Here is a 137234-nt window from a genome sequence, read left to right as displayed (position 1 = left end):
TTTTCTGCAGTTTCTGTAAAGCTTAGAATATCCTCCCAAAATAATACATTTCTCAATAGGCCTACTGTAAGAAACTTTTATGAACCATGCATCCATGGTCCTTATGGGCAGGTTTTTTTCGAGGTTGTTTGTAATTGAAGTCGTTTGTCATTGTCCATTCCAATTTCCATCAGGCCTACATTCATTTTCGCAAAGTTATCAGAGGTTGATAAGGACATGCTGGCGAACTAAAAAGTGATGTGTGCACAATGAACAGGCACAACCAAATTATTGTAAGTATTAACAGAGGGGTGGGGAGACATGGGACTCTGTTTCTGTCCATAAATTGTCATAGTCCTACTGATGTGTTTACATGAAAACCAGTCAACCAGCGTCTTCATTATGCTACCACAAAGTCATGGGCTGTTGCAGCCTGGTCTCATAGACTGGTCTCATAAATCCTGGACACACAAATTAGTATGATATGTTATGTTTGGTATCTTTACATAAGACAGAAGGTTACTTAAGGCAAAACAACGAAATTGCTTTCGTAACATATCATACATATCATCCACAAATTAATACAAACCATACGAAACATAACATACTGTATCTTACTAAATGTGACTTGTTTCAGGAAACTAGGCATATGTCTCGGGTCACTACTTCACAGGAGAGCCGTTTGAATGTGAACTTTTTTATTTTTATCAAAATGCGTTTTTTTTGCAGAAATGGTTCATTGTTTAACTAGCTAGCTAACGTTAGCTGGCTGGCTCGCTAGCTAACATTACGTGTATGCTCTTATTATTCGTATCTCAGAGCCATTTGCTTGCTAACATTGAACCTGGTTGGTTAGCTACCTGCAGATTCATGCAGGGTAGTAACGTCATGAGTTGGGATTATGGTTGATTTTCCTAGCTAGCTAGCTACATGTCTTAACAAAAGACTCCACTATGCAAGTAACCATTTCGGGTGCGTTCGTAAATTCAGTCTGAGTATGCCAGAGCGCAGAATAACTGATTAATTTACGAACACACAACACCTGTTGAATATGGCCGGTGTCAGTAAACGTCGGCAAAAAAGCATAATTAAATTGTTGCCAGCAGCACAGTTACAGTCACCAACACTCTGGATAAAATGGTCTAAGGCACTGCATCGCAGTGCTAGCTGTGCCACTAGAGGTCCTGGTTCGTATCCAGGCTCTGTCGTAGCCGGCCGCGACCGGGAGACCCATGGGACGGCGCACAATTGGCCCAGCGTCGTCCAGGGTAGGGGAGGGAATGGCCGGCAGGGATGTAGCTCAGTTGGTAGAGCATGGTGTTTGCAACGCCAGGGTTGTGGGTTCGATTCCCACGGGGGGCCAGTATGAAAAATATGTATGCACTCACTAACTGTAAGTCGCTCTGGATAAGAGCTTCTGCTAAATGACTAAAATGTAAATGTAAAATGAAAACAGCCTAACCAGCTCTGCTACAGCGAATAAAATGGTCAGTGGGGTGTTGGTTAGGCTGTTTTCATGTAATCCAGAGGTAAACAATGAACCATAATCCCAATTTTGTGTCTGGAAGTAGCTAGCAAGCTAGCCAATGTTAGCCAGTTAGCTTGGGTGCTTGACTGCCGTTAAGGTCAACCCAACTCATCGGCCAGAGCGTCAAGTGTGCGCTCTGAACGCTCCGAGAGCGAAACAAGATGGGTGGGGCTAAAGCTTAAGAGGGTGTGAACAATGCTGAATGGGTGTAGACAAAGAAGAGTTATTCAGTAGGTACCAAAACATTCAAAAGCCAATTTCTCAAAAGTGAGATTACAAGTTTATCAACTTTCAAAGCAGAATTACTTTCCCATTGTTCCCTTAAATGCAGTGTATGATATACCATTTTGTAGCTCTGTGTCTCTGCTTTTAACCAATGTAAAAAAACACAATTTCAAATGTTGCTACTTAAGACCGAATCAAGGCGGTCGGTCACAAATGGGGTGTCTCGGATTTACATACAGAATAATACGAAATGCTATGAGACCAGGTTGTCTGTTTTGACAGGCCTAAATCTAGCCTAGATACTGGATCCACACTGTCAGGTCCAAACCGTTGTTAGTACTACCACCCACCTCTGTTAAAAATATGCTTGTAAAAACGAATTAATGTCATAATCGAATACCATGGTAAAACTTTGAATGTGTCTCAAGAATGCGCAGCTGTTTGGTTTCACAAGCTGGTATCCCTGGGGAAGAGTGTGTCCTCCACTCAGAGTTTAAAATATACTGCTCTCTCGCCGCTCCTGCTTGCTGTCTTCCAGAAAAAACAGACACCACGCCCAAATTTGCGAAGCCACAGGATCAAGTGGATTTAAGAGGGCTGGCAACTCAGGGATCTGTCAATGTCTCAGGCACGATGACTCATTGTTGAGACGTTTAGGCCTATGTTTAAATGACACTGTTCAGGAGACTAAAGGATGGCCTACACCCTACAGTATACCTACTATTTTAAACAATAGTCAAATTAGGCATTAATGATCAAATTATCTTTAATGAGCTTAAGATTAAAAAAAAAAACTATGAATGAATGAAAGTACAGTAGGAGTAAGTTACTTATACAAACTACTTCATAAAATACAAACAAACACACACAATTACTCATATACTGTACAGATATTATTTTGAGAAGGAAACACTCTGGCACAGGCAATTCAGTGCATTCTTACAGTCTTCCACATAATTCACTTTCAGACAGTCATGCCCTTTGTGTTGTAATATTGTCATTATGTGTGTCAGCCTGTGTGTGTGTGTGTGTGTCTGTCTGTGTGTGTGTTTGTGTCACATCACAGAATTCTTGTCAATGTCTGTGACACCTTATGTAAATTGTTTACTTGACAAGTCTGAAAAGAGCAACTTGAACTGTTTTGACTTTAAGTCTCAGAACTACCTTTCAATTATTTGACAAAATCTGTCTGTGCTTTTATAGTCTTGAGTCCTTAAATGACAAAGTCTCATAGTTGAGATATGGTGCAGCGATTTGGGGGAGTTGTATCAAACTCCTGGTCTCATGTTCAAGGCGAATAGGCTGACCACAGTCCCAGTATTTTTAACTTTTTTGGTAGTGCTTGTTATGTGCTTCCACAATGACATCACTTATATTTTAAATCAGAATTATGTTTCACTATGAGAGAGATAGAGAGATACTGTTTGATTTTTTCAAGTGAAACCAAAAAACAGCCAGCCAAACAGCTTTTCCTCTCCCTTCAGTCACCTCATTATTACGGAATGCCAGAACCTGTTAAAACTTGTAGCACAGTGAATTTACTATGTTCCGGTCTTGATTACATACTTGGCCATAGACATTACTGCAACGTATGTGTGGCTCAACACCCTGTCATGAGGTGAGGCGCTGATATAGCTGATGAGAACCTGGCAGGATCACGTTTCCCAGGAATGTCAAATCGATGAGTACAGTGTAGGGTGCGTCTCAATAGTCTGAAGTGGCTTCCTCTCCATGTCTCTGCTCTTTCATCTGCACTGGTCTAAAAACACAGTATAAGTGAAAGCAATATGGTGGATGCCGACCGGAAGTATAATTTGACCTGTCCAGTTCTTTTCACATTAGTGCAAATAAAGGAAAGGAGGCATGGAGAGGAGGGTGCTTTAGATTATTGAGATTCATTCATAGATTTCCTGCTAGCCTCATCCTATAGACCTCTACCCTTGAGGAAATGTCAAGCACCCTACAGGGCATAGTAGGTAGTACAATTTAAATATGAAACCAGCAGCATTATCACTGTAATCTAAATGTTCTCAACTCCAATCCCCAGAGACTGATTCAAAGAATTGAACAAAACCTGTCAGACACCGTGGTCCTTAAAACTGCATTTTCAACACAGTAAATAGTATTAACAGATTGGGTAATTACTGTAGATCTGCAAAAGTGAGTCATTATTTTTGTTGAATATACTAATGTTCCATATTGACCTAACATCAAGAACTAGCTCTTCTGCAATACATGTAAGGAGCAGCTACATTTCCAAGAAAAGAGCTGTCAATTATTAGTATTTGTAATTGTAATTAAGATATGCAATGGTTCTATTGAGGTATTTCTTAATGTTGTAATAGTCAGTGTGTTTCCTGCTTCAAACAGACAAGTGGACAGGAAACACAGGCCTTTGCAGAGAGCAGAGCCTTGTTTTTGAAGTGAGGTTGTGTGGTTAGAAGTGGAGAGAGACTGAGTCTGTTCTCACAAACACTTTGAGGCCCTCATTAGACAAGTGACAAAGTAATGACGTATACACTACCAAACACCAGGCAAGTCAACATTAAAATACCTTTAAGAAAGAGTACCAGTAGTCGGCATAGAGACAGGTAGCCTAGTGGTTAAGAGTGTTGGGCCAGTAACTGAAAGGTTGCTGGTTCAAATCCCCGAGCTGACGAGGTGAAAAATCTGTCAACGTGCCCTTGAGCAAGGCACTTAGCCTTAATTGCTCCTGTAACTTGCTCTGGATAAGAGTGTCTGCTAATTGTCCTGTTCAGACCATCAACTGCTGAAGTGTTATTTCATGACATTTGAGAAGAAAAATGTAATTGCCATGAACATGATTTTGAAAGGATAGGTCATTAAAGTATTCTATTTATCTTGAAAGGGAATGCACTCTTGCAGGTGTGTTTGAGCTAATATATGACATTGTCATGGGTATTCTATTCAGCAAATTGAGTGCAAACTTTTATTACCTACTGACTAAAGTAAATCATTGAAATACCCGTTAACCTCAGTACCATAGTTTAATTAGTCAAGTGTTGAGGATTATCTACCATGACTAATGCACACACTTTGGACTCACTGTCAAAATACTCCCAACAATTGGACTAGTCTGGCCCTGAAAGGTTTCTAAAAGAAATAATAGGAACAATGTTAAAATCTTTCTAAAAAATTATTGTGATCCTGTATGTTCTTCGGATCGAAACGTTGTCAATAAAGCGGTGATTGTGAGCTTTAACAGTGTGTGAGCCTTCTTGTTCTATACCTGTATGTTCTATGAAAATGTTTAGCATTGGTGTAAAGTTTACTCTCTTGTCAATAACTGTTGAGGGTCTAAAAGAAAAAAACATTTCCAGCACCTAGACAATAGCTTAGGTGTAGATGCACTATTGAAAAGCTTTTATTCAATTTTATCCTTTATGTCAAGATGCGTGCTTCTCTTTTGCTGTTGTGGTGTACTCTTCCAGGTAAGAGATGTCTTAGTTTACCTATTTGTATTTTGAATGATTGTACACACTTTTGTAAAAAAATAATTTACAAAAATGTAATGGTCATATATTATTCCAAATATCAACATTGGCAGTTGTTTTTATTAGTCAGTCCAATGTTTTACTTCATGACTACGAAACCTATTTTAAAAGTATCAGTTCACTAATCCATGTTTTTGTTTCCAGCTAATTATACACACTCATCAATTATCACCCAGACACCTGGGGTGGTGATGGTGAAGGCTGGTGATACAGTGTCCTTGAAATGCCATTTGAGTGAGCTTTTCACCTACAGCTTGTTTGTGAGTTGGATGAAAGTGGACCCCAGGACTGGAACACTGAGCAGGAGTACAAACTTAAAGGTTGATAACATTTCAGATGAAGGGAAACAAGACAAACAATGTTCTGCTACAATCACCAAAGCAACAGTGAGCGACTCTGGCATGTACTACTGTTTGGCTGTTCACTCCAAAATGGTGCACACTGACAATGGTTCTAAAGTTATTATTTTGGCAGGTAATTTAATGTATTATATGTTCATATTTATTCACAAAGCTGACTAAAATAGAAAAATATCTTGTGCTAAAAAACGAAAATGTATATTACAAAATATAATGATATAAACCTTTAAAAAATAAACACAAAACTGATTGTTAAATCTAAATTATATATATATATATATATATATATATATATATATATATATATATATATACCCTTCTCTCTAATTTGCTCTAATTTCATTTCCAGGGGTGTTGAAGAAAAATGCAGGGCAGTGGTTAATGGAGTATTTCAGATACAATATTTGTGGCGATGTCTCACAGGTGCATCGTCACACATTAATTTTTCAACAAATTATTACTTTTTATATTCTTTATGTTCTGCTTTCTGATGCTCTTTCAGTACAAGTCATGCATGAGAGGATAACAATTCATTTTAATTGTGATGTTATTTGATTCCTTTCTACATCACTTTTTTTGCTAGGCCTAATTGCACCTGCGTAGGTCTAGCTAAAAACATTGAATGAGTCAATTCTAATAAATACTTTCATTTACTATCTCAATGATAGTAAATTAACTCAACCCATATTATGCTCATGCTGATATTATGTTGTTTTTGGAAGTATAACAGTTTTTTTTATAAATACAAAATAAACAAAAAATTATAAAAGCAGTTGCGAAACAACCAACTGATTTATATTTGTAACAAGGATTAGGCTGGTTTGTGTATTGACCACAGTACTACAGTCTTTCTAAACCCATTCCTGTGGGACCCAGAGGGCCTAGCACTAACATACCTGACTCAACTACTTGACTAATCACTAATCACCCAACTCTTGATGAGTTGAATCGGATGTGTTAATAGTGCTGGGCCAGAACCAAAATGTGCACACCTTGGGGGTTAGAGAGCAATGGACTGAGAAGCTCTGCAGTGCTACAAATAAAAACAAACATGCATAGTAGTTGTTTATTGCAGTTGGATATACATGCATTAATTGTTAGGCACATTAAACAATAGGATGTACAGTACAATACACTCAAATAATGCAATTTCCTGTAGTTGGCATAACTCCAAAATGATTAAAATGCTCAACATTCAACATCATACACCCCTAAAGGACACAGAAAGGCATTACAATTCAAAGATGGAACGTAAAGTACAGTATACACTCAAATATGGTATAATGGTTAGTAATGGATATTTCAGTAATCATCACATATTTTGTATGTGTTTGCAAAAAAGTACAGTCGTCTACCAAGGAGCTCACAGAGTTAGCGCATAGTCTCTCTCCACCTCTAACCACACGATGTTTCATCAAAAACAAGGCTGTGTTCTCTGCATTGGCCTGTGTTTCCTGTCCAATTGTCTGTTTAAAGCAGCGTACGCACAGACTATAACAACATAAGGAAACACCTTGGTAGAATCATTGCATCTCACATTTCACCTACAACTAGCTACTAGCTACTATTACAACTAGCTACTACCCCTCCCCCCCGAAAGCGAAAGCGTTCCACAGGGAAGCTGGCCCATGTTGACTAGAATGCTTCCCACAGTTGTGTCAAGTTGGCTGGATGTCCTTTGGGTGGTGGACTATTGTTGATACACATGGAAAACTGTTGAGCGTGAAAAACCCAGCAATGTTGCAGTTCTTGACACAAACCAGATGCCCTGGCACCTACTACCATACCCCGTTCAAAGGCACTTAAATATTTTGTCTTGCTCATTCACCCTCTGAATGGTACACGTACACAATCCATGTCTCAATTGTCTCAAGAAAAAATCCTTCTTTAATCTGTCTCCTCCCCTTCATCTACACTGATTGAAGTGGATTTAACAAGTGACATCAATAAGGGATCATTGCTTTCACCTGGATTCACCTGGCCTGTCTATGTCATGGAAAGAGCAGGTGTCCTTAATGCTTTGTAAACTCAGTGTATGCCAATGATGAGACATTACATACAACCCATTTCCAAATGAGGAGTTAAAACACATAGGCTAATTTAAGTGGAGTAATAACATTTTCATATAGAAAAGTAGAAAGATAAGTATACATTTACAATGTGTTACTCCTTTGTCATTACTGAAAATAATGTGAGATCTACAGCTGTGAGACTCAGTAGCAGAGTAGTCCTAAATGTGGTTTGTGTTCCGTTTATAATTGTACCAGAGCAGTTGACAGAAGGTACAGCTGCGGCTTGTGGTTTGAAGAGGCGGCACAAACTGAGGTGGGCTTTCAAGGTAAAGCTCATAGATTGACTTCTGAAGAATGCATGCACTCATGAAAAGAAAATCCCCATTGCAACGGTGGTGACCTTTTGTGTCTTTATTAATTATTTGTCACTAATGGTGTTTTATAAACCTTTTATTAATTATGATAAACATACCGTCATACTGATCATCATCATTTGTGTCAATTCCATTCCAATTTAATAAAACAATTGGAGCTTTGCATACTGCGCTGACTCGCAATATAACACAATGGAGACCACTATGTTGTGTAACTACCTCTTTTCTTTAAAAGGTGTTAGTTTGTTAGCTCTCTAAAAAACGACATAAACGTCACTGTAATATGTTTCAGAAATTGTTTTGAAATTAAAAGCACCTTTAATGTCATTCATTCATTGATTCTACACAATTCAAGATAGGTGAGATATGTAATGATACGTGTTACACTACAACTTTTTTATCATAGCGATTCCCCATTGACCTATAAAATAAACTGAAATCAAAACACTTTCATTATCACTTCAGTAAAAGTGAACTATCACTTTAACCCTATATCAATCGATGCAAGGCATTTGGTTCATTACCATGTTTCTATATTCAGTTGCGTGGTCCATCATGTTGGAGGACTCAACAGTGACCCAGTTTCCACCTTTTGTTGAGGAGGTGGTCGGCGGCAACATCGCCATGAACTGCGTTCTGGAGGGGTTGACGTCTTACTGTAATACCATCGCCTGGATGAGACTGCCCAGACAACCCGGGGCAGAATACCCCATAATGACAAAGCCAAATCAGGTTTTTAGAAATTTTAGCAAATGTATTTTTTTTTAAAACACGGAAATATCACATTTACATAAGTATTCAGATCCTTTACTCAGTACTTTGCTGAAGCACTTTTGGCAGACCTGTATTTGGGGAGTTTCTCCCATTCTTCTCTGCAGATCCTCTCAAGCTCTGTCAGGTTGGATGGGGAGCATTGCTGTACAGCTATTGTCAGGTCTCTCTAGAGATGTTCGATTGGGTTCAAGTCCGGGCTCTGGCTGGGACACTCAAGGACATTCAGAGACTTGGCTGTGTGCTTAGGGTCGTTGTCCTGTTGGAACGTGAACTTCCGCCCCCAGTCTGAGGTCCTGAGCGCTCTGGAGCAGGTTTTCATCAAGGATCTCTCTGTACTTTGCTCCGTTCATCTTTCCCTTGATCCTGACTAGACTCCCAGTCCCTGTCTCTGAAAAACATCCCCACCACATGATGCTGCGACCACCACGCTTCACCATAGGGATGGTGCCAGGTTTCCTCCAAACGTGACGCTTGGCAGTCAGGACAAATAGTTCAATCTTGGTTTCATCAGACCAGAGAATCTTGTTTCTCATGGTCTGAGAGTCCTTTAGGTGCCTTTTGGCAAACTCCAAGCGGGCTGTTATGTGCCTTTTACTGAGGAGTGGCTTCCGTCTGGCCACTCTACCATAAAGGGCTGATTGGTGGAGTGCTGCAGAGATGGTTGTTCTTCTGGAAGGTTCTTCCATCTCCACAGCGGAACTCTGGAGCTCTGTCAGAGTGACCATTGGGTTCTTGGTCACCTCCCTGACCAAGGCCCTTCTCCCCCGATTGCGCAGTTTGGCCGGGCAGTCAGCTCTAGGAAGAGTCTTGGTGGTTCCAAACTTCTTCCATTTAAGAATAATGGAGGCCACTGTGTTCTTGAGGACCTTCAATGCTGCAGACTGTTTTTGGTACCCTTCCCCAGATCTGTGCCTCGACACTATCCTGTATCGACCTCATTGCTTGGTTTTTGCTCTGACGTACTGTCAACTGTAGGACTTTATATAGACAGGTGTGTGCCTTTCCAAATCATGTCCAAGCAATTGAATTTACCACAGTTGGATGATCAATGGAAACAGGAAGCATCTGAGCTAAATTTCGAGTCTCATAGCAAAGGGTCTGAATACTTATGTAAATAAGGTATTTCTTTTTTCGATTTTTTATAAATTTGCTAACATTTCTAAAAACCTGTTTTCACTTTGTCATTATGGGGTATTGTTTGTAGATTGATGAGAATTTAAATGTTATTTTATCCATTTTAGAATAAGACTGTAACGTAATAATATGTGGAAAAAGGGTCCCAATACTTTCCGAATGCACTGTATGGCAAGCAGATCTACTTAGGCAACAGCACCACAGTGATTGTTAAAGGTTAGTCCTATAGCATTTTAACTATTAAAACATTAATGTAACCTGATTTTGCATTATCTTGTTTTGTTGTGTCTCAAGTTTTACTTTAACTTCTGTTCTGTAAGAGTCACAGGCATGTGCTATGTCACTGATGTAGTATTTGTAAAAAAAAATTAAAAAAAGATTACATCAGTTTCCAAATGATCTAAAACCATTTTTATTTCCTTCCGCCAGAGTTCACATGTGTGGTAGAGTTTGAACGGCAGAATATCACCAAAACCATGCAACAAAATGGTAACTCCTCTTCCCTTACTATCATAGTTAGTCAGTGGCGGCTCCTGAAAAAATTCTCAGGAGGGGCAATTTTTCTGATGATTTAGGTGACCTACACACATTTAAAAAAAGATATGTCCAGCAACAACATGAAGACAGGGGCAGCATATAAGTCAATACCAGAAGCATTTATTGACTGATCTCAAAAGTGTTGGCTTACCAGGGTTGGTGGAGCCCTCAGTTTCATCTTTGCCTCGCAAAGCTAACTCAAACACTCCGCAAAACTTCACACACTGGATTAGCCGGCTGAGGATGTGGCGGTTCTTGCTAATGTCGTAGTAAATATATTTGTTATAGTGAATATGGAATATGATATGTTGAGTAAAATGTTGTGCTAAGATCTATTTAGGTCAGGAGCTGGTTATAAGTTCTGTTCCTATCCAATAACAATGGACAAAAGGGTCCTATCTTGTCAGCCTTGTCAGCAGGTGGCCAAGGACAACACCCACGCCATAGGCCTCTCAGTTCTTCCAACTCACGAGTTCTTGCTCTGAGGACACACACACACACAAACACACACACACACACATCATCACTGTTAAACACACACACACACACACACACACAAAAATCCCCTCTCTTAGGCTGAACATTTGAAGACAGAGAACCCGACTCAGAGCCAATGCAACAGTGACAGTAGCCTGGAGGGGACCTCGCCCAACTCATCAGGACCAATCAGAAGATCAGAACTACTAGATTGAACCTACTTCATTTATTGCATAAAATGTCTGCACACAATGTTTCGGGGCTCTCTTCAGATAATAATAATAATAATAATAATAATATGCCATTTAGCAGACGCTTTTATCCAAAGCGACTTACAGTCATGCGTGCATACATTTTTGTGTATGGGTGGTCCCGGGGATCGAACCCACTACCTTGGCGTTACAAGCACCATGCTCTACCAGCTGAGCTACAGAAAGTGGATACTCATGGATGCGCATTGCAATTGTAAAATGTCAACACAATTGGAGACACCACGTCATTTTTGGAGACATGTTATTGACAGTAAACTATTGTAGATGCGACTGCTAACTAAATAAAACATTTTAGCTGGCTAGCTAATCATCTTAGCTAAATGTGGGGCAAACAATTCAGTTATTTACCGTTAATTTGAGGGATTGGGGTGAAAGAAATCGAGTTACATAGTGATACTTTACGATATACTGTATTGACAATATCGCAATATTTTAGCGCTAGTTGGCTGTACCTGCACCAAAACACCATTATTGTTCCTTCATAGCTTGTTCTCAATCTTTTCACATTGGGAGCCAATTTGTTTTCAGCACTTTTATTTCCATGACTGATCAAAACTCGTTCTCATGGCTTTCTGATCCCTCTGCAACAGACATATGGTGCGCAATAAAATCACAGTATCGAATCGCAATACGTATAGAATCATGAGACTCGCAATGCTGATGCATATATCTTATCGTGAGGTTCCTGGCAATTCCCAGCCCAAGTTCATTTGCCACAACAAATCTCTTCGCTAGCAAACGCGATGTCTTCTCCAAAACGGCAATGTGTCTCCAGCAATGTTTACTTTTTTGACGTTCTATGGCATCTCCACTTTCCAAGCATATATGACCACATGTAATATTTTGGTAAGTGATGCAAATAGTGAACTATGTAGGGCCAGGATGTAAAATATATGTAGCTGCAGCAATTTCTCTTATCTGATATGGTAAGTAATGGGGCTTGATTTATAGCTCCCTAAGAGTTTGACGAACGGGTCCGTGAACGCGATTGCAGATATCTTTACCTCTGAATAAACTGCCTTATATTATACAATTATCCACCTTGTCCAAAAGTCTCTACTTTTTCTCCGTTCTCCAGTAAACTTGTTTTATCAACAATAGTAAGGTTCAATGACACAGAAAGCAGTTCAATGTCGGGGTACAGAGTCGCTCTCTTACCAGGATCGCGGTCCGCTCTGACCAGGGTGAAGGTGACCGGCTCCACCTCTCTGTCCGGGACTCTGTCATCCAGTCAAGTCTCCCAGCTGTATTGGGATTACAGCTGCCTGCAGCGTTTTCATTATTTAGTCCGTTCGTAGCGGGTATGTACACGATCAACAAGATCAGTCCAAAACCGAAGATCAGTCCAAAGCAGAATGTTTGCAGAATGTTTGTAAACTAAGTCTACAAATTAAAAACATAAAATAACGCCACACTGCAGGTCGCAACATAGACGCTGATAGCCGCCATTGTCTTAGTTACGTTCAACGTTACGTCACGTATGACGAAAGCGCGTAAGTGCATGCACACAGACACCCATAGAGAATGTATTGAAAGCTTTGAAATGTGAAAAAAATAGATTTTACATGACAGGCTATGAGAGACTTCTGGGCGATTTTCAACCTGACTGAAATCGCCCAAAAAACGGGCGGGGCCATTTGAAGCACGACTTTAGCCTGATTTGACATTTAGTGGCTGGCAGATCAGACGTGAACACTGATAACTGCTGTTGCCGTGATATAATTTTTTATAAATTTATAAAAAAAAAATTATAATTTTTTTATATATTTTTTTTAAATAATTGATTAGAAAAAAAATCCCTTCCTTTTCCCGTTTGGCAGTGCGTCGCCCATATCGCCCTATTGAACAAGCCGTCCCTGTAGTTAGTACTACTATAATAATATTGACCGTATGTTAATGTAGTAAGTAGTTGTATTAGTTTGACAATAAATTCAGTGAATATGAAGATATTGAAAAACTTTCTGTATTAAACTGTACTATTCCCTTTGATGAGATGTTATTGTGTGTCCTGTCAGACTTCTTCATGATGTGTTACACCATAGTGAGTCTCTACAGGGTGTTGGGATTGTCTCCGCTCTTCTTCTTCTCATTACATTGACTAAATGGGCACAACTATCAGGCAAGAGCAACAATTCAGGTAAGATGTATTTTTGTATGATACTGTAGTTCATAATACAGTGAACAAAAATATAAACACAACATGTAAAGTGTTGGTCCCATGTTTCATGAGCTGAAATAAAAGATCCCACAAATGATAATTTGCACAAAAAGCTTATTTCTCTAAAATGTTGTGCACAAATTTGTTTACATCTCTGTTAGTGAGCATTTCTCCTTTGCCAAGATAATCCATCCACCTGACAGGTGTGGCATATCAAGAAGCTTATTAAACAGCATAATCATTACACAGGTGCACCTTGTGCTGGAGACAATAAAAGGCCACTCTAAAATGTGCAGTTTTGTCACACAATGCCACAGATGTCTCAAGTTTTGAGGGAGTGTGCAATTGGCTTGCTGACTGCAGGAATGTCCACCAGAGCTGTTGCCAGAGAATTTTATGTTAATTTCTCTACCATAAGCCGCCTCCAACATCGTTTTTAGAGAATTTGGCAGTACGTTTAATCACGCCAGCCCAGGACCTCCACATCTGAGACCAGCTACCCGGACAGCTGATGAAACTGTGGGTATGCACAACCAAAGAATTTCTGCACAAACTGACAGAAAACAGTCTCAGTGAAGCTTATCTGCGTGCACATCGTCTTCACCAGGGTCTTGACCTGACTGCTGTTTGGCGTCGTAACTGACTTCAGTGGGCAAATTCTCACCTTCGATGGCCACTGGCACGCTGGAGAAGGGTGCTCTTCACAGATGAATCCCGGTTTCAACTGTACCGAGCAGATGGCGTCGTGTGGGTGAGCGGTTTGCTGATGTCAACGTTGTGAACAGAGAGCCCCATGGTGGGGTTATGGTATGGGCAGGCAGATTTCAGTTCCCGCCAATATCCAGCAACTTCGCGCAATCTATCTGTCACATGATCTCAGTATATATACACCTGTTCTGAAAGGCCCCAGAGTCTGCAACACCACTAAGCAAGGGGCACCACCAAGCAAACGGCACCATGAAGACCAAGGAGCTCTCCAAACAGGTCAGGGACAAAGTTGTGGAGAAGTACAGATCAGGGTTGGGTTATAAAAAAATATCAGAAACTTTGAACATCCCACAGAGCACCATTAAATCCATTATTAAAAAATTGAAAGAATATGGCACCACAACAAACCTGCCAAGAGAGGGCCACCCACCAAAACCCACGGACCAGGCAAGGAGGGCATTAATCAGAGAGGCAACAAAGAGACCAAAGATAATGCTGAAGGAGCTGCTCAGCGGAGATTGGAGTATCTGTCCATAGGACCGCTTTAAGCCATACACGCCACAGAGTGGCCAGAATAAAGCCATTGCTTAAAGAAAAAAATAAGCAAACACGTTTGAGGGAGACTCCCCAAACATATGGAAGAAGGTGCTCTGGTCAGATGAGACTAAAACTTAGCTTTTTGGCCATCAAGGAAAACGCTATGTCTGGCGCAAACCCAACACCTCTCATCACCCCGAGAACACCATCCCCACAGTGAAGCATGGTGGTGGCAGCATCATGCTGTGGGGATGTTTTTCATCAGCAGGGACTGGGAAACTGGTCAGAATTCAAGGAATGATGGATGGCACTAAATACAGGGAAATTCTTGAGGGAAACCTGTTTGTCTTCCAGAGATTTGAGACTGGGACGGAGGTTCACCTTCCAGCAGGACAATGACCCTAAGCATAATGCTAAAGCAACACTCGAGAGTTTAAGGGGAAACATTTAAATGTCTTGGAATGGCCTAGTCAAAGCCCAGACCTCAATCCAATTGAGAATCTGTGGTATGACTTAAAGAATGCTGTACTCCAGCGGAACCCATCCAACTTGAAGGAGCTGGAGCAGTTTTGCCTTGAAGAACGGACAAAAATCCCAGTGGCTAGATGTACCAAGCTTATAGAGACATACCCCAAGAGACTTGCAGCTGTAATTGCTGCAAAAGGTGGAGCTACAAAGGATTGATTTTGGGGGAGTGAATAGTTATGCATGCTCAAGTTTTCTGTTTTTTTTTGTCTTATTTCTTGTTTGTTTCGCACCCCAAAATATTTTGCATCTTCAAAGTGGTAGGCATGTTGTGTAAATCAAATGATACAAACCCCCCCAAAATCTATTTTAATTCCAGGTTGTAAGGCAACAAAATAGGAAAAATGCCAAGGGGGGTGAATACTTTCGCAAGCCACTGTACGTGTGTGCGTGAATCGTAGTCCGATGTGAATACACACATATTAGTTTTTTTATTTTACATTTTTCTTTCTTTTTTTTACTTTTGACCAACTGAAAGTGCTATCTGTGTTAATTAGTTTTTTCTTCAGGCAAGCTTAAGAAAAGCAACAGAAAATCCCCAAACTAAAGAAAAAGGATGAGGGCTTTCATTGTGAAAACTGCAGTAAACCAACATTCAGAATGTTTACGCTTTGAGAGAATCAGAGTGCTTCATACAAACTAGGAAGATATTAAGTATGTAGTACATTTTCTCTCTGGCGGCTGGCAAACTGGGTGTTGAAAGGCTGTAGGATAATTTTGTGTGACTTCTTTTCTTTTTGATTCATTACATTTTATGCAATATGCATAAAAATGAAATATGTTAGAGGAGCCTAGTGCTTCCATAAAGTGCTATCTATCCTTCAAGTACTGTCATGATGAAATGTTCTTCTTTCTCATCTAGTGGCACTGTCTCCAAACATCCAGTAGATGTGAGTGTTACTTCAAGATTTCGAAGTCGAAGTCGGCAACCTTTCGTCCCTACTCTGGATGGAGCGGGGCTTCTCCATCTGTCAGAGGCCTGCACCAGGCGCCGGGAGCAACGGGCTCAAGTTATCCTGCCTCTCGCCCGTCCTTAAAGGGTTCTCCGAATCTTGTGAAGCGTGGGAGTGGGATTTTCTCGTCCTTCTCGCCAGCTGTGATTTTGGGCAGCTCCATGGTAAGAAACCGTTCCTTGTGAAAAATGATAAGCATGCACCCATTCAGAAAATGACTGTAAAAACTGTTAAATCCCCGTGGATTGATGACGGATTGAAAAATGTTATGGTTGCGATGGATAGGGCAAAAGGAATGGCAAATAAGTCTGGCTGCACAACCGATTGGCAAACGTATTGCAAATTGAGAAATCATGTGACTAAACTGAATAAAAAGAAGAAGAAACTACACTAGGAAACAAAGATAAATAACATAAAGAATGATAGTAAAAAGCTTTGGAGCACCTTAAATGACATTTTGGGAAAAAAGGCAAACTCAGCTCCATCATTCATTGAATCAGATGGCTCATTCATCACAAAACCGACTGATATCGCCAACTACATTAATTATTTTTTCATTGGCAAGATTAGCAAATTTAGGACATGCCAGCAACAAACGCTGACACTACACACCCAAGTACACTACCATTCAAAAGTTTGGGGTCACTTAGAAATGTCCTTGTTTTCGAAAGAAAAGCAATTTTTTGTCCATTCAAATAACATCCAATTGATCAGAAATACAGTATAGACATTGTTCATGTTATAAATGGCTATTGTAGCTGGAAATGGCTGATTTCTAATGTAATATCTACATAGGCGTACAGAGGCCTATTATCAGCAACCATCTGTCCTGTGTTCCAATGGCATGTTGTATTTGCTAATCCAACTGGCCTTCTTGAGACTAGTTGAGTATCTGGAGCATCAGCAATTGTGGGTTTGATTACAGGCTCAAAATGGCCAGAAACAAATAACTTTCTTCTGAAACTCGTCAGTCTATTCTTGTTCTGAGAAATGAAGGCTATTCCATGCGAGAAATTGCCAAGAAACTGAAGATCTGGTACAACGCTGTGTACTACTCCCTTCACAGAACAGCGCAAATTGGCCCCGGTGCACAACTGAGCAAGAGGACAAATACATTAGAGTGTATAGTTTGAGAAACAGACGCCTCACAGGTCCTCAACTGGCAGCTTCATTAAATAGAACCCGCAAAACACCAGTCTCAACGTCAACAGTGAAGAGGCGACTCCGGGATGCTGACCACCTAAGCAGAGTTGCAAAGAAAAAGCCATATCTCAGACTGCCCATCTTAATCTTTTCTTTTTATTGGCCATTCTGAGATATGGCTTTTTCTTTGCAACTCTGCCACTCCTACTTGCCATATTTTCAATTTAAGCCTACTAGAAAGTGTGTGCCCCCAGGCCTGGAGGGAAGCAAAAGTCATTCCGCTACCTAAGAATAGTAAAGCCCCCTTTACTGGCTTAAATAGCTGACCAATCAGCCTGTTACAAACCCTTAGTAAACTTTTGCAAAATATATTGTTTGACCAGATACAATGCTATTTTACAGTAAACAAATTTTCAGCATGCTTATAGGGAAGGACATTCAACAAGCACACCACTTACACAAATGACTGATGATTGGCTGAGAGAAATTGATGATAAAAAGATTGTGGGGGCTGTTTTGTTAGATTTCAGTGTGGCTTTTGACATTATCGATCATAGTCTGTGTCACGGTTTCGGCCGAGGCTGCCTCTCTTCCTTGCTCGGGCAGGCTTCGGCGTTCGTCGTCTCCGGAATACTAGCTGCCACCGTTGCATGTTTCTATGTTCGTTTGCTTTTGTCTGATTGTTGTTACACCTGTTATCGTTTAGTGTAATTAGTGTCCTATAAGTTCTCGTTGTGTTTGTCTAGTGTTGTGTGTTATTGTTTTACTGTCGTGCCGGTAGGCTGTCATTCTACTGTTTGCTCGGTTGAGCTAATTTCTCCATTTGTTTGGAGTGTTTTGTCGCACCTGTTAGTGCGCCCGTTCTTTTCGCCTTCGTGCGGAGTTTTCGCCTCAGGGCATTTATTCGTGATTGTTTTGTGTGCATCTACTAAAGTCTGTTGGACTAACGTTCTGCGTCCTGCGCCTGATTCTACCACCACACCCACCTACATCTACCTTGACAGAATAACACACCTTTAGAATGGAATCAGCAGGAGCCGCAGCAGCACAGGCGACGTTGGAGGACAGGGTCCGCGAACAAAATGACCAGATCCTGCGGATGGGGTCCGCACTGCAGGAGGTGATCACCACCATCCGAGGCTGGGAGACCCGAGGGACTCCTCCACCGCCATCCTCCCTGCCCGCACCATCGGCAGGTCAGCCCATTCCCGCTCCGGAACCCAGAGGAGTTCGACTCTCGCTCCCGAGGGCCTACGATGGAACCGCGGCCGGGTGTCAGGGATTCCTTCTCCAGGTGGAGCTTTACCTGGCCACCGTGCACCCGGCGCCCTCGGGACACGAGAGCGTGTCCGCCCTGATCTCCTGCCTTTCCGGGAAGGCGTTGGAATGGGCCAACGCAGAGTGGAGGAGAATCGACGCGGACACCATCACCTACGACGAGTTCTCCCGCCGCTTCAGGGCGGTGTTTGACCATCCCCCGGAGGGGAAAGCGGCGGGGGAGCGTCTGGTCTGCCTCCGGCAGGGGAAGAGGAGTGCTCAGGAGTTCGCTTTGGAATTCCGTACTCTAGCGGCGGATGCAGGGTGGAATGAGCGGGCTCTCATCGATCACTACCGATGTAGCCTACGCGAGGACGTCCGTAGGGAGCTGGCCTGTAGGGACACCAGCCTCTCGTTCGACCAGTTGGTCGACATGTCCATCAGGCTGGATACCCTGCTAGCTACCCGCGGACGTCCCGAGGGGGGTCCGTCCATTTCACCCTCCAGCGCCTCCGAGCCGTGCCCCATGGAGCTCGGGAGCGCTGGCGCTAGAGAGAGGAGGGGTCGGCTTACGAGGGGGTCCATCTCCTGCACCAACTGTGGTCGGGGAGGACACACCGCGGCTAGGTGCAGGGGATGGCCTCCTAGGGGAGAGGACGACAGGTCCCGCACTGGGGAGCCCTTCCAGGTGAGTAGGCGCCCCACTCACCCAGAGCTCTCTGTTGCACATTTCTGTATACCTGTGCGTTTTCCACAGGTAGCACCTCATTCCCAGCATAAGGCGCTGGTAGATTCAGGCGCGGCTGGGAATTTTGTTGATAAGAAGTTTTGTTTAGCCTTAGGGATTCCCCTTCTCCCTGTTGACGTCCCCTTCCCCGTTCATGCCCTAGATAGCCGTCCGTTGGGTGCGGGCTTGATCAGGGAGGTCACTGCGCCACTTAGGATGTGTGCGCAGGGGGGTCATCAGGAGATGATCCAGCTATTTCTGATCGACTCGCCTGCGTATCCGGTGGTGCTGGGCATGCCCTGGTTGAGTACCCATAACCCATCTATTTCGTGGCAGGAGAGGGCTCTGATGGAGTGGTCTGCCCAGTGTGTGGGTCGATGTTTAGGCGTTTCCGTAGGGGCTACCTCGGTGGAGAGTCCAAACCAGGTGCCCGCATTGCACGTTCCCCCTGAGTATGGGGATTTGGCTATTGTGTTCAGTAAGTCGAGGGCGACGCAGTTGCCTCCCCATAGGCAGGGAGATTGTGCGATAGACCTCCAGGCAGGAGCTGCGCTCCCACGGAGCCATGTGTATCCTCTGTCTCAGGAGGAGAAGAGAGCTATGGAGACGTACATAGACGAATCTCTGAGACAAGGATACATACGGCCCTCCACTTCCCCTGCGTCCTCGAGTTTCTTTTTTGTGAAGAAAAAGGATGGAGGATTGCGCCCGTGCATTGATTACCGTGGTCTCAATCAGATCACGGTGAAGTACAGTTATCCACTCCCGCTGATTGCGACCATGACGGAATCATTGCACGGGGCGCGTTTCTTCACTAAATTAGATCTCAGGAGCGCGTACAACTTGGTGCGCATTAGGGGGGGCGATGAATGGAAGACAGCCTTTAGTACCACCTCGGGCCATTATGAGTATCTTGTCATGCCATACGGGTTGATGAACGCTCCTTCAGTTTTCCAATCATTCGTGGATGAGATCTTCAGGGACATGCAGGGGCAGGGGGTGGTCGTGTACATCGATGACATTCTCGTGTACTCGCCTACCCGAGTCGAGCATGTGGCCCTGGTGCGCCGAGTGTTGCGGAGGCTGTTGGAGCACGACCTGTATGTCAAGGCAGAGAAGTGTCTGTTCTTCCAGGAGTCGGTCTCCTTTTTGGGTTATCAGTTGTCTGCGTCAGGGGTGAAGATGGAGGTAGACCGGGTGTCAGCCGTGCGTAATTGGCAAACGCCAACCACTGTGAAGGAGGTGCAGCAGTTTTTGGGGTTTGCGAATTATTACCGGAGGTTTATCCAGGGTTTTGGACAGGTGGCAGCTCCCATAACGTCTCTTTTGAAGGGGGGTCCGGTGCGTCTGCAGTAGTCAGCCGAGGCGGACAGGGCGTTTGGGAGGCTGAAGGACCTGTTTACCTCGGCTCCAGTGCTGGCGCATCCGGATCCCTCTTTGCCATTTCAGGTAGAGGTGGACGCGTCAGAGGCTGGTATAGGAGCCGTGCTGTCGCAACGGTCCGGCGCGCCACCTAAACTCCGCCCCTGTGCTTTTTATTCCAAGAAGCTCAGTCCGGCGGAGCGAAACTATGACGTGGGGGACAGGGAGCTGTTAGCCGTAGTACAGGCCCTAAAGGTGTGGAGGCACTGGCTTGAGGGGGCTCAACACCCTTTCCTCATTTTGACGGACCACCGTAACCTGGAGTACATCCGGGCAGCGAGGAGGCTGAACCCTCGCCAGGCGAGGTGGAATATGTTTTTGACCCGGTTCACATTTAAGATCACGTACATCCCTGGGTCACAGAACGGTAAGGCAGACGCACTGTCTCGGCGGTATGACACGGAGGAGAGGTCCGTGGAGCCGACTCCCTTACTGCCGGAGTCGTGTCTGGTGGCACCGGTAGTGTGGGATGTCGATGCTGAACTCGAGCGGGCGTTACGCACCGACCCTAGTCCACCTCAATGCCCGGAGGGTCGGAAGTACGTTCCGCTCGAGGTTCGGGATCGATTGATCTATTGGGCTCACACGTCACCCTCCTCTGGACAACCTGGTATCGGCCGGACAGTGCACTGTCTTAGTGCCAAGTACTGGTGGCCCACGTTGGCGAGGGATGTGAGGGTTTATGTTTCCTCCTGCTCGGTGTGCGCCCAGTGTAAGGCGCTTAGACATCTGCCTAGGGGTAAGTTACTACCCCTGCCCGTTCCACAACGACCATGGTCTCACCTCTCGGTGGATTTCCTCACTGACCTTCCTCCTTCACAGGGGAATACCACTATACTGGTCGTTGTGGACCGGTTTTCTAAGGTCTGTCGTTTGCTCCCTATGCCGGGCCTTCCTACTGCCCTGCAAACCGCCGAAGCATTATTCACCCATGTGTTCCGGCACTACGGGGTACCCGAGGATATTGTGTCTGATCGAGGTCCCCAATTTACCTCCAGAGTCTGGAGGGCTTTTATGGAGCGGTTGGGGGTCTCGGTGAGCCTCACCTCGGGTTACCACCCGGAGAGTAATGGGTAGGTGGAACGCGTGAACCAGGATGTGGGTAGGTTTCTTAGAACATACTGCCAGGACCGGCCGGAGGAGTGGGCAAGGTACGTTCCCTGGGCCGAAATGGCCCAGAATTCCCTACGCCATTCCTCCACTAACCTAACCCCTTTCCAATGTGTGTTAGGTTACCAGCCGGTTCTGGCACCTTGGCAGCAGAGCCAGATCGAGGCTCCTGCGGTGGATGAGTGGGCGTGGTGCTCGGAGGAGACATGGAACGCTGCACACGTCCACCTGCAGCGGGCCCTCCATCGTTATAAGGCGAGCGCCGATCTCCACCGCAGTGAGGGACCGGTGTACGCACCTGGTGATCGAGTCTGGCTCTCTACCAGAAACCTGCCCCTCCGCCTGCCCTGTCGGAAACTGGGTCGGCGGTTTGTAGGGCCATTTAAAGTCCTGAGAAGGTTGAACGAGGTGTGTTACAAATTACAACTACCTGTTGAGTATAAAAGTATTAACCCCTCGTTCCATGTGTCTCTTCTCAGGCCGGTGGTAGCTGGCCCACTCCAAGAAAGTGAGATCAGGGAGACTCCTCCGCCCCCATTGGACATCGAGGGGGCACCGGCGTACTCCGTGCGGTCCATCTTGGATTCGAGACGTCGGATGGGGGGTCTCCAATATCTAGTGGAGTGGGAGGGGTACGGCCCGGAGGAGCGGTGCTGGGTGCCGAGGAGAGACATTTTGGACCCGTCTCTCCTGACGGAATTCCATCGTGGGCACCCGACGCACCCTGCTCCGCGTCCTCCTGGTCGTCCCCGAGGCCGGAGTCGGCGCACGTCTGGAGCCGCGCGTCAAGGGGGGGGGTACTGTCACGGTTTCGGCCGAGGCTGCCTCTCTTCCTTGCTCGGGCAGGCTTCGGCGTTCGTCGTCTCCGGAATACTAGCTGCCACCGTTGCATGTTTCTATGTTCGTTTGCTTTTGTCTGATTGTTGTTACACCTGTTATCGTTTAGTGTAATTAGTGTCCTATAAGTTCTCGTTGTGTTTGTCTAGTGTTGTGTGTTATTGTTTTACTGTCGTGCCGGTAGGCTGTCATTCTACTGTTTGCTCGGTTGAGCTAATTTCTCCATTTGTTTGGAGTGTTTTGTCGCACCTGTTAGTGCGCCCGTTCTTTTCGCCTTCGTGCGGAGTTTTCGCCTCAGGGCATTTATTCGTGATTGTTTTGTGTGCATCTACTAAAGTCTGTTGGACTAACGTTCTGCGTCCTGCGCCTGATTCTACCACCACACCCACCTACATCTACCTTGACAGTCTGCTGCTGGTAAAACGTATGTGTTATGGCTTTATACCCCCTGCTATATTGTTGATAAAGAGTTACCTGTCTAACAGAACACAGAGGGTGTTCTTTAATGGAAACCGCTCCAATATAATCCAGGTAGAATCAGGAATTCCCCATGGCAGCTGTTTAGGCCACTTACTTTTTTCAATCTTTACTAACAACATGCCACTGGCTTTGAGTAAAGCCAGTTTGTGTATGTGTGCGGATGACTCAACACTATACACATCAACTTGTCACGATCGTCGTAGAGAGTAGACCAATGCGCAGCGTTAGTTGCAAACATACTTAAACTTTATTATCTTTAGTGATAATATAACAACAAAACAACAAACGAAACGTGCAGTCCTACGGTTTACACAACCAACACGGAAACAAACCAAACGGAAACAAGATCCCACAAACACTAAGGGAAACAGACTGTTTAAATATGGCTCCCAATCAGAGACAACCAGCAACAGCTGACACTTGTTGCCTCTGATTGGGGGCCACTCTGGCCAACATAGAAATACCACAATTAGAACTCCCACACAGAACATAAACACATAGAATTTACACACCCTGGCTCAACATATAGAGTCCCCAGAGCCAGGGTGTGACAGTACCCCCCCCCAAAGGCGCGGACTGCGACCGCGTCTGAACATAAACAAACCAGGGGAGGGCTGGGTGGGCATTCCTCCTCGGAGGCGGTTCCGGCTCCGGGCTTGACCACCACCCTCTAATAATCCCCCCGTAGCGCCCCTGGTCCGGTCTGGCCCCGCTGGCTGGAGCTGGACTGGACATTGTAGGAGCGGATTGCTTCAGCTCCGGTGTGGAGCAGCTGACCGGTACCTGACCAGAAACCAGTGACCCAGGCACGGGTTGTGCCGGACTGACGCCGCACACCCCTGGCCTGGTGAGTGGAGCAGGGACGGGCCGGACCGGGCTGACGATGCGCACCCCTGGCTTGGTGCGTGGAGCCGGAACGGGCCGTACCGGGCTGACGATGCGCACCCCTGGCTTGGTGCGTGGAGCAGGAACGGGCCGGACCGGGCTGACGATGCGCACCCCTGGTTTGGTGCGTGGAGCAGGAACGGGCCGGACCGGGCTGACGATGCGCACCCCTGGCTTGGTGCGTGGAGCAGCAACGGGCCGTACCGGACTGACGATGCGCACCCCTGGCCTGGTGAGTGGAGCAGGGACGGGCCGGACCGGGCTGACGATGCGCACCCCTGGCTTGGTGCGTGGAGCCGGAACGGGCCGTACCGGGCTGACGATGCGCACCCCTGGCTTGGTGCGTGGAGCAGGAACGGGCCGGACCGGGCTGACGATGCGCACCCCTGGTTTGGTGCGTGGAGCAGGAACGGGCCGGACCGGGCTGACGATGCGCACCCCTGGCTTGGTGCGTGGAGCAGCAACGGGCCGTACCGGACTGACGATGCGCACCCCTGGCTTGGTGCGTGGAGCAGGAACGGGCCGGACCGGGCTGACGACTCGCACCCCTGGCTTGGTGCGTGGAGCAGGAACTGGCTGACGACTCGCACCCCTGGCTTGGTGCGAGTGGCAGGAACAGGCCGGGCCGGGCTGGCGACGCGCACCGTAGCTTTGGTGCGAGTGGCAGGAACAGGCCGGGCCGGGCTGGCGACGCGCACCGTAGCTTTGGTGCGAGTGGCAGGAACAGGCCGGACCGGGCTGGCGACGCGCACCGTAGGCTTGGTGCGAGTAGCAGGAACAGGCCGGGCCGGGCTGGCGACGCGCACCGTAGACTTGGTGCGAGTGGCAGGAACAGGCCGGGCCAGGCTGGCGACGTGCACCGTAGGCTTGGTGCGAGGGGCAGGAATAGGCCGGGCCGGGCTGGCGACGCGCACCGTAGGCTTGGTGCAAGGAGCAGGAACAGGCCGGGCCGGGCTGGCGACGCGCACCGTAGGCTTGGTGCGGGGAGCAGGAACAGGCCGGGCTGGCGACGTACACCGTAGGCTTGGTGCGAGGGGCAGGAACAGGCCGGGCCGGGCTGGCGACGCGCACCGTAGGCTTGGTGCGAGTGGCAGGAACAGGCCGGGCCGGGCTGGCGACGCGCACCGTAGGCTTGGTGCGAGTGGCAGGAACAGGCCGGGCCGGGCTGGCGACGCACACCGTAGGCTTGGTGCGGGGAGCAGGAACAGGCCGGGCTGGGCTGGCGACGCGCACCGTAGGCTTGGTGCGAGTGGCAGGAACAGGCCGGGCCGGGCTGGCGACGCACACCGTAGGCTTGGTGCGGGGAGCAGGAACAGGCCGGGCTGGGCTGGCGACGCGCACCGTAGGCTTGGTGCGAGTGGCAGGAACAGGCCGGGCCGGGCTGGCGACGCGCACCGTAGGCTTGGTGCGAGTGGCAGGAACAGGCCGGGCCGGGCTGGCGACGCACACCGTAGGCTTGGTGCGGGGAGCAGGAACAGGCCGGGCTGGGCTGGCGACGCACACCGTAGGCCGGACCGTACTGGGAACACACACCACTGGCCTTAAACGGGGATCAGGAACGGGCCGGACCGGACTGGCAATACACCTCAGTACCTCTCGCCGTGCCTCTACATCTTCCTTCCCTCTTCTCACCAATGGCTCCCGTAACCTGGTGGCCTTCTGAATTCTCCCCTTATCTGCCTCCAGCAGCCCCGTCGTCCATGCCATGTGCACCCCCTTAAAAAAATGTTGGGGTTGCCTCTCGTCCGTCCGACGACGACACTGTTGACGCCGTTGCTCCTCTCTCCGTCGCGCCTCTACCGTCTCACTCCATGGACGGCGATCCATCCCGGCCTGGATTTCCTCCCAGGTCCAGGACCCCTGCCCGTCCAATATTTGCTCCCACGTCCAGGCTGCCTGCTCCTGGACACGCTGCTTGGTCCTGGTATGGTGGGATCTTCTGTCACGATCGTCGTAGAGAGTAGACCAATGCGCAGCGTTAGTTGCAAACATACTTAAACTTTATTATCTTTAGTGATAATATAACAACAAAACAACAAACGAAACGTGCAGTCCTACGGTTTACACAACCAACACGGAAACAAACCAAACGGAAACAAGATCCCACAAACACTAAGGGAAACAGACTGTTTAAATATGGCTCCCAATCAGAGACAACCAGCAACAGCTGACACTCGTTGCCTCTGATTGGGAGCCACTCTGGCCAACATAGAAATACCACAACTAGAACACCCACACAGAACATAAACATATAGAATTTACACACCCTGGCTCAACATATAGAGTCTCCAGAGCCAGGGTGTGACACAACTACTACAGCGACTGAAATGATTGCAACACTTAACAAAGAGCTGCAATCAGTTTCAGAGTGGGTGGCAAGGAATAAGTTAGTCCTAAATATTTCTAAAACTAAAAGCATTGTATTTGGGACAAATCATTCACTAAACCCTAAACTTTAACAAAATCTTGTAATAAATAATGTGGTGACTAAACTGTTGAGTTGACTAAACTGCTTGGAGTAACCCTGGATTGTAAACTGTCAAAACATATTGATACAACAGTAGCTAAGATTGGGAAGAAGTCTCTCCATAATAAAGTGCTGCTCTGCCTTCTTAACAGCACTATCAACAAGGCAGGTCCTACCAGCCCTAGTTTTGTCGCACCTGGACTACTGTTCAGTCGTGTGGTCAGGTGCCATAAAAAGGGACTTAGGAAAATTGCAATTGGCTCAGAACAGGGCAGCACGGCTGGCCCTTGGATGTACACAGAGAGCTAACATTAATAATATGCATGTCAATCTCTCCTGGCTCAAAGTGGAGGAGAGATTGACTTCATCACTACTTGTATTTATGAGAGGTATTGACATGTGGAGTGCACCGAGCTGTCTGTTTGAACTACTGGCGCACAGCTCGGACACCCATGCATACCCTACAAGACATGCCACAAGAGGTCTCTTCACAGTCCCGAAGTCCAGAACAGGCTATGGGAGGCGCACAGTACTACATAGAGCCATGACTACATGGAACTCTATTCCACATCAAGTAACTGATGCAAGCAGTAAAATTAGATTAAAAAACAGATAGAAATACACCTTATGGAACAGCGGGGACTGTGAAGCAACACAAACATAGGCACAGACACCACCAAGTTTAGATATCTGTTCAAAAACAGAGGCATGGTTGGCACCAAGACTTCCAGGAAAATGGTAAATTAGATAAGAGGTAATGAAAGAGGTAATAAAATGAAATCAAAGAAAAACAAAAGACATCAATTTACAAGTCATATTGATTGATTTTATTTTGGATAATACAATTCTTGCAGTTTTAAAAGTACAAAGAATCCCAGAGGATGACACACAATAGCGTAAGAACACATAGGATCAAATGGAATGGCATCAAACAATGTGTTTGATGTATTTGATACCATTTCATTAATTCCACTCCAGCCAATACCACGAGCCCATCCTCCCCAATTAAGGTGTCACCAACCTCCTGTGACATGGGCCTATGATAGGCAGCTAACTAGCCTCCACCATAATAAATACATAATCAATACAAAATTCAAGACTATTTCAGTCATTTTCCTATGTAGGCCTGTACACTTTTTCTGATGGAAGGGCTCTAACCTGACCTCTGAAAACCTTTTTGGACTGGGCCAGCTTAATGGCTAATGGAAGGCTATTCCACAGTTGAATTCCAATATAAAAGAAAGAGCTCTGTGCCGCACCATTGGCTCTGGGGCACTTTGCAATTGAGGACACTGGCTCTTGCTTTATACACAAATACATACATAATAATCTATTTTTTTTATCAGTGGCAGTTTATAAGCATCTACATCATGAACAAATACATGGAACTCTTATGCAATTTCTTTGTCAAAATCTGATTGGAGAACTGTATTTGTGAGTCTCCCAAAATGTATATGGTCCAAAGTCGCATACTGGACCTCCTGTGGAACGATCAACACCAGGGAGTTAATTCTCAAGGGTTCAGAAATAGGTATAGTTGTTGCTTTATATTCAAGTATACAAAAATGCTTTAATACTTTATGAGGACTGAATTGGGGCAGCAATACTGCAAATGTAAACCAGGCTCTCATTTGTGACTATTCATACTATAGAAATTATATCACGTCAGTCAATCTCAATCAATACATTCACAATGGAGATAATTGAGTAATCTAAAACAATCATTCTAGGGATGAGGGTAGATTAGCCTCAATTCATTTGAGTTTGTTTACAAATATAATCCATATACAAATGTCAATGTGTATTTACACAAACAAGTACTGTAATTACACTGTACTTAACCAGTAATACACCAGTACAAGACATTTCAGAGCAGTATGTTCGGATCATAACTTTCGTGTTTTTTCAACATTAATACACTATAGGCCCATTTACAGAAATAAATATTAGCCTAATTCTGAATTAAAAACCATGTTCAATGGAAAATCTCCATATAAAATGTTTTTTAGTCAAGGACTATTGGCTTAATCTATTCCCAGTAAACCAGCCCCGATAGTTAAATTGGGCCGAAATGGAGAATAACTATTTATTCCACCACCTTTACTACCTAAGAAAATCTGATAGCATTGCAATGGATTATAAAATTACGCAACATAAAAAACATTTAGCGCGACCAAAAATTATAGTTTAACCCAAATACAATGGCTCCTTACCGAGACGGATGATCTAACTGCCTTTCTTGCTTCTCCACGTCTCCCTGCAAACGTCACAAGTCAGAACATAAACACCAATGCAGCCATGACATCCCCTGACAGCCTACTTCAAAAATACTTGGAATCCTTCAATCAACCAACCCTGCATACTTCATCAAGAGATGCTGTGAAAACTAATGGTGTCTGAAAGTGCTACAATGGTACACAATGTATTTCTCTATGATTTATTTTGATCTCATCTCTCAGGCTGAAATGTAAAACATAGTCCCCTATAAAATGTCAAAATACCTAATTCACAATTTGGGGAACAAATTATATTTAATTAAAGCTCATTCATTCAATCTATTTCAACTGAATAGTTAAAGAGATAATGAAAATGCTAAAACATTTCCGCCATTAAATACCTCCAAGTTGATAAACGCCATCTTAAAATCCTTCTAAAATAGACGGCTGTTGTATTGTATCAATCCTAACAATTTAACAATGTATTTTTTTTTTTTACCAGATTGATCCTGTCTGTTCTCAGTGCATGTGCCTCTTTGTCTGAAATTAAAACAGAGTATTTCACACTCAAGCAATCACAGGCTTTTCTATAATCCAATTTTAGATTGAATGTCAGACACAAACCTTCCATCTGCATTAATAAACACGGGATGCCCTATAGGAAAAAGCAATAGAAATACCACATTTAATATCCCACGGGGGGCCAGTATGGAAAATGTATGCACTCACTAACTGTAAGTACAACTAAGCAAGAACTACTACAATTACAGATTTCTGACATTCTTATTTCTAACATTCTTGTGTAGAGTGAATCAAGATAACCAATGTAATTCGTGACTGTGGCTGGTACTACTCGGTTTCTCCGATTTTTCTACTTAGTTATTCTTTATCAATGTTGAAATAAACTGTCTAAACGTAGCAGACACTTGCCATAAAGGTCTCTATAACCACTACAGAGAGCCTGACTTGTATGCAAGAGGGGATAGACGAACAAAGGGAAGAATTAAACAGATTTCAATTCTCAACACTCCTGTGCAAGAGAAAATATAGGCCTACGAAATCCTTGTTTTATTCCATTTGCTCAGAAAACAGCCTAATGGAATAAAGTCTTTACTCCCACATTTGGCCACCTATTTTTTGGTGTAAAAAAACTAAAACCTTTACCCATATAGGTCTGATCACTGAACTGGCTTACCTACACGACTACCAATGACCATAGGCATCACAAGGGGGCACTAGTAAGTTATAAAAAGACTACATCTTGTACATTTATATCCTACAAATGTATCAAATTGATGGGGCATGTGTCCCCTAAATTACAAATGGTCATAACATCCTTTGCTGAGTACAATGGTATAAATTGTCTTCCACAAGATAATGTGTTGTTTGTTTCATACAGTATTGGCCCATTATTGATTGATTTGATATTACCACGGTGCAGACACACAGCGATAGTGACGGCAACTATTATGGTGAGGAGAGCAGCTGCAGAGGTCCCATACATCAGCATTGTGCACATGGCATTGGAATCTATGGTGAAAATAAAGACAAAGAAGTCTAAATAAAGATAGGTTAATGTTTTATCTTTGTTTAAAGTGTTAAATCCCTTACTGGAAGAGCAGGTGCAAACGCTTAGTAAATCTGGGTCTAATGCAATTACCATTGCGCTGCAGCAGTGTTTTGGTGATATTTTGCCCCTCAAACTCCACCACACATGTAAACTCTGCTCGTCTGTCCCACTCCTCTGCCTGGACCAGAATCTGGTTCCTAGTGAACTCTGTGGCTGAATCACTGTTGTTTGTCCAGGTGGAGTCAGTGAGTCCACTCTCTTCTCTCCCGTCTATGAGCCAGAACACACGGACCTGAGACGGGACCACTTCCAACACCAAACACAGGAGAGGGATGAAGAAGCCGTCAACCTCTGGCGAAGAGACGATTTGGATGGTTGGGGCTTCAGCACTGTTCCCTTCCCTCACTCTTTCTAAGGACAAAATGGTCATAATTTTAAACAATTACATTATTAAGAATTACCAACTTGGTTATCTTCCTGGTAAAGTGGTTATTTAAAATTAAATAAAACAATGACTGGATTTATGATCAAAGAAATATATATATACTACCAGTCAAAAGTTTGGACACCTACTGATTCAAGGGTTTTCCTTTATTTTTACTATTTTCTACATTGTAGAATAACAGTGAAGACATCAAAACTATGAAATAACACAAATAATCATGTAGTAACCAAAGAAGTGTTCAACAAATCCAAATATATTTTATATTTGACATTCTTCAAATAGCCACTCTTTGCCTTGGTGACAGCTTTGCACACACATATATATATATATATATATATATATATATATATATATATATATATATATATATAGTTTAATTTAGATTTAACAATCAGTTTTGTGTTTATTTTTTAAAGGTTTATATCATTATATTTTGTTATATACATTTTCGTTTTTTAGCACAATATATTTTTCTGTTTTAGTCAGCTTTGTGAATAAATATGAACATACAAGACATTAAATTACCTGCCAAAATAATAACTTTAGAACCATTGCCAGTGTGCACCATTTGGGAGTGGACCGCCAAACAGTAGTACATGCCAGAGTCGCTCACTTTTGCATTGGTGATTGTAGCAGAACATTGTTTGTCCCAATTCCCTTCATCTGAAATGTTATCAACCTTTAAGTTTGTACTCAAGCACTGTGTTCCAGTCCTGGGGTCCACTTTTGTCCAACTCACAGAGAAGCAGTAGATCATAAGCTCACTCAAATGGCATTTCAAGGTCACTGTATCACCAGCCTTCACCATCACCACCCCAGGTGTCTGGGTGATAATTGATGTTTGTGTAGCTAAAAACAGAATTAGGAATAACAAGAATATAACACACATTTCATCTCATTCCTGTTTAGCATGTTTGGTGCATTTTCAAATGTTGGTTTTTCTGAACATGAATATACCAAGCATGGATACATTCACAACATTTACATTTTAGTCATTTAGCAGACGCTCTTATCCAGAGCGACTTACAGTTAGTGCATACATTATTTTATCGAACCCACAACCCTGGCGTTGCAAACGCCATGCTCTACCAACTGAGCTACATCACCTGCCGCGAAAAAAGCTTAATCTCTGTCCACTTGTAAAAATATTTCGAAATTGGATCTTATAGGCCTGCTTTGTCTAACCTAAGATGTTAATTATCTAGAAATTGCTTGATTATAACATGAACAAAACTACATAGCCAGGTTATAGATGTAATCACATACTGTATTTCAGATCACTGTTTCATCTCACATACAAGTTTATGAAAAAGTTATAACTTAAGGCCTACTAGAATACTGTGGATATGTCTTGAAATAAATTAATGTTGGCCTATTCAGAGTAATGATGAAACACAGTCTAAAGCCCTCACTGTCATCATGAGTTAGCGCTGAATGTACATTTTCTAAATTAATTATCGACACATTGTCAACGTGTGCAGAATATAGCGTCATACTTGCCTTTCAAGACATAGCTCCAGCACAGCAGAAGTAGCACGGTGCCTGGCATTTTAGTTTCACGAAATTTGAAGGGCATCATCTCTTTGAGTCCGTTGAGCCACCTTTACGAGATGAAGATTTCTTGCCCATAGGCCTAGCCTACATCTCAAAATGCGAGACCGCCGTTACAACATCTCACCGGAAATGAACACATGAAAAGTCCTGCGTTATAACAAACTGTGAGCAAGAAAATATAGGTCATATTCCAGCAAAGATAACAACAAAACATGTTTTTCGACTGAATGCGATGTTGAGAAGATTGCACCGACCTATCTATAACCCCACATGAAAATACATCATTTTGAACAAAGGCGTTTAACATAATTCACTCTGTAAGAAAATATTATAGACCTAGTTTTCTGTAAAGTTGTGTAGGCCAAGACCACCTTTTCTGAATTTTATTTGACATTGGCTTAATTCAATATTAATATTAGGCTATGGTAGACTATTTTATCATTATCATTTTTTATCTTATCGATAATCATCGTTATTAAACAATGCATCACTAAAAACGTCATGCCTATATAGTATTGTTAAATAATAATAATAATAATAATAATAATAATAATAATAATAATAGTAATAATGTTTTATTATAATCGTTAACATTGCTTAATTATCTGAACTTAATATAATTATCTTTATTTATGGCTCTGCATGCAACTAATGACGGATTCCAAGCCAAAGCTCATGCCAAACTTGCATTATAGGCTGTTTTACTTACAGAAGGGAATAAAGAAAAAAGTAGAACAAAAAGGTTAAGAGAAACATTAGATAGCCTACATTCAAATACTGACAGTTACGTGTTTCATAATGCTTATTTTTGTCTTATATAACAAAACAACAATTGCAATGTTTAATTTGATCACACTAAATAGTTCATATTCAAGTGGGGGAAAAACAACATTGTTTTGAATAGGCCTAGCCTATTATTCCAAAAGACTAAGAGCTACATACAGATCGAATGGCCAGAGTGACAGTATATTCAGCCGTGTTTATGCTTGTGTTCGTAAACTCCTGCCATTTATTCTAACGTTGCTTGCCTTGATCTAATCACAAAGGGCGCAAGCGACGTTGCAACCGAGCGAGGAAAAAATTGCTAGACTCGGCGCCTACACAAACTACCTGTTTACCATTATGGTTTCTAGACCACCAAGCTCATGGAAACTGAGATGGGTGCATGACAATGCAGACATTGCTGAACATGTCAGTCTGAACATATGTCTGGAAATCGCCAAAGGGGTTTGATTAAATTACAATCAAATGTTTTAGGCTAAAACTGAAAAGTAAAACTGAAAATAGGTCTACGGGAGCATTTTGTCGTCATGGTAAAGGCAAAGGGGGCATGGTGATTGAGCTAAATGCGTTGATGCTGCAGTCATGCGAAAAAATAAAATAAATCTCAGTCTTTGTGAAAAATGTCAGCATTTCCAACACAACTATGCTATGAGTTAGTGGCTTTCAAGAGGTAATATTTTGCATCGTCTTTAATGCAGTGTTTGACGGATGTATGAATGATAAAGAGGACCACAATGGAAATAAGACCCAGACTTTATTGTGTTATCCTCGATTATTTTACTAATGTGCATGTATGGATTTTTTGAAGTTTTATGTGTGCTTGTTTTAAAAAATTGTCGAATGAATAAGCTAAACTAAATCTGATGCGTAACTGTGAACTCCAATAATGTTCCCATAACATTCACAGAGATGCTTCTTGTAGTTAGGAATTTGATTAAAAGAAAAAAAACATTTGGACTTATAATGAGCACGCCCTCTTTTGCTAAACATTTACGCACGCGGGTTAGGCCACCATGTACCTTGACTCTCGAGTCGCAGACAGTCGGAAGACACTGCCATGACTTATAGCCTATCAAAGACAAATTATGAACATATAAAATAACAGCCTACTTCGCTACATTAATAACAGGGTATTTAACTGTAGGTATTTACTTTTAGATTGTAATAATTGCTTGAATTTGCAGGCCTATTGAATAATGTGTTATGGCAACATGCACCGTTTATTTACCATGCCAGATAAGGTGTAGGCTATAGACCAGGGGTGTCAAACTCATTTTAGCTCAGGGGCCACATGGAGGAAAATCTATTCCCAAGTGGGCCGGACCGGAAAAATCATGGTATATATAACTTAAAAACAACAACTTCAGATTGTTTTCTTTGTTTTAATACGATCAACATACAACATAAAGCTAGAGCCTGAGGACAGTGTTTCCAAAATAGTACAAGCACAACATCACTATTAATCATAAAACACGTCAAGTTTATTTGAAAATTCTAAAGAAAAAGAACACACAAACACACAATGCCTCAGTGATTAACAGAACTGTTTCACAGATCACTGAACTATATCAGGGTGTCATTTGTCAGGCAGAAATGTAGATAAAAATAATGAAATCCTGTTCCCCAAACAAGTGCAAGAACCACAGAGTCAAGAATAGGTTAAATATACAAATAAAATTAAATCAATTAAAAACAATAGCACATCAACATAAAAACATTTAAACATAAAGCTGGAGCCTGAGGACAGTGTCCAAAAGCACAACATTACTATTAATCATAAAACACCTCAAGTTATTTGAAAGTTCTGAGGACAAAGAACACACAAACACACAATGCCTCAGTGATTCACAGAAGTATATCACAAATCACAGAACTATATCAGGGTGTCATTTCTCAGGCAGAAATGTAGATAAAAATAATGAAATCCTGTTCCCCAAACAAGTGCAAGAACCACAGAGTCAAGAATAGGTTAAATAAAATAAAATCAATTAAAAACAATAGCACATCAACATAAAAACATATAAACATAAATCTGAAAGCGTTGCTCAAACTCCCGTAACAGTCCCGTTATTTTATCTTTGAACCGCTTCATGTTGGGTCGCGCACACATTTTTCAGACAGGGGAAGTGAGCTGCATCACCACCGGCAAGTTGCGTCTCCCACAATGACAGCTTCAACTTGAAAGAACGTATGCTGTCATAATACTGCGTGACAACTTTGTTGCGCCCTTGCAGCTGTTTGTTCAAGTTATTCAGGTGCTCTGTAACATCCACCATAAATGCAAGGTCCGGCATCCATTCTGCGGAATGAAATTCTAACACTGGTTTGCCCTTTTCTTCCATGAACTGTTCAATTTCTTCTCGTAAATCAAAGAAACGCCTCAGCACAGCACCTCGGCTTAACCATCTTACCTCAGTGTGGTATGGCAGGCCATAGATGTGGTCTTTCTCTCTGAGAAGGCTGTCAAACTGACGGTGATTCAGGCTTCTGGATCGGATGAAATTAACAGTTTGGATCCATCCAGTGGACGCAATTGGAACAGCAGTTTATTTTATTGAAAAATTGCAGCGCATTTTTATACTTAAATTAGTTTTTTTCAAAATCATCTCGCGGGCCGGATTAAACCCGTTTGCGGGCCTGATCCGGCCCGCGGGCCGTACGTTTGACACCCCTGATCTAGTTGATGATCCCTGGTGTATGTTGTCTAGTTGTGTCTGTTTGGGCTGTCACTTCTCACCACTAGAGAGCAGTCTCACATGGGTTATGGGTCAGGTGGTGGGTCAGCTGTACAAGATCACAGGCAAACAGGTAGGGATGCATGGGGAATTGACTCACTCCCCCAGTATTGAAGGATCAGTTTTGTTGTTAGTTAATCACAAATTCACAGTGAGCACTTTACTATGTTTTTTTCAAATGGAAGGAGATTCTACTCAGATAGGAGACATGGCGGAAGCAGAAGTGCTATTTGATTCTGTTGGCGCGAGTGAAGATAGAGGAAATTAGTGGAATGCTGTAACATCTAAGAATGGAGTTAAAAGGGCTAAAGTTGGAAATCAAGATAAGCATCTGTATGATAACGCCTCATTCCGTGTTGGAGTGCTATTCATGAGCAAGGATGTTTTTTAGGAAACCTGTTTGCGGTCACAAAGATGGTGAAAAAATAGTGTTAAAAATAAATGCACTGTTGGTTAAGGGCTGTAAGTAAGCATTTCACTGTAATGTCTGCACCTGTTGTATTCGGCGCTTGTGACCAATAAAATTTGATTTGATTTGATTTGATTTGAAGGATGCATTGGGAGAAGTGGAGTCAGTCAGAGTGACCAGGAGTGGTTTGATGTTGATTTCATGTGTTAAAAGAACAAAATCAGAATACACTGTGGCTCTGCAAATTATCGACACATGAAGTGGAAAGTTATGGTTATCGGAGTAAGGCACCGATAAAAGGTGTCAAATCAGGTGTCTCGATGGATATTGAGGCTTCATGGTTTAAGATGAACATGCCAGGAATAGTTGATTCACGTCACTTAACCTACACCGTGAATGGAAAGAAAGAGGAAAGTCTCTGTAATATTGATGTTTGATGAAGAATTTCTCCCGACCCATGTAAAACTGGGCAATATGAGATATGCATGTGAGCTTATGTACAAAAGCCGCTTCAATGTAAAAAATGTAAGAAGTTTGGCCACGTGTCAAGTGTTTGCAAACGGAATATCATTGTTGAAGAGTCTGAGGATGCACAGTGTTGCAATTGTGATGGGAATCATGTTCCAGAGTTCCCTGAGTGCCCAGTTAGGGTAAAGGAGGTCAAAGTAGAAAGGATCAGTGCTGTTGAGGTCTCCTATGCAGAGGCAGTGAAAATTGTTGAAGGAGTGAGTAGAGATCATGAAGCTATGGCAATGGATGCCCAGCAGTCTGTGGATGTCAGTCACTTGAGTGGTCCTGAAACACTAATTGTGAAGAAGGTTGATTTTGTTGTGTTTATTGCGCAGGTGATTAATTGTACAGGACAAACTAACTAAACAAAAAATCGATATAATTGTGAACGTGGCTAAAAGGTTCTTGGATCTCCAGGACTTCACGGCTGAAACATTGCAGGGAATATTGTCTGAAGATGCTCCCCCCTCTCAGGCCCCTGAGCCTGTGTACGCAGCTGATTACATTGACTTTAGGTTTTTGAGAAAAATATGAGTGTTCTATTATGAACATGTCCTTTCTAGCTCAGCTGGTAGAGCATGGCGCTTGTAACGCCAAGGTAGTGGGTTCGATCCCCGGGACCACCCATACACAAAAATGTATGCACGCATGACTGTAAGTCGCTTTGGATAAAAGCGTCTGCTAAATGGCATATTATTATATTATATTATGTTGGGTCGCGCACACATTTTTCAGACAGGGGAAGTGAGCTGCATCACCACCGGCAAGTTGCGTCTCCCACAATGACAGCTTCAACTTGAAATAACGTATGCTGTCATAATACTGCGTGACAACTTTGTTGCGCCCTTGCAGCTGTTTGTTCAAGTTATTCAGGTGCTCTGTAACATCCACCATAAATGCAAGGTCCTGCATCCATTCTGCGGAATGAAATTCTAACACTGGTTTGCCCTTTTCTTCCATGAACTGTTCAATTTCTTCTCGTAAATCAAAGAAACGCCTCAGCACAGCACCTCGGCTTAACCATCTTACCTCAGTGTGGTATGGCAGGCCATAGATGTGGTCTTTTTCTCTGAGAAGGCTGTCAAACTGACAGTGATTCAGGCTTCTGGATCGGATGAAATTAACAGTTTGGATGACCACCTTCATGACGTTATCCATCTTTAATGACTTGCAACACAAAGCCTCCTGGTGCAAAATACAGTGAAAAGTCCAAAAATCACGTCCTCCATTTGCAGATTGCACTTTCTCTCTGAACTTTGTCACAACGCCTGCTTTTTTCCCGATCATTGAGGGCGCACCATCTGTAGCCAGGCTGACAGCGCAGGACCAGTCCACTCCGACCCTGTCCAGCTCGCCAACGAGTGCAGTAAAAATATCAGCTGCTGTCGTTGTATCTGTCATCGGCACCAACTCCACGAACTCCTCGGTGACGGTCAATGTGTCATCAACTCCGCGGATGAAAATGGCCAGTTGTGCAACATCTGTAATGTCCGTGCTTTCATCAATTGCAACCGAAAACGCAATAAATGACTTTACTTTTTGCTTCAACTGGCTGTCCAAATCCACTGAAAGATCGGAAATCCTGTCTGCAACTGTGTTTCTTGTCAGGCTGATATTTGCAAAAGCCTGCCGCTTTTCAGGGCACACAATCTCCGCTGCCTTCATCATGCATGTTTTTACAAATTCACCCTCACTAAATGGTTTTGAAGCCACTGCGATTTCATTAGCAATGAGGTAGCTAGCTTTCACTGCAGCGTCACTGATGTCTCGGCTGTGAGTAAACACAGACTGCTGTTTCTTCAGACCCGCCAACAGTTCATTCACCTTCACTCATCTCCGCTGTCCTTGAAAGTTGTCATATTTGTCGACATGAAGACTCACATAGTGGCGACAAAGGTTATATTCTTTCAGCACTGCAACATGCTCTGAACACACCAAACATACAGCTTTCCCATTCAATTCCGTGAATAAATAGGATGACAATTTTTCTTCGAACACTCTGCAGTCTGCGTCCACTTTTCTCTTTTTTGACAGAGACATATTGGGGCAATGAGGGTGCCAAAGCACATAATGTTAAAAGTAGAAGCCGTAATAAATATCGCGGGCAAAACAAAGTAGCTCATTGGCTGCACGTGCTTGACCTACTTGCTCTGCCCCGGTATAAACAGTTTGCTTGCTTAACACAATTGCTATTGTGCCATCCAGTGGACGCAATTGGAACAGCAGTTTATTTTATAGAAAAATTGCAGCGCATTTTTATACTTTACCAATTTTTTTATTTTTTTATTTTTTTTTATCATCTCGCGGGCCGGATTAAACCCGTTTGCGGGCCTGATCCGGCCCGCGGGCCGGACGTTTGACACCCCTGCTATAGACGAATATCGGACTTATCACGATAAAAGAAAGGCGGAGCAAATAAGTCTCCAAAAACCATCTGACAGCCAAAATACGAAATGCTACCTAATACTGAAACAAATAACAAAACAGGGAGAACACTTCTCAAGTACCTGTACATAGATCTCCGATCAGACACTGAGTAGTACTGCAGGACATAGAGAAACTAGCAGAGAAAACTGAGCAAGGGAACACAAGGAAGTGAGGGCATAAATACACAGGTGAACCGATAGACAAAGGTGACATCAATAGGATGATGATTAGTCCCGACAGTGAGCAAGGAGGTGCCTAAGGTTGTCGGAAGATGACACCTAGTGGGTCGCTCCGGAACTGCGACCCCCTCCTGTAACACTATTCGGTCAATAGCTATTGAACCAAGCATGGCACGACAATGAATATGGTATATTCTGAATCAGGGGTGGATGGAGAACAATCCACATATTACAAATAAATAAAAATGATAGATTTCGGATTTCAATAGGTCTTACACAAACCATGCCATGGTTTGATTAAAATACCATGGTGCTTGCCTACGGAGCTGTGAGGGGAACGGCACCTCCGTACCTTCAGGCTCTCATCAGTCCCTACACCCAAACGAGGGCATTGCGTTCATCCACCTCTGGCCTGCTGGCCCCCCTACCTCTGCGGAAGCACAGTTCCCGCTCAGCCCAGTCAAAACTTTTCGCTGCTCTGGCACCCCAATGGTGGAACAAGCTCCCTCACGACGCCAGGACAGCGGAGTCACTCACCACCTTCCGGAGACACTTGAAACCCCACCTCTTTAAGGAATACCTGGGATAGGATAAAGTAATCCTTCTACTTCCCCTTACCCCACCCCAAAGAAAAAAAAAACATATTGTAAAGTGGTTATCCCACTGGCTATAAGGTGAATGCACCAACTTGTAAGTCGCTATGGATAAGAGCGTCTGCTAAATGACGTAAATGTAAAATGTAATGCCATGATTAGAAAAATTATAAATTCTGAATCAGGGGAAGATGGAGAAAAATTCAGTTTTTTCCCAAAAAATGCAATTAATAATTTCCTTTAACAAAAAATGTGGATTTTTCTCCACCCTCCCGATTCAGAATATATAATTTTCATAGTCATGGCATGCATTGTGTAAGAGCTATTGAAGACTGAAAGCTAGATACAAAAAAAATCTTCAAAATTGAAACAACAAAAAGGGGTGATGGGTAAAAGGAGGAGGGGTGATGGGTAAAAGGAGGAGAGGGGGAGGTGTAGGATTAAAGAGAGGATAAAGTAATTATTCTATAGATGGATGGGGACAATAGAGGTATATTGAAAGGGGAGAGGAGGATAAGAGAGGCCTAGGGCAACAGTGGGAGGGGCACGCGTAAACAAGATGGCGTATTGAATAGAAATCGGTACAAAACACCTTAAGATAAAAACATAATATTCAAAATCAGTTAGTTAGACTAAATATTAGCATTTAATATATTCGCAGTTAATATAATTAAATCTGGATAATAACAGAAATAAGATCATAAGGCTAGAGAAATATATCGACAAATATTACTACAACAAGCAACACCCAAACATGACTGAAGACAAGCGTGGAGAGCCGATCCCCAAAAGAAAACGCGACTCATCGACAGATACAGATGATATATGCTTTTCACCACTGGGTATGGTAAGTGTGGAAAGTGTCGTAGTAAATATATAATGTTATAGCTTAGTCTGACTAAAATCTTGTGCATGACCCATTTTGTGTTGGGCGTTTGTTTTCAATCAATGCTGTTCCTATCCAATAACAATGGACAAAAGGGTCCTATCTTGTCAGCCTTGTCAGCAGGTGGCCAAGGACAACACCCACGCCATAGGTCTCTCAGTTCTTCCAACTCACGAGTTCTTGCTCTGAGGACACACACACACACACACACACACACACACACACACACACACACACACACACACACACACACACACACACACACACACACACACACACACACATCATCACTGATAACACACACACACACACACACACACACACACACATCATCACTGATAACACACACACACACACACACACACACACACACACACACACACACACACACACACACATCATCACTGTTAAACACACACACACACACACACAAACACACACACACACACACACACACACATCATCACTGTTAAACACACACACACACACAAAAATCCCCTCTCTTAGGCTGTACATTTGAAGACAGAGAACCCGACTCAGAGCCAATGCAACAGTGACACTAGCCTGGAGGGGACCTCGCCCAACTCATCAGGACCAATCAGAAGATCAGAACTACTAGATTCAACCTACTTCATTTATTGTATAAAATGTCTGCACACAATGTTTTCGGGGCTCTCTTCAGATAACTCCCTAAGAGTTTGACGAACGGGTCCGTGCACGCGATTCCAGATATCTTTACCTCTGAATAAACTGCCTTATATTATACCATTATCCACCCTGTCCAAAAGTCTCTACTTGGTCTCAGTTCTCCAGTAAACTTGTGATTATCAACAAAAGCGACCTGTTGAAGTCGATAAATGACAAATTGGGCATATTAGAATTGGTCAGTAAAGACGTAAAAGAGTTGAAAGCGAGTCTTCAAATGAGTGACGAAAAAGCTTTGGTAATGGAGAAAGAAACCAAAGAAATAAAAGTGACAGTCTCTAAAATGGAAACGGACGTTAGGGAATTAAAAAAGGAGAACAATCTTCTGAGAGAAGCCTTACTAGACATCCAAACTAGATCGATGAGGGAAAATCTAGTACTTACGGGTATTCAGGAAAAGGAGGGAGAAATAACAGAGAATATTATGAAGGACTTCCTGCATACAGCGCTACAAATCCCACTCGAGGCTGTCGATAAAATCCAACTCGAACGTGTACATCGTTTCGGAAAAAGAGGACAGAAATATGAGCGCCCAATCGTTGCCAAATTTGCTTTTTTTAAGGACAAAGCTATGGTGAAAAGCCTGGGAAAAAGACTTGCTGGCACGAAAATAGGCATGAATGATCAGTTCCCGAAGGAGATTGTAGAAAGGCGCAAAGTTCTGTATCCAATCTTCAAGGAAAACAGATTAAAAGGGAAACGTGTTGCACTAGTGGTGGATAAATTATATATTGACAACCAAATGTTCAGAGACACAAAGACTACTCCATGGCTATTCTAAAAGTTGTAATAGAGGAGTCAAATATTGGAGCACCTGATACTAGCAATGATAGGGATTGTAATATTAAATAACATTTATAGTAAGTATAGTATTTTATAAATGGATAAAACGATATAACAAGCAGAATAATACATCTTTATATACAAATAATTAGAACATGGATTTTTTGGCGGGAGATTGTTGTTTTGGCGGATGGTTGTTGTGGTTGGTCCTGTGTTCTCTCTGGCGTCCTTTCCCCCTTGCAGCAGATGTGGATGCGGGTGCGTTTGCACGATCGGCCCATTTCTTCCGCAGTCAACCATGTGGTGTGCATTTTTGTGTTTGAAAAGGTACGGCGTTAAGTGAGTGAGAGGGGAAATGGTTGCATATCCCAGAGCCGACCGGGGGTCTATGAACAGGGGTAGTGAGAGAGAGAGCTTTCAATTTTGTGTAGATGAGGGATATACATTTTTAAATATAGTATACATCTAATCTAATTATTCATTGTCCTATCATGATGGAAAGATCCCTAACCCTATAACCTGGACACCCACCTGAGCGACCCATACACCAAAGAGAAGTTCCCATCTATTTTATGGACCTGCTGTGAATATGCAGCCTAAACAGAGAAATAAATGCGGTCAGAGACCTACTTGAGCAGCACCGCCCCCTCAAGATTCTGAGCCTGCCTGGCAGGGTTGGTCCTACAAAGCCAGAGCCCCCTGATGGGAGAGCATAATATACAAGGAAATTCTCAAAGCTGCTAATGAGAACCTTGACGACCTTTTACCTAGCCGGTGGGGATTCCGGTGGGGTACGCCCACCCAGGTAGTGGCAGTGCTGGCAACACTGGCTGCAGTAACCCATGGGGAGGGGGTCACACTCGGACAATCAGAGAGGGGGTTTATCATTGTGGCCCAGGTGGCACAAAATAATCAAAGGTCTGACCGCATGGAGATGCTTGGGAAAATGGTTACAACAGGGGATCAGAGTGTTTGTGTCTCAGGTGAAGAGGGTGGATCTGATCTCCATCACCTAGGACTTGACATAGATTAAGTAGATTAATCAAATCTCACATTGTTATCAATTTCTGCTCAATCTGCATGCTTTCTCAATCAGCTTTAACTGTATGTGCACTCGTAGATCAAGTTATTTCTCGAGTTGGGCTCTGGGATATAACAGCCGTTGAGTATCGGATTTTATGGTGGATTGTGGAGAAGGGGGGTTGAGTGTGTTGGAGTATGTGAGTATGTGCGTGTGTGCTGGTCTGGCATCTGTTGTGGGGGGGGTGGGGATGTTGGGGGGGGGGGGGGGGTATGGGATGGACCGCGGGAATTATTTGCTAGGATAATAATTGCTTGTCAATGAATTAAATGTAATACAATGGCAATCCTGGTTATATGTTAGAATCCTATGCGTGAACTGCCGACATTATTACGTATATTAATTGATAATGATGGAAAATAGGATATGCATAATAAAAATAAATAAAATAGTTATATAGATATATATATATAGAGGTGAAAGCATTGGAAATGCTTTTGGCGGTTAACCTGCTTCTGTTTTGTGGGTGGCACTGTGTGCTGTTTTCGATGGATGGGTCCTGGCCTCTCGGGGCCTTAGGGATACGGAGGGACGTGGGTGGGATGCTGATCACTGGGATGACGGCTCAACTTGGGATGGGGAGGGGCTTTAGCGGGGGAATTAGTGGAGAACAATTGAAGGGTTACTCCGTAGCAATGCAAATATCACGGTACAGCTATATGGACACTCAATCATTACGCTATTTTTTATTGGTAAATTTACAAACATATATAATGATAAATAGACTTGAAACTTGTATCTCATTATGGTGTATGGTGAAATAAGTATAGCCAGTTATAATTGTAATGGCTTAGCTGATAATAACAAAAGAAGAACAATATTTACATGGCTCAAAGAGAAGGAATATAATATCTATTGTATACAGGAAACTCATTCAACAATTCGAGATGAAGTAGCGTGGAAAAAAGAATGGGGGGGGGAAATATACTTCTCCCATGGGCAAAGAAATTCAAAAGGGGTGATGATATTAATTAATAGTAATTTTGATCCGAATGTGCAAATTGTCCAAATAGATACGCAAGGTAGATGGATTATTTTAAATATGGTATTGGACCATAAACAGATATGGCTCATTAACCTTTACGGACCAAATAATGATGATCCACAATTCTTTGACAATATATATTATAAATTATCAAGCCTGCAAGCAACTCAAGACAATATTATTATGGTGGGGGATTATAATACTGTTTTAAATAGCTCAATGGACCGAAAAGGAAATCACACCACAAACAATCACCCACATGCTCTTAAGGAAATTGTGAATGTCATGGATACATTAGAACTAGTAGATATATGGAGGCTTAAATATGCTGATCTAGTGAGATATACATGGCGGAGACTGAATCAAGCTAGTCGTCTTGACTTCTTTCTTATCTCATTCTCGTTGGCACCAAAAGTAAAAAAAGTGTTGATAGGGGACAGAATGCGGTCGGACCATCATATAATAGGCATATACATTACTCTGACTGAATTTCCACGTGGGCGAGGATATTGGAAATTTAATCAAAGCCTATTAGATGATAATTTATTTATAATTAGAACAAAGGAATTTATAACTGACTTTTTCCAACATAACATAGGTACAGCGAATCCCCTTATTGTATGGGACACCTTTAAATGTGCCTTTAGAGGCCATGCAATTCAGTACTCATCTCGAAAACAAAAGCAATTTAGGTCAAAAGAGTTTATACTAAGAAAGGAAATAGAAAGTCTAACAGAACAGATAGATGGCAATAAAAACTGTAACATAGAGGCTCAGAATAAATTAGAGGAAAAACAAAAAGAAATGGAAAAACTTATTCAAGAAAGATCAAGTGTAATATATTATAAAAATAAAGCAAACTGGATGGAATATGGGGAAAAATGCACAAAATTCTTTTTTAATCTTCAACATAGGAATGCTACCAAAAAGAACTTAATGAAACGGGTTACAATTGACGGAGTCACCCATAATTCACCTAATGATATTTTGAAGGAAGAAACAAAGTATTTTAAGCATATGTTTTCTTTTCAGTCGCCTCCATCTCCTCTAACTGAAGCTAATTGTAGAGATTTTTTTTCTATTGATAATGTCAAATTAACAGCCACACAGAAAGACTCATGTGAAGGTGAAATTACAGAGGAGGAACTTCTGGATGCAATTAAAGACTTTAAGTCCGGGAAAACTCCAGGGTTGGATGGCATACCAATCGAGGTATACCAAACCTTTTTTGATATACTAAGAGGACCGTTATTAGCATGTTTTAACCACTCCTATGTAAATGGTAGATTATCTGACACTCAATAAGAAGGTCTGATCTCATTATTACTGAAACAGGATACATGTGGAAAATATAAAGATCCAGTCCATTTACAAAATTGGAGGCCCCTTACACTTCAGTGTTGTGATGCAAAAATCCTAGCAAAATGTATAGCGCATAGAATTAAAAAGGTATTGTCGGATATTATTCATTCTAATCAGACAGGTTTTTTACATGGAAGATACATTGGAGATAATATAAGGCAAGTATTGGAAACAATAGAACACTATGGAAAATATGGGAAACCAGGCCTGCTATTCATAGCAGACTTCGAAAAGGCATTTGATAAAGTTCGACTGGAATTTATATATAAATGCCTGGAGCATTTCAATTTTGGAGAATCTCTTATAAAATGGGTCAAAATCATGTATAGTAACCCTAGGTGTAAAATAGTAAATAATGGCTATTTCTCAGAAAGTTTTAAACTGTCAAGAGGAGTGAAACAAGGTTGTCCACTATCGGCATATCTATTTATTGTGGCCATCGAGATGTTAGCTATTAAAATCAGATCCAATAATAATATCAGAGGATTAGAAATACAGGGCTTAAAAACAAAGGTGTCATTGTACGCAGATGATTCATGTTTTCTTTTAGATCCACAACTAGAATCCCTCCACAGCCTCATAGAGGATCTAGATACATTTTCTAACCTCTCTGGATTAAAACCAAATTATGACAAATGTACTATATTACGTATTGGATCACTAAAAAATACAATTTTTACATTACCATGTAGTTTACCAATAAAATGGTCTGATGGTGATGTGGATATACTCGGAATACATATCCCAAAGGAAATAAATGATCTCACTTCAATAAATTTTAATAGAAAGTTAGCAAAAATAGATAAGATCTTACTACCATGGAAAGGAAAATACCTGTCAATTTGTGGAAAAATCACCCTGATTAACTCTTTAGTATTATCCCAGTTTACCTATTTGCTTATGGTCTTGCCTACGCCTAGCAAACAGTTTTTTTAAATTATATGAGAAAAAAATATTCAATTTTATTTGGAACGGCAAGCCAGACAAAATTAAAAGAGCATATTTATATAATGAATATGAATTCGGAGGACAGAAATTATTAAATATTAAAGCATTAGACCTATCACTAAAATCTTCAGTCATCCAAAAGTTATACTTAAATCCGAACTGGTTCTCAAGCAAATTAGTAAGATTGTCTCACCCACTGTTCAAGAAAGGCCTTTTTCCCTTTATTCAGATTACAACCTCTCACTTTCAGTTATTTGAAAAGGAAATAATCTCCCAAATGTCACTATTTCTAAAACAAGCCATATAAAGTTGGTTGCAATTTCAATTTAATCCTCCAGAAACGACAGAACAAATAATGCAACAAATATTGTGGTTAAATTCAAATATACTAATTGACAAAAAACCTTTATTTTTTGACAGAATGTTTAAAATAGGTATAATCTTCGTAAATGATATCATCGGTAGGACTGGTGGAGTTATGTCGCACATGCAGCTAACAAAAACATATGGAAATGTCTGCTCTACCCAAAATTACAACCAAATAATTGCAGCCTTACCGCAAAAGTGGAAGAGGAAAGTTGAAGGGGGAGAAAGTAAGGAACTTGTCTGTCGGCCTTGCATTAAAGAACATAATTGGTTAAGGAAAACTGTGATAAATAAAAAAGTATATCAGTTTCACTTAAGGACCAAAGGATTGTCAGCCGTCCCATATAGATTGCAAAATAGTTGGGAAGAGATCTTTGACGTACCAATCCCATGGCATAGTGTTTATGAACTGACACGCAAAACGACACCGGATTCAAAAATTAGAATCTTTCAATTTAAATTATTATATAAAATTCTTGCTACCAATAGAATGTTATTTATATGGGGGATACAATCTTCCCAGCTCTGCAGATTTTGCTGTGAAGAGATAGAATCATTAGATCATTTGTTTTGGTTCTGTCCATTTGTAGCTTGTTTTTGGACACAGGTCCAGGAATGGCTAAAGGATTGCAATATTTACCTGGAACTAACCTTGCAGATAGCATTACTGGGTGATCTGAAAAGTCATAGTCAATCAATCAATAATATAATAATACTTTTAGCAAAAATGTTTATTTTTAATTCACAATCTGTAGAAGCAATGAGAATAGAAAGGTTCAGAACTTTTGTAAAACATCACAGTACGGTTGAAATATATATGGCAAATAGAAATCCTATATGGATGGTGTTAAGAGATAGATGGGAGGTATTGAATAGAGTTGAAGGATGGGACTAATAACAAATAACAACAAATAATAACAAAGATAGCTAATAATGTAAGCATACTGTGTCCATAATAAGTATATAGGTTGTATGTTGGGAGCTTTTGGGAAAGAGCACAGTTAGAAAGATATGGCATTTAGAAGCAAACCGGATGGACATCATGAAAATGATCGGAGAGGTTGAGAGTAGAAGAAGTTCAGGAGCAAAAAAATAAATAAATATATATATATATATATATATATATAGATATAGAATTATTGTAAAATTAACTCTGTCCATAAGGTGTAGATAGTAATTATAGACCGGAAGTAGAGGCCTGGGCGTTGTTGTTCACTAATTTACTCCAAGTAGGGAAAGGATGGTGGGGTTGAAAAGTAATAAAGGGGAATATATATATAAAAAATAAAAATAAACATGGGGGATTGGAAGTGATGCAGACAATTACATTGATAGAAGATACAATCTATCTGCAATATTAAGCTGATCCATCCCCCCCAGAAAAAAATAATAAAAAAAATAAAAATAAAATAATAATAATAATAAAAAAGTAAAAAAAAAAAAAAAAAAAGTGTGGATTCTTCACCATCCCCTTATTAAGAATATAATTTCCATAGTCATGGCACGCTTTAAGAGCTATTGAAGATTGAAATACGAAATATATATATATATATATATATATTTATTTTAAGGATTGTTCTCCATCTACCCCTGATTCAGAATATACTAGGTTTTTAGAAAATTTTGCAAATGTATTAAAAATAAAAAACAAAAATATCATTTTTACATAAGTATTCAGACCCTTTACTCAGTACTTTGTTGAAGCACATTTGGCAGTGATTACAGCCTCAAGTCTTCTTGGGAATGACACTACAAGTTTGGCACACTTGTATTTGGGAAGTTTCTCCCATTCTTCTCTGCAGATCCTCTCAAGATCTGTCAGGTTGGAGGGGTAGCGTCGCTGCACAGCTATGTTCAGGTCTCTCCAGAGAATTTCGATCGGGTTCAAGTATGGGCTCTGGCTGAGCCACTCAAGGACATTCAGAGACTTGTCCCGAAGCCACTCCTGCGTTGTCTTGGCTGTGTGCTTTGGGTCGTTGTCATGTTGAAGGTGAACCTTCGTCCCAGTCTGAGGTCCTAAACACCTTGGAGCAGGTTTTCATCAAGGATCTCTCTGTATTTTCCTCCGTTCATCTTTCCTTTGATCCGGACTAGTCTCCCAGTCCCTGCCGCTGAAAAACATCCCCACAGCATGATGCTACCACCACCATGCTTCACCGTAGGGATGGTGCCAGGTTTCCCCCCCAGACGTGATGCTTGGCATTCAGGCCAAAGAGTTCAATCTTGGTTTCATCAGACCAGAGAATCTTGTTCTCATGATCTGAGTCCTTTAGGTGCGTTTTGGCAAACTCCAAGCGGGCTGTCATGTGCCTTTTACTGAGGAGTGGCTTCCGTCTGGCCACTCTACCATAAAGGCCTGATTGGTGGAGTGCTGCTGTGGCGTGTGATTTGGACGGAGTCAGACGTAGGAGGGTAAATCACAGAATAAAGGTTTATTCAGTATATATGTCACGGTTCTCTAAGACCGAACCCAGAAGCAGACCAGGACAAGGTGAGTTGAACAAAGGTGAGTGTTTATTTACAGATTCAAAAGGATGCAGAATAATCCAGGAGACAGAGCGGGTGGCGGAGATGAGTAGGTGGGGGTGAAGTGGCAGATTAAATGATGGCACGGCAGGGGTTGGGTGAAGGTTCCGGGAGAATTACTGTAGACAGAAAAAAACTGAGGTAAGTACAAGGCAGGTCAACAAGGTGCAAAAACAACAAAACTAACGCTAGTACTCAGAGGCTGATACGCTGGCAAAACATACTGTTAATGGCTAACGATCCGGCAGGGAATGGATGTCAGGTCAGAGCTTAAGAAGGGGTGATGATCAGGACCAGGTGTGCCGAGGCTGATGAGAAGCAGGTGCGGGTAATCGAGAGATCACCCGCCTAGCAACGTCGCCCGGCAACCGGACAGGGTGCGTTCAGGAACCTTCGGGAAAACAGGAGATACCGAGCAGAAAAACGGCAACCCAGGCAGGAACAGACTCAGGACGCAGGGTTCATGACAGTACCCCCCCTCCGATGAACGCCACCGGGCGGACTACCCGGAGCGCCAGGATGGAGGCGGTAGAAGTCACAAAGGAGGTCAGCATCAAGGATCTGACGCCGAGGAATCCAACTCCTCTCCTCAGGACCATACCCCTCCCAGTCCACGAGATACTGGAAACCCCGGCCCCGCCGTCTGGAATCCATGATGCGGCGCACCGTGTAGACAGGACCTCCTCCAATCATCCGAGGAGGAGGAGGAGGCGGAGGGGGCAACAGAGGGCTGAGGAGAACAGGCTTGAGGCAGGAGACATGGAAGGTGGGATGGACTCTGAGCGTCCTAGGCAACTTGAGTCGAACCACAACCGGATTGATCACTCTCTCCACCACAAACGGACCAATGAACCTCTGCGACAGTTTCCTTGACTCAGTCCGCAGAGGGAGGTCCCGTGTAGCCAACCAGACCCTATCTCCGATGGCATAAGCGGGGGCTGGAATACGGCGACGATTCGCCTGGAGCTGATACCGGTCAGAAACTCGAAGGAGGGCCTTTCTGGCCCGATGCCAGGTCCGGTGGCAACGACGAATGTGGGCCTGGACAGAGGGAACCGAGAGATCCTTCTCCTGAGAAGGAAACAGGGGGGGTTGGTAGCCGTATAGGCACTGGAAGGGAGACATCCCAGTGGCAGAAGTAGGGAGAGTATTGTGGGCATACTCAACCCAAGGCAACTGAGAGACCCAAGAGGTGGGGTTGGAGGAAACAAGGCAGCGCAGCGTGGATTCCATCTTCTGGTTGGCTCTCTCCGCCTGTCCATTGGATTGGGGGAGAAATCCAGATGTGAGACTGACTGTAGCTCCAATGGCCAAACAGAAGGACTTCCAGACAGCAGAGGTGAACTGAGGACCACGGTCGGAAACTATGTCACTGGGCAATCCATGAACCCTGAAAACCTCCCTAACCAGGATCTTGGACGTCTCAGAGGCAGAGGGAAGCTTGGAGATGGGCACAAAGTGGGCGAACTTGCTGAATCTGTCCACAATAGTCAGAATGACCGTGTTCCCCTCAGAAGAGGGCAACCCAGTGACAAAGTCCAGGGCCAGATGCGACCATGGTCGCCGGGGGATAGGTAGGGGGTGAAGAAGTCCAGAGCTGGGCCGATTGGCACTCTTGTTCTGCGCACAAACTGGACAGGCAGCAACAAACCTCCGAGTATCTTCTCCCATGGCAGGCCACCAAAATCGTCTGCGTAGAAGCGCCATCGTCCGAGCCACGCCAGGGTGGCAAGCCATCTTGCTGGCGTGGGACCATTGGAGGACAGCCGAACGGACCGACTCAGGCACAAACAACCGACCGGGTGGACCGTTACCAGGGCCGGGCTGCGTCCGAAGGGCCGCCATAACCTCCTCCCCAATCCTCCACATAACGGCTCCTACGACAAGGTTCCGGGGAAGAATTGTCTCAGTCTTGGCCCCACTCTCCTCCGTCTTGGAGAACATCCGGGACAAGGCGTCCGCCTTGCCGTTCTTAGACCCCGGTCGGAACATCAAGGAAAAATTAAAGCGTCCAAAAAACAACGACCACCTGGCCTGACGGGAGTTGAGACGTTTAGCCGATTGCACGTAAGCAAGATTCTTGTGGTCAGTCCAGACGACAAACGGTTGCTCCGCCCCCTCCAACCAGTGGCGCCACTCCTCCAAGGCAAGTTTCACTGCGAGAAGCTCCCGGTTACCCACATCGTAGTTCCTCTCCGCAGACGAAAGACGACGAGAGTAGTAGGCGCAGGGATGGAGTTTACCGTCAGTGGAGCATCGCTGGGACAGGATGGCGCCAACCCCCACATCAGACGCATCCACCTCAACGACAAACTGACGGGCAGTGTCAGGTTGAGAGAGAATCGGAGCGTTGGTGAATCGCCTCTTCAAATCCAGAAATGCTCGGTCCGCCTCAGGATTCCAACTGAAGGTTCTGGTACTAGAAGTCAGTGCAGTTAAAGGAGCGGCCACACGGCTGTAGTCACGGATAAATCTACGATAGAAATTTGCAAACCCCAGAAACCTCTGGAGCTGCAATCTCGTACCGGGCTGGGCCCAATACAGAACCGCCCTAACCTTCTCTTGGTCCATCCTAATCTCTCCCCTGGAGATGATGTACCCGAGGAAGGATGTAGTGTGGGCGTGAAATTCACACTTCTCGGCCTTCACAAACAGGCGATTCTCCAACAATCGCTGCAGAACCTGCTTGACATGCTGGACGTGGCTGGAAGGCTCCTTAGAGAAGATAAGAATGTCATCCAGGTAAACGAACACAAAAAGACCAATCATATCTCTCAGGACATCATTCACCATACTCTGGAACACTGCTGGAGCATTGGTCAGTCCAAACGGCATCACCTGATACTCGAAATGACCCATCGGTGTATTGAAACCAGTCAACCACTCGTCACCCTCCCTGATCCGGACCAGATGATACGCATTGCGTAGGTCCTGCTTGGTGAACACCGTAGCACCCTGTAAGGAGTCGAAAGCAGAGCTCATCAAGGGCAGGGGATACTTGTTCTTGACCGTGATATCATTCAACCCCCGATAATCAATACAAGGTCGAAGAGAGCCATCCTTCTTACTCACAAAGAAGAATCCTGCCCCCAGGGGTGATGACGAGGGACGAATGAGACCAGCAGCTAGGGACTCCTTTATGTAGGTCTCCAAAGCTTCACGTTCAGGTCGGGAGATGCTGTATAACCGTCCCTTGGGAAAGACAGCTCCAGGGAACAGGTTTATGGCACAATCATATGGTCGGTGGGGAGGGAGTGACAGAGCCCTCTGCTTACTGAACACCTCCCCCAAATCGTGATATGTTTCGGGGACCAGGGACAAATCTTGGGGGTTAGCCTCAATGACCTGACTGGGAACAGAATGGGAACAGGCAGTCTTGAGGCAGTTAGCATGGCAATCAATGCTCCAACTAGTTACCTTGCCAGTCACCCAATCGAATGTGGGATTGTGTTCCTTCAGCCAGGGGTATCCAAGGACCAGAGGAACATGGGGAGAAGGCAGAATGAAGAATGAGATAACCTCAGAATGATTCCCTGACAACAGCATCTTAACAGGTTCAGTCCTCATCGTGATACGTGCCAGACTACTGCCGTTCAGAGTGGTAGCTTCAATGGCTTCCGGTAGTCGCTCCTTGGGAAGCCCCAGCTGTTCCACCATGTCGGCATCAATAAAGCTGCCATCGGCACCTGAATCGATGAAAGCGTTAATCGCTAAACTCTGATTCCTGTTCATGAGGGTAGCCGGGAAACGGGGTCTGACAGGGGTATTGAGAGGTTGAAACCGGCTCGCTAAAAGTCCTCCCAAACTTAGCGAGCCGGGCAGTTTGACGGCCGCTGGGAACAAGTGGAGATGTAATGTCCCGAACTACCACAGTAGAGGCAGCGGTTGGTCTCACGTCTATGTTGGCGCTCCTCCTTGGTTAACCCGTGCCGCCCCACTTGCATGGGTTCAGAATCTAGAGGCAGGACCTCTCCACTAATCCCGTGTGGTGGACAAAGATCGACGCGTTCTGGTCCACCTCCTGACCCGACTGGGAACCGAGAAGCTGATTGATTGGACGGGCCCCATTGCTTCTCCCTCCTCTCTTGAACTCTGTTATCCACCCGAATAGACAAAGCGACCAAACTGTCCAGGTCACTAGGCTCCGGATAGGAGATCAGCTCATTCTTGAGTTGCTCCGACAACCCCCGATAAAAGGCCGCTTGCAGTGACTCTTCATTCCACCCACTCTCCACAGCCAATGTCCTGAATTCGATAACTAAGTCGGCAACTCTGCGAGCTCCTTGGTGAAGAGAAAACAGGCGTTTAGCTGCGTCCTTACCTCGGACAGGATGGTCAAACAGCTTCCTCATCTCTGCCGTGAACTCCTGGTATGAAGCCATGCAGGTGTCCTGTCGTTCCCATACGGCTGAAGCCCACTCCAGGGCTCTACCACGCAGCAATTCAATGACAAAGGCTATCCTAGCCTTGTCTGTGGCATAAGAGTGGGGCTGTAGATCGAACACTAATCCACACTGCATAAGAAAGGAATGGCATCTTCCCAAATCCCCCTCATATTTATCAGGCGTCGGAACCTTGGGCTCACGGAAGGGCACAGCACCAGAAGCGGCAGGCGAGATGGGTGAAATCGGTGGTGGATTCTCCACCGGCAAACTGAGCTGAGCCTGGATCTTTGTCAGACTGGTAGAAAAGTTCCAAACTGACAACGCTATCTCCTGTAGCGCCGTGCTATGTTGTCCCAACATCTTCTCCTGATGGGTAATGGCATGGCGAACAGAGTCCAGGTCCGCTGGGTTCATTTCTGGCCGGATCGTTCTGTCACGGTTCTCTAAGACCGAACCCAGAAGCAGACCAGGACAAGGTGAGTTGAACGAAGGTGAGTGTTTATTTACAGATTCAAAAGGATGCAGAATAATCCAGGAGACGGAGCGGGTGGCGGAGATGAGTAGGTGGAGGTGAAGTGGCAGATTAAATGATGGCACGGCAGGGGTTGGGTGAAGGTTCCGGGAGAATTACTGTAGACAGAAAAAAACTGAGGTAAGTACAAGGCAGGTCAACAAGGTGCAAAAACAACAAAACTAACGCTAGTACTCAGAGGCTGATACGCTGGCAAAACATACTGTTAATGGCTAACGATCCGGCAGGGAATGGATGTCAGGTCAGAGCTTAAGAAGGGGTGATGATCAGGACCAGGTGTGCCGAGGCTGATGAGAAGCAGGTGTGGGTAATCGAGAGATCACCCGCCTAGCAACGTCGCCCGGCAACCGGACAGGGTGTGTTCAGGAACCTTCGGGAAAACAGGAGATACCGAGCAGAAAAACGGCAACCCAGGCAGGAACATACTCAGGACGCAGGGTTCATGACAATATATGTCAATACAAAGTACAAGGAGCTCCACCGAGCTCATATAATCTCCACAATAAACAATCACACACAAAGACAAGGGGGCAGAGGGAACAGTTATACAGGTACTGGGAATTGAAACCAGGTGTGTGCAATAAACAAGACAAAACAAATGGAATGATGAGATTAGGAGCAGCAGTAGCTAGAAGGCCGGTGACGACTTCCTCCGAAGCCTGCCCGAACAAGGAGAGGAGGCAGCTTCGGAGGAAGCTTCGGAGGAAGTCGTGACAGTACACCCCCCCCCCCCTAATGTGCAGATCCAGCAGCGTGCCGACACCGGCCTCGGGGACGGCCAGGAGGATGCGGAGCAGGGGAGCCGGATGGCAACAGTGGAAATCCCGCAACAGGGAGGGATCGAGGATATCCCTCACAGGGACCCAGGATATCCCTCACCGGGACCCAACACCGCTCCTCCGGACCGTACCCCTCCCACTCCACGAGGTACTGAAGGCCCCCTACCCGGGATGGAACGGACAGAGTACGCCAGGGCCCCCTCGATGTCCAGAAGGGGCGGAGGGACCTTCCGCATCTCAGACTCCTGGAGCAGACCAGCCACCACCGGCCCGATGAGAGACACATGAAACGAGGGGTTACTACGGTAATCTGGAGGGAGTAGTAACCTATAGGTAACCTCTTTGATTCTCCTCAGGCCTTTGAACGGCCCCACAAACCGCGGGCTCAGCTTCCGGCAGGGCAGGCGGAGGGGCAGATTCTGGGTCGAGAGCCAGACCCGATCACCCGGTACAAAAACCGGGGCCTCACTGCGGTGCCGGTCAGCGTTGGCCTTCTGGTGACGCACGGCGCGCTGGAGGTGAACATGAGCAGGGTTCCACGTCTCCTCCGCACGCCGAAACCAGTCATCCACCGCAGGAGCTTCGGTCTGGCTTGGATGCCATGATGCCAGAACCGGCTGATAACCTAAGACACATTGAAAGGGAGTTAAGTTAGTGGAGCAGTGGCGAAGAGAGTTCTGGGCATATTCGGCCCATGGCAAAAACACCGACCACACCGCCGGCCAGTCCTGGCAGTAGGACTGCAGGAACCTACCCACATCTTGATTCACCAGTTCCACCTGCCCATTAGACTCGGGGTGAAACCCAGAGGTCTGGCTGACCTAGACCCCCAGACGTTCCATGAACGCCTTCCAGACCCTGGATGTGAACTGGGGACCCCGGTCAGACACTATGTCCTCTGGCACCCCGTAGTGCCGGAAGACGTGAGGAAACAGGGCCACCGCCGTCTGCAGGTCCGTGGGGAGACCGGGCAGAGGAAGGAGGCAACAGGCTTTTGAAAAGAGGTCCACAACGACCAGGATGGTGGTGTTACCCTGAGAGAGGGGAAGATCAGTTAGGAAGTCAATACACAGGTGGGACCATGGCCGTTGTGGAACTGGTAAGGGCTGTAACTTACCCGCTGGGGGGTGCCTAGGTGCCTTAATCTGGGCGAACACCGAGCAGGAGGAGACATACACCCTCACGTCCTTTGCCATGGTAGGCCACCAGTACTTTCCGGTCAGGCAGCACACTGTACGACCGATACCTGGGAACCAGAGGAGGGAGACGTGTGGGCCCAATAGATCAGACGGTCACGGACAAGAAACGGCACGTACTGCAGCCCAGCTGGACACTGAGGTGGAGATGGCTCTGTGCGTACCGCCCACTCTATGTCCACGTCCATCACCCATACTACTGGCGCCACAATGCACGAGGCCGGGAGTATGGGGGTGTTGTCTATGGGCCTCTCCTCTGTGTCGTACAGTCGTGACAGCGCGTCTGCCTTCAAGTTCTTCGTACCCGGGATGTATGACAGAGTAAACTCAAACCGGGTGAAGAATAGGGCCCACCTGGCCTGGCGAGGGTTCAGGCTCCTCGCTGCCCGGATGTACTCCAGGTTACGGTGGTCCGTCCAGACGAGGAAAGGGTGTTTTGCCCCCTCGAGCCAGTGCCTCCACACTGTCAGGGCTCTGACTACAGCCAACAGCTCCCGATCACCAACGTCATAGTTCTGCTCTGCCGGGCTGAGCTTCTTGGAGAAGAAGGCACAGGGGCGGAGCTTGGGTGGCGTGCCCGAGCGCTGAGACAGGACAGCGCCTATCCCTACCTCAGACGCATCCACCTCCACTACGAACGGTAGTGATGGATTGGGATGGGCCAGTACCGGGGCTGAGGTGAACAGTGGTCCTCTGTAGCTCAACTGGTAGAGCACGGCGCTTGTAACGCCAAGGTAGTGGGTTCGATCCCCGGGACCACCCATACACAAAAATGTATGCACGCATGACTGTAAGTCGCTTTGGATAAAAGCGTCTGCTAAATGGCATATTATTATTATTATTATTATTATTAACAGAACCCTCAGGTTACTGAAGACCCTGTCAGCCTCAGCAGACCAGCGGAGCCGGGACGGCCCACCCTTCAACAGAGATGTGATGGGAGCTGTGACCTTGCCAAAGCCCCGGATAAACCTCCGATAGTAGTTGGCAAAGCCAATAAAGCGCTGCACCTCCTTTACTGTGGTTGGAGTCGGCAAATTACGCACGGCTGAAATGCGATCTCCCTCCATCTCCACACCTGAGGTGGTAATGCGGTATCCGAGGAAGGAGACGGACTGCTGGAAAAACAAACACTTCTCTGCCTTGGCATTAAGGTCATTTTCCAACAGTCAGTTTCCAATGCTCGGCGCGCGTAGCGGAATACACCAGAATGTCATCGATGTAGACCACTACACCGTGACCAAGCATGTCCCGAAACACCTTGTTCACAAAGGACTGGAAAACGTATGGAGCATTAAACAAACCGTACGGCATCACCAGATATTCGTAATGCCCCGTGGTTGTGCTGAATGCTGTCTTCCATTCGTCCCCTTCTCGGACACGCACCAGGTTATACGCACTCCCAAGATCTAATTTTGTGAAAAAGCGCACCCCATGCATTGACTCGATCACAGATGGGATGAGGGGCAGAGGATAACTATAACGTATTGTCCCCTTGTTCAATGCTCGGTAATCAGTGCACTGGCGCAGACCTCTATCTTTCTTCTTCACAAAAAAGAAACTTGAGGAGGCGGGCGAAGCGGAGGGACATATGAACCCCTGGCACAGGGACTCGGAGACGTATGTCTCCATTGCCTCCGTTTCAGCCTGCGACAGGGGATATACATGACTCCTGGGAGGCACAGCGTCTACTCGTAGGTTTATCGCGCAATCCCCCCCGCCCTGATGAGGTGGTAATTTGGTTGCGTGTTTTGGAAAACGCATGCGCCAAATCTAGGTTTTCTGGTGGGATGCGCACGGTGGAGGAAGTGTCTGGACTTTCCACTGTGATTGCACCAACGGAAACAGCTAGGCACCTACCCTGACACTCTCGCAACCACCACGTGAGAACCCTCTGCAGCCATGAAAAGGTGGGGTTGTGTAGTGCTAACCAGGGAAGACCAACACAACAGGGAAATAATAATAAAAATGTGACGTGCTCTCTATGGGTCCTTTGGGTAACCATCTAGACTGGTGCTGTAACTTCCCTAATGAACCCTGACCCTAATGGTCGACTGTCAAGTGCTTTGGTGGGCAGTGGAGTGGATAGGGGAACCAATGGAATACCTAGACTTAGAGCTAACGACCTGTCCATAAATCTCTGTCTCTCTCCGCCTTTCTTTTCATCCCTGTTAAATATTTTTCCATGGTGTCTCTTAAGGGTTTGTTATCTGCACTTCATATCTCCTGCTCTGTGCTGTGTGCTCTTGTTCAGTGCAAAAAAAAACTACTCCCTGCGGCAAAAAAAAGCATGTTCCCCGGGGTCACACGCGCCCCCCCTGGCATCGCTCCGAGCCCCCCCAGGGGGGCGTGCCCCACTATTTGAGAAGGACTGGGTTATGCTAACTTGCTAGCTAGCAATTTCACTAGCAGTAAATGCTAGCCAGTTAGCATAAGCTGCTAGGAGTGCTAGCTAGCAACCTTACTACTAGATCGTCTGACGTAAAATACATGAAAAAGATAACATAACTTAATTGCAGTTATAAATGTTTCCACTAGTGACTGCTAGTTTTACAATTAATGTTACTTTATAGCCTTTTAGCTATTTTACACAGCATTTTATGTCCTGTAGCTAGATAGCTAGCTACGTTTTTAAGAGAGCTTTTCAATTGGCATCTCTCCCCCTGTTTTCAGTCACAGGTGGGGATTGAATTAGGTGTGACCAGTGCAGGAGGTAGGCTCATGAGTTGTGCTCCAGTTTTACTGGGGATAGCTTTATTTGTGACCTATGTACAAATTAGAATCGTGCAATAGCAGAGCATAAGAGAGTTGCCACATCAATGTTACACTGAATTAATTAGTTCAGTTATTGTTATTAAATGTTATATTCCAATGTTATGTAATGTTATTAGTTATATTCCATTCCAATATTATATTCCAATGAATATTGTTTTTAATGAATTAAAAACAACTATTGAAAACCTTTTGCTCCTGAATGTCATTTTAAAGACTGCTGGGATCTAAAATCTTGCATTATTCAAATACTATTTAGTGCAATTGTACATAATGGATTGTATGGAAAAGTAACAACAAAGAAAGAACAAAGAAAATTAATGTGCAGGTGAGGGGGAAAAAAAGGGACTTTACATAAAATCTCCTCATAGTCCGGATATTAATGGTGACATGTTCAACACCATCCCCCCAACCATATTTTATTAAAATAATTAAAATAAGACAACTAGACTTAGCTTTTAAGTATTACTTACTAAAGAATTTCTAAATAAAACGGATTAAATAGATTTTAACACACTTGTGTGAAACCCTATCCCATACCAAGTTTTCTCTAAAGTTGCTTTTTGTGTGTCAGCAATAGACATTATTCTTGGGGGGGGCTAGTTACCCCCTAGTACCCTAACCGTTTCGGAGATATGTTTTAGCAGTTGTTTAACTGCCTCGTTCGAAATTGCCGCGGGTATAGGCATGTAACGCCCATCTGACTATCCAAGATAGCGGCTGCGGTGGCAAATTGATTTAAATGACATGACAAGAAAATGATGGTCTGTTATAATAAGCGTTTCTCTTGTCCTTTCCTTAATGACCTTCCGTAAACCATCCCAACAAGAAGGCTGAGGGAAGAGCTTTCTCGAATTTTCACCAGAGAATAGACCAGAGAGAGACTGACTGATGAGAAATTCTGTGGAGGGAGCATGATCAAGTCATTACCAGGTAAAACGTATCAATTATCTACAGTACATGTCTGCACCTGTTATGAGCTCTGAGGCGCAGGGTTGCAGGCAGATGTTGGGGGTTTATGCATCCTGTGCTGTGTAGGTTAAGTTTTGTTTTATACTCAGCAGGCTGGTCCAGCATATATCAAACAAATGAATGGCTAAACAATATGTAACTTTTCCCAGGTAATTTATTTGTACGTCATAGGCTACACTCATCCAGGTATCACCTGTAAGGTGGTTTCGCCTACAAGGTAAGCGTGAAAAGCCTACCCAATGGTTTGATTTGTAATTAAAAGCTTAGGCTATGAGATACTTTTGTCATTTTGTGGATTTCAATGGGCCATCTTAGTTTCAGGGTTTGTTCAAATCAATTTGGCTAGGCCTACCTATTCCAAAATATATCCTACAGTAGACCTATTATAATCGGCATTGTTGTTTCCAAAAACGGATAGTCAAGTAATATGTCTGCCAGAATGCTGTGCTGAAGTTGAGTTAGTAGTGGATGATGCCAGTAAAAGCCAGAATGGGCTTTAAGTTGACAATGGTATTGAGAAAATGTGTTAACTTTAATTGTAATGAAGGGAAAATGTAATGATGTGACCACAAGCGACATAGTGGATTAGTCCGTATAGCCTACCATATTGTGTTATCAGCAGTTTAGGATAATATAATTTTTGGTTATAGTCTTGCAGGTTTCCTCATGTAGATGGCGCCTGTTGATCACCAGAGATAGTCTACAGCAATCTGTTGATCGACGGTGTGTGTTCACTTCGCTCTGAGCGGGGGCCATACAATTGTATGGGAGGAAGCAGACAGGCGTTTGGAGCTCCATGAGCAAATGTTTACGGTCAGCGGTTTCCTCTTGTGGGCACGACTTATTTCGTTCGTAGCGAGAGGAGAGCTTACTACCTGAGCGGCGTAGGTAGGCTACTACAACAATCAGATCCAGTCTACCTGAACGCAAGGGCGCTCTGGCTAGAACAACAAAGGGGAAATACACAATCCTTTGCACTTTGAGATGTAGGTAAGAACGCTGTGTCCAGTAGGGCATCTTAGTAGCTTTTTTCAATTCGTTTGCGCTACAACACGTTAAAGGTAGGCTATATAGCTAGCTATGCAATTTAAATTAGCATATTTCAACCAGCACAACCAGGTAACGTTGTTAGCCTGCTAACGTTTGCTAGCTCGGCTTTTTTAAGTGAGTTTTGATTGCAAACAGCCCATGTTATAGCCAGCATACTCTCGTGTCCTGGCAGCCTGCACAGGTTTCTGGAATTTGCGTTGTAACTGGAAACGGAACAAAACAACCGATGCACATTTGTGATAATGTACGATTGTATTTTGCAAATGATTCTGAATGACTTTTGCGCCCTGTATACGTAAAGAACACAATTCTGGAATGAACTTGGGAAAACACGTGCTTCCCGCTGCCTGTGGCGGACTCGCGCTGTGGAATGTTTCGGGAGTGGAAAGTATTGACCGTTTTCCATTCTCTTGTACTTGGGTTTGTTATTTTAATGTTATACAATTTACATCCAGAGTTCACTCTGGAATTCAACGTTTGTGGGTGTTTAGTAATATCTCTCAAATTTTGGGCACAAATTTGTTTACATCCCTGTTAGTGAGCATTTCACCTTTGCCAAGGTAATCCATCCACCTGACAGGTGTGGCATATCAAGAAGCTGATTAAACAGCATGATAATTACACAGGTGCATCTTGTGCTGGGGACAATAAAAGGCCACTCTAAAATGTGCAGTTTTGTCACAACACAATGCCAAAGATGTTTTGAGGGAGCGTGCAATTGGCATGCTGACTGCAGGAATGACCACCAGAGCCGTTGCAAGATAATAGGATGTTCATTTCTCTACCATAAGCCACCTCCAACGTCATTTTAGAGAATTTGGCAGAACGTCCAACCGGCCTCACAGACACAGACCACGTGTATGGCGTTGTGTGGGCGAGCTGATTGCTGATGTCAACGTTGTGAACAGAGTGCCCCATGGTGGCGGTGGGCATAAGCTACGGACAACGAGCACAATTGCATTTTATCTATGCACAGAAATACCATGAAGCGATCCTGAGGCCCATTTTTTTTTTAAAGGTATCTGTGACCACCAGATGCATTTCTGTATTCCCAGTCATGTGAAACCATAGATTAGGGCCTAATTAATTAATTTAAATTGACCGATCCCCTCAGGAATTGTAATTCAGTAAAATCTTTGAAATTGTTGCATATTGCGTTTTATATTTTTGTTCAGTATAACTAGCTGCTGGGAGGATGATGTCATTGGACGAGTGGATGACTTTTCCCCCCCATATCGTTTTTCCGTGGCTACAGCTAGAGATGCAGGTGTCATTTGGTTAGCTAGCAAGAAATATGAATCACTTTGCTAGGTAGCTATGCTGAACTTGAACGACTGTTATCCACAGTTAGCCTATCTCTTAGTTGTCAATCAAATGTATTTGGCATCCATCAAATGGGTGGGCAGGCAAGTTCCCACTCAGTTGTCAAAACGTGGGTTCGGGACAAGCATGAATTGGCAGGCAAGCTGCAGAAAGGCAAGCAGGCTACTATTCTCCATCGTTTATCAGTGCAATTTTGACGGCCAACTACAAGCTGAAAAGGTTTATCTACTGTTCACTCGTTAGATTTGAGCTCCTATCTCGCTCTTTCTAACATTAGTTGATCTTGTTGTTGATGTGCATAGGCAACTGAGTGAGAGAGAGCCTACCTCATTGTTGTTTGATCAATAAGACTGTAAAGTTCCCAAATGTAAGAGGACTCCCGTGTTATTTACATATTTGCAGAAATCCATTCAGGTGTATTTTTTTGGCGAATGCTTTCTAATTATCTAAAATTGCGCTGTTACTGTTGCCTGTAAACACGCAGCCCAGTTCAAAGTGAATGATGGCAGGCCTGTGTGGAAAATGGCCTATTTGCATATAAACTCAGCAAAAAAAGAAACGTCCTCTCACTGTCAACTGCGTTTATTTTCAGCAAACTTAACAACTGAGACATAAACTGAAGAAGTTCCACAGACATGTGACTAACAGAAATTGAATAATGTGTCCCTGAACAAAGGTGGGGTCAAAATCAAAAGTAACAGTCAGTATCTGGTGTGGCCACCAGCTGCATTAAGTACTCCAGTGCATCTCCTCCTCATGGACTGCACCAGATTTGCCAGTTCTTGCTGTGAGATGTTACCCCACTCTTCCACCAAGGCACCTGCAAGTTCCCGGACATTTCTGGGGGGAATGGCCCTAGCCCTCACCCTCCGATCCAACAGGTCCAAGACGTGCTCAATGGGATTGTGATCTGGGCCCTTCGCTGGCCTTGGCAGAACAGTGACATTCCTGTCTTGCAGGAAATCACGCACAGAACGAGCAGTATGGCTGGTGGCATTGTCATGCTGGAGGGTCATGTCAGGATGAGCCTGCAGGAAGGGTACCACATGAGGGAGGAGGATGTCTTCCGGATCACTGGTTGCTGCGGAAAAGGAGGAGGTCAAAAGGGGGGTGAGTGTAACCGGTGTGAAATGGCTAGCTAGTTAGCGGTGCGCGCTAGTGGCATTTCAGTCGGTGACGTCACTCGCTCTGAGACCTTGAAGTAGTTGTTTCCCTTGCTCTGCAAGGGCCGCGGCTTTTGTGGAGCGATGGGTAACGGTGCTTCGAGGGTGACTGTTGTTGATGTGTGCAGAGGGTCCCTGGTTCGAGCCCAGGTAGGGGCGAGGAGAGGGACGGAAGCAACGCTGTTACACAAGCTCAGTCCGATGATGCTGTGACACACCGCCCCAGACCATGACGGACCCTCCACCTCCAAATCGATCCCACCTCGGTGTAACGCTCATTCCTTCGACGATAAACGCAAATCCCTGTTGAGACAAAACCGCGACTCGTCAGTGAAGAGCACTTTTTGCCATTCCTGTCTGGTCCAGCGACGGTGGGTTTGTGCCCATAGGCGACGTTGTTGCTGGTGATGTCTGGTGAGGACCTGCCTTACAACAGGCCTACAAGCCCTCAGTTCAGCCTCTCAGCCTATTGCGGACAGTCTGAGCACTGATGGAGGAATTGTACGTTCCTGGTGTAACTCGGGCAGTTGTTGTTGCCAACCTGTACCTGTCCTGCAGGTGTGATGTTCGGATGTACCGATCCTGTGCAGGTGTTGTTATTTGGATTTTTACGAATTATCTTTGAAAGACAGGGTCCTGAAAAAGGGACGTTTCTTTTTTTGCTGAGTTTAGGTCTACTGTAGCTCTGATTGGCTATGGCTGTGTAGAGTCTGGTCCTGGACAATACATGTTTTTATTAGGGTTTATTTACTGCAGCGTCTATTAATTGTCCAAACGCGCAGCCGCTTTACAACTCTATATTGCTATAGAATTTTCACAAATGCCTTGCTCTACATCATTCCCAAACATTCTATTAAAGTATGAAAATGAATATATGAAAGTGCTTTCTTGTCAGAAATAAAATAAAAATAAATAACATTTTTCTTCCTGTGGGTGTATATGAACAGATTTTAATACGATTGCATGTTGCTAAAACGCTGTCAGTTCCACTTTAAATCTGACTTTTTTTAGTATAATGAGTAATTAAGGAATGTCACGAGTTAATTGACACGAGAACTCGAGAAAATAGCAACTCTACAGAGCGCCAATGGCTACAATGAATGGCTAAATGACTTCCTGACAGGAACGGTTCGTGGAGCTGTAACTCCTCCTCACCTCTCTATGCTCTGGGCTGGTCAGATCTGCTGTAGTCATGGCAACCCCACAGGGGCCTAGGGGATCAAAGCCTTCGCTGAGCCATTCCAGGAGATTTTCCTCTCTGTCCCACTCTCTCGATGCCATACCTGTACCCTGACAAAGACAAGTCTTCTCTTTCTTTGCAGCTGGGGTTACCCCTACCTAGGGCTGTGGCGGTCAAACGGTTATTGTAATGCAAAAGACTGCCTGTCTCACGATAATTGACAGTTAATTAACAAACACATTTAGCATCTCCAGACCTCCACACATACAAGCTGCATACAAGCCGCTGATGCGTGCCTTTGGAACATCTACATTTAAAAAAAGTATATAATAAATCAATTTAATATACCCCATAATAAATCCATTATTTATTTTAGGTAGGTCTAAAGAAACATGATATGAAGAAAATGTATTTCAGCTTAACAGAATATGAGTTGGCCTACTTACTGTATGTTATCTGGCTATGCCGTAGGATCGTTCATTTAGCAGACAAGATATGCTTATAAGTCCCGTGTCATTATTTTATATTATATGATTTTATAGTAAGAAGAATATAATTGAACTTAGCTGAATAAAGTAGAAAGGATATTTTTCCCATTCCGTAGCGTGTGCGCATATGAAGGCTATGTTGAGTGTAAAAGTGATAATTTGAAACAGGTTCTATAGGCTACGCTAGATTTAGAATGTCTTAGAAATCAAAACATAATTTATATGGGCTGCATGATGCGACTATAGGCTATTGATGACTTGAAAAAGCTTGCGCTCTGTTCCTTGCCTCAGGCTGCACACACTGTTCTCATCATATTTTCACCCATCAGACTATTCTCAATTTAATCTCGATTTAAAATGACCCATTTATCAAAGGGGCAGGGGAAAAAGATGTCATCCCACTATGCACTTGAGGCCACTATTCCCCTGTTTGTTCGGGTAGGCTACTCCGGTTATTTCAACCCATGCATCAACCTCGGTTTGAGGAGCATGCAGCCTCTCGCTGCACGACAGGTGATATTCCATACGGACGGTAGTGAGATATTCTGTAGCTAAAGGTAATGTGTCACCCTATTAATTATGAAAATATAAAAACATGCCCTATTACTAGTCTATTCAAATACAAATTCACTATTGTAGGCTAACTCTGTAAGCCACCCTGCACAATTAATGAACCAACAGCATTGCTTAGGCCTATAGGTTGTCTCCCAGACTCATGGATAGAAACTTTGGAGTGTAGCATAAGGTAACCAGTCCATCCAGAATGCATAATAATACATTCTACATTCAAAGGAGATTACTAGAATTTGTTTAATTTTGGAATATAGGCCAGAACAATTAAAGACATCTTAAATAAAAAATTTAAACCGTTTTCTGCGGTGCGTAATATGCTGTAGGCTATGTATTGATGTCAGTGGTTAGAAGGACAATAGAGCCTTGAGTTTTTACATTTTAGTCATTTAGTAGACACTCTTATCCAGAGCGACTTAGTGAGTGCATACATTTTTCATACTGGCCACCTGTGGGAATAGAACCCACAACCCTGGCGTTGCAAGCGCCATGCTCTACCAATTGAGCTACACGGGGCCCTTGAGCTACCAGGCAATTAGTGAGTTGGAAAACCAACCCATGTCCTGAATGCATTAGAGGAGATTAGTGTCAACTCCTTTTGGAATTTTACTGTGGTCATGACTCATGACTGCCGGTGTGGCCCTACTCCTACCCCAATGAGTCATAGTGACGTTTTAATTTAACCCTAGTCCCCAATTTTGTCTCAGATTATACCCTGGCCAGAATTAGGTGGTTTTAGCCCCCACATTACATTATAAACATCTGAACTATTGTCGCTGTGCGGACGCAACTCACATCCTTAATATGAAGCAGTTCTCACACAAATCAAATCTTATTGGTCACATACACATATTTAGCAGATGTTATTGTGGGTGTAGCGAAATGCTTGTGTTCCAACAGTGCAGTAGTATCTAACAATACACAAATCTAAAAGTAAAAGAATGGAATTAAGAAATATATAAATATTAGGACGAGCAATGTCAGTGGCATTGACTAAATACAGTAGAATAGAATACAGTATATACATATGAGATGAGTAAAGCAGTATGTAAACATTATTAAAGTGACTAGTGTTCCATTATTGAAGTGGCCAGTGATTCCATGTCTATGTATATAGGGCAGCAGCCTCTAAGGTGCAGGGTTGAGTAGCCGGGTGGTAGCCGGCTAGTGATGGCTATTTTAACAGTCTGATGGCCTTGAGATAGATAGAAGCAGTTTTTCAGTCTCTCGGTCCCAGCTTTGATGCACTTGTACTGACCTCGCCTTCTGGATGATAGCGGGGTGAACATGCCGTGGCTCGGGTGGATGATGTCCTTGATTATCTTTTTGGCCTTCCTGTGACATCAGGTGCTGTAGGTGTCCTGGAGGGCAGGCAGTGTGCCCTCGGTGATGCGTTGGGCAGACCATACGACTCTCTGGAGAGCCCTGCGGTTGCGGGTGGTGCAGTTGCCGTACCAGGCGGTGATACAGCCCAACAGGATGCTCTCAATTGTGCATCTGTAGAAGTTTGAGGGTTTTAAGAAAATCTTTGCTTATTCGCCTAATCCCCTTGTTGTTTTGCTGGCCCTGTTTTGCACTGCCTTTTTTGACGGATTTGGGAAGCTGCATACAAAATGTTTTTTATTTCAAGAAAAAGTTCTGTTCAGCCCCAATTCAGATTTAGGCACCGAAGTAAACTTGTAATTTAGAATGGTACTATGAAATTATTTGTCCGTGGAGAGATTATTTTTCCTCTTTGCTGCTTTATTAAAGGAAAGATTCACCTATTTTAAATGTTATATTGTTTTTGTGAATCTCTGAGCGATGTTCAATTGATTCCTGGTGGCCTTTTCATGTTTTCATGTGTATCTGCACAATTGCCTTTCAAGCAAGCATAAATCCGTCCGGTATGACATAGCCTTATGATAAAGCCGCTGTCACTACACTGGAAGTTAATAGGAATACGACTTTTACATCGCGAAAACATCTATCATACATGTCAGATTTCAATACTGGCTGATGTCGTAATGCATGAGAATGTCTTCTCTCGAATTAGCCATTGATCATATTTTTGTTATATTCCTACGTCGAGAAATGTATAATTTATGAGGGTACACCACATTTCTCCTATTTGTCTGCCTCTTCAGTCCAGGGTGCATTCATAGAGATACACTGAACAAAAATATAAACGCAACATGCAAAGTGTTGGTCCCATGTTTCATGAGCTGAAATAAAAAATCTCAGAAATGTTCTATACGCACAAAAAGCTTATTTCTCGAAAATGTTGTGCACATTTGTTTACATCCCTGTTAGTGAGCATTTCTCCTTTGCCAAGATAATCCATCCATCTGACAGGTGTGGCATTTCAAGAAGTTGCTTAAAAAGTATGATCATTACACAGGTGCACCTTGTGCTGGGGACAAAAAAAGGCCACTCTAAAATGTGCAGTTTTGTCACACAACACAATGGCACTGATGTCTCAAGTTTTGAGGGAGTGTGCAATTGGCATGCTGAATGCAGGAATGTCCACCAGAGCTGTTGCCAGAGAATTGAATGTTAATTTCTCTACCATAAGCCGCCTCCAACGTCATTTTTGAGAATTTGGCAGTATGTCCAACCGGCTTCACAACGGCAGACCACGTGTAACCACACCAGCCCAGGACCTCCACATTCAGCTTCTTCACCTGCGGCATCGTCTGAGACCAGCCACCTGGACAGCTGATGAAACTGTGTGTTTGCACAACCGAAGAATTTCTGCACAAACTGTCAGAAACTGTTTCAGGGAAGTCCATCTGCATGCTCTTCGTCCTCACCAAGGTCTTGACCTGACTGCAGTTCGACGATGTAACCGACTTCAGTGGGCAAATGCTCACCTTCGATGGCCACTGGCATACCATTTATTACAGAGAATCAGATAAATTATGCTACCCTCTGCCTATTGGCTACTTAGCTTATTCAAGCCTGTCTCAAAATACAACACTGCCCCTTTAAGACAAACAAAAAAAGCTCTTTACCTGACTCGCTTTTCAAAGATGTCTAGAAATGTACACGTTTTGTTCTCTTGTAGGAAGCAATCACTCCCCTATCGCTGAATACAAATTATCTATAACTGGGATAATAACTCACTAACTTGCAAAGGATATGAACAAAATGTGCACACGTGGCTATATGCAGCTCTCACTTTGATCTCAAAACAAGCGCATCTACTCATGACCGCTCATGCTGTAAACACATTCCATTTCGAAGTAAATGGCAGTGATCCAAATATGGCAATGGTCTGTTTGCATATAGGCCTACTGCAGCACTGATTGTTTGTATGGTCTGTGTAGAGTATGGGCTGAGTAGTGTGTGTCAATACAATATAATCCTACTCTTGCATAGTTTGTTTTGGTATGTTGCATTGAAAGTGGCTAATATTATGTTGATTTGATCACAATTGCCACAGTAAAGGGAAACATTGATAGTGTTAACAAGGAAAACTCTAGAACAGTGGTCACCGCTCAGATTTACCGCTCAGATCTACCGCTCAGATTTTTTTTTGCTTGAATTGCCCTGCTAATGCTTTGTTGTTTGGGCCATTGAGTGAGCATACTTTTAAATAATTAGCTTTTTGTTTTACTGGGCTGATGGTGCCTGCATCTGATGGTCAGTCTCAGTGGAAGGAGAGAGCAGCAGACTGAGGGTCTACCTCTCAACGTCCCTCCGCTCTCCCTTTCCTCTGCTGACACTGACCAAAAGGTGCATAGTCTTTCAGCTGCTAGCGAAACTCGAGTTGCACCGCATTATTTCTGCCTCATGCACAAATTCATGTTGTTACTCCTATGAACAGAGAAAGTGAAATATTCCTCTATTAAAAAAGACCCAAGCCACTAATAATATCAACAACGCAAGCCTATAGATACTTTCCTACTCATTCATTACTGCTGCAGTTCTTGCTGAGTGGAAATGGGAAGAATTAGCATTTTATTGCTTATAAAAGTGTTGAATACAAAGTGTTGACAGTGCTAAGTAAGAACTTAAACATGAAGTCACTCATAATAACAGCATCTCTTTGCTGTATTTGTTGACAGTCTCTCTCTTGTCATGGTTTTAAACATTTTGAAATCTCACAGTATCAACTTTGCTGTAGATTTCGTTTATGCCTGCTACATTACTGCAGACACGATAATCTGAGCCATCCGATTGGCCAGCAGTAGGCCTATAGTGCACTTGATTTGCTTTCTGGGCCTGCCGAGAAGGCAGAATTTGTACCTCAAGACACATAAAATGGTTCAAAATGGCAACCGTTCGCCGACCCGGCGCGCACGGCAGCTGAATGGGTGCACCTACCGCCAACAGCCCCCCCAAAAAGGAACAAGGCTTTATCATTGGGGTTTTTACAGAAATGTTTGGCAATCGAATAGGAATGCCTTGGAGATCGACCAGTCGGCGACCACTGCTCTAGAAAGTTGAGTGAAGTTCAATCTTGTGCTTCTCTCTGTGGGCTGATATTTCTGTGTGGCAGTCCTGAGGAGCTGCATGGCAGTCTCGGGGCTACTGCGTGTGCACGCACGTACACAGTTTAGAGGGAACATTGGTGACAACACTAGGAACAAGTCAGACATCCTTGAGCTATGTGGATTGTAGTGACAGCAGGGCTCATCTCTTCACATGTTTGTCACGCTGGAGGTGTCACATGGACATGCTGACGTCCCTAATCCTTCTAATTTTGATGGTCATGGACTAGTGGTCTTAATGATTCCAGTCAGTTTTAGTTAATGCTCAAATGTCATCAATGTGGGCATATCCCAGACCAGTGGTTCCCAACCAGGGGTACTAGGAACCCTGGGGGTATGTGTTCTATCCACAGGGTATTTGAGAAGACTCATGAGACCTTAGGCTTACTGGTAAAATGCGCATTAGTGGGTACTTCAAGGGTACTCCAGGCAGAGCAAAATTCTGTTGGTGGTACAGTAAACGAAAAAGGTTGGGAACCACTGAGTCAAAGTACAGGGTCAATCTAGGTGGTGGAAAAATCAGCCAGCTTTTCCAGTGATGTAACCTGGTCTACCGAGCCTGAGAAACCGGTTCTGCAAAAGCTGGTCCCTGATAATGGTGGTGGCGTGGCCCTCGCCCCAGTCATCTGATAAAGATCCCCCAGACAACGCTCTGTTTTCTATTAGTGCCTTGCAGGAATGCAGCATCACATCTCGCCCTACGAGATACCAGCATCCTTCACAACACTGCCCAGAATGGTAGAAACAGGGTGAGGGAGAGAGAAACTGAAAGGGAGAAAGAGACTGACCACCAAGGAGATCTGAAACAGGCTCTGCTCTCTGAACTGTTAACCTCTTGGTGAATTAATGTTTGAGGTGTGTTTTTTGTTTTGTCTGGAATAGGGAGATTAGTAGCTACTGAATTGGATGTTTTCATTCTACTGAAGGAAACTGAAACCCCCAGAAGATGGGTCACCCTGACATTATAAAGGTTAAATATAAAAAGACAAACTATCCAAGGACATACCTGCTGTGGAATGTGTATGTGAGTAAACTAATTAGGCTATGTTTGTTCACATTTTGAACAAATGGCCTGCTGTAGTAGATACCCCAAATATTGTTGTGAAGATATTGCACATTTTATATTAGATAATACAGTCTCCAAAAGGTTTGTGGTAAAACATATAAAGGGATGAATGGCGGGTATATTTATAGTTCCAGTAGATTGACTTGGAACGATTACTCTAATTAATGATGAGATCTGTTGGTGAGGTGCTTCTGTCTAGTCAGCCCGAGACTTCAACCTGTCCTTATTGCCACAGGTAAAGGCTGACATATCTGTGCTAATCCTCATGCCTACAGCATCTGGGTAATCCTGTTATGCCACTCTAACAGGGGTGGACTCTGTTCTTGATTGGCCTAGTGACCCAACACAGAGTTGGCACCATCTATGGAGTTATGGGGGCTCCTCGGCAGGTAGAGCTTACTTAAATAGGGCTCTATAAAATCCGGGATGACGAGAATGCGGATGGAATCACGGAATCCAGACATTAAAACGGAATTCAACAATATTCAAAAATGTATTGGGAAATTATTTTGCCCAATAATATCATAAGACATGAACAAATTACATCAATAGCATTTGCCTTCAACTTTCTGACGCAAGGGCATGTGTTAAATAACACAGTGAGAACAATATTTTTTGTGAACAAATGTTTCATTTTGCCGTTATAATAAGGTTGGTAGCAACATGGAAAATCATTGTGGAACTCTGTTGCAGATCAAGTCTACTACAAAATCCACATTGCAATGCTCTCTCTATGGGCTGCCTAGCAAGCTAAGTAGCTAGCTAGCAAACGTAGCTACACACAATAATATCAAAGACCATATCAGCATGTAACGTAGCTAGTTAGCTGTAAAATCACCTAAATAAAGTGCACTCAATTTAGGAGTTTACAATCTCACCATGGTCAATCTGCAGATTGATGTGCCTCGGAGTGGACTCTTCTTCTTCTGTGGATTTTATATGGTGATTGGCAACCAACTTTAAGGTGCATTACCGGCACCAACTGGACTGGAGTGTGGACCAGAGACAGTGAAGGTCTAAATCCTACCGAATAATCTAGTCTCCCTAAGGAAACGAAATACATATTTAAATACTACATCCCCTGAAGATTTCCCCAGCAGTTCACTTAATCCTGGCTCTTCAACCCCATTACTCCTCAAATCTAATAACAATCACTCCTTTTCTTTCACATATTTCTGGCACTGAAATAGAACATGTTCCATCTCCTCCTGACATTGATCACACCTCCCAGTCGGATGTTTCCCCACCACTTTCAATGTACTATTTAGCCATGTGTGTCCCAGTCTCAGCCTTGTGACTACACTTTCCTCCCTTCTCTCTCTCGGCCTGAGGACCTCTCTGCCCCCACCTTTTCCTGGATCTTATACAGGTGTCTTCCCTTACTCTCCCTGTTCCACAACTCTTGCCACTTATTTTTAACCACTGTTCTTATTAACCCCCTGGCTTCTGCTTTACTGATTGACAATTCCATCTCAACATTAGGATGTTTAAGAGCCTGCTTGGCAATAATATCCACTTCCTCATTCCCCTCTACTCCCACATGAGCTGGTACCCAGAGGAACATCACAAATACCCCAATCTGTTTCACCCTATACAAACACTGCAAAACCTCATACATAACATCCTGTCTGCTCTGAGACACACATGAATTTAAGCTCATCAGTGCTGCACTGGAGTCAGTCTGCTCTCACCTCCTCCACCCACTCTGCAGCCATCAGTGCTGCACTGGAGTCAGTCTGCCCTCACCTCCTCCACCCACTCTGCAGCCAGTAGTATGGCCAACAGATAAATGATCTGTTGCTCTTTTCGTCACTGCCACCTTAAACCCAGGAACACTAAAAGCTGCTCCTGTCCTCCCTGTTTTAGGGTCCTTAGATCCATCTGTGAATATATTCAAGAAAGCATAGTATTGTGTCCTTAAATGTTCACTTACAACTGAATCTACTCCTTCCTCAACATCTCTTACCCTCTCAAGCAACCCTAGATCTATCACTGGCTGAGGGAGAAACAAGGTGGGATAGCAGGAGGAACCACAGAGGGGCTAAACTCCCTCCCAAACAACCCCATCTCTCTCGCCATGCAATTGCCTATCCACCCAAAGCTTGTATTCAGATGTTGTTCATGTTCCCAGCACTCTAGGAGCACCTTTTTTGTAGGATGCGTAACCTTATGTCCTTGTAGATGTACCCAATATGTCAGGGCTGGCTGTTGTCTTCTTAACTTTAACAGCATCTCTCCCAACTCTACCTGCATCGCTGCCAATGGGGAGGTCCTGAGGGCTCCACAACAAATTCATAGGGATTGGATAACATCTAGCTTTTTAAAAAATGTTTGAACTGCTGATCCATATGCTATACTTCCATAATCCATTGATGACCTTAACAGCGCTATATACAGTTGAAGTCGGAAGTTTACATACACCTTATCCAAACACATTAAACTCACAATTCCTGACATTTAATACTAGTAAAAATTCCCTGTCTTAGGTCAGTTAGGATCACCACTTTATTTTACAAATGTGAAATGTCAGAATAATAGTAGAGAGAATTATTTATTTAAGCGTTTATATCTTTCATCACATTCCCAGTGGGTCAGAAGTTTACATACACTCAATTAGTATTGGGTAGCATTGCCTTTAAATTGTTTAACTTGGGTCAAACGTTTCGGGTAGCCTTCCACAAGCTTATTGTGGGTGAATTTTGGCCCATTCCTCCTGACAGAGCTGGTGTAACTGAGTCAGGTTTGTAGGCCTCCTTGCTCGCACACGCTTTTTCAGTTCTGCCCACGTATTTTCTATAGGATTGAGGTCAGGGCATTGTGATGGCCACTCCAATACCTTGACTTTGTTGTCCTTAAGCCATTTTGCCACAACTTTGGAAGTATGCTTGGGGTCATTGTCCATTTGGAAGACCCATTTGCGACCAAGCTTTAACTTCCTGACTGATGTCTTGAGATGTTGCTTCAATATATCCACATAATTTTCCTTCCTCATGATGCAATTTATTTTGTGAAGTGCACCAGTCCCTCCTGCAGCAAAGCACCCCCACAGCATGATGCTGCCACCCCTGTGCTTCACGGTTGGGATGGTGTTCTTCGGCTTGCAAGCATCCCCCCTGGCCAAACGACAGTGCTATTTTTGTTTCATCAGACCAGAGGACATTTCTCCAAAAAGTACGATCTTTGTCCCCATGTGCAGTTGCAAACCGTAGTCTGGATTTTTTATGGTGGTTTTGGAGTAGTGGCTTCTTCCTTGCTCAGCGGCCTTTCAGGTTATGTCGATATAGGACTCGTTTTACTGTGGATATAGATACTTTTGTACCTGTTTCCTCCAGCATCTTCACAAGGTCCTTTGCTGTTGTTCTGGGATTGAGTTGCACTTTTCGCACCAAAGTACGTTAATCTCTAGGAGACAGAATGCGTCTCCTTCCTGAGCGGTATGACGGCTGCGTGGTCCCATGGTGTTTATACTTGCGTACTATTGTTTGTACAGATGAACGTGGTACCTTCAGGCATTTGGAAATTGCTCCCAAGGATGAACCAGACTAGTGGAGGTCTACAATTTTTTTTCTGAGGTCTTGGCTGATTTCTTTTGATTTTCCCATGATGTCAAGCAAAGAGGCACTGAGTTTGAAGGTAGGTCTTGAAATACATCAACAGGTACACCTCCAATTGACTCAAATGAAGTCAATTATCAGAAGCTTCTAAAGCCATGACATAATTTTCTGGAATTTTCAAAGCTGTTTAAAGGCACAGTCAACTTAGTGTATGTAAACTTCTGACATACTGGAATTGTGATACAGTGAATTATAAGTGAAATAATATGTCTAAACAATTGTTGGAAAAATGACTTGTGTCATGCACAAAGTAGATGTCCTAACCGACTTGCCAAAACTATAGTTTGTTAACAAGAAATGTGTGGAGTGGTTGAAAAAAATGTGTATGTAAACTTCTGACTTCAACTATATATAATTTTCAACGACATTGTATCTGCCCCCCTCTCCATTCCTGACAAGCAATGCATCACATTCAATATTTTCTTTCCTTTGACAACTACTAATATGCTCCGCCTATGTCATTCGTGTGTCAAACCAGACCCCCAGGAACCTAAACCCTCCCACCCTCTCCAGATTCCTTCCATACAACTTCAAGTATATTTCCTCCCCAACCTTCCTTCTAGAAAAAAACACAGTCTGTGTTTTCTCAACTGAAAACTTAAAGGGACCACTGCTCTACTTCACTAATCGCTTCTTGAACTCTTCTGGCTGTATGGGTAATATTTCTCCCTCTCTTCCACAGCGCTCGATCATCCGCAAACAATGACCTCCCAATATCAGGTCTCACCTGAGAGAATACATTGTCAATCATAATGGAGAACAACAAAGGACTAATGACACTTCCCTTGGGGGTACCAGTATCCACCTCATAGCTTTCTGACATAGAGCGCCCCACCCTCACTTGTATTGATCGCCCAAAAAGAAAATCCTTTATCCAGTTAAAAACCCTTCCTCCAACCCCCATGTTATCCAGCTTGATAAGTAGACCTTCCTTCCACATCATATCATAAGCCTTCTCTACATAAAAGAAAACTGCTACCACCACCTCCCTATTTGCCTTCCCTTCCGTATGACTGACTCAAGGCACAGAACAAGATCCATTGTTCCCCTGCCTTTCCTGAACCCACTTTGATCTAGTGACATTAGTCCTCTACTCTCCAGAAAGTAAGTCAGCCTTTCCGTGAGATGTCAACGCTATCGGCCTATAGCTTGAAGGACTAGTAGGGTCTTTCTCAGGTTTCCCTACTGGCACCACTACCGCCTGCTTCCAACTTCCAGGCAGTTTCAGAGTGGAGTCTAACATTCGCAATGGCAGATATACTTTTGAGGAGATGAAACATTGCCCATGCTACGTCAGTGGGCCGTCTGATGCATTCTGGGCGGTTCTGGGACAAGGGGCGCTCTCCTTCAAGGAGTGAATGGGAGTCTATTGGGCGCTAGTTCAAATACCCAAGATTAGCACAAATTTCATCAACAAGAAGTACAACATTACAAATATTTTCCAAGATGTGAGATAATGAACTGTAGTATTCGTGACATTACGTACTTTCGAGGAAAATAGCCAAGTTTCTCGACATGTACACTGACTTTGAGAAGGGATTGCGTGACGATTAGCATAGCAACTGCGTGACACAGCATGACAATGTGAACTTCTGTTGGGTGGGACGTTATACGTTCCTTCATTCAGTGGATTCATACTATCTCCTTCCTATAATATCTCTGGCAACGGCACCATGCAATGCACCCTGGACTAAAGAGGCGGACAAATAGGAAAAATGTGCTAGACCCTCCGTTAAATTAACAATTTCTCAGGGTAGGAGTATCGCAAAACATATGATCAATGGCTCATTCGAGAGAAGACATCCTCCTTACTTATGACATCGGCCAGTGTTGAAATCTGACATGTATGATAGACATTTTCGCGATCTGAAAGTCGTATTCCTATTAACTTCCATTAACTTTATCACGGTGCTACGTCATACCTGCCGGATTTCTGCCTGCTTGAATGCCGATAACTTGAAAACATGAAATGACCAAGGGAATCGATAGAACATCACTCAGAGAGGCACAAAAACAATATAACATTCAAAATGGGTGAACCTTTCCTTTTAACTACAAAGTAGTCTATGCCTATCTGGCAGAATGATATGATTATTTGCATCAATCCAGTGGCGATTGTTTAGCAATGTGTGCCACAGAAACGCTGCTAACCAAACCAAACATTTCTTAGATTTTTCCCAGACCACAAAAGTGGTATCCTGATGTAGTTTTAAGCATTGTTGTGGACTTAAAACAAAGATTATCCAACTAGAATCAGCATCGGGCCAATTTTTTCTTGAGGGGATGGCCGGGGCATAATTACAAAACAATTTGTAGACTGCAAACGGATATAACATTTGACTAAAACCATAATCATTTCAAACCTTGCTTACATTTGTACACGATCAAATATCTCTCTATTTTGCGTGGGAATACTTTGGAACAGATTTCCAAAATTAAAATAATTTGGAGCTGATTTGCTGGTGTTTTTACAGTCTTACGTCCCACTTTTTATTTTTTTGCTCCCAAAACTTCTGGGGCTAAATAAAATCACCACCGGTTGATGAACCCTGACTTGAAACATCATATTTTTTAGTTTTTCTATTAAAAAAGTATGCTTTTAAGAGCGAAAACCTGAATAAACAGGGAAACTCTGAAACCTGGAAAAACTAAACGGAGAAAAATGAATTTTGGGAAAAACGGAATTAGGCAAAGATGATAGATTTTACAGGGCCCTAATTACCTTGCACAGTAGATATCAATGAACATGATGGTAATACCTGTCTCTATATCATTCTCTTTAAAAGGTTCATATTGTTGTGAGCAGCAGTCATTTCAACCTAGTGCAGAGTAGGTCTTATCTGTATTCGTCACTGAACCCCCGTGATGTTCCTTATGTCAAATGGAATTTCAAAGTGATAGTTAAGTCCAAAATCAGTTTGTCAGGCATTTCTCTAGTTGTTACTGAAATTACTGTATTCCATACCATATGAATCATTTATCTAATTCAGGATATTCCAGGAGGTTTCTGGTAATGTTTTCCCCTAAAGAGCCTGTGTTGGCGTTGCCTTCTTGTACATGGAATATACTAGTCCGTGAAGTAATTCAGGGATATCCCAGAAGTAATTTATTCCTCTTAATGCAGACTGGTGACGACTGATTTGGACATGTTTTTCTGAACTTATTAGATAATTTTAACTCTGTCACATGACGTGATCACTCACTAAAGAACCCTCAGGTTGATTGTGCCTTATGATGCGAAGATATGATCTATAATGCTCAAACATACTAGTGGTTTAGCCTCGTAGTGTTAGAGGAAGTGGCCTGTACTCCTCCCCCCTTCTCGTGAGAAATTAGTCATTCCCTTACATGCAGGCTCAGTCCAACCACAACTCCACAGTGCTAAGGGAGTACTGCTCTTCTCTCTGACCCTCCCTCTCTCTCTCTCTCTTTCTCTCTCCCTCAGATGCGATGACGGCTGGCTCCAGAGACCAGAGGAAGTGGCGCTTGCCTCTGTGCTCCCCCCACAGACCCAGTCTTTGACATCACAGACAAGCACCAGACACTTTTCGCCTGACGCTAGCTCCCCAACCCTGATTTTGCTCTTCTTCCTCTTTGGGTCATCATGGAACACCAAGGCCTGCTCTCCATCATCGTGGTCATTCTAGGGGTTATGGCTACATGTGTGGCCAGGCTTACCCCCCGAGTCTCCTTTCCTATGGGTAAGTCAAACACTTTTTATGATCTTGTTAGCTCCTCGATTGTGAATATGAACTTTGAAATCGAGTGATACATTTCAATGCTTTCATTTAGTCTCACTGTCTTGAAATAGTGACACTCACTTAAAGCAAGGTACTTTGTAGCTGTGATACGCTCCAGTGACTGTCTAGTTATGGATTTGTGTTTTTTGACTTAAGAACAGATCAGAAAGACACTCTTGGTGTGAATGCTTGTCTGTCATGCCCTGCTTGGGCTGAAGACACCCACCCAGTCCAGACATTTACATGTCCAATTTAACAATGCTCCTGTACTTGTCATGATATGAACATAAGGACTTGGAATGGCAGGGTAAGTATTGATCTATGTTATGGTGGTCACTATTGGAGCTCTGGTATTAACTGCATCCCTGATATGACAAGATAGAGGTTCAACAGGACCAAAGAAAGGTCAGAAGTGCAACAGTGCTAACAGTGGAAATGCGATCGTAACTGACGAGCGAGGCTGGGTGAGGGAGTTTCAGCATTAAGTCGTGTTAGTTCAGTCCTTTTTCAAGAATCAATCACTTACGAAAGATCAATGCTCATTGCATACTAATCTCTCTGAGCAAAGATGATTTCTTCAGACTAGTGCCAAAATACAAATCTTTGTCATCTGTATATGGAGATGCTGTGCTTATGTGCACATTGTATTGCTAGGTCCAAAGTTGTCCCACGTGAACCTATTATAGGCTCACGCAGGACAACTTTGAGTGGTCTGTTGCCATACATCATTTGTGGATATTCTGGAGAGGGGAATGAAAGTTGAGCACTGCTCTCTGCAATCTTAAGAAAAGCTCCCGAGTTTTGCCCCAACTAACGATGTACTAATGGGAAATGCATTATGGTTAACAAGGCAGCTAGCAGATTACATCACAATGGTTGAACTGTTCGGTTGCATCGTCTTCAAAGCTTGTATTCATTACTATCGTTAAGGGGCTGGGTATTTAAAAAAAATGAAATTTTGTAATATGGTTTTAACTGTTTTTGTTTGCTCCAGTTTTAAGTATTGGAAGTTGGAACATAAAGTAAATAACATCCACTGTTGGCCATTTGTTTGTATAATAATACTGTTCCTGCCTTAGTTTGTGCAGAAAATGCCTCCGTTTCTGATCAAATATCTCGTGATGCACAGTATCACACACACATATTTACCTTTTAACTTTCCAGAGTATGGCTTGTGGTTTATTTAAAAGCTGTGTTGTCTATTGAGACAGAGGTCCTAAGGGATTTATAATTAACATCGGAAGTTTTGTGCGAAGCTAAATATTGAGTTGCCGAGAAGTACTCAGTAAAACAGGGAAATAGTCTGCAGTGTCATGAAGGGAATTGAATAGGCCCTTGGCTTGCAAATATTACTTGACAAGATGTGGACACTGGCACAATTTGGAAGATAGTTTCAGGTCCTATAATGATGTGCAGTTCATAGGGCCCTATGAAGAAATTTTTTACATTTTTTTGCCTGATTGTTTATTTTTTTTCCCATATTCTGTTTTCTTCGTTATGTTTTTACAGGTTTCGGTAAAAAATTTGTTTTTCGCTCAGAAAATCACTTTTTTTTATTTTTTATAGAACATCCAATTAATTTTTGGAATCCATAACAGTGCTTAAACCACATCAGGAGACCACTTTTGAGTTCTGGGAGAAATAGAAGAAATGTATATTTTTGGGTGTAGTTACCCTTTAATGCAAGTGCACACCAGAAAGATACCTTTGTTTGGTTAGCAATGTTGCTGTAGCGCTCATGTGATTGCAGAGTTTGCAAAACAAATGGCCACTGGATTGATGCAAATAATCATATAATTCTGCCATAGGCTACTTTGTAGTTAACGTTTAATTGAGAAGGTTTTTGGGAAAGCCTTTCCATCTCTACTAGAAGAAGGTTATCATTAGCATCATCGCTAACAGCTACACAAAGTGTAGACATATGCGCGCACACACACACACACACAGGCATTCCTGTGCCGTTTCAGAAAGTGGCAGGAAAATACTAATCACTGATGCATTTTGTTCATGGCTTACGATTACATTTATGACATTTCTAATAAGTTCAATACATTTAGTTGATTTCCTACTAAGTTCAGTATATTGTTGGATTATGTTGTAATGTCTGGATTCCGTAATTCCATCCGCGTTTATAGGGCCCTAAATTCACGTTGAGAGGACCTGCTGTAGAACACAAACGGAAGCCCAAAAGGGGTCCGACTACAAGAAAAGGAAGCGAAGATGACCTGATTGAGGAGAGAAATTAATGTGAAAGCTGATAGATTTGCTGATGTAGGTGAAGGCTTTTGGTTTGAGTCCTCTCTGTGGCCTGGAATGAATAGCACCATTGTTTGTGCACAGTATCTGATTAGGTTGCGTGTGTTTGTATGTGTTACAAAGGAATAGGACAAGTAGGGTCACTCATACCCTTTTCACAGTACTGTGCTTACCCAAACTGTTCTTTGCTGGCTCGGAAGCATCTTCTCACATTGTGCATTTCAGGATGGTTCCAGCAACAGGCCGTTGCAGTACAGCTAAGCTCGGCTCAGTAGTGTGAAAAGGGTAAGCTTTTAGTTTTCCCTTGAAGCCTGAATTGAATTACTGGAAAAATGTCCATTCTCATAGATAATTGCCAATACCTCATTCAAGACCCATTTTCCCACACTCAATGAACCAGCACAAACGCTAAGTTAGTTTATTTTTATTTTTTTATTTCACCTTTATTTAACCAGGTAAACCAGTTGAGAACAAGTTCTCATTTACAACTGCGACCTGGCCAAGATAAAGCAAAGCAGTGCGATAAAAACAACAACACAGAGTTACATATGGGGTAAAACAAAACAAAGTCAAAAATACAACAGAAATAAATATATATATACAGTGTGTGCAGGCGGGTTGCAGGAAAGTATATTTAGTTAAAGAATGAAAAGTAAAAATTGAGAAATATATACAAAATAGACAAAAAAAAACAAGAAACGGGATATTTACACAAGGACAATGAATAAAACCGCGACCGCAATGCTACGCCATCTTGACAACACTTCCTCCATCTCGGCACCCAAGATCAGCATCTCCACCAATGCTGACTGTGTAGGGCCTGGTATTAGGGTCTGGGGTGCTGATCCAGGGTCTTTTCTCCTTTCAGATCTCACTTAAGGAGGGTTGGAGGCAGGCAGGCGATTAGGGGACTTAATAGAAACCTGTGGCGTCCCCCTCCTCCCATGCAGCTCGTAAAGGTGATTAGCTCGGCTACCTGTGGCTGGGATGACCAATAGAGCCTGGCAGGCTGATGCCTTAAGGCCTGCCTGCTGCTTTGGAGTTTGGTTGTAGTCCTATCATTTTCTCACAATAACATTGCGTTATTGGAGTTTGTGTACAGGAATCGCCTAATTTACAAAAGCAGCTTGTCTTATGTTAGACCATGGGTCAAATCAGTATAATAAGTATTTTATGCTTTTCTCCCAGTTTGCCAGGTATAGCCTATTAACCCCAATATCTGGTCTACCTCTGCTGTAGTTAAATAAATAAATAAAATGTTTTACAAATGTAGGGGAATTGCCTCGTTTTAAGAATGTAGTGTAGAAATGTTTACCTCAGGTGTTCAGGGCAGGTGCAGAAACTAAAGTTGTGAAGAATGTGCTTTCTGCTCACTCTCTGTTAGCTAAATGAGGACAAACTATTTTCTGATAGTGTGAGAGCCAAGATACATGGTTGAGATAGACGACCATGTTTGCATGTTTACAAGCTAAACTCCTCGTGACCCTGTGCTGTTTAGAATTCCACAGAATAGTGTTTGAGTTGGCCATCGACGAGGACCTAAGACTATCACTTTTCACTAAGCGTTACAGAACTCGCTTGTTTTCGTTGTGCTGACATGGGGATTTTTGGAGTTCCTCGTCTCGTTGGTCTTGACCATTACGGTAGTTATTTAGACTCAAAATGGCATCAAATTACCAAGAGAAAGGGATAAACATATGAGTCCTGTATCCACAAGGGTGTTCAGTGTGTGAGAGAGCGAGGGAGTGTGTGAGAGTGAAAATAATCTCATAGGATTAGCTTCCACTGAGGTCTCTTCATTTCCTCACTGAGACGAGCCTGGAAACCTATGTGTGTGTGTCTGTATGTGTGTCTGTGTGTGTGTCTGTATGTGTGTCCAGATAGCTGAGGGATGATGACAAGCACTGACAGGTACAGGAAGGGATCCCTCCTAATCCCCAGGATGACAGGTCTTATCTGCCGTGTTGCGCAACACCTTCCCCCTCCCCCACTTCACTCTCTTTCTAAATGGGTGACTGCTCACACAGTAGCCCAGCTGTTGCTCATTCATGAGTAACCCACCTATGATACATGACCCATAGAGCAACACCGTAGTCAGGAAATGCAGTATTCACTCCCTCTGCCAAATGTCTCACATGGCCAACTCTACAATGTGAAGTGTTACATTTGTATTCACAGGTAAGGAGCTCACAGATGTTTTGGGCTTCTCGGTGCGAACGTTTGATATTTTACTATTTCAAGTGAAGTCAGTGACTCCTTTCTTTAGCTCATCTTCCACTCCAGCTGTGTTGAGTTAAAATACCTGTCTGAAGGCACCACCCCCTCACCTCTGGGTCTGATATGGGTTGTCTCTCTTGAGTGCTCAGTTCTGGTTAATCCAGTAAGCACTGGACTCTGGCCAAGCCATTTGTGTTCCAGATCTCAGTGTTCTAAGTGCTGTACACAGACACACACACACACAGACACACACACACACACACGTGGGCCAGATTCAAGGTCTGACAGCCAACATTTGATCAGCACCAATCATGTTTGCTGTGTTTAGTCACAACCAACAGTCTCTTCTCAGCCTCCCAGGCAAAGCCATCGATCAGGGATCCCAAACTTTTTTGTTTCAAAACCCCACCATGTAAAATAAGTTATGTAAACAACGGCCAATGTTTACTTTTTTAATTGGGGCTATTACAAATCAGTCTGACAGTACTTTTGATAGTATTTCAATCTGAAGGAAGTACGGTTTGAAGTGACTGAAATGCATCAGAAAGGTATTGGGAAGTTCGGAAGATCCATAAGGCTGTAATGTTGTATTGATCTCCTACAGTATGTATGTAGAAAATAACATCATTGATGATGTTCTTCCACCCCCCCCCCAGTCTGATTTTAGTGCCTGGTCTTGTCCGCTCTGTTCTGAGTCCTGCACGGCTTGTGGGCATTGTAGGGAAACAGAAGACACATACCTGTTCCTGAGAGTCTTTTCGTTCAGTGATTGGGTCATAATATTTTGTAGCTTAAACCTTTCAAAAGATAGAGCCGCATTTGTAGAAGAAGAAAAACTCCTCTGTTTATTACAACATCATCTAACGGCTACCGGAAGTTACTGACGTAACCCCGGTTCAAAGAACCAAGCGCAATTTTCTATTTCAGTTTATCTTGCGAAAAAACACTGCCATAGATCCTTCCCCTCACCCTCAAGCAAGGACATAGATCTTCACCCTACCCCACCCTAACTCCCTCCACCCACCAGCTGTAGAGGTACTGTATTATGAAAGCACTCTACATGAGGTTTTACTCACAGGCTGTTTTCTTTTTCACTGTTTCTTCATGTGCAGTTTATCTTTTTCACTTAAAGGAATAATCCACTCAAACTATCTTTATTTTTTGTATTAGTCAACTGTTGATGCAGTCACAAAATAGCAATCAAGTTTTCAAGATCTAGGACTTTCAAAAATCAGTTTGTAACTTGCCACTTCATTACAATTTGGTTTTTGAGAGTCCTATATGACATTTACATTTTAGTCATTTAGCAGACGCTCTTATCCAGAGCGACTTACAGTTAGTGAGTGCATACATTATTTTTTTATTTTTTCAAACTGGCCCCCCATGGGAATCGAACCCACAACACTGGCGTTGCATATCTTGAAAACTTGATTGCTGACATCAAAACATTTTGGGACTGTATCAACGTTGGACTAATGAAAAAAATACCAAAAGATCGTTTTTGAGTGGATGATTATTTTAAGCCAACCATTTCAGCGGCAGTGTCTTTCTCACATGTTTTTCCTCTCACCCACATTTGCTCTCTTTCTGTCTCCTCTCTTTTTCCCTCTCTCCCACTGACATTTTCTCTCACACCCTCTCACAGGGCGTATCTCTCTCTCATTCATTCATTCATTCATTCATTCATTCATTCATTCATTCATTCATGTGTATTGCCATCCTCCCATTTCCTTGAGCAACCACTTCCGTGACTGAGAATCCCAGTGGAAGAGCACATCCCTGTTGAAGCACAGAGCTCACAGACCACACTCATCATTACTTGGCACGTCTCCCTCTCCCTGGGGTGGGCAAAAAGCACACTGGGTGATTCTCCCACAACCTCAAAGTTCCTCTACGCTCAGAATGAAAGTTCACACATACGCACACCCACACATAGTTTCTTTTCAGTCTCACTGCGGTGGGTATGAATGATGTCCGTTGGCTGATGTACCCCACAAACCTTGAACACAAACACGCCACGCTCATACGCTCTCACACACACCCATGCATGGCCACATGAATCATCACAGACTCCACACCCTTGCAGGCACGCGCTGAGACGTAAACTGCCTGCAGAGCATGACTTCACACAGAACAAGTCTCATGAGGCCCGAGGAGTAAAGCAGACAGTCCTTGGCAACCGTTCAAGTGAAATGTAGTCTGCAACCCCTCCAAGCTTGGCACCGGACACACAGGGGTCCTGATTAAGGCCATGTGGGGTCCTTAGTAAGGCCGTGTGGAGGAGGCCTTGCCCAGACAAACAAGCAACAGTTGATTTTGCTGTTTCACGTCCCCATTAACTCCTCAGCTGATGCGGTTTTCTCATGACCTTCACAACAAAGGAGCACTGTGTCCATGGCCTGGACAGAGCTACTTCGTAGGTGGGGTGGGCATGGAGGAAAAACAATTACCTTGATCCCTGAGCTGGCGCTTTTGCGAGACGTCTCCTGCTAACGGAGCTTGGAGAAGGACGGAGTGGTGAAAGGTGACCTTGCGCACACAGTGAAACCAGTGTTAAACTAGAGAGGGGTGGCAAAAGCTCCGGGAGGCAACCTTGCCCGAGACCTAACGACAAGTGTTGACTACCTTTGCTACATTAACACCAACATTTTTTTTTTTTTTTTTTTTTTTTTTTTTTTTTTTTATAATATGTTTATTATTTTCCAATAAAAATAAAGTAAAAGAGACAGCAATACAAACAATGACATTCATTGTACTGTTGGATGGGATGGCCAGTTTAGAGGACAAAACAAAAGTTAACTCACACATACACAAAATAAAACAAAATCCTATTAGGTGGTACGTGTATAAGAAGACAGCATATAGTCATTACAAGCAGTGTAGTTCAGCCAAAAATAAATATTGAGTGGAGTACAGCACAGAGTAGCAGCAGATCGTCAGCCCAGTTATGAAGCGGGACTAGACCATTTATCCAGTATCGGCTGCCATATTTTGTAAAACAATGGACTTCTATTGGAGGTGTTGTATCGAATCTTTTCCATATGGATTACATTCCCTAAATCCCGTAACCACATTTCAAAGGTAGGTACAGTCTCCAATTTCCAAAATTGCAATATGAGCCTTTTGGCTAATAGAGTACAAAGAGAGACAGCTTTCCCCTCCTGGTTATTCCCATCAACTGTACCAAACAGAGCGATCAATGGGTCTGGGGCTAGAACTCTATCAAAGGCCTTAGATAAGTAATCAAAAATGAGAGCCCAGTAAGCCTGTAATTTAGGGCATGTCCAGAATAAGTGGGACAACGTCCCCTCCTCCTGCTTGCACCTCTCACACAGTGGTGAGGTGTCCGGGAATATTTTATGCAGTTTTACTTTTGAGTAGTGTAACCTGTGTATCACCTTAAACTGTACAAGGTTGTGTCTGGCATTCACTGAACTGTGGTTTATATTCCTGAGAGCTTCTATCCAGTCCTCATTTGAGATTTCTGAACCAAGTTCTTGTTCCCAAGCCCTTTTAATGGTGTCTGTGGATACCTCTATGTGGGCCTGTAGCACATCATACAGTCTGGAGACCGACCCTTTTGAATGGGGTTTGACAAGGATCAAGCTATCTAATGTAGGACTATTTGGCTTCATGCCATACTGTGGGATGTGTGTCCTTAAGAAATTCCTGATTTGGAGGTATCTGAAAAAATGTGTTGTTGGCATGTTGAACTTTGCCTGTAGTTGTTGAAATGAAGCTAACTGACCATCTATGTATAGATTACCAATTGTTGTGAGCCCCTTCTCCCTCCACTGTGAAAACACCACATCATCCATTGCAGGGTGGAAAGCATGATTCCGGCTAATCGGGCTGTCTATGTACACAGTGGGTATGTTAAGAAAATCCCTAATCTGTTTCCAGATCCTAAGAGTATGACAAATGACTGGATTGGAGTCATAAGTGGCTTTTTTCACATATGATGGGCTATTAACAAGTGCAGGGAGTGAGGAACGTTGACAGGAGGCCTGCTCAATCAAAAGCCATGAAGGCATATCCTTCCGTCTCATCTCAGGTAAACTTTCCCTCCAGAAAGACACAATGTTCAGATTAGCAGCCCAATAATACAGTTTGAAGTGAGGAAGGCCAAAGCCCCCCTCTATCTTGTACTTGCATAAATGCTTCTTTGCAATTCTGGCTGCCTTGTTATCCCATAAAAATGGAGTTACTATTGAATCCAGTTTCTTAAAATAGCTTTGTGGTATGAAATTGGGTAGACATTGGAAGAGGTAAAGAAACCTGGGTAGGACAACCATTTTAATAGCGTTTATACGACCAACCAAGGAAATAGGCAGAGTTTTCCAGAAATCTATATTTTGTTTAAGCTGATATATTTTCATGTCCCAATTCACTTTCAATAGCTGGTCAAGGTCTCTTGTCACTACAATGCCAAGGCTTGTGAACTTGTCCCTCACTGTTCTAAGCGGGGTAGATTGCAGAAATTGCATATCCACAGGCCGTGATATTGGCATCATCTCACTTTTTTGCCAGTTTATCTTGTAGCCAGAGAAGGAGCCGAATGTGTTTATCAATTTAAGTAATGGTGGAATAGACGTTTTAGGCTTGGACAAAAACAAAAGAACATCGTCTGCATATAGGGAAATTTTGTGCTGTGTGTCTTTTATTTTAACAGAAGCTATATCGGCACATGCCCGAATGCGCGTAGCAAGGGGTTCCATGGCTATAGCGAAGAGAGCAGGCGAAATAGGGCACCCCTGTCGGCACCCCTTGAACAGGCGGAATGACTGCGACATTTCCTGATTGGTCACCACGGACGCCATTGGGTGTGCATAAATAATTCTTATCCAATTAATAAATTCCTTTCCAAATCCGAAATGCTCCAGAACCGACATCATATACTTCCACTCAATCTGATCAAACGCCTTCTCTGCATCAAGAGCTATTACCACTGCCTCAACTTTATGATCATGATACATTACGTTGAAAAGGCGTCTCAAATTGTAGTATATATGTCGGCCCGGGATAAAACCTGTCTGGTCAGGGTGTATAATGTCGGAAATATATTTTTTCAATCGGTTTGCCAATATCTTTGTCAACACCTTGTTTTCTATGGGGAGTAACGACACGGGGCGATACGACGACATCTCCATGGAATCTCTATCTTTTTTCAAGATCAGGGCTATTGTAGCCTCATACAGTGTTTGCGGGAGTTTGGTATTTTCTTTGGATTGTTGAAACATTCGCAGCATAAGTGGAGATAGACTAGCGCAGTACTTCTTATAGAATTCTATTACATATCCATCGGGCCCAGGGGCCTTGCTGTTTGGAAATTGTGCTATCGCTGTGTTAATTTCATCTAAGGTTATCCCTGCATCGAGTGCGGCAGCTGCCCCCCTGTCTAGTTTAGGAAGTTCACAATCAGCGAGAAAGCGTTCCATAGTTTGTGGATCAGTAGCATCGCATTTTGATTGGTATAGCTCTGAGTAAAACTGTGCAAAGCATTTATTAATGTCCTGCGGATCTGTTACTATTTTACCCTTCTTGTCTTTTATTTTGTGAATAGCTCTAGATGCTTGTACATGCCTTAGCTGTCTTGCTAATAATTTATGTGGTTTGTCCCCCAGTTCAAAATAACTTTGTTGCGTTCTAGCAAGTAAAGAGCCCACCCGTTTCGAAAGGATGGTATTGTATTCATACTTTAACTTTGTGATCTTCTCAAGGACTGTATACGAGGAATTTGTCCTAAAAACGTTCTCCTGTTCCCCTAACTCCCTTTCAATTTCTCTCAGCCTAGTATTGGCACGTTTCTTCCTCTCTGATGTATAAGAAATAATGTAACCTCTAATCACAGCCTTTAGAGATTCCCAAAGGGTGGAGTCGTCAACATCCCCCGTGTCGTTAGTACTGAGGAAAAAGGCAATCTGCTCCTCCAAATACTGACAGAAAGCCTCATCTTTCAACAGGTATGCGTCTAAGCGCCACGGTCGCCGACCTGTCGACATATTGTCGAGTTTCAGCACCATGGACAGAGGAGAGTGGTCCGTAATTAGAATGGGGTGATAGGTAACCGACTCAGCTGCTGAGATTAGTTTGGAGTCCAACAAAAAATAGTCAATTCTGGAATATGATTTATGAACTGATGAGAAGAAAGAATAATCCCTGTCTGTTGGGTGCGTCAGTCTCCAAATATCGACAATGTTAAGGTTTGTCATCAATGTATTTAGACAGACACTGGCATTTGATTGTTGAAGTGACCTTGATAGCTGTTTATCTAAAAGAGGGTCTAACGTACAGTTAAAGTCACCTCCAACAATAACACCTGTATCCGAGATATTTGGTATGGCCTTAAATACCCTTTGAAAAAATACTGGATCATCGAAGTTGGGTCCATATAAATTGACCAAGGTTATTGGTTTTGAATTCAGTGTACCAGCCACAATAATATACCGACCATTAGGATCTGAAATCGAGGTTGAGTAAACAAAAGGAATGTTTTTCCTTATCAGGATTGCTACCCCTCTCGCTTTTGCATCAAAGTTAGACTGGTATATCTGACCGATCCAGCCGACTCGTAGCTTGGCCTGCGCGGGGCGTTTAATATGAGTTTCTTGAAGAAGCACTATGTCAGCACCCAGTGATTTAAGATGAGAAAAAACCTTAGCTCGTTTCACGACATGCCCTAATCCATTACAGTTCCAGCTGACTATCTTTATTCCACCTGGTCTACTCTGTGCTCGGTCACTATGTGGCATTTCTTATTTTAAAGCAAATTGCTGCTGTCATACAAAACCCAGAAGAAAAACGTCCCGCCGTGCGGGAGCTTGTCATGCCACCTGTACTAATAAACGTGAACATAAAACACAGACCCCAACCCCCCTCCCGTCCCTTTACTGAGTGACTTCCCCAAACGAAGCACTCCTTGGCTAACACACAAACGTTAGGGTGTCTAGACATAAAGCTTGAACTAACTCGTCGTCTATAGATGCTCCGCATATAAACTAATATTAAATAACACTTAACTTAACTCTCATGTTAGGGGGTGAGTGGCGCTAAAACATGACATGCCAAACAATGCTATATTAGCCACAACATCTCACCTATCCTATAAGTCCCAATTTCTGATCTTCTGATCGAAAAGACATAGGCCGGAAATTCAATTCACACACATTCCTGGCCTGTATTTGGCCATTTAGCCTGCTGGCACAGCCGTTCTGTATCCTCAGCAGGGGAGCTTGCTTGTCAAGAACAGATCTGCCTCTTTTGCGTTGTCAAACGTACGTGTTGATCCCTCGACTGTCACCTTAAACCGGGCTGGGAAGAGGAATCCATATCGGATGTTGGCCGCCCTGCATTTGTTGCGTACCTCATCATACTCTTTCCGTTGGTTCCTCACCTCCAAGGTAAGATCTGGGTAGAAAGACACCCTGGCTCCGTTGTAGTTAAGGGGGAACTTTTGACTAGCCAGCTTGAGGATGAGATCCCTGGTGTGGGGATAGTGCAGCCTTACAATGAATGGCCTTGGTGGCCCGCCCTTGGCCGGCTTCGTTGCCTGTGCTCTGTGTGCGCGGTCGATCAGGATGGCCGCTTTGAAGTGTTCACTCCCCAGCAATGCCGGTATCAGCTCCGAGACAAATTCAGTGGGTTTCCCTTTCTCCGTGTCCTCCTGGATCCCACATATTCGGATGTTCTGGCGTCTTGAATGCGACTCGAGCATTTCCAGTCGGGCCTTCAGGGTTTTGTTGTCATTTTTGAACGTTGCGCACTGTTTCTCTATGTCCTGTAGCCTGGCCTCGTGATCGATTGTCGTCTGCTCAACCTCGTGCACCCTTCCCTTAGTTGCCTTCACAGTTTCGGCCAAAGTCCCAATACTCTTTGAGATATCAGCCAACCTTGTGTCCACCTTCTTGCTTAGTGCGTTTATGGCAGCCAGTATGTCACTTTGAGTAGGATCTGTGGGGAACTCTTGGAAGCTAGCCTCTTCAGCTAGCTCCTCGTGGGTCGGCGACGTTGAAATTGGTTCGTTGTCTATCTCATTCCAATTATCTTGTTTAGCGCCCCCTTTTTTGTTGCCTTTTCCCTTTGTCATATTTGTTTGAAGTTATAGGTTGTGAGAGGTTAAGATAAATATTAATTTGTTTCAAAATTGAGCGGAGCTCTAGCAATGCACGTCTACTCCATAGCACGCTCTCTAGCGCCCCCGCGTCAGGACTAACACCAACATTTTCAACTGGAATCACATATTTTCCATGTAGGGCATTGGTGCTGTGGTCTGTTCAAAACGTATTTATTGGCTGAGTACATGACTCATTTGAGGACGTTACTGCTTAAAATATTCAGATTGCTTAACCTTTGTGAACCCAAAGGTATAATTCGTTTTCAATGCAAGGGAATTAAGACTTGAAGAAAATACTTTTCAAACATCATTATGATTCAGTCGTATGATCATCACACTGATTCTAGGGCGATAATTATAGTGGCTGATGTAAATGGTTCCCAAACTCTCTGCTTCAATGACACAAACCAGTCAAACCACCACACTATTTTCAAAGCAGTTCATAGAGTAAACCCATATTTGGCCAAACTTTGGACTGTTGCAAAAACTACTCTTCAGAGTTCAAGCGGAACTAGTATTGTCCACCAGTCGTGTGTCTGACAGCTGTAAACCCGGCAAGCCATGCAAAAGCAGAACAAATGCATTCACAAGTCTTCAAAAAGAACAGTTTCCATGAAATGCGTGAAATAGGCCTAATCAATGTAATCAGTTTGGCTGTTGACGATTTTGAGGAATTGCCTAAAGCTATTTGTTTGGTTCACTCATGGCACTTACTTTTCAAGTCTCATTAACTTTGTCAATGTTTTGTCGCCTGTAATGCCCATGGCATTCTAGTAATAACTTCTGATGCCCCGGGCTTACGTGTTGCCTCCTGTCAAGAGAGATTGTAACGGATCATTACAGTTTTCTGGATTGCAGTGCCTCTGTTCAGTAAGCAGAAGTTGTAGAACAATTCAGAACACTGATGTACTTGTCAGGCATCCACACATATAGATCACTGTATACACATGCAATTGTGCTGTGTGTTTAAATCAAGGCCTGTGTGTTAAATGTTAAGGCCTGTATGTATGCATGTGTTTAAACACCTCTGTTTTATGTGTGGCCATGTTTGAGGAAGGACTGTGTGTATGTTTCTGTGCATGCTTTCAATAGCTGTATGGTTGAGCCGTGGTACATGCATGTTTCCGCTGTTGTGTAAGCACATCACTCCAAATCTCTTTATCTTATAATAAAACCGAGATCTCATCTCCTCCCCAGCAATACTGCCCTAAGCAGGAAGTGGCTTTGTGCATTGTTCTTCAGCTCAATGTCACACACACACGGGCACCTTTCACAATCACTGTCATAGTGCAATTCTGTGCCTGTTTTAAAAAAACAATATTTTGGTATTTGTTTCAGTAGTCCGTTGTTGATATAGTCCCAAAATGTTTTTCATGTCAGCAATCAAGTTTTCAAGATGTACAGTGCCTTCGGAAAGTATTCAGACCCCTTGACTTTTTCCACATTTAAATACGTTACAGCCTTATTCTAAAATGTATTACAAATAATAATTATTGTCAGCAATCTACACAAAATTGATTAAATTGTTTTTCCCCCTCATCAATCTACACACAATACCCCATACTGACAAAGCAAAAACAGATAAACTGAAATATCACATTTATGTAAGTATTCAGACCTTTTACTCAATACTTTGTTGAAGCATCTTTGGCAGTGACTACAGCATCGAGTCTTTTAGGGTATGACGCTACAATCTTGGCACACCTGTATTTGGGGAGTTTCTCCCATTCTTCTCTGCATATCCTCTCAAGCTCTGTCAGGTTGGATGGGGAGCATTGCTGCACAGCTATTTTCAGGTCTCTCCAGAGATGTTCGATTGGGTTCAAGTCCGGGCACTGGCTGGGCCACTCAAGGACATTCAGAGACTTGCCCCGAAGCCACTCCTGCGTTGTCTTGGCTGTGTGCTTAGGGTTGTTGTCCTGTTGGAAGGTGAACCGTCGCCGCAGTCTGAGGTCCTGAGAGCTCTTGAGCAGGTTTTCATCAAGAATCTCTCTGTACTTTGCGCCGTTCATCTTTGCTTCGATCCTGACTAGTCTCCCAGTCCCTGCCACTGAAAAACATCCCCACAGCATGATGCTGCCACCGCCATGCTTCACCGTAGGGATGGTGCCAGGTTTCCTCCAGACGTGACGCTTGGCATTCAGGCCAAATAGTTCAGTCTTGGTTTCATCAGACCAGAAAATCTTGTTTCTCATGGTCTGAGAGTCTTTAGGTGCCTTTTGGCAAACTCCAAGCGGGCTGTCATGTGCCTTTTACTGAGGAGTGGCTTCCGTCTGGCCACGCTACCATAAAGGCCTGATTGGTGGAGTGCTGCAGAGATGGTTGTTCTTCTGGAAGGTTCTCCCATCTCCACAGAGGAACTCTAGAGCTCTGTCAGTGACCATGGGGTTCTTGGTCACCTCCCTGACATGCACTGTCAACTGGTCAACCTGCTCTGACATGCACTGTCAACTGTGGGACCTTATATAGACAGGTGTGTGCATTTCCAAATCATGTCCAATCAATTGAATTTACCACAGGTGGACACCAATCAAGTTGTAGAATCAACTCAAGGATGATCAATGGAAACAGGATGCACCTGAGCTCAATTTCGAGTCTCATAGCAAAGGGTCTGAATACTTATGTAAATCGTTTCTTTATATATTGTTTAATACAGTTGCTAAAAAATCTAAAAACCTGTTTTCGCTTTGTCATTGTGGTATTGTATGTAGATTGCTGACAATTATTATTATTTTTAATCAATTTTAGAATAAGGCTGTAACGTAACAAAATGTGGAAAAGGTCAAGGGGTCTGAATACTTTCCGAAGGCACTGTAAAACTTTCGAAATACAGCCGGTATGATGCATTTTGCATTATATTTCTGTATTTTGAAAGTTACATATCTTGAAAACTTGATTGCTGACATGCAAAACATTTTGGGACTATATAAACTCAGCAAAAAAAGAAACTTCCATTTTTCAGGACCCTGTCTTTCAAAGATAATTCGTAAAAATCTAAATAACTTCACAGAACTTCATTGTAAAGGGTTTAAACACTGTTTCCCATGCTTGTTCAATGAACCATAAACAATTAATGAACATGCACCTGTGGAACGGTCGTTAAGACACTAACAGCTTACAGACGGTAGGCAATTAAGGTCACAGTTATGAAAACTTAGGACACTAAAGAGGCCTTTCTACTGACTCTGAAAAAACCAAAAGAAAGATGCCCAGGATCCCTGCACATCTGCGTGAACGTGCCTTAGGCATGCTGCAAGGAGGCATGAAGACTGCAGATGTGGCCAGGTCAATAAATTGCAATGTCCGTACTGTGAGACGCCTAAGACAGCGCTACAGGGAGACAGGACGGACAGCTGATCGTCCTCGCAGTGGCAGACCACGTGTAACAACACCTGCACAGGATCGGTACATCCGAACATCACACCTGCGTGACAGGTACAGGATGGCAACAACAACTGCCTGAGTTACACCAGGAACGCACAATTCCTCCATCAGTGCTCAGACTGTCCGCAATAGGCTGAGCGAGGCTGGACTGAGGGCTTGTAGGCCTTGTTGTAAGGCAGGTCCTCACCAGACATCACCGGCAACAACGTCGCCTATGGGCACAGACCCACCGTCGCTGGACCTCACAGGATTGGCAAAAAGTGCTCTTCACTGACGAGTCGCGGTTTTGTCTCAACAGGGCTGATGGTCGGATTCGCGTTTATCGTCGAAGGAATGAGCGTTGCACCGAGGCCTGTACTCTGGAGCGGGATCGATTTGGAGGTGGAGGGTCCGTCATGGTCTGGGGTGGTGTGTCACAGCATCATCGGACTGAGCTTGTTGTCATTGCAGGCAATCTCAACGCTGTGCGTTACAGGGAAGACATCCTCCTCCCTCGTGGTACCCTTCCTGCAGGCTCATCCTTACATGACCCTCCATCATGACAATACCCCCAGCCATACTGCTCGTTCTGTGCGTGATTTCCTGCAAGACAGGAATGTCAGTGTTCTGCCATGGCCAGCGAAGAGCCAGGATCTCAATCCCATTGAGCACGTCTTGGACCTGTTGGATCGGAGGGTGAGGCCATTCACCCCAGAAATGTCAGGTGCCTTGGTGGAAGAGTGGGGTAACATCTCACAGCAAGAACTGGCAAATCTGGTGCAGTCCATGAGGAGGAGATGCACTGCAGTACTTAATGCAGCTGGTGGCCACACCAGATACTGACTGTTACTTTTGATTTTGACCCCACCTTTGTTCAGGGACACATTATTCCATTTCTGTTAATCACATGTCTATGGAACTTGTTCAGTTTATGTCTTAGTTGTTGAATCTTATGTTCATACACATATTTATATATGTTTGCTGAAAATAAACACAGTTGACAGTGAGAGGACGTTTCTTTTTTTGCTGAGTTTATATCAACAATGGACTAATAAAACAAATACTGAAATAGTTTTGGGGTGTAATTTTCCCTTAATAGCAAAGCCAAACCTTTTTTTTCTTTTTTTGTCCCCAATGATGCCATGGGTAGGGAAACCATGGCAACAGCAGAGGATTATGCTCTTCATGTGCTCATGCCCGCTCTTTAGAGACTCAAATGCTGCAGCTAATTCTTGATTAGACAGCGTATCACAGCATAATAAAATGGATAATTCCAGACAGTCCTGCTTGCTTTTAGATTTTGTGGCATTTGAGAAGTGCCTATATTTCCATTATGAGGGAGGTTAGGTTGAATGTTGCACCCTTGCTACTACTTTGCCTACAATGAACGATACTATAGTATAATATCATGGAAAGTATTTTTTTTTTTTTTTTACTCAAATGTTGACAATTTCTCAGCCCAAGTTTGTTTAATCATGCTACACAAAGATGTAATATTTGTCACGTTGTGCCATATCTTCTTAACTGTATTGAAATCTTTGACGTGACTAGTAGGGTTACAGAAAGTCAAAACCATGACCTTACAAGCTGTCACGCAAACCGTGCCATGTATTGAGTAAAAGTCTCCCTCCCTCTCCTCTCTAACACACACATCCCCATGTTGGAGAGGAATTCAAACATGACAACTCTGTTCCATTCATAGTGTTCATAGAGAGCTTTTTACAGAGAAAACATGCTTACAAATAGTTTTCGAAATGGCTCTACCTAATAGGCATGTGGGTTGAGTTATTGTAATTGGTTAAAGGCCATGGGATGGTCTTTACTTTAAGAGTTTGTTCTGTACTTTCTTCAGTACTGTACTTGGTGTGTGTGTACCGCTCATGTGCACGTGCTATTCCCCATCTTTCATAGCGCCCTGCTTGAGGTCCTCCAGTCCAAATTAAATTGTAGAGTGCGTGGAACGAGGCGGTGCCGCCTTCTGTGTTTATTGTATGGAAAAGGTTAATGAAATGAGGAAGAAATTCATGAAATGTCGTTTCACTCTCGACACTCAATCTGAGCAGGTTAATATAGTATAATTAGTAGGGCATTATATTGCATGTCCTCGTGTGAAAATAGCTGCAGTTGTACATCATTGAAACTTTGGAATGAGTCTACTCTTTCCCTGGAGTAGACAATCTTTATAAATATTCTGTGCTGGATAATGATTATTCAATGCTCAAAAATATGTAGGCTTTTTTATGTAGGCTAGGCTATAGGCCTAGGTTCAGTGTATGGTTAGGGTTTGGTGCCAAGTCTGCCCTCTGGTGGTTAGAGCACTCTGCAGTCAAACATACTGTTAAGTGCTGGGTGCGGAGTATACTGGGATCTTAATAATAGATGATAGTATTAATATATCTTAATCTAACCCTTAATCTAGTGTCTTTGAGGACAGGTGTATTTGAATAGGTTAAAAGCCCTTTGTTGAGTAGTTTATTGGGTTTTTGACATTTCTGCTGCTGATATTCTTTTTGACCATTTACTAGTTACTCCAATCCAACATGGATAGCGTATGTGGGAATTGAACCCACAACCTTTGTGGGGCCAAAACCGTGTTCCAACTATCTGAGCCTTATGATACTCCTTGCTTCATGTGGAAGTCAGCTTGATATGAAGGTCCAACTGTATTTGAATGCACTTCATTTTTAATGTGAAAGGTAAGCCTAACACCTGTCACTTTAATCTCTTGCGTAACAGGAACACCCGGGAGGTCTCTCAGCCGCTTCGACAGCTCGGACGTCGGCAACACCACGACACTGTTGCTAAGCGATGATGGGGACACGCTGTTTGTGGGAGCGCGGGATGCAGTTCTCTCATTGGATGTCAGCCAGGAGGACGCCATTGTGATGAGGAGCAAGGTGGGGGGGGTTGACATTTTACCATTGACATTGACACCCGTGTTATCAAGAAGTTATTAACAAGTATGATGAGCTTTATGAGACTTCATGCATAAGACCACCAGATTTTGTGGGAAAATACTTAAGCCCTACAGTTCATGCAGGCTATATCGGATCAGCAGTTTTCTGTTGGGAAATATTAAACACTGCATAGAGCCCATCTATGCTGCAGAAAATTTCCCCCTCCAGTGGTTTAGTTCAGCGGTTGTCATCTGAAACACAAACACAGCTGGTTCAAGTCTTAACACTGACCTCTCTCCCTCCATTCTTCTCTCAGCTGGACTGGTCCCCCTCAGAGAAGGACCTGGACGAATGCTCCATGAAGGGCAAGAAAAAGGCAAGTTAACCCTGGCTCTTCCGTTCAACTCATTAGCATTATTAATGCCGCATGCTGCCAGTGTTTCCCCCTAGATTTGATCTTGGATGGGCAATTTAGGCCCCTGAAATAATATCACAAGGTTTTTCAATAGCACTTAATTTGAACTTTAGAACTTAGATGATAACTTAATACATTAGAAATTTAATAAAACAACAAAGCAAGTAGGTGGGAGGATATGATAAGGCTGGGCAAGCGGGTCTGTCTTAGGGAGGAGAAACATTACTCAGCGGAGGCACAGCTGTCGCTGCATTCCACTACCAGCCACCCCACCAAGACTGTAATTCCCTAATGGAATGTTTTTGCTATTTGATTGGATAACTTAAACCGGCTTCCTGGCCGTCAATGTGCTTGCGATACAAAAGGAGGAAGTTGATACAAGATGGTCTTAGCCAATAGGGATTAGCAGACCTATGGACCTGTAGGTGCAGGGTTCGCGTTAACGCAGAATTCTGCGTTTTTCACACAAGATAAAATGTCTTGCCGCATTTTGTAAACGCAGATCTAACATGCTTCTTATTGTAATTGCTGCTCGGCATCAGACTAACTTTGGGCTTCAGTTGCACTTCTCCACTTGGATGAGAATTCAAAAACAGGCATTCTTTTAGCAGACAGCACTGTGGCTGATGTGTAGCTACTTTTCTCCGGTACCTTTCTATGTGTATCCTACTTTCTCCGGTAAAATGCAAGATTAACTTCAAGCAAAACATTAGTAAATGTAAATTGCTACATTCTTTCTTTAATAAACATTAGCAATATGAAGGCCATGCATAGTTTTAGCAAAAAAGACCTTGCTTTTTCATTGTATGCGCATTTTCTTGTGTAGCTGCTAGCCAAATAGCGTTGCACTTCTGTTGTCATTTGATGAAGCTATTTTCTGCTGAATGTGTTGCACTAATGTATTTACTTTGAAGGGAAACTATAGTTGCACTCCCCTGATCACTCTATTGAAGAAAAAAAAAAAGTTGACTTTCAAAATAAAACGCAGGTGAAATGCTTTAAAACGCAGATTTTTGGATGGTCTGCGTTCTGAAAATGCAGATTTCTGAACTCTTAACATGACCCCTGACGTAGCACCACTGGCAATGGGCTTAGCTACATTTCACATATCTTCCTCTGTGACAGGTCAAACAGAGCCAATCTTCTATACCTGTCCATAGTATAAATCAGATGAGCAATGACCATAATGGCCATGCATACAAAAAAAGACCAATCGCATTATACAATATAGACTTCATCCTCTTCAAAGGTTATGCGGTAGCTTATACACGAAGGTAGCTTGCACAGCTTATGCACTAAGGTAAATATGTGTCAACATTACTGACATGGCCCACATCCCATGATTAAGATTTGAGGAAGGAGCTGTGATAAGTTATATCTGACAGAGGGATAAAAAAATTATGCGACGCAAGCTGCTCTGAGCGTGTATGTGTGTGTGTGTGGTGGGGGAGAATAGACGCAATTCTCGCAATAAAGTCTTTACGCTTGATCTAATTCAAGTTAAAAGCAAGTTAATGGCCTTCATTAGAATGAACGTTGGTGGGGCAGAAACAAGGAAATGCCATGGCTTATTGTAATGTAGGTCTCCCATGAAGTAAGCCTCCACGTGTGGCTTCATTAAACTAAGTAATAAGATTAGGGTTACCAGCGCTATTGGCTTACTGGCACTAACGGTGCTCCCTCCCTCTTACCTGCTCTCTTTAGGTAGACTGACCCAAGCTTTGTTGCAGGGTCACCCAGTTCTGGTTCTGGAAGTTCATTGTGTTTTGGAGGTTTATTTATTTGGCTTGGCTATCAGGTTTATTTATTTGGCTTGGCTATCACCTATCACACTTGGCAAAAGTTTAAATTCTACAATTCCTAGAACAAGAGTATTGTGTAGACTGGAGTGACAGACAGTAGCACACAGTGTGCCTCAAGGACCAGAATTAGGAAACCATTTTACAACACTGTCTTACAGTTTTCTGCACTCACATTTCTAGGAACTGTACCTAGTTATTTGCACTGTCTAAAAATGTTCTTGGTCCCTATCTTGTGTCCCCTCTTCAGACGGACTGTCCCAACTTCATCCGGGTGCTGCAGTTCCTCAACTCAACGCACATGTATGCCTGTGGAACCTTCGCCTTCAGCCCACGCTGCACCTACATCGTAAGATGCTCTTCTTTCCAGATCATTATTTTATCTTTCTCCATGTTTCTCTTTCTCCAAACTGAAACAAGCTTTTACTGGCGCTACATACATTTGTACAGTATGTTGGAACCCACACCTACATAGATTATTTTCTCAAAATACTTTTCTCATACTCAAATAAAAACAAGCTTTATCGTCACCAAATATACGATTCAGTGTTATCCAAGCAGTGTACTCAAGGGCAAATACAGTGAGGACAACAAGAACTTAACAAGTTTGTATTATTCATTCTACACAATCTCGAATTTACATCACAGTCTCTAACTTATTTTATTGGTTGTTTGTCCGTATTTGCTCACTCCTTCTGCCACTGCCTCCCTCACCCTCTCTGTACTCATTTTTGTTCCATCTATCACTTCCTCTCTCCCACTCACTGAGTATCTTCTCCAACTCTCTTAAGAGGGTAATGGTGCTTGGTCATGGGCTGTACAGTAAACCTATATTAGATATCCAATGGCAACGACATTAGTGCCAAGCACATCACGGCTGTAGGTTATTTTTTGCTCAGAAACGTGCGTGCCAGTGCTTCACACAAGATTGATAATTTCTTAATCCAGTTATGTGTGGTACTGAGCTCAACAACCAGCCCCGGCAATGTTTTCGTACTCTGCTGGCTCGCCCCCTGAGTCTGATGCCCAGGGGCTGAGACTGTGTGTGTGTGTGTGTGTGTGAGAGAGCATTTCTGTGTGATGATGTTTAAGAGAATGGATCCTTGTGTGACCACTAGTCCAGCCTGTTAACTAGGGTCATGTTGATGCTGGCAGCTTTACTCTACTACATTCACATAGCCAACGCTAGCCGGGCCACTCAGACAGGATATCCCTCATATATAATGATGCCCAAGTCTGGGCTACACTTGTATCTATCTGTGTCTGTGGTATAGATAAACCATTTGCTGTTGCTCCTTTATATACTTAGCTAGAATAAAGCATCCTTTAGCATCAAAGAAGCCTGTGTTTGTCTTAAGTTGCCTAACACTTGTAGGTTTTTAGCGGCTATACTGGAAGCGTATCCCAGAGGAAGCTCAAGCCTCTTAAAGTATTTACCCTCATGAGTCGATGGTCAATTAGCAGAAAATAGAGCCAAGCATAATGTCACACTTCAAAATGACGATTAATTGACTACAGGGGGAGGGTATCACTTGTGGCATATGCTGGGCAAAAATTAAGAGTCCAGTGTAGCAGGTCTGTAACTCTTATGGTCTTAGATAAAACTGCACTAAACACGGACAACGTTGGCTCCCTCATGAGTCATGACCTTTGGTGTGACCCTACTCTGCTCTTTTCCCTATAGAACTCTGAGATGTTCTCCCTGGTGATGAGCCCCAGCGGAAAGCCAGAGGAGGGCAGAGGTCGCTGCCCCTACGACCCCTACCAACGTAACTCGGCCATCACCGTCGGTAAAGAGATGACTCGCAGGAAGTGGAGGGGGTAGATAAAGAACAACAGGGGCAGAGCCTTCTCTTTAGACAAGGAAATGTAATTGGCAAAGGGCATTGATGACATCATAGCCTTACACGTTCTCCAGGAAGTGTTCCATTACGGTCGGAGCTCCAGTCAATGTAATCACTCTAACCCAATGGCTTTCAATGTACTGAATGGAACCAATGATATCATGCTCGTCATGGTATACTGGTGTCTACTCTTGTAGATCTGAAAGGATTTGATAGGTCTGAGTTATATGACAAAAAAATGTCACCCAACCAATGATAAGGCAATATGAAGCAATTAACATATTGCTTGAACCAATCCAATCCTTTCAGATCTACAGGAGTGCCTAGGGGGATAGGGATCCATGTGGGATTCATGTGAACTTCTTGGTCTCTTCGATGTCATATTTGTCCCATCTCATTGTAGGAGGGTGTAGGGTGTTAAGAATAGTGTGCATAAAGGTGGTGGAGATTGCCATGATAATGTGGTGGCGTTTAGTCTGTGTTTGTGTGAGAGCGAGGAAGAGCAGATGCTAATAATCCTCTTGTCCATAAATCCTTGGCCTGATGTTTTTATCTTTATGTGGGCGGCATGTGACTGCTAGCAAACATTACAGTAGGGGGGCAGTTTTACCTATATATCTGCCAGTGGCCATAATTAGCATTTTATGTTTTCGAGATTGAGTTCACTTACCGTTTGAAATTTGACTGGTTGTGAGAATCTCTCCCCAGCAGAGCTTGCTCATATGACAACTCTGCCACGTACTACGCAAGGTTAATGGTAAACATTGCAAACATCTTGTATCCCTCGCAATAAATATCAAGTCTTGACAGAATCTGTCGTCACCTGCTAAGGCATTGTGTCTTGATGTGGAAGGCCATTTCATGCACTGACTGTTTTTCTTTCCTCTGACCATGACCTTGTTGTCATCCAAAGCCAGTACATTTATTTAACTCTATCATTAATAGAGGTATTGCACTCTGTTAATGGTGGTGGAATTTGTCTGCTTTGGCTGTTATGTAATTCTCCTGTATGTTTACTCAGATTAAACGTGTTTGAGGCACACAGAGGCTCGTACTGGATGACGCTCACTGTGTGTGTGTGTGTCTTCAGATGGAGAGCTGTACACTGGAACGGTAGCGGACTACATGGGAAACCGGCCAGTCATCTCCCGCCACCTCAGCGAGGGCAGCCATGTTGATCTGAAGCTGGATGACACTTTGGGATGGCTGGAGGGTACGTGTCTGCAACGAACTACTCATGATGTATTACACACATCCCCAAGGCTCTTACATATATTGGATATTTAGCAATATGTGACAGAGGGAAAAATACCTACAAGAGACTTTTCCCACATAAAGCACAGCTTAAAGGAAATGTACATTTCGACTTCTATATTTAAACTGGTCTTTTAAAGGACTCGATTTTTTAAAAGGAAATAGTTGAATCATAAGTCGTTTGGTGTTGGTTAAGCCTCCTAACCAATACGTCTGGAATACTTTCCAATGATTTGTTCGTTAATTAATTGGCCTAACAAGCTTTCAGTAACACACTTATCTCTCGATTAGTCTAGCCAATTGTTCAATCTTTTTCTCCAGATCCCACTTTCATCAGCTCCAACTTCGTCCCCAGTGAGGAGAAGATCTATTTCTTCTTCAGCGAGGTGGGCCGGGAGTACGACTTCATTGACAAGTTCACTGTATCTCGCATCGCCCAAGTCTGCACGGTAAGACCCTAAGAGCTGCATTGTTGTGTGGTTGTACGTCATTGATTGTGTGGTTGTACATCTGCGTGTGTGCAGATGCATGTTGATAATAATCCTCTCAGCCATTTCCTGTCTGTCCCAGAGTGACATTGGGGGCCATCGTACCCTGCAGCGACGCTGGACCACCTTCGCCAAAGCCCAGCTCCTGTGCCAGTCTGACCACGAGCTGCCCTACAATGTCATCCAGGACATCGTCACCCTCCCGCCACCTGAGGGGGCCCCAGTGGACGACACCCTTTTCTTCGGCATCTTCAGCTCTCAGTGGTCAGTAGTTTACACATTCTATACGCTATGAATGGGATTAAGTAATCTGTTGACAGTCTCCTGTACGAATGGCAACTGTTGTTTCTTGTTAGCAGGTCTTAATAATATGTACAGGTCTGTCACCAGATCTTAACCCAATTGAACACTTATGAGAACCAGTAGCGGTGTGTGGGTAAAATCACTGGGGAAGCCAAAAAAAAAATATCCATATTACAACCTATGTGTTCTGATAATTGCGTTGTTTGCTCTATAACCTGTGAGTTCATATGCCTTGACACCGTGATGTGTAGGCCTAAAGGCCAAGACAATAAGAAGACAGTGGCAGAATAAATTCAACCACACCTTTGTTTCATCACAAAACCGGAGAGCAACCTCTGTCCAGTGAAGTCCACAAAGCATATTGCATGTAACAAAAAGTTTCATGACCTACAGCATGGTCAAGCAAGTTAATGTTTCTGACATTTTCAGACCACTAAACAACTATTTATTTAGAACCATGGAGATTTACCGCAAGTCGTAAAGAAAACAGGAGCTGCCTCCACTATTCCAGCACCATTTCAACTTCAACATTTCAATATCATCAAATCACCTATGCTTAGTCTAATACAGTGACAACTAAAAGATATCAAAACAATTTAGTCCAATCAACAAAAGCTAAATATGATGTGGCTGTCCATGGTTCAGATATCTCTCTCTATGTGTGGATTGGTGGGTGGGTGGGTGCGTATTGAACTTCCATCTTCTCAGGCCAGGGGTACAATGTATGAATTAATGCTTGGATCAGAATTGCCGTTATAATCAATGGCCAGTATGGAGAATTAAGTAAAACCACAAGTCCAAATCCCTATCTCCATCCATGGCTAATTTAGGAAAGGGCCAATTTTAGCTCGCTGGATAGCCACACAACACAATGAGGTGCAACAATTCAAGTTGTTTCTGTCAATGACGTATGCTCTCAATGCGATTTGATAGGAGTGACGTCAAATCCAAACTGGCTTCCCTTGACACTTTCTTTTTTTTGGTGCGCAGGGACTATTCACAGTTGAGCTCACTCGGTTTAGCTCAATGCTGATTGGCTATTTTATTAAAAAATCATCAAGGGAGGCCAAATACTCGCTGGCGTCCCCTGCGTTCAATGCAACGGGCGGCAGCAATGTCATACTCTTGGACCAGATAGCATCAGATAGATGGCCTACACATAGAGGGGCAGTGTTTCGCTCGCTCAGATGCTTTCTCCGGTGAGATACATTCAGCCTCTTGCGAATTGAAAGAAAATTATGAAACACAGAGAGACGAAAGATAGATTATTTGATGTTTTTTTTCTTTTTTCACATCCATGAATGCACGCCACTGATGGGAACACTTTCTGGAGCGGTGTCTGAGACTGCGTTTTCCACCACCATCAACAAAACACAAAATGATGGAATTTCTCGTGGAAGAATGGTGTCGCACCCCTCCAATATAGAGTTCTAGACACTTGTAGAATCTTTGCCACGGCACATTGAAGCTGTTCTGGCGGCTCGTGGTGGCCCAACGCCCTATTAAGATACTTTATGTTGGTGTTTCCTTTTTTTTGGCAGTTACTTGTACCTTGCTAGAGAATGACCAGTCCCGGTCTTTTCTAGTACAGTATATGAACTGAAAAATATTTGTCAAATAAGACCACTTTTTTGAAAGACTGGTTGGTGTGTCGAGGGTTTTTGAAACGAGTGCGTTTCAGAAGGGTGTTCATGATTTGCGGATTTTTTACAAGTTTTTACAAATGTAGCTGCTACCAGATTGTAGCATGGTTGTGACCGCAAGTGTCTTTGATGTTTGTGCACTACTAGGTCAGTGAACTCAGGGCAGTCGGCAGTGTGTGCGTTCCGCCTTGGTGACATCAAAGCGGTCTTCGCAGGCAACTACAAGGTCCTGAATCGGGACACGCTTCGGTGGAGCATGCGGGTTCAGGAGAAGGTCGCCAACCCGGGAGAGGTAAGCAGTGTCCCCGTCTCGAATGACAGAGGTCCCCAGAGGGTTAGAATAATTAAATTGGCTTGTTAGCTAATTTTGACTTCTTCTAAGAAGTTGGATGAAAGGAAAAGATACATAAGAAGTTAAAACAACTTCTCTAGACAAAACAATGCTGGGAGAATGCCTTGTTTATACTTGCCTAGGTAAATGTTAGTTAAGTTTCTGATTTGTCTTGGATTTCTTTACATATGGTGTTGTCTCCCCATGTTGTATTGGATTGAGGATCAATCAGCCATGCCTTACATCAGTGGTATTCAAATGTAAAACATTTATTTGAATTTTTTGGGAACAAAACATTCTGAGTACAGGTTATTGTATGGGACAATATACAAACGTTTTTGAGAAAGATCATTTGAAAGATTCAATTTTATTGAGTAAATGTATTTATTGGTTTCTTTTTGATTTTGATAAGAGATGAAGATGCAATGAATTGAAGGTTACTTGTTGTATAAATCTAAATTTACAGATTTTAAGGTTGTGTCATCGGATTTGGGGTGGGGTGAAATTCTTGGGGAAACAATGGGGTCCCCAGAAATTCTGGTGGAAAAAATGGGGTCCCCTTTGAAAAAGTTTGAATACCACTGCCTTAGCTCATAAGCGTGGCCTGGTTTGATGTTCAATAACGAAGAAACTTCCACACATAATAAATGTGATATTGGAGTTTTAAGACTTTGAAGTCTTCTTTATTCATAGTTTCCTTTTCTCCAAGCTCCTTAACATACTTGCTGTGGATGACTCCCACACAGGCCAATTGGCATACAGCTGGATGTTTCTCAGTAGCTGTGCCTGGCTCAATCCCATTTGTCTCTCCCTCGTCTCAGTGTGGTCTGCACAACGCCTCAGACAACACCCTTCGCTTTGTCAAAGAAAACTTCCTTGCGGACGACAGCGTACACCCTGTGGGGCGGAGCCTGACCATGGTGTCACCTGACCAGCACTACAGCCATGTGGTCACGCAGAGAGTACAGGCCGCCAATGGCAAGGACTACACCGTTCTCTTCCTGCTCACAGGTACTGGACATGTATTTAACTCAGTGTGGCAGGCAGTTGAACTGGAATCGGCCTAAATATGAATGTATTACTCAGTACATGTATGCATGTGCACACCATTACCGTGTTAGTCAATTCTTTCACACTTGCTTTCAGAATCTGGCTACCTCCACAAAGCAGTGCTGCTGGAGAAGGGTGCACACATCATTGAGGAGATCCAGGTCTTCGAGCGGCCTCAGCCCGTGAAGAACCTCCTGCTCTCCATATCCAAGGTACCGTTTGAGTCATTGGGTATTCTCCATCTCAAGTAGGCAGGTAGCTTAGTGGTTAAGAGCGTTGTGCCAGTAACCGAAAGGTCTCTGGTTCTAATCCCCGAGCCGACTAGGTGAAAAATCTGTCGATGTGCCCTTGAGCAAGGCACTTAACCCTAATTGCTCCTGTAAGTCGCTCTGGATAAGAGCGTCTGCTAAATGACTAAAATGTAAATGTAAAGTCGAGTACTCATCCCACTTTACCCTCGCTTCGCTGTCACATTACATTTTAATGCAGAACCTGCTGGCACTTAACTTTACTTGAGTTACATAAGTATTCAGACCCTTTGCTATGGGACTCGAAATTGAGCTCAGGTGCATCCTGTTTCCATTGATCATCCTTGAGATGTTTCTACAACTTGGAATCCACCTGGGTAAATTCAATTGATTGGACATGATTTGGAAAGGCACACACCTGTCTATATAAGGTCCCAGAGTTGACACTGCAAAGACCAAGCCATGAGGTCGAAGGAATTGTCCGTAGAGCTCCGAGACAGGATTGTGTCGAGACACAGATCTAGGGTAGGGTACCACAAAATGTCTGCAGCATTGAAGGTCCCAATGAACACAGTGGCCTCCATCATTCTTAAATGGAAGACGTTTGGAACCACCAAGACTCTTCCTAGAGCTGGCCGCCCGGCCAAACTGAGCAATCGGGGGAGAAGGGCCTTGGTCAGCGAGGTGACCAAGAACCCGATGGTCACTCTGACAGAGCTCCAGAGTTCCTCTGTGGAGATGGGAGCACCTTCCAGAAGAACAACCATCTCTGCAGCACTCCACTAATCAGGCCTTTTATGGTAGAGTGGCCAGACAGAAGCCACTCCTCAGTAAAAGGCACATGACAGCCCGCTTGGAGTTTGCCAAAAGGCACATAAAGACCCTCAGACCATGAGAAACAAGATTCTCTGATCTGATGAGACAAACATTGAACTCTTTGGCCGGAATGCCAAGCGTCATGTCTGGAGGAAACTTGGCACCATCCCTGCGGTGAAGCATGGTGGTGGCAGCATCATGCTGTGGGGATGTTTTTCAGTGGCAGGAACTGGGAGACTAGTCAGCATCGAGAGAAAGATGAACGGCGAAAATTACAAAGAGAGCCTTGAAAACCTTCTCCAGAGCGCTCAGGACCTCAGACTTGGGCGAAGGTTCACCTTCCAACAGGATAACAACCCTAAGCACACAAGACAATGTAGGAGTGGCTTCGGGACTAGTGTCTGAATGTCCTTGAGTGGCCCAGCCAGAGCCTGGACTTGAACCCGATCAAACATCTCTGGAGAGACCTGAAAATAGCTGTGCAGCAACGCTCCCCATCCAACCTGACAGAGCTTGAGAGGATCTGCAGAGAAGAATGGGAGAAACTCCCCAAATACAGGTGTGCCAAGCTTGTACACCTGTAATCAATTTTAGAATAAGGCTGTAACGTAACAAAATGTGGAAAAAGTAAAGGGGTCTGAATACTTACCGAAGGCACTGTACATCTGGTCACCTCATACGTGACGTCCTTGTCAGTTCCTTTTACCGTGAGGAAAACGATTGCTCGCCCCTGAGGAGTAGATCACATTAAAGTTTAACAGTGGAGCGAGTGTCACGATAGTTATTTGCGTGATGCATATGGTGGGGCAGGCAGGCCCTGGTGAGGGGTCAGTGTATGTGTGTATGCGTGTATGCGTGCGCTGGGTTCATCTGCTCTCTAACCCCACCAGTATGCCCAGAGGTCTCAACCAATAATGTCACATCTGCTAGGGACTGGAAGATGGACATGGCCTGGGGAGTCTGTGTCACTTGCTGGCTTCACGCCTTCTGTGAAGTGCGAGGTGGTTGGTTAGCACGGAAGAGACACAAAGTCAATTGCACACGCAGAAACTGTGAAACATTTTTATTACCACCGCATATAATATTGCAAGGTTTTATCTAACAGCTTTCTTTGCAAATAATGAAATGCTGATGAGTAATAGAAATTGTCGAATTTTTGGGACTGTTGAACTATTGTTAAGTGTACACCATGGGGGGGAGGGAGAGAGAGGTGTGCACGGTTCAGTTTACTTCTGCTTCAGTATGGCTGTCTGTTGAAGTCATTTATTTAGGACATAATGTCACGTAGGGGTCACAACATGTCGCAGATAATCTTTCTTCTCTGATTGAACAAAAATATGCTCATTTAGCAGGCACTTTTATCCAAAGCAACTGTCGATTGAAAGGCTTATATTCAGTACGTGACCCATACCCACAACCCCGGTGTTGAGAGCGCCACGCTTCAACCAAGACTAACTGTCAAAATTAGCTTAAATTAATTATTCTCGTAATTACTACCCAATCCATCAGTTTGTGCCCTTGGTCATTAAGTGTGTACTAATGCTAACATGTTTCTGTCCTTATCCCCTATGTACACTAACATTAGCGACTTAGCACTAATGCTATCCTTCACCCCCACAGGGTGTGGTGTTTGTGGGCTCATCAGAAGGCGTGGTGAGGGTCCCGGCCTCCAACTGCTCCTACTACTGGAGCTGCGCCGAGTGTGTGCTGTCCCGGGATCCCTTCTGTGGCTGGGACCCCTCCAACAAAGTCTGCACCCACGCCACCAGCATCCAGGACAACGTGTGAGTGTCACACCCTATCATGTTACATTACATTACAACCACTCCACCCAGCAGGCACAACACCAATACACTGGAGGATTTATAGAATCTACCATGGCAAGTATAATATGCTACTTGCATAGAGCTGGGTGTTAAAAATTACTTTTGGATAAAGGCCGTTGCATTTGATTTTGTTGAATTAATTAATTTCCTTCAGGGCTGGATTCCCTGCACAGATGAGCCTAGTCCTTTACTAAAAAGCACTTTAAATGGATAATCTCCATTGAACATGCTTCATAGTACTACATGAGTAGACTTAAAGTGTCCCTAAAACCGTCCCATCATATTTAAGAATAAACAGAATAACATTGAATGGGTATTTATTTAGGGTATAGGTAAAGTACATACTTTATTGAGTCATATTTTTTTTTTTTTTTTTTTTTTTTTTACATTATAGAGTTAATCGAAAGGGGACCATCGCGCCCTCCCAGAAGTTTAGTTGGTGCGTAAAACCTGTGAATTCAGATAAGCAAAAAGTGATGGGTCCGCACTCAGAAAGATGTCGCATAAAGCTTACTTCATTTTTTTATATAATAAAAAATAATATTCACTGCATCAGGGATAGCGTACACAGACGTTTTGGCTTTGCAGCCTTCAGTGTGTAGGTACAATTAAATTATTTGTATGGCCTCCCGAGTGGCGCAGCGGTCTAAGGCACTGCATTGCAGTGTTGCGGCGTCACTACAGCCTGGGGTTCGATCCTGTGTCACAACCGGCCGTGACCGGCAGTCCCATAGGGTGGCGCACAATTGGCCCAGTGTCGTCCGGGTTAGGGGAGGGTTTTGCCGGGGGGCTTTAATTGGCTCATAGTGCTCTAGCGACTCCTTGTGGCGGGCCGGGCGCCTGCAGGCTGACTTCGGTCGTCAGTTGAACAGTGTTTCCTCCGACACATTGGTGCAGCTGGCTTCCGGGTTAAGCGAGCGGGTGTTAAGAAGCACGGCTTGGCGGGTCATGTTTTGGAGGACACATGACTCGACCTTCTCCTCTCCCGTGCAGCGATGAGACAAGATCGTAATCACAAAAGGGGGTACAATCTTCTACAAATAATAATTTATTTGTACCTACACACTAAAGAAGGCTGCAATGCCAAAACGTCTGTGTACACTATCCCTGATACAGTGAATAATAATACGAATATGAAGTAAGCTTTATGCGTCATTATAGAGTTAACCAGAATGTAAGCGGGAACTTTGCATGGACAGACGCACAGAATAAATCACACAAACTCACACGTAAACAAATGCATCGACCCACACACACACACACACACACAAACAGTGTTTATCTCCTCTTCTACAGAGGCCAGGATGTGGATGAAGGGAATGTGCAGGAGGCGTGTGCTTCGCCCAGATCCAGATTTGGACTGCACAAAGGTAAAGCAGGTGAGAATCACACATCTTCGTACTTATCCTTTTATCTATCTGTCAGACTAGTATAGTATAGCTAGATAGTATAGGATTCATAGGTTCCACCTCTATCACTCGGTTGCATCATGCCATTGTTATGAATGTTCTCAGCCGCCCGCTGCCGGCAGCGCCGTAGTGGTGCCCTAAAGTGGTGATAAGCCCAGTTGTTCTGGATGGAGGCTAACTACTACTAATGCCTGAAAATACGATGACATTGCTAAAGTAGTCAAATATTTAGTAGGAAACAACTTTGCGAGCATTATCATGTCGTCAAATGTACTTTAGTCAGATGGCAATGTTGTCATTAGCTAGCAATGTTTGTCAAAAATAGCTAGCAATGCTAATGTTAGCTAGCTAAAATCCGGTGGCCTCCCCTCAATCTTAGCTAGCTAGCTAATGTTATACTGCATCTAAAGTCAATCTGGCGCCAACAAAATTATGACAAAAGGTTTTCCTACTAATTATCTGCCTCCTTTTGAATGTCATAGTATTTCCAAGGCACTTTTGATGAAATCTTCATCAGCGCTCATTGACGATGCATTGAGTAGAATGCTCAGTCGGGCATCAATCCAAAACGAACATTCAAAACAATATTGTGACGAAACATGCAACTCATGAATACATAGATACACACTGCAGTGTGTGTGTGCTCAAGCCTTTGTTTGTGGGCTAGCCGCTAGCTTAGCCGCTAACTGCCATATCTAGCATCCGTCTCAGTCTAAGCTTGGGCCTCAGTCAGTGACTCCTGATTTCTGTTAGACTCCTTTCCCCCAGGCGAGCTGGTGTCTGTGTCCCTGAATGAGGTGGTGCGACTGCAGTGCCCAGAGGCCTCGAGCCTGGCCCACCGCCACTGGGAGCGACCCAACAGCCGCCTCTCCCCGGACCTCTACCTGCAGTTGGAGGACGGAAGCCTGCACTTCCTGGCCACGCCCACCACCCTGGGCCACTACCTGTGTCTCTCCACAGAGAACGGCTTCCAGCAGAACCTGGCCATCTACCAGGTAAAGCAGAAGAGCAGCCCCACCCCTCTGGCCACTGCCCCTGGCATGACGCCCACCCGCCCCCAGAGCCCGGCACTCCCCCAGAGCCCGGCCCTCCCCTCAACCACCCAGGCCAGCTCAGGAGGATGGTTCACCCCACACTTGACTGGGCCCAAGCAGACCGAGCCGGAGCCCACCGAGCCGGCAAGGGAGACTCCGGTCACCACGAGGCGGACCAGCAGGAACTTTACTTTCTGGGTGGAGCAGTCGGGGGAGACTGAGGCGGAGTCGCGGGGAGGGGAGAAGCTGCTGCTGGTGAACACCTACCTGAAGGAGCTGTTGGTGGTGTCTGTACTGCTAGTGTGCTGCGTTAGCATTCTGCTAACCATGGCACTATATAGCATGAAGCAGCGCTGCCGCAGCAGGACGGCGCCCCAGGCCAACACCCCAGGGAGGGACTCTGAGAGGGGTGGCCCTCAGGAGCGGGAGGCCCTTCAGGGGAATCAGTCGCCGCGCAGCAATGACAAGCGGAACGGGCAGCTGGCACACAACGGCCAAGCCAACGGGGTCGTGTGCAACGGCACGCCGAGGGGCTATAATGGGCATCTGCCCAACACCCCTATCTGAGCACAGTCAACCACATCTCACCCTAACTATTGACATACCATATCCACACAACCTGAGAACAATGTAGCCTTTACATGGTCACTCTGATTTTACATCAACACGGCTAACTGCAGCACTGTGTGTGGACTGTCATGACAGTGAGTAAGACTGTATGGCCTGATGTGGTAACTCAACTAAAAGTACACCGTTTTCTTCTGGTACGATACCAGCCTGTGTGAATAAAATGGGCAGACAGATAAACATGATTCACTGCTGTTATATAATATTGTGTATTATTGTGCTGTATATACTTTGGAGACGAGGTTCCATTGACTAGACTGTTATTGTGTATTTAATGAAAGAGCCAAGAAAGCCGATTTTATCGAATGTACATGAAGGACTGCATCACTTCACTGCCACAAAAACTGCCTCTGCCACTACACTGCCACAAAAAAAAAACGAAATGGCTCCTAAAGAGGTTTCCTAGCACTAACTATTAACTAACGTGTCCACTCAAATCACAGGCAGTGTGGATGCATATCGCGAGGAACACAAAAACAGCCTTTTCTGTTGTAACAGTGATTTTGTAGCATTAGGTCTACATTGCTAAACCACTTTCTTTCTATGCAGCGTCATAGCGAAAGTTAGCGGAGCACGTCGTATGGTACAATGTTCTATTGTTATTTATTTTGCTGGTTTATTTTTGTCATTCTGTTGAATGTGCTGCCAATGACTTCAAGTATTTCTAACTTGCTTTTCTTTTTTCTCTTTCACCCAAAACGCACATTTCTGGAAATCCTGCAGTCTGTGAAGCCATGAGAACATGATGTTGATTTGACACTGTAGGGCTTATCTCTTCCAGAAACAAACAAGTTTATGCTGGTGTTTAGAGACCTTTTAGTTTAGATAATGTATGTGTTGTCAGCTAATTAACTGGACAGAAATCTGAAAATCACTTCGAAAACTGTGATATTGCCAAAATTGCATTTAGAATGAAAACACATGTTTTTTTGCTAGACAGCTATTCAGAAACTAAAAACAGATGAAAAAGTTGGTTCATTTTAAGCTGCTTTAGATGATGATGAGAAAGACTAATAGTTATTAAACAAATGTATGGTACTCCTTGTCTTTGGTACAGATCACAAACCACTTAAATAAGTTGTTTTGTCTTTATTTTTATACAATCGTATCTTACTGTTGCAAATAAACTGTTCAATTTGTGCAAAAATAATCTGTGTCATTTGCGTTGAATTTAGGCCTACTGCAGAAAATCACATTATTTTAAAGCATTTTAAAGCTTCACAGTAATATGTTATTACTGTAAGCTTCATTGAGTAGGATTTAAGAGAAAATGACTCCAGGCTATTCTCCATAAAAATGTGCCATTGTGCTGTGTTGTGAAACAATTTTTCACAAAAATATGATTCTGTCCCGTAAGTCTTCATAGTCAAAAGACCAACGATTGGGCAATAGATCAGAATCTGGCTGCCTGTGTAAATGCAGCCATAGTATGATATGCCTAAGGGCATACAGAAGGGCTTGATAGAGAAATACATTTGATGGCTTGCTACAATGAACTGATAAGATGACTGGACTCAACATGATCAGATTGATTTTCATCAGTGTCTTTAGATGTAATATACAGTAGTTTGTCGACTGAACTGGCTCCATATCCTGTAGGTAGGTCATTTATGACATTTTTAGAATATCACTTTAAAAGTTATTACATTTGTCCACTGTGTGGCAACCACTACATAGAAACAGCCACTCAACTGATACCAGTTTAGCCAAAGATGTTTATAACTAACCCAAGATAGACCAGAGCATGTCGTTTCCAATGGGAGCAAATTAATCATAGTGGGCAGAAGAAGCATGGATGTGGGCAGAGCCAAGCATGAGCTAGTAAGATCCTATTGGTGCATTCTAGCATTTATTTGCATATTTCCATTAGGGAACACCTACTCTGTGAAGTATCTAAATTTGCCCATGCACTCTTAAACAATGCAATTTTTTTACAACTTTGGCAAAGGGTAAAGTCTACAAAACACACTCCACTCTTTTTGTTACATATTCTAGTTTTGCAAACAGAAAACTGTATGGAGATCAAATGTTTAATCGATGAGAAAATTAGCAGAATGTCGGCCAAAATCCATCTCGCTCCATCTTCTTCCACTGCCGGCCACTGGGCATCCTCTCGTCACCATATTTGGTAGTGAGTGGAAACGCCAACCGGATGCTTCACATTTATACATCCGGCAATGATTTTGTCCAATTTGTCACGAAAATGCACTGACGAGGGAAAACGTTTGTTGACGTGTGGCTTGATTGAACCATATTATGCAGCAAATGTGCGAGATTGGTTGAAATTGCGAACCCTATTTTTGTAGCGCGTGATCGGTCAGTTTTATGCGACATCACCATATTTGGTAGTGCGTGGAAACGCCAACCGGATGCTTCACATTTATACATCTGGTGAACTATCTGGCTCATTGTTCGTTCTGTGATTTATCATTAGTGTTGGAATCTTGCCATTCGTCACCAAGTTATTCAAACTAGATTTATAGTAGTAGGTAATATCCAGTAATCTGCACTGACGTGATACTTTAAACGTGTGTTTGTTATAATGATACTTAAAAGAAGAGTACAAACCCCAACAATAGATCGACTAAGGATGCCAGGTAATAAACTCACTCTCACTCTCACACACATAATATATCCTTAACTCTGTATATGGTTGTATTTTCTCAGGGACATGAGATTACAGCGAGCATCGGGCTGTGACATCAATCTATTGTCTACATCTAAATACCTGAAAATGGATTCTGTAGATTTACAGAGGAGACACAATTCACTGTGACCAAGTATTTTCAAACGTTAATGATCAATTCTGTTTATTTGCAGCAAAGCATCATCAGCCCACCCAAGGCCACTAAGCAAGATTACTTAAGTCTAACCTGATTTGAGGCTGTAACAGGCATATCTGCTGCTAGGCTCAAGTTGGCAGAGGGTGTCATCCGGATTGAGAATGGAAAAATGTATGAGGTGTTGACAGAATAAATCTAAGGGGAACCATTCAGTCTGGATTCTGTGAGTCTAAAAAAGTTTGAAGGACTGCAGTGAAGAGGAGTATGAGCAGATTGTAAGCAACTTGAAAGGGACTGTCCTCCAGAAAATGCTGGACATATTTCCTGAGAAATACGTGTGGGACGGGCTCCATGGAGAATTGCATGAACACCTCAAATATTACAAGGCAAGGGTACAACATGGACAATTTCAATTTCCTTTGTTTGTTGGCCGAATGTGCAGTAGAGGCCACAAATGACAAGATCTCAATCCCAGACACTTTTCTCAGAGGAATCCAGTGACTCTCTTTTTATGCCAGGACCTGAAACAACGGACTATTGGAAAAACTATTTATCATAAAACTTAAAGCATAGACCAAAATTGTAAGCATATATTTTACATAAACAATCTTGTTTCCTTGTGATCATTACAGTAATACACTACATGGCCAAAAGTATATGGACACCCGTTCAAATTAGTGGATTCAGCTATTTCAGCCACACCTGTTGCTCACAGGTGTATATAATCGAGCACACAGCCATGCAATCTCCATAGACAAACATTGGCAGTAGAATAGCCCGTACTGAAGAGCTCAGTGACTTTCAACGTGGCACCATCATAGGATGCCACCTTTCCAACAAGTCAGTTCGTCAAATTTCTTCCCTGCTAGAGCTGCCCCGGTCAACTGTAAGTGATGTTACTGTGAAGTGGAAACCTCTATGAGCACAACAGCTCAGCTGCGAAGTGGTAGGCCACACAAGCTAACAGAACGGGACCGTTGAAGCGTGTAGCGTGTAAAAGTAATCTGTTCTCGGTTGCAACACTCACTACCAAGTTCCAAACTGCCTCTGGAAGCAACGTCAGCACAATAACTGTTCGTCGGGACCTTCATGAAATGAGTTTCCATTGCCGAGCAGCCGCACACAAGCCTAAGATCACCATGCGCAATGCCAAGTACCGGCTGGAGTGGTGTAAAGTTCGCCGCCATTGGACTCTGAAAACGCACTCTCTGGAGTGATAAATGACGCTTCACCATCTGGCAATCCGATGGACGAATCTGGGTTTGGCGGATGTTAGGAGAACGCTACCTACCCCAATGCATAGTGCCAACTGTAAAGTTTGGTGCCGGAGGAATAATGGTCTGGGGCTGTTTTTCATGGTTCGGGCTGGGCCCCTTAGTTCCAGTGAAGGGAAATCTTATCGCTGCAGCATACTGTAACATTCTAGACAATTCTGTGCTTTCAACTTTGTGGCAACAGTTTGGGGAAGGCCCTTTCCTGTTTCAGCATAACAATGCCCCGTGCACAAATCAAGGTCCATACAGTTTACAGTTTAGCAGACGCTCTTATCCAGAGCGACTTACAGTAGTGAGTGCATACATTTTCATATTTGTTCGTACTGGTCCCCCGTGGGAATCGAACCCACAACCCTGGCATTGCAAGTGCCATGCTCTACCAACTGAGCCACACGGGAATACAGAAATGGTTTGTCGAGATTGGTGTAGAAGAACTTGACTGGCTTGCACAAAGCCCTGACCTCAACCCCATCGAACACCTTTGGGATGAATTGGAACGCCGACTGCGAGCCAGGTCTAATCGCCCAACATCAGTGCCCTCACTAATGCTCTTATGGTTGAATGGAAACAAATACCCTCAGCAATATTCCAACATCTAGTGGAATGCCTTCCCAGAAGAGTGGAGGCTGTTATAGCAGCAAAGGGGGGACCAACTCCATATTAATGCCCATGATTTTGGAATGAGATGTTCGACTAGCAGGTGTCCACATACTTTTGGCCATGTAGTGTACATCAAAGAATGTTGAGTGAAAACATAGAAATATAATCTATTTGTATGTGAAAACAATTGTATATTTATAAAATAACTAACTTGTTTATGTCACAGTTTTATTGTGATGGTTAGACATGGGGACATGACATGAGGTTCAAGTCAGTAAGTTGGATATATTCAATATCAATCTGTCAAACTAGCCTACTACAATTAGCAGAGCATGAAATGAAAAAGTCACAAACTGGGCAAATTTTGTGGCGACAGTTGTTGGACAGATTCCATTGCTGAATGGTCAGAGTTCTGTCTTCAACTGGACCTGTGGATGCCTGTGACACCTGTGGTAGCCCATCTATTCTACATCATTTTTATAAACTTGACTACCATTGTTCCAAAAGATACAAACGGGGTAATATACCTTGCAACCAGCAGTTGATAGCAATAATCTGGCAATATGTGTATAAATAGTATGTACAGTGGGGAGAACAAGTATTTGATACACTGGCGATTTTGCAGGTTTTCCTACTTACAAAGCATGTAGAGGTCTGTCATTTTTTATCATAGGTACACTTCAACTGTGAGAGACGGAATTTAAAACAAAAATCCAGAAAATCACATTGTATGATTTTTAAGTAATTAATTTGCATTTTATTGCATGACATAAGTATTTGATATCCTACCAACCAGTAAGAATTCCGGCTCTCACAGACCTGTTAGTTTTTCTTTAAGAAGCCCTCCTGTTCTCCACTCATTATCTGTATTAACTGCACCTGTTTGAACTCGTTACCTGTATAAAAGACACCTGTCCACACACTCAATCAAACAGACTCCAACCTCTCCACAATGGCCAAGACCAGAGAGCTGTGTAAGGACATCAGGGATAAAATTGTAGACCTGCACAAGGCTGGGATGGGCTACAGGACAATAGGCAAGCAGCTTGGTGAGAAGGCAACAACTGTTGGCGCAATTATTAGAAAATGGAAGAAGTTCATGCTCCATGCAAGATCTCACCTCGTGGGGCATCAATGATCATGAGGAAGGTGAGGGATCAGCCCAGAACTACACAGCAGGACCTGGTCAATGACCTGAAGAGAGCTGGGACCACAGTCTCAAGAAAACCATTAGTAACAAACTACGCCGTCATGGATTAAAATCCTGCAGTGCACGCAAGGTCCCCCTGCTCAAGCCAGCGCATGTCCAGGCCCGTCTGAAGTTTGCCAATGACAATCTGGATGATCCAGAGGAGGAATGGAAGAAGGTCATGTGGTCTGATGAGACAAAAATAGAGCTTTTTGGTCTAAACTCCACTCGCCGTGTTTGGAGGAAGAAGAAGGATGAGTACAACCCCAAGAACACCATCCCAACCGTGAAGCATGGAGGTGGAAACATAATTCTTTGGGGATGCTTTTCTGCAAAGGGGACAGGACGACTGCACCGTATTGAGGGGAGGATGGATGGGGCCATGTATCGCGAGATCTTGGCCAACAACCTCCTTCCCTCAGTAAGAGCATTGAAGATGGGTCGTGGCTGGGTCTTCCAGCATGACAACGACCCGAAACACACAGCCAGGGCAACTAAGGAGTGGCTCCGTAAGAAGCATCTCAAGGTCCTGGAGTGGCCTAGCCAGTCTCCAGACCTGAACCTAATAGAAAATCTTTGGAGGGAGCTGAAAGTCCGTATTGCCCAGCGACAGCCCCGAAACCTGAACGATCTGGAGGAGGTCTGTATGGAGGAGTGGGCCAAAATCCCTGCTGCAGTGTGTGCAAACCTGGTCAAGACCTACAGGAAACGTATGATCTCTGTAATTGCAAACAAAGGTTTCTGTACCAAATATTAAGTTCTGCTTTTCTGATGTATCAAATACTTAGGTCATGCAATAAAATGCAAATTAATTACTTAAAAATCATACAATGTGATTTTCTGGATTTAAAAAAAAAAAATTACAGACCTCTACATGCTTTGTAAGTAGGAAAACCTGCAAAATCGGCAGTGTATCAAATACTTGTTCTCCCCACTGTATCTACACTGAACAAAAATATGAACGCAACAATTTCAAAGATTTTACTGAGTTACAGTTCATATAAGGAAATCAGTCAATTAAAATATATTCTTTAGGCCCTAATCTATGGATTTCACATGACTGGGAATACAGATGTGCATCTGTTGGTCACAGATACCTTTTTAAATAAAGATAGGTGCATGGATCAGAAAGCCAGTCAGTATCTGGTGTGACCACCATTTGCCTCATGCAGCGGGACACATCTCCTTAGCATAGAGTTGATCAAGCTGTTGATTGAGGCCTGTAGAATGTTGTCCCACTCCTCTTCGATGGTTTTGCGAAGTTGCTGGATACTGGCAGGAACTGAAACACGCTGTCATGCACGTCGATCCAGAGCATTCCAAACATGCTCAATGTGTGAGATGTCTTGTGAATATGCAGGCCATGGAAGAATTGTGACATTTTCAGCTTCCAGGAATTGTGTACAGATCCTTGCGACATGGGACTGTGCATTATCATGCTGAAATATGAGGTGATGGCGGCTGTTGAATGGCACAACAATGGGCCTCAGGATCTCGTCACGGTATCTCTGTGCATTCAAATTGCCATCGATAAAATGCAATTGTGTTTGTTGTCCGTAGCGTATGCCTGCCCATACCGTAATCCCACTGCCACCATGGGGCACTCTGTTCACAACATTGACATCAACAAACCACTCGGCAACGCGACGCGAGATTCATCCGTGAAGAGCACACTTATTCAGCATGCCAGGGGCCATCGAAGGTGAGCATTTGCCCACTGAAGTCAGTTACGATGCCGAACTGCAGTCAGGTCAAGACCCTGGTGAGTACAACGAGCACGCAGATGGGCTTCCCTGCAACTTTTTCTTACAGTTTGTGCAGAAATTCTTCAGTTGTGCAATCTCATAGTTTCATCAGCTATCCAGGTGTCTGATCTCAGACGATCCCGCAGGTGAAGAAGCTGGATGTGGAGGTCCTGGGCTGGCGTGCTTACACGTGGTCTGCGGTTGTGAGGCCAGTTGCACTTACGGCCAAATTCTCTAAAACGACATTGGAGGCGGCTTATGGTAGAGAAATGAACATTAAATTCTCTTGCAACAGCTCTGGTGGCCATTCCTGCAGTCAGCATGCCAACTGCATGCTCCCTCAAAACTTGAGACATCTGTGACATTGTGTCGTGTGGCACAAGGTGTGCTGTTTAATCAGCTTCTTGATATGCCACACCTGTCAGGTGGATGGATTATCTTGGCAAAGGAGAAATACTCACTAACAGGGATGTAAACAAATTGGTGCACCAAATCTGAGAGAAATAAGGTTTTTGTGCGAATGGAGAATTTCTGGGATCTTTTATTTCATGAAACATGGGACCAACACTTTACATGTTGCATTTATATTTTTGTTCAGTATAATATATTGATTATTTAGTGTGAGAATGGTATATGAATAACACCTCCTCCATAAAGAAATCCTAAATTGAGATCTTCACATTGGACTTATAACCATACTTCACTCTTGATTAAACTATTAAAATCTACAGTAATTCAGATAATTACATCACCCTTTGTCATATATTCTATGTATCCAATCAAAGCTGTAAAGTACTGTGACATAAGTGCAATGCTACATTTCTACCCTTTTGATGGCTATGTTGTCTTGTTGAACCATGAATTTCTCATTGTCTCTTTTAGATGTACTACACATGGTTCAATTAAAAAGCTAAATATATGGACTATATATGCGTGGCAAAAATGTGTGCATTTCTTTAATTATACTTTTAACCAGCATACGTTAGTAGCAATGGAAAATACCAAATGAGCTTTTATTTTGCCATTTTCTATATACAGAGGATCCAATACACAGGAATGTGTCATTGTCAACAGATTTCTGGAGGACTGTGTACTGCTATATTTGTAATAAAAGAAACTAGAATATTTATTGTAGAGGTTGATTTGATGCAGAAGTGAGAGTAAATGCCAGTGAACACAGACCTCCAGAAACTGATCGACACTCCTATCCTAGACAGTGTCACCCCTCTTCAGCTACATAGCATTGCAGTATATTGGAAATACATTTGAAAATACTTATAAGTATACATTTGTCTGGTATCAGTATAGACGGAATGGCGTTTAACTTGCATTCGGAAGTATTGATTTTCTGCTAGCATTACAAGGCATACATATTCTCTCACACACAAAACGTAGTCACTGCTTTCCTTCAGAATGGATCAAACAGGCAGAGGAATGCTTTCATATATATTTCTACATTTATTGGAAATGGTCAAATGCAAAAAACAATTGTTACAACGTGGACCCGGAGACTATCAAAAGTGATTTTGGCATTGTTTCGACCAGGGCCTTTTACAGGCAGAACAAGGCTCAGTCTTGGGCAACTAACAAATCCTTTCCATTATGACACCATTCTCAAAGAAAGCAGAAATGATTTGCACAAGAGTGTATGGGAGGAGGTATAGAAAAGAGTAAGGGGCAAAAGTAGGACAGCGGTACACAGATGAGAAAAAGTAACACCATGAAACTTTTAGACGTGTAACAGTCTAGATGGTATTGAATCAGGAATGAATGAAGGAAGCGGCATAGGGAAAAGGGATGTAGGTAGAGTGGGCTCATAGAAGTAAGATGGGTGCTTCAATAGAGTCTGAAGTTGAGGGGTGGTTGGACATATACATTTACATTTACGTCATTTAGCAGACGCTCTTATCCAGAGCGACTTACAAATAGGTGCATTCACCTTATAGCCAGTGGGATAACCACTTTACAATGTTTTTGTTTTTTTTGGGGGGGGGGGGGGGGTAGAAGGATTACTTTATCCTATCCCAGGTATTCCTTAAAGAGGTGGGGTTTCAAATAAGATGGGGTGCTGGTGTGCTTCTGCCCCCCCAATGACCCTTTTAGGTCATTGTCACACAAATATTCCCACACCCATGTCCAGGGGTCTCAGTGTTTTGTCCCTTGACGCCATTCAGTCCCAGTTGCAGCGCTCAAATCGTGGTCATCGTGTGTCTGTGAATCACAACATGAAAGGCGATGAGTGACAACATTTCCACATATTGAGCCATATGAAATACAACTGAAGCATAGGGCAAGAGTTTGCTGCTAACATGTATACTGTGAGTCTGAATGATGAGAGCATCTTAACCCAGCTGTAGGTCCATTTTGTGTGTGTGGTCTTTTAAGCCTCAACATCAACCAGCTCTGGAGGTATTGGGGACTTGGGATGCTTGCTGTCAAAGTGCTGCTTGAATGTCTTCGGGTCCGGCATCTGTGTCTGTAAGGGTCAGGTAAGGAATTAAGGATATCAATGGCTGAGACTGAATTTTCAGATGACAAAAAATAAGCAAAGCAATAAGATGCATCAAACTACTACACATCACACAGGCCAGTACAATGGACTAGACATGAAAAGAAACCTAAAACCTGAACTCTATCTGAGAAGTAGTTGGTGAACCAGGCGAGGCAGTCATTTGAGAAACCAAGGCTATTTAGTCTGCCAATAAGAATGCAATGATTGACAGAGTCAAAAGCCTTGGCCAGGTCGATGAAGACGGCTGCACATTACTGTCTTTTATCGATCGCGGTTATTATATTGTTTAGGACATTGAGCGTGGCTGAGGTGCACCCATGACCAGCTCGAAGAGGGGGATGACCGCGGCAACTTTCCAATCTCTGGGGATCTCAGATGATACGAAAGAGAGGTTGAACAGGCTAGTAATAGGGTTGCGACCATTTCGGCGGCTAATTTTAGAAAGAAAGGGTCCAGATTGTCTAGCCCAGCTGATATGTAGGGGTCCAGATTTAGCAGCTCTTTCAGGACATCAGCCATCTGAATTTGGGTGAAGGAGAAGCAGCGGAGGGTGCAGAGCTGGTGGCCGGGGTAGGGGTAGCCAGGTGGAAAGCATTGCCAGCCGTAGCAAAATGCTTATTGAAATTCTCGATTATCGTAGATTTATCGGTGGTGATAGTGTTTCCTAGCCTCAGTGCAGTGGGTAGCTGGGAGGAGGTGCTCTTATTCTCCATGGCCTTTTCAGTGTCCCAAAACATTTTGTAGTTAGTGCTACAGGATGCACATTTCTGTTTGAAAAAGCTAGCCTTTGCTTTCCTAACTGATTGTGTATATTGGTTCCTAACTTCCCTGAAAAGTTGCATATCGCAGGGGCTGTTCGATGCTAATGAAGTGCGCCACAGGATGTTTTTGTGCTGGTCAAGGGCAGTCAAGTCTGGGGTGAACCAGGGGCTATACATGAACTCTAACATTGGTTTCAGTTGGAATGACGGTAAATGACTCAGACATTAATGGCAAATATGGCAAACTGAAACTAAAATAACCAATTTACCTGAGTCTACAATGGCAGAGTCTTAATATAGAGTTCGGATAGTGAGAAGTAACTTTCAAGACTGAAGCAATTGTGCCCTATAGTGGTCGACTTTATACTGTACCAGCTTACAACACAACTAACATACACTGAGTGTACAAAACATTAGGAACACCTGCTCTTTCGATGACATAGACTGACCAGGTAAATTCAGGTGAAAGCTATGATCCTTTGCTCGTATGGTAGTAGGTGTATCATGAATGGTCCACCACCCAAAGGTCATTCAGCCAACTTGACACAACTGTGGGAAGCATTGGAGTCAACATGGGCCAGAATCCCTTTGGAATGCTTTCGAAACCTTGTAGAGTCCATGCCCCGACAAATTGAGGCTGTTCTGAGCAACAGGGGGTGCAACTCAATATTAGCAAGGTGTTCTTAATGTTTTGTACACTCAGTGTATGTAGGCCTACATGTTTTTAAATAGTACAGTATCACACATCACAGTACAATGCCATAAAGTGTGGGCCTGTAGTACATGTAAATCAACTTAAAGTTGGTTTTTATTTCCATAAGCAAAGAATAAAGCATAATTGTTCATGTAATATTAGCCTCATAACAACTCCAGGAATAGGAAATAGTGATGAAATAATCAAATAAACGAAAAAGACAGAGACAAATGCTTTTGAACTACTATTTATTTTATTTAAAAATGTCAAATTCAGTGCAAAGTATAGATCCCTGTTAGGTGGCAAAGTGTCACAAGAATCCTGTGGGGAGAGAAAACAAGAGAATACATTCATTTAATGGGTGTTAACTAATCAGGGTTCAACGAAGCACTTCAAGTCCTCAATTCCATAGAGAGAGAGAGAGAGAGAGAGAGAGAGAGAGAGAGAGAGAGAGAGAGAGAGAGGTAATAGAGAGAGAGAAAGCGAGAGACAGAGAGAGAGAGAGAGAGAGAGAGAGAGAGAGAAGTGTGGCGTGGCCCTTCAAGTCTCTGCAGTAGGACTACATGCTGGCCATGAGGTACTCCAGGTGGTACTCCAGGAGGCTGGAGAGCTCAGTGACCAGAGACTCTCGGTTAAAGTACCAGGCCAGCTGCTGCCCAAACATGTCATCTAGCAGAGCCATCAGCCCGCCCTGAAGGGAACCCCACACAACACATAGAAAATGGCTCTGAGCTACTAGCTTATCAAGAGGAGAGAGACAATGATAGTTACTCCCCCTAAAACGGAATTGAAACCCTGTTAACCAGGAACGAGTAAAGAGGAAGTAAACTAGTAATAAGGAAGAAAACAGGAAGTAAACTCTTGACTCTTACATTGAGCAGCAACAGGTATCTCTCAGCCTTTGGCTCAATGCTGGCAACAGTGGGCAGGAAGGAGTACAGGAGAGCGTACAGACGCTCCATGAACCCACCAGGTTGCTAAAGTAAACAGAGGAGGAGAGAAGAGAAATTGAAGTGAAATTGCTAATAGACAGACATCTAAACATTTACCAGCGAGATGCTACTTACCACCATCAGGGATTTCTGAGCTGTCATCACCCCAAACAGCACCAGCTCAAAAAGGACGTCTATCAGGTTAACATGATGGATCTAGGACAAGAAAACACGTTTGGAGAAAATAGGAATGATTTCAAATAGATCAGCTACTGTTCCGTATAAAAGACATGCATGTGGAAGAACTCAAAGTGAGACTTGAAAGAGTTAATGAACTCACCTTTGCCTCAGCCAGCTCCCTCTCAATGTCAATCTGCTTGGAGGGGTCACTCAGGTAGTTCACAAAGTCGTTATAGGCACGGATGAATTCGGCCTCATCCTATCACAAAGCAAAGAGCAGTGATGTTAGTGCACAGAACACATTTCCCACGAGGACGCTCTCTTTCCCTTGAAGGACAATGAGTTAGTGAGCTACCATCTGGTGGACCTGAACCAGTGCGCCCAGTAGGACCTTTCCCGCCACAAACAGATGGTTCCTGCTCAGGGTGGAACCGAGCAGGGTCTAGAGAAGAGGGAAGAGTTAGGGTGAGACACCCATCTTCCTCTAGGAGACAGACAGAACAGGAAGACACAGAGAGTCAAAGAAAAGTGGGTCCACTCACAGTAAAGGCCTGGCGCAGGGAGATGAGCCTCAGGCCGATGTCCTCCACTCTCTTGGTGGTAAGGTAGAGGCTGTGGAAGAGAGGGAATGGAGCATGTCAACCAGTACTGTCAATGGGGGATAACAGCATTGTGACCACTATCCTTCAGCATCTGACAAGCCCAGGCTACACACACATTTAGAGGGACTCACTTTAGCAGAGGAACCTCCCTCTCCTCAGGCAGCAGGTCCTCCTCCCAGCCCTACAACAACAGAACAAACATTCAACATCAGTGACCAATGTAATGACATGACAAACAATGGGTCAATCGAAGGATCTTAATGCTACTAGTCAATAGTATGTGTATGTGTGTGTGTAACATCTGACCTCATAGCAGTTGTGGCCCTCAGGCTCTGGCTCAGTGAACTGCTGAGTGGTGGGCGTAGAGACGGAGGCAACCTCCGACCACGCCGAGAAGGAGAGCAGCCCATCCAGCCCCATGTGGAGAGTGGCGTACGCCACCGATACATCAGTTTGCTGCTCAAAACACACACACACAACACACGTTATTAGAAAACAAACCATATCTAATGGGAAAATGCCCTGTAATTTCTATTCTATATACATAGGAAATTGTTTATTTACCTGGTAGCAGCCAAGCGTCACGGCCACAGACGTCTCGTGGCGGAGGTGAGACGCATACTGGGTCACCCTGCCAGCCACATACTGACAGAGAGAAACGACATGTTAAGGCCAAATGGAGTAAGTGAAGAAAAGCCTAATATAATACTAATTCAGTAGTATTTACATCTTACCTGGATCCAAGAGATGGACTGCACCTTGGTGGCACAGTAGGGGATGCCCTCTGGACTAAGTCTGTTTGTCTCCTTGGAGATGGCCCACATCAGTTGAGTCTCCAGGCGAGTCTCCAGGCCTCGAACCCTACACGCATGGTGCATCCTCACCACCACCTGCTGTGTAGTGAAACAACAAGACAACATCAACAAAACAATATCAGCCATCGCTGTAACATATTTCCATCAAGATCACATGACACTGACAATGTAGATTAGGATTAGGTAGTGACAAAGACACATACCTGGGATCCCCCACGCATGTAGGTGATAATGGGGCTGATGAACTGGAAAGTTCTCCAAGCTTCAGCCACCGGACCGGCATTGTTCTGCACAAGAGGGGGTTGACATTACAATACATTCAGGTTAGAAACAGCAAACACTGCAACAGTGATGTGACTGTGTGTGTGGGTCGCTTACCCTGATCACAACAGGCCCACAGTACAGGGAGCTAAACCTAATCGGTATCAACTGCCAATTACCAGTGGCCTCCTAAAGCAGAAAGCAGACAACAACGATTTTTAGAATGTCAAAGTGACACAAATTGAATATCTGGGATACTTTTCAAACATAAAACTTTCTGAAAATTGTACCTCAAGGATAGTCGGCACATCTGGCACCTCCTCAAGGATGGCTGGCAGCAGTGGTACATCCGGCACATCATCCAATGGCACAACCAACTGGACCTCATCCAGGACAGTTGATTCTAAAATTAGGAACATTGGAATACAAACAAACAAATGTTAGGCTGTAAAACGTAGCGAGCTAGCTAGTACTACTAGTTCAAAAGTGCATCTCTTAGCAAAAGTTACTAAAGTTAACGTTAGCTTGCAAGTATGGATTACAGAAATACACAACATTTCACAAATTACATTTATATTGTTAAATGTGGTAAAATAAGAAGTTTAAACTCAACATACCCTCTTCGAAGTCGATGTCGCTGTCCACCTCCCGACGATTGCGAACCCTGCAAAACGGAAAAAGACAACAAAAACAACCCACAAATGAATTTGAACAACCTGTCGACGCAGTAGACCGCCGACTCTCCATTAATTTTGAAAAGCACCCAGGCATTTTCCAGCCGATTTTTCAGTCTCAGGTCTCAAAAATCAGTCAAGTTTGTTGTTGTTGAACAGCAAACTGAAGTTATTGTTGTTTTCGAACAGAAAACGTTCAATAGAACGCCGAGATGTTCTATCGGTTAGATGTCTCTTGGCAACACATATTTTAGAAAATTGTTGTTTACAAAATGGACAGCTGTGTTGCCATAGAAATGAGTTTGGAACTCTATGGTTACCATTAGAATTCTATAAAAATGCCATTCCTAGTCATCATTCTAATTCTATTGACCCTATTTTGTCACCAGAGGATTTCCTATGTTGTTGGTATAATATAAAACAAAAACACCAAATGTTATTTTTAAGTCACTAGCTAGGTCAATGGCCCATTGACATGTTTTAGCATGTTTCATGGAAGTTGTTGTTGTTGTTGAACTTCTGAAAGTCTAGGCTTTGGCTCAGTGGATAATAAAGTATTGTGGAGCACAGACAACCCGGTTTAAAATATATTGACCAAATTCAGACAAGGGGGGCAAAGCCACAGCCCACTGAGGTAGGAGAGCACTGAAGTATCTGCATAATAATAATCCACATCTCTTTTATAAACAGGATAGTATCATTGATTATATAAAAGTGCATGTATGAATAAGTCTGATTGACCTTTTTTCATGGCAGGTTCACCTTCTGAAGCCGGACGAGGTTCCCAAAGCGTGCTGCGCACCCACCAAGCTCAGTCCCATCTCCGTACTCTTCTGTGACGACAACAACAATGTGATCCTAAAGAAGCATCACAACATGGTGGTCAAAACATTTTATATTTAAATAACATTAAAACCGCATTCAATTGAATTTAAATAACATTAAATAGAAGGATCGCAATGGAAATGTATTGTGTTTTATTCATTATAATTTTAATGTACACTACTGTTCAAAGGTTTGTGGTCACTTAGAAATGTCCTTGTTTTCCATGAAAACATACATGAAATTAGTTTGAATAGGAAATATAGCAAAATGCATAGGAAATGTAGTCATTGACAAGGTTAGAAATAATGATTTTTAATTGAAATAATATTTGTGTCCTTCAAACTTTGCTTTCGTCAAAGAATCCTCCATTTGCAGCAATTACAGCCTTGCAGACCTTTGGCAGTCTAGTTGTCAATTTGTTGAGGTAATGTGAAGAGATTTCACCCCATGCTTCCTGAAGCACCTCCCACAAGTTGAATTGGCTTGATGGGCACTTCTTATGTACCATACAGTCAAGCTGCACCCACAACAGCTCAATAGGGTTGAGATCTGGTGACTGTGCTGGCCACTCCATTATAGACAGAATACCAGCTGACTGCTTCTTTCCTAAATAGTTCTTGCATAGTTTGAAGCTGTGCTTTGGGTCATTGTCCTGTTGTAGGAGGAAATTGGCTCCAATCAAGTGCCGTCCACAGGGTATGGCATGGCGTTGCAAAATGGAGTGATAGCCTTCCTTCTTCAAGATCCCTTTTACCCTGTACAAATCTCCCACTTTACCACCACCAAAGCATCCCCAGACCATCACATTGCCTCCACCATGCTTGACAGATGGCATCAAGCACTCCTCCAGCCAGGGACGGCCTGTTCAATAGGGCGATATGGGCGACGCACTGCCAAACGGGAAAAGGAAGGGATTTTTTTTCTAATCAATTATATCACGGCAACAGTAGTTATCAGTGTTGTAATCTATACGTCTGATCTGCCACAGTGCCACACTGCCACTAAATGTCGAATCAGGCTAAAGTCGTGCTTCAAATGGCTCCACCCCCTTTTGGGGCGATTTCAGTCAGATTGAAAATCGCCCAGAACTTCTGTCATAGACTCCCATGTAAAATCTATTTTTTTCAAATTTCAGAGCCTTCAATACAATCTCAATGGGTGTCTGTGGGCTTGCACTTACGCGCTTTCGTCATACGTTACGTAACCATGAACGTAACTGAGAAAAGAGTGGATTGTTTGAAAGAAATTCCTTTTTGTCGGCGAACAAATGAAGATAAATTGGCAACGAAACAATTAGGACCTCCCAGACCAAATTTAATAATTCAACAGGTTTCTACTAAAGGCGGAAAGTCCTACACCCGAGGATTTTCCAAAAATTGGTACGAACGAAAAAAGACATTGCCACTCACTCAACTGGATGACGAGGGATACAGGCTAGCTGTCCGCCGCCACAACGATGAGGTTAGTGTTGATAATCACAAGTTTACTGGATGTGGATATGGTGTAATAAAGGCAGTTTATTCAGAGGTAAATATATCTGGAATCGCGTTCACGGACCCGTTCGTCAAACTCTTAGGGAGCTATAAATTAAGCCCCATTACTTACCATATCAGATAAGAGAAATTGCTGCAGCTACATATATTTTACATCCTGGCCCTACATAGTTCACTATTTGCATCACTTACCAAAATATTACATGTGGTCATATATGCTTGGAAAGTGGAGATGCCATAGAACGTCAAAAAAGTAAACATTGCTGGAGACACATTGCCGTTTTGGAGAAGACATCGCGTTTGCTAGCGAAGAGATTTGTTGTGGCAAATGAACTTGGGCTGGGAATTGCCAGGAACCTCACGATAAGATATATGCATCAGCATTGCGAGTCTCATGATTCTATACGTATTGCGATTCGATACTGTGATTTTATTGCGCACCATATGTCTGTTGCAGAGGGATCAGAAAGCCATGAGAACGAGTTTTGATCAGTCATGGAAATAAAAGTGCTGAAAACAAATTGGCTCCCAATGTGAAAAGATTGAGAACAAGCTATGAAGGAACAATAATGGTGTTTTGGTGCAGGTACAGCCAACTAGCGCTAAAATATTGCGATATTGTCAATACAGTATATCGTAAAGTATCACTATGTAACTCGATTTCTTTCACCCCAATCCCTCAAATTAACGGTAAATAACTGAATTGTTTGCCCCACATTTAGCTAAGATGATTAGCTAGCCAGCTAAAATGTTTTAGTTAGTTAGCAGTCGCATCTACAATAGTTTACTGTCAATAACATGTCTCCAAAAATGACGTGGTGTCTCCAATTGTGTTGACATTTTACAATTGCAATGCGCATCCATGAGTATCCACTTTCTGTAGCTCAGCTGGTAGAGCATGGTGCTTGTAACGCCAAGGTAGTGGGTTCGATCCCCGGGACCACCCATACACAAAAATGTATGCACGCATGACCGTAAGTCGCTTTGGATAAAAGCGTCTGCTAAATGGCATATTATTATTATTATTATTATTATTATCTGAAGAGAGCCCCGAAACATTGTGTGCAGACATTTTATGCAATAAATGAAGTAGGTTCAATCTAGTCGTTCTGATCTTCTGATTGGTCCTGATGAGTTGGGCGAGGTCCCCTGCAGGCTACTGTCACTGTTGCATTGGCTCTGAGTCGGGTTCTCTGTCTTCAAATGTTCAGCCTAAGAGAGGGGATTTTTGTGTGTGTGTGTGTGTGTGTTTAACAGTGATGATGTGTGTGTGTGTGTGTGTTTAACAGTGATGATGTGTGTGTGTGTGTGTTTGTGTGTGTGTGTGTCCTCAGAGCAAGAACTCGTGAGTTGGAAGAACTGAGAGGCCTATGGCGTGGGTGTTGTCCTTGGCCACCTGCTGACAAGGCTGACAAGATAGGACCCTTTTGTCCATTGTTATTGGATAGGAACAGAACTTATAACCAGCTCCTGACCTAAATAGATCTTAGCACAACATTTTACTCAACATATCATATTCCATATTCACTATAACAAATATATTTACTACGACATTAGCAAGAACCGCCACATCCTCAGCCGGCTAATCCAGTGTGTGAAGTTTTGCGGAGTGTTTGAGTTAGCTTTGCGAGGCAAAGATGAAACTGAGGGCTCCACCAACCCTGGTAAGCCAACACTTTTGAGATCAGTCAATAAATGCTTCTGGTATTGACTTATATGCTGCCCCTGTCTTCATGTTGTTGCTGGACATATCTTTTTTTAAATGTGTGTAGGTCACCTAAATCATCAGAAAAATTGCCCCTCCTGAGAATTTTTTCAGGAGCCGCCACTGCCTCCAGCATCTTTTCATTTGGTCTGCGTCTCACAAATGTTCTTCTTTGTGATCCAAACACCTCAAACTTCGATTCGTCTGTTCATAACACTTTTTTCCAATCTTCCTCTGTCCAGTGTCTGTGTTCTTTTGCCCATCTTAATATTTTCTTTTTATTGGCCAAATCTGAGATATGTATTTTTCTTTGCAACTCTGCCTAGAAGGTCAGCATCCCGGAGTCACCTCTTCACTGTTAACGTTGAGACTGGTGTTTTGCGGGTACTATTTAATGAAGCTACCAGTTGAGGACCTGTGAGGCGTCTGTTTCTCAAACGAGACACTCTAATGTATTTGTCCTCTTGCTCAGTTGTGCACCGAGGCCTCCCACTCCTCTTTCTATTCTGGTTAGAGCCAGTTTGCGCTGTTCTGTGAAGGGAGTAGTACACAGCGTTGTACGAGATCTTCAGTTTCTTGGCAATTTCTCGCATGGAATAGCCTTCATTTTTCAGAACAAGAATAGACTGACGAGTTTCAGAAGAAAGTGATTTGTTTCTGGCCATTTTGAGCCTGTAATCGAACCCACAATTGCTGATGCTCTAGATACTCAATTAGTCTCAAGAAGGCCAGTTTTATTACTTTTTAATCAGCACAACAGTTTTCAGCTGTGCTAACATAATTGCAAAAGGGTTTTCTAATGATCAATTAGTTTTTTTAAATGATAAACTTGGATTAGCAAACACAACGTGGCATTGGAACACAGGGCTGATGGTTGCTGATAATGGGCCTCTGTACGCCTATGTAGATATTCCATTAAAAATCTGCCATTTCCAACTACAATAGCCATTTACAACAATTAACAATGTCTACACTGTATTTCTGATAAATTTGATGTTATTTTAATGGACAAAAAAGTTGCTTTTCTTTCGAAAACAAGGCCATATCTAAGTGACCCCAAACTTTTGAACGGTAGTGTATGGATGTATTGTGCACATGCCAGGACCTTTGCGTCTGCATTACACCTTTTTGGATTCATCATATGGCCATATCCATGCCAAACTTAAGTAACACATTTGACATACAGCCACACACTTGATTCATTTAAATCAATGGGAAAATGTAAAGTGTTTCTGTCATTCCATGAATGAGTTAAATAGGTTTTCCTATGAGTTTGACTGCTGCTGTAGTTATAGTTTTATAGACTGTTGTTTCTGTTGGACACTGATTTGACTAAAGACATGATGAAAGGAGCTTCAGCTATTTAGTTCTGCTATCCATCCTGTGAACAGGGCCATATTCGGAGGTACTAAAACATCAAACTGTCATAATAACCATAATAACCTGTTAATAGGATAACATTGTATATCATTTTAATCCACTCACTTCCATGACTATTCACATGTACATATCCAAAATAGCACAGCTATTTTCGGCGGGTCTCTCCAGAGATGTTTGATCGGGTTCAAGTCCGGGCTCTGGCTGGGCCACTCAAAGACATTCAGAGACTTGTCCCGAAGCCACTCCTGCGTTGTCTTGGCTGTGTGCTTAGGGTCGTTGTTTTTTGTTATTTTCTGTACATTTCCTTTATTTAACCAGGTAAGCCAGTTGAGAACAAGTTCCAACGCCATGCTCTACCAACTGAGCTACATCCCTGCCGGTAATAAAATCATCTAATTTTCCCTTCTACCAGGACAAAGTATGTTACAGGACCAAGTACCTTGTATTAGCTCTCATAGAAAACGTGGTTTGGAATTTTAGACGGTGCTAGTCATTTGTTTGAAGGAAGTGCTGGGCACCACCAAACCCACTCTGCTTATGATTCACCTGAAATTCAACACTGAACCAGGAGGGGGCAGAATTAAACGTTACATCATTTTGCTGGATTTTCACATCTCGATTTTTTTATTTTTTTTATTTCACCTTTATTTAACCAGGTAAGCCAGTTGAGAACAAGTTCTCATTTACAACTGCAACCTGGCCAAGATAAAGCAAAGCAGTGCGATAAAAACAACAACAGAGTTTCATATGGGGTAAACAAAACATAAAGTCAAAAATACAACAGAAAATATGTATACAGTGTGTGCGAATGTAGTAAATTATGGAGGTAAGGCAATAAATAGGCCATAGTGCAAAATAGTTACAATTTCGTATTAAGACTGGAATGATAGATGTGCAAAAGATGATGTGCAAATAGAGATACTGGGGTGCAAATTAGCAAAATAAATAACAATATGGGGATGAGGTAGTTGGATGGGCTAATTTTAGAATGGCTGTGTGCAGGTGCAGTGATCGGTAAGCTGCTCTGACAACTGACGCTTAAAGTTAGTGAGGGAGATAGGATTCTCCAACTTCAGAGATTTTTGCAGTTCGTTCCAGTCATTGGCAGCAGAGAACTGGAAGGAATGGCGGCCAAAGGAGGTGTTGGCTTTGGGGATGACCAGTGAGATATACCTGCTGGAGCGCAGACTACGGGTGGGTGTTGCTATGGTGACCAGTGAGCTAAGATAAGACGGGGATTTGCCTAGCAGTGATTTATAGATGACCTGGAGCCAGTGGGTTTGGCGACGAATATGTAGTGAGGGCCAGCCAACAAGAGCGTACAGGTCACAATGGTGTGTAGTATATGGGGCTTTGGTGACAAAACGGATGGCACTGTGATAGACTACATCCAATTTGCTGAGTAGAGTGTTGGAGGCTATTTTGTAAATTACATCGCCAAAGTCAAGGATCGGTAGGATAGTCAGTTTTACGAGGGCATGTTTGGCAGCATGAGTGAAGGAGGCTTTGTTGCGAAATAGGAAGCCGATTCTAGATCTAACTTTTGATTGGAGATGCTTAATGTGAGTCTGGAAGTAGAGTTTACAGTCTAACCAGACACCTAGGTATTTCTAGTTGTCCACATACTCTAGGTCAGACCCGCCGAGAGTAGTGATTCTAGTCGGGTGGGCGGGTGCAAGCAGCGTTCGGTTGAAGAGCATGCATTTAGTTTTACTAGTGTTTAAGAGCAGTTGGAGGCTACGGAAGGAGTGTTGTATGGCGTTGAAGCTCGTTTGGAGGTTTGTTAACACAGTGTCCAATGAAGGGCCAGATGTATACAAAATGGTGTTGTCCGCATAGAGGTGGATCCGAGTGTCACCAGCAGCAAGAGCGACATCATTGATATACACAGAGAATAGAGTCGGCCTGAGAATTGAACCCTGTGGCACCCCCATAGAGACTGCCAGAGGTCCAGACAACAGGCCCTCTGATTTGACACATTGAACTCTATCTGAGAAGTAGTTGGTGAATCAGGCGAGGCAGTCATTTGAGAAACCAAGGCTATTTAGTCTGCCAATAAGAATGCTGTGGTTGACAGAACATCAGCTGTCTGAATTTGTGTAAAGGAGAAGCGGGGGGGGGGGGGGCATGGGCAAGTTGCAGCGGAGGGTGCAGAGCTGGTGGCCAAGGTAGTGGTAGCCAGGTGGAAAGCATAGCCAGCCGTAGCAAAATGCTTGTTGAAATTCTCGATTATTGTAGATTTATCGGTGGTGACAGTGTTTCCTAGCCTCAGTGCAGTGGGCAGTTGGGAGGAGGTGCTCTTATTCTCCATGGACTTTCCAGTGTCCCAAAACTTTTTGGAGTTAGTGCTACAGGATGCAAATTTATGTTTGAAAAAGCTAGCATTTGCTTTCCTAACTGATTGTGTATATTGGTTCCTGACTTCCCTGAAAAGTTGCATAGCTGTTCGATGCTAATGCAGTACGCCACAGTTGTCCTGTTGGAAGGTGAACCTTTGCCCCAGTCTGAGGTCCTGAGCTCTCTGGAACAGGTTTTCATCAAGGATCTCTCTGTACTTTGCTCCGTTCATCTTTCCCTCGATCCTGACTAGTCTCCCAGTCCCTGCTGCTGAAAAACATCCCCACAGCATGATGCTGCCACCACCATGCTTCACCGTAGGGATGGTGCCAGGTTTCCTCCAGATGTGACTCTTGGCATTCAGGCCAAAGAATTCAATCTTGGTTTCATCAGACCAGAGAATCTTGTTTCTCATGGTCTGTCCTTTAGGTGCCTTTTGGCAAACTCCAAGCAGGCTGTCATGTGCCTTTTATTGAGGAGTGGCTTCCGTCTGGCCATAAAGGCTTGATTGGTGGAGTGCTGCAGAGATGGTTGTCCTTCTGGAATGTTATCCCATCTCCACAGAGGAACTGCAGCTTTGTCAGAGTGACCATCGGGTTCTTGGTCACCTCCCAGGCCAAGGACCTTCTCCCCCGATTGCTCAGTTTGGCCGGGCGGCCAGCTCTATGAAGAGTCTTGGTGGTTCCAAACTTCTTCCATTTAAGAATGATGGAGGACACTGTGTTCTTGGGGACCTTCAATGCTGCAGACATTTTTTGGTACCCTTCCCCAGATCTGTGCCTCGACACAATCCTGTCTCTGAGCTCTAAGGACAATTCCTTCGAGCTCATGGCTTGGTCTTTGCTCTGACATGCACTCTCAACTGTGGGACCTTATATAGCCTTTCCAGATCATGTCCAATCAATAGAATTTACCACAGGTGGACTCCACCTATTTATGTTTTTTATTTTTAATACATTTGCAATTTTGATAAACCTGTTTTCGCTTTGTCAGTATGGGGTATTGTGTGTAGATTGATGATGATTATTTTTTAAATCAATTTTAGAATAAGGCTGTAACATAACAAAATGTGGAAAAAGTCAAGGGGCTTGAATACTTTCCGAATGCACTTTCCGAATATCATTTGAAAGGTAATTTCATGACCTTTCAGAACCACTTGTCAAACACAGTTTAAAATGTATCAGGGTTTCCTTTTTAAAGCAATTTAAACAGGTAATTCTGATATGTACCCTAGAGGTGAAATCTCAAAGTGTTGTTGACCTGACCATTCCTGAAAATGTGTCTGATGGATAGCTGTGAAGCTTTCCATTTATGATTAAATGATATAACTTGTTTTATACTGACAATGTTTGTCATAGAGTAAAAGCCCTATTGGAAAAATTCATGAGATGGAGGGTGAAAGATATAGTGATAACAGTAAGCTCCTGTTGCTGCAATGCTATCACACATTTTCCAACACTAGGGCAGGGACATAGACCGAGAGCCCACATTTGGGGGGCTGGCTCATAGACATTTACATTACATTTACGTCATTTAGCAGACGCTCTTATCCAGAGCGACTTACACTACTATTAATGACCCCGAGCCCAAGGCCAATAAATGCCATGAACATGCTGGCTTTGCCAAACAAATATCCCTTCCTTGTGTCCAGATTCTGGTAGAGCGAGTGCAGCGTCTGCAGGTGATTTCGTTTGGCTATCATTCCTCGTTCACCTGACAGTGGCACAGATTCATCACTCCACTGGTACGATAGTTGGCGGTAATGATCCAGTAAAC

The 137234-nt window shown here is 43.6% G+C and overlaps 1 protein-coding gene and 1 gene segment (V, D, J or C); one reads left to right on the top strand and one right to left on the bottom strand.

The window, feature by feature from the left end:
- Nucleotides 1-27202: 27202 nt before the first annotated feature.
- LOC311132849 (Ig heavy chain C region, membrane-bound form-like) lies at nt 27203-32308 on the bottom strand. The segment is given in 8 exons: nt 32127-32308; nt 31152-31475; nt 30272-30592; nt 30043-30141; nt 29236-29266; nt 29111-29151; nt 28609-28652; nt 27203-27876 (listed from the first exon to the last, which is right to left on the bottom strand).
- A 28488-nt stretch (nt 32309-60796) lies between these two features.
- LOC311132817 (semaphorin-4A-like) lies at nt 60797-113846 on the top strand. 3 transcript variants are annotated; one of them, XM_084166162.1, is made up of 15 exons: nt 60797-61080; nt 78469-78724; nt 97449-97609; nt 97926-97985; nt 100074-100172; nt 101508-101613; nt 102758-102880; nt 103243-103370; nt 103492-103673; nt 105503-105647; nt 106508-106697; nt 106833-106948; nt 109421-109584; nt 110923-111005; nt 111804-113846. In XM_084166162.1, exons 2-15 carry the CDS (start codon nt 78628-78630, stop codon nt 112634-112636), a joined length of 2487 nt encoding a protein of 828 aa, XP_084022288.1. In that variant the 5' UTR covers nt 60797-61080; nt 78469-78627; the 3' UTR covers nt 112637-113846. The 3 variants fall into 3 exon arrangements, with proteins under 3 accessions (XP_084022288.1, XP_084022287.1, XP_084022286.1); XM_084166161.1 differs by having other exon boundaries at nt 111789-113846; XM_084166160.1 differs by having other exon boundaries at nt 60849-61084; nt 111789-113846.
- The last annotated feature ends 23388 nt before the right edge of the window (nt 113847-137234 follow it).

This window comes from Coregonus lavaretus, assembly GCF_964263955.1.
Source record: "Coregonus lavaretus genome assembly, chromosome: 7".
Classification (NCBI taxonomy): Eukaryota; Metazoa; Chordata; class Actinopteri; order Salmoniformes; family Salmonidae; genus Coregonus; species Coregonus lavaretus.
The sequence above is the reverse complement of the archived record's forward strand: the minus strand, read 5'-3'. Positions and strand labels throughout refer to the sequence as shown.

Bases quoted from the DNA above. Each gene is read 5' to 3' on its own strand.
- LOC311132817 (XM_084166161.1), top strand. From the start codon at position 78,628: ATGGAACACCAAGGCCTGCTCTCCATCATCGTGGTCATTCTAGGGGTT. The intron at 97,610-97,925 runs GTGGGGGGGGTT...TTCTTCTCTCAG, and splicing joins CCATTGTGATGAGGAGCAAG to CTGGACTGGTCCCCCTCAGA. The intron at 102,881-103,242 runs GTACGTGTCTGC...CTTTTTCTCCAG, and splicing joins CACTTTGGGATGGCTGGAGG to ATCCCACTTTCATCAGCTCC.